Source organism: Coptis chinensis, chromosome 8 (assembly GCF_015680905.1).
Source record: "Coptis chinensis isolate HL-2020 chromosome 8, ASM1568090v1, whole genome shotgun sequence".
NCBI lineage: Eukaryota > Viridiplantae > Streptophyta > Magnoliopsida > Ranunculales > Ranunculaceae > Coptis > Coptis chinensis.
The window spans coordinates 78,284,543-78,428,721 of NC_141463.1; the positions used below are offsets into that span (position 1 = coordinate 78,284,543).

The following is a 144,179-nucleotide window of genomic DNA, read 5'->3' on the forward strand; positions in this document are numbered from 1 at the left end:
ATATGACCTAGAAGAATCGGTGTTACCCCAATGTGTACCTTTTTCGCTTGTTTTCAAAGAAAAGTATATGCCGGATAGCTCCTTTGTCCATGAAGCCGCAGTTCATTATATCAAGAGTTTCTTTTTGATGATCGGAAAGTCCATTAAAGAATGAGCGAACAAGGACTGACTTTGTCTAGTTGGTGATGAGGACATTCTAAAGAAGATCGATAAAAGCGACTCCATGCTTCCGTAAAGGATTAATGAGGATTTTGACAAAAGAATTGAATTTTTACTGAAGCATTTTATGTAGTTTTCTTCGAGTGTAAAATTGAAGCATGAAAGCTTGAACAAGTTTATTCCATGTGTCTATGGATTGTGGCTGTTGTCTGCTAGCCAAATTGGCTTTATCCGCTAAAAGTGAATGGAATGGAAACAGCGAAGCAAGAGTTGTTCCTTAGAGGCGATTTTGGATGGTGAAATGTTGTGGCTACTTGTTGTAGCTCACGAAGATGATTATGCGGTTTTCATGATCGAACCATGCGTCATGGTAACAAACTAAAAACTTTTGGTGAATTGAAAATCGTAAAACGACAATCCTCGAAGTTTGATCACGAGGGAAGAAGGTCCTTCTGTAAGCTGTATAGAAGTCGAAAGGGCTTCTCGAAATTTCTTGGATTTAAAATAAACCATAATGAATGGCCCGGAAAAATGTGACGGGAATCTTGTTGATTAATAGATGAAGAATTTTGTGGAGGTGAGAACTTACTTATTTGCTTGTCGTATTTTCTCTACGATAAGTATGTTCAAATTCTTTAGTAGAACCAGACCTTAATCTCATGCAAGCATAAACTTAGATCTAATTGACAGAAGAACTTTATTATTACTTGAATTTTATAATTATGTTGATACGTTAGAGTTGAACAGCGTAGGCTAAGTTCAGCGCTAGCGTAGCGGTGAAACTAGGAATGCGTGTGCATAAACAACAGTCAGGTCACAAAAGAGATATGAGGGAGGCTTTCCGATTGCAAACGCGGTTCTAATTAATTAAAAACTAATCATAATTCAATGCTAATGTGAGACTTCTAGATAATTTTCATCATTGAAAAAGAAACAAGACATTGTCACTAATTACATTTACTAACAAGAAAATAGAAACTATATACGGGCCACAAGTTGCCTTTTTTTTTTTTTTTTTTTAATATATATATATCACTCCCAAACAGAGAGTGATGATTAGTCTTCAAATAGAAATAGATAAAGAAAAGGAATTAATTCGATAAACAAGGTAAAAAATTAGAGCTGGATTGCCGGAACGGTAAAGTTGTGGTAACATAATATATTATCTGAAAAAAAAAAAAAAAAAAACCAAAGACACATATATACAATTATATACGTTAGATATATGTACAATTCCCCTACTCAAGTTTACCATCCGTGATGTGGTGAAGGTCCGCCTCTTCTTGCTGAAATGCATTTCCTTAGTATTGCGCCAAAAGATAACGATTCCCAAATGGTGGCCCATTCTTGTTCACCGTGATTCGCTCAAATGTTTCATCATTTTATCATCGCTTTTGATAACAACGCGAACATGTCTCAAGTATCGTAAGGTGACGCTTCATTGCCTAAACCTTAATGAACTTAATTATCTTGTTTGTCGGCACATAGAATCTACTTTGACCTACCATGAAAAGTAGCTGAAAACCGTGGAAATGTGTCTTCATAATTCGCAAGCGATTACGGTAAAAGTATATACCGATCCGAAAAGTGCACGCTTCGTTTCAAATCGAGATAACACGCTTTAAGATATCAAAGAATGTATGACTCGAAAGCAAGCCGCGATTGAAGACTACACATGCGGCAGATCATTGGCGTAGAAAATGTCAATCTCCCATGATGTTAAGAAGGACGAACAACATCGCATTTCCATGTTCATGGTCATGTCGGCTAAGGAATGGTGATGTCCGCCATCTGCCAAGTTTAGTTCCTTCATCTTTAATTTCAAGACCGTCACCATGAGGCTTTAGCGCGAAAAAGCGTGCCATGAAAAGGAACGAGTAGAGTTGTGATAAATGTATGGCCATGTTGTTGCCGCTCAAGGATATGGAAGATCTAAAAGTCGGAAAAGTGTTGCCTCACGAAAAGACATGGTTTGTGCCACCAACTTTGATTGTGAATCCATTCTAAGAAAAAAACCATGAGCGGCGTTGAATCTTGGTGTATCTTCCATATTAGCATAAAAAGTAGTCAGCCAAACTTGGAGAATAAGTTTGGTCGTATTAATAACAAGGGAAGACCACCCGATGTTAGTAATGCAATCACGGAAATGAAGTCCATAAGTATTGAATCCATCATGGCCACGAAATGATTGCTCGGGGATGAGTTTCGGAGGTGTCATGTTTGATGAAGATGCTACGCTTGATGAAGATGCCATGTTTGATGGAGTGGAGTGATGGGGAAAGATATGAGAAGAATTATGTCCAAGAAAATTTTGACTAGATGGAGGAATGAGTATGCAAGAAGATAAAACCTCCGTGAATCAAGTTTAAAAGAACACGTTAAAATTGTTATTATCACAACTTGAAATATGACAATCCTAGTAGGCATTTCTTACAAAAGAAGATACAAAGATAATGTAAAATACTTAATAATAATTATTTTATTTTATTTATTTTGGGAAAAGTTGAGTTTTTGTAAAAACAGAACGAACAACCCCCCCCCCCCCCCTTTTTTTTATTTTTTTTATTTTTTTACCATTATTATTTTTTTTTTTTTTTTTATGGTTCGTAATGATGATAAGGATGGTGATGGGAATGCAGATTGTGGACAACACCATTCGATTCATTAATTTGTTGGCTAAAATTTGGATTTGAAGGGTTCCCTGGATTGCCGAGATCGTAGTTTGATTCTCTATTAGAAGAGTGTGATTTTCTAACGACCGAGAGTGAGTTTCCAATAGTGCCTCTTGACAAGATCATGCATCTTGGACGCTCTTGAAATCCATAAGACTTTTGATGATGATTTCCGACGTCATTGGAGTTCCCTCATTCCTTGATGAAGAATTTGAATACCTTCCATGGGATTAAAATGTTCTGCGTATGGCATTTTCATCAAAGAAATGTGCGAGTTTGAGTTTGGCCATCCATTTCATCCGGCGTAGTATCGGGCGCCCAAGAACCACCGCAGTCTTTGTGAAGTATTGTAACAAATGCTCTTTGAAGAGGTATTTCGGAGAAGAAATTTGGATAACCCCAACGATCATAATTTTCGTGACTAAAGTAGGCAGAGGTGCTAACCTTTTTGTTCTTCACGGTGATTGCGTTCCGAGGTGTTGGATTATACAAAATCATCTCTTTGATTCTCATGATAATCCAAAGTAGGTGTAATTGAGGCTTGGTGACTTCAGATTGGTGTGACGCATCCACCATATTGTGTCCCAACCCGGTGGAGCGCGGCTTCGTTGATTTTGTTTCAAAGAGCGTTGAAGAACAACGTGATTTTTATTTCCGACCGCCATGAGATTATGAGTGTGGCCGTAGTAATTTTTGACGAATTAAATGGGGACTCGAAAGATCGAACCCCGAAGTCATTCATTGGAATTTGAAGTATGTCGGAGATAACTTCCTTAGTTAATTCAAAGCTTTGTCCATAGGCATGGAAACAGAATTTTCCATTTTCAGTCCGCTAAATTGGTAGAATATCAAGACCAAATCTACGGAATAGGTCGCATACGCATGATATGTAAGAGGCATCCATCCTCGACGCATACAATTTCTGTGTCATAAAAAGGAGAAAATCGGGCCATCATCAAAAATTTCAAGTAGTTCTTCTCGGGTACTATCTTTCTTGGTTGATCCATTTGGAAGGATAATTGATGGAAGGATAGTGTAGAAACCGGTGTAATGAGAATGGCTGAAATGAAGAGATTTATAGCAAATATAGGATCCGGGTAATTTAATCGGGATGTCAAGTGCATCTAGATCTCAACTTACAAGTGAAACATGTGATGTTGGTATCCCTAATTATGTCGGCAACTATGGGTATCCATAGTATGTCTTTTCATGTCGGTATCCAAAACAATTAATGAGGTCTTAAAATGATAGAGAATTCGGAGGAAAGTTTCCACGAAGGCAGTTAGACCTACATGTAATTTCAAAATTTATGATCATACCTCAATAATAGAAGATAGATAGAATAATTGAGTCAAGCGTATGACAAGTGTTAGGCGATGAGTGTAGGCGTCTTAATCTTCCTTTGAAAAAACAATAAGTTGAGTTTGATTTATTTTATTATTGCGTTATTGATTTTTCTTATTTGTTATGGTTTTGATAACTATTTTATGTTTATGATAAGGTAAAAATACAACTAATATACCCAATTTATTAAAAAGGATGCTCCTCCATTTAGACGTTAACCCGTACAAATGGTTGAGAATTATTTAACACACCATAGTAATATACAAAGCGACAAAGGGAAAGAGATATGGAGGTTACATAGATCTAGATATTCCGGATGAAGTTATGCATGATCGACAGTAGAATAATGACAAAATACCATTATCACTTTAATCTTGTGATGTACCATGACCCATTCACGTTGCTCCTTTTCCAATCGCTCGATCGGATCCATTGTTTTGAATGAAAAGATAATATATGAAGATTAAGCTTTGGATAGTGAGAGAATGAGGTGAGTGAAGGGTGATGAGGAGTGTCGGAATTTATAGGCAAAAATCTGACCGTTTTGGATATCTGACCGTTTGTGGATATCTGACCGTTTTTTAATAATTACGATGGAGATAACATTTGGGTTTTGTGACCGTATTGATTTTTGGGTCGGTTCTAATTTTGGTCCAAGCCCAATGAATTCGAAATTTAAATTTATGTCCCAAAATTTCAAACATGGAATTTCGATTCATTTCAATTCCAAATTAAACGAATCGAATGCTAAAATGATCTGCATTAAAAATGTCATCCACTGGAATATGAAGAAGGCACCTTCAACCTTTTTTTTTATTTTTTTATTTTTTTTTTATTAATTTTTTTTTATTTTTTATTTTTTATTTTTTATTTTTATATACAAATGTACAAGTGGAGATGAGCGTGGCAATGTACAAGGGAAGATGTATATGTCATTATACAAAAGAGCGTGACAACAACACAGGACTACAAGAAGAAAATCATTACAAAGTAAAATCGGGCAATGTCATGTATGCTCTGGCTCGGGCTTAACCTAATCCAACCGGATTTGTGGCTTAACCTTTATGTTTTGGGGGCCTAAGGTTCGAGATCGGCATCATCCCCGACCAATGTGCAATGGTCTAATAATAATATTACCCTTAGTACATATGGTATAGCCTCAAACCGCCCTTGAACTGTCATCAAATAGAAAACTATTCGGTTGGTTCGGTGAAATCCATTGCTTTTGTCTAACGTGGGACTATTCGGTGTTGTTCATCACGACTCTCTTTGTGCACAAGGCAAGGGTGAAAATAAAATACTGCAGTATATACATGTGGAGTCTTTTAACGTCCGATCCTCAAGGCGAATGTGAGTCTTTTAACGCCGATCCTCAAGACGAATGTGAGTCTTTTAACGCCGATCCTCAAGGCTAATCCCACTATTAGAGATAGCGGACGACGATGAAGTTTATCTCGGCCGAGCTGGTGTCGACAATAATATACCTTATACCGGCTCATATCGGATAGTAAATCAAGACTGACAGAAAGGTGTTTGACAATTCATACACCACCCCATCCTTCGCAAGACGCCGCTTCGAACAAAAGAATCTTTGCGACCATTACCTATTCGAGATGGGTGAGATTTACATCAAATGATGAGCTGGAGTTAGCGAGGAAGAGAATAGAAAAGGGAAGAGAAGGAAGGCTGGGAAATTTTGGTACCCATTGTTTACCGAATGCACGTTTGCTTTCGATGAGCGTAAGACATTTATACTTTCGGAAATAGAGTTTTTGTGGACTAAGGTTAGTGACTTGCAACCACACACTCTAGGAGTTTTAGAGAAGAAAATAGAAGAGGGCCTGGCTACCCTAATGGTGTACTTTCCTTGTTTTAAACACCTGGAAAAAAATACACCAGCGAATCTTTAGTCTTTATAGACTGGATCTTTGAGAAGAGTCTTTTCGACATCTGGAGAACGCAACTCATGATAATGTTTAAGGCGTTGGCCATTTACTTGAAATTCGCTGTCATCGTTTTTATTTTTCAAAGAGATAGCCCCATAAGGTTTAACAGCAGAGACAGTGAAAGGACCAGACCATCGAGTTTTTAGTTTTCCTGAAAAAATGTGTAATCTCGAGTTGTACAACAAAACTTTTTGACCAATTTTGAATTCTTTTCTTAATATGTGCTTATCATGCACTCTTTTCATGTTGGCTTTATAGGATTTCGAGAGATCATAGGCATCACTCCGAATCTCTTCAAGCTCATTTAACTGCAATTTTCGCTTCTCGCCTGCCGCATCGGTATTATAATTTAGGCTTTTGATAGCCCATAGAGCACGATGCTCGAGTTCAACTGGAAGATGACAAGGTTTACCAAAAACGAGGCGGTAAGGGGACATGCCTATAGGTGTCTTAAAAGCTGTTCTATATGCCCACAAGGCATCAGATAATCGAAGAGACCAGTCTTTTCTAGATGGATTAACTGTCTTTTCTAAAATTGATTTAATCTCTCTATTAGAGACTTCTACTTGGCCACTGGCCATCACTAATTATAGCTTTGGGAACACCAAATCGAGAGAAAATATGTTCCTTTACGAAAAATACGACCGTTTTATGATCATTCACATGACATGCCAACGCTTCAATCCATTTTGACACATAGTCAACAGCTACTAGTATGTATAGGAAGCCATGACTATTTGGAAAAGGACCCATAAAGTCGATCCCCCATACATCAAAAATTTCTACAATTAAAATTGGATTTAAGGGCATCATATTGCGTTGAGTAATGTCGTCCCTAGTCTGGCGACAAATGGTTGCATGCTTTGCAATGCTCGTGTGCATCTTTAAAAGCGGCGTTAGCCAATAAAATCCACATTGTAGGACCTTGGCTGCAGTTTTTCTTACCACTCGAAATGACCACCACAAGATTGTTCATGGCAAAAGGATAACACGCCATTATGTTCCCGGTCGAGAATGCAACGGGCGATCGGTTGGTCTGAACAATACTTAAAGAGGTAGGATCATCCCAAAATAAAATTTCACAGTGGATAAGAACTTCTTTCGGGTCCGTTCGAGTCCAAGATGAAGGACCTCCTCGGTAACTAGGTAGTTTACTATATCAAGATACCAAGGAGATGAAAAATGGAATACAAATGTTCATCCGAAATGAATCGCAGATTGGTTCTGGACTCATTATTGACATCATTAACGAGTCGTGATAAATGGTCTGCTACCACGTTCTTGCAACCTTTTTATCTCTAATTTCTAGAGTAAACTCTTGCAAAAGGAGGATCCATCGGATCAACCTCTCGCTTTGGCATCTTTTCTTTGCTAATAGATAACGCCAGCGCCGCGCATGGTCGCTGTACTATTGTAGAAGAACCAACTAGGTAAGGACGAAACTTATCCAGGGCATATACAACTGCTAGAAATTCTTTTTCAGTGGTGGTATAGTTACGTTGAGCGTCATTAAGAGTTTTACTAGCATAGTAAATGACAATTGGCTTGTTCTCTCGGCGTTGCCCTAAGACACCTCAATAGCGTAGTCACTCGCGTCACACATTAATTCAAAAGGTTTAGACCAATCGGTGGTTGAATTATCGAGCTGTAGTCGTATTTACTTTAAGGTCTCAAAAGCTTGTTTGCAATCGAAAGTGAAATCAAATACGGGCATCTTTAAGTAAAGAGATTTGTTAAAGGTCGGGCAACCTTGAGAAATCTTGAATAAATCTCCTATAGAACCCTGGCGTGTCCTAAAATACACGCGTATTTCGAACCGAAGTTGGTATAGGCAAGGAAGCAATTTTTTCAATCTTTGCTTTATCGACTTCGATTCCGTCCTTCTAAAACAATGTGACCTAGTACTATTCCTTTTGTAACCATAAAATGGCATTTTTTCCCAATTAAGAAAGCGAGATTTTTCTCTTCACAACGCATACTAAAACCTTTTCAAGATTTGATAAACAGTTATCAAAAGAATTACCATATAATGAGAAATCGCCCATGAAGACTTCCATAAAACGCTCAACCATATCATCAAGAAGATATGAAGATCAGCCGTTGAATGTACCGGGTGCATTACAAAGGCCAAATGGCATTCGTTTATATGCAAAAGTACCAAAAGGCGGTGAACGTTGTTTTTTCTTCGGGTCACAGGATCTATGACGATTTGAAAATATCCCGAAAAGCCATCAAGAAAATAAGAAATGCATGACCCGCTAACCGCTCAAGCATCGATCAATGAATGGGAGTGGAAAATGATCCTTACGAGGATCGCATTAATTTTTCGATAGTCAATGCATATTCGCCACTTCACCGAATGCGGCGGATATGCATTCATCTTTATCATTTCGCATTAACAACCGTAATTCCGGACTTCTTGGGAACAACATGGACTGGACTTACCCAAACACTATCCGAGATGGGGTAAATAATACCGCATCAAGTAACCTTAAAATTTCTTCCCGTACCACATCCTTCATGGTTGGATTTAGACGACGCTTGCGGTTCACGCGGATGTCTTGGCATTGTCTTCAAGATGTATGCGATGAGTGCACACGTTAGAGGGTCAATGCCTTTAATGTCATCGAGACCATCCAATAGCGTAACGGTGTTCTTGAATGACCTTTAATTAACCGCGGATTCCCGATCGCCATCAATTGTGATGATATGATAATTGGGTGACTACCATCCGGATCTAATTGTATGCGTATTTTAAGTCCGGGAAGGAATAGGCTTTAAGTCAAGGGTGGGAGGATGGGTATTAAAGATTCTTGAGGAAAGTCGCCTTCCACAGAGAAAACAGATTTATGTTCGGCCCAAGTCGCGATAGGATGGTAGTAGAGTCAATTGGTGGTATTGATTCTAAAAACTCATGTACCTCCTTTGAATAATCATCAACATCAAATTCAGAACCGCCAAAAGAATGGAATTGGTGTACTTCATCTTCGTGAAAAGAGTTTGTTAAATATTCTCAGACGAGGGTGGTGTCAATCATGTTAATCTCACCATCAATATCATTCTCCTCGAATTTGTTTCATCAACTTGAACACATTAACCTCGATGTAAAGATTTCGAAGGACATGGTCATGGACCCATCCCTACAGCTTTATGAGCGATTAGCAATTCATGCGAGGAATGGACGCCCTAATATGATAGGAATGGAGTCACAGGCAACTTCAGATCCAAAATGACAAAATCTACGGATAAAAAATCTTGGACTTTACAAAGGACATTTTCCACAATGCCTTGGATGCTTAATGGATCGATCGCCTAATTGTAAAGTCATTGGTAGGTTTAAGCTCATGTAGACCTAGTTGTTTGAATAAGTAATAAGGAAGTAAGTTCACACTAGCTCCTAGGTCTAGTAATGCCGTGAGTCGTGATAACTTATCACCTAATGTGCATGGAACTGGTTCTACCGGGTCCTTGTATTTTACTATACCATCAGATTGACCGATGGATGGAAACCGTGCTCAAGAAGGAAAGCCCGTTGAGGCACATTTGTTCTTCTTTTTGTGGTGCACATGTCTTCAAAAAAATTTTGCATGTTTTGGTAATTGCTTTAGGGCATCGAGAAAAGGTAAGTTTATTGTCAAATTTTTAAAGGTTTCCCTAATTTCATCAAAGTTTTCATCCGGTTTATTCTTTGCCAAACGGCAGGAAATGGTGCCCTAAGTATGAATTTGGCATAAGGGTCCACCCGTTCGCTTCCCAATTTTTAGATTGTGACGTTGAACTGGTGTGTCCATTTGAGGTTCATTATCCGAAACAGATTCCTTTGGAACCTCCGATATCGCTTTGTTTTATCATCCGCATATGGATTTGATTATCAACGGTTTTCCCGTGATCGAAGAGTAGTGATTGCATTCACCTCACCTTGGGTCGAGTATTTGTACCAGGTATATTAGTGAGTTCAAAGGCAAAGTGTTTGTCGGCTTAGGGTTCGAACCGCTTGGCCAGAAACACTTTCCTCGCTCTTTGTCTTTGGCGCTAATTGTTGAATTGATTGTTGGATAGACGCGTTAGGATTTGTGATTGTTGGTTCATGTAAGTTTAAGAACATCTCACTTGTCCTATCGGAGAGCAGGAGGCATAGGTTGTGCAACAGCTTACTAGTTCACGATTATTCCGAGAAGTTGTTGATTATAGCCGAATTTGGATTAGCCGAACAAGGTCAGCGGTTGTTTTGATAGTTAGCATTTGAATTACTTTGAAATTGATTTTGACTTTGTTGGTATTGCTGATTATTTCCTTGGCGGTATGGAATAAAATTGTTGATTGGTCGAACAAAGTGGATTTGCTAAACCCCGAGGAGCCATTTGTTGGTTATTCGGGCCAAGCTTAAATTAGGATGTTGTCTCCATGGTGCATTAGAATGTTGAATGCACATGCCTCCTCCGTGTTTGGTTAGGGGTAGCATGTAACAAGGACAATAAGCATCAAGATGGTCGGACTAAGACATAGAACACATGGGGAAGTGTTAACATTCATGGCCCGTTGTGGAAGTTGATCGTTTACTTGAACTACAAGAGCATCTACTTTTTAGTGAGGGTTTCTATCGGCTTTTTCAACTCGATCGGGTTTTACCTCAAAAAATAGACGTAGCTTTTGTAACATTATCCTTATATGACCTAGAAGAATCAGTGTTACCCCAATGTGTACCTTTTTTCGCTTTGTTTTTCAAGAAAAGTATATGCTTCAAGAGTTCTTTGTCCATGAAGCAACCGCCGCTCATTATATCAAGAGTTTCTTTTTGATGATCGAGAAAGTCCATTAAAGAATGAACTAACAAGGACAAACTTTGTCTAGTTGGTGATGAGGACATTCTAAAAGAAGATCAATAAAAGCGACTCCATGCTTCCGTAAAGGATTCATGAGGATTTTGACGAAAAGAATTGAATTTTCCAAGCATTTCGGTAGTTTTTTCTCGAGTGTAAAATTGAAGCATGAAAGCTTGAACAAGTTTATTCCATGTGTCTATGGATTGTGGCTGTTGTCCCGCTTAGCCAAATTGACGCTTTATCCGCTTAAAGTGAATGGAAACAAAAGCAAGAGTTGTTCCTTAGAGACTACCGGATGGTGAAATGTTGTGGCTACTTGTTGTAGCCTACTTAAGATGATTGTACGGTTTTTCATGATCCAAACCATGATACATAGGTAACAAACTAAAAACTTTTGGCGGAATTAAAAAATCACCGACAATGTCCTCAAGTTTGATGCGTGGGGAAGAAGGTCCTTCCCTGTAAAGGTCAGATAGAAGTCCCGAAGGGCTTCTCAATTTCGGATTTTCGTCACCATAATGAATGACGGAAAATGTGACAAGGAATCTTGTTGATTAATAGATGAAGAACTTTGTGGAGGTGAGAACTTACGCGAATCGCTTATCGTGATTTTCTCCTACGATAAGTATGTTCAAATTCTTTAGTAGAAACGGACCTTTAATCTCATGCAAGCATAAACTTAGATCTAATTGATGTAAGGAACTTATTATTACTTGGATTTTATAATTATGTTCAATCATTAGAGTTGAACAACGTAGGCCTAAGTTGTCGCTAACGAAAGATGAAACTAGGGAATACGTGTACATAAACCAACAACAGTCACAAGAGAGATATGAGGGAGGCTTTTCCGTGCAAGCACGGTTCTAATTAAGTAACCTCAATCTGTCAAGTTTCCTAGACACCGTTGGAATATGATTAAGAGTTATGGAATTAAAATTTATGCAAGGTCGTTTTTTTTTTTTTTATTTTTTTATTTTTTTTACGATTTATGCAAGGGTGAAAATAGAAACATACAAATACGATCTACTCATACTATACTAGATGCAGTAGCATGTGAAGATACTCTACTCATACGTATAACTATACGAATAGGCAAGGTTGTATCATCGATAAATATTTCCATACGCATGAGGGCAAATATACATCAAGAATAATGATATGTAACGCGCTAATTTGTAAATCGATATTGCGTGAGTCGATATCTACGCCATGTGCAAATTTGAATTACTCATAACGATTTAGATATGGTAGCATGTGAAAATATTTTACGACGATATATATACTAAAATGTGAAAACGCATTAAAAAACTGGCAACGATTTTACCTAGACTAAAATACGACTTTTGTATTGCATAATAATTCGATTTGGTCAATACTCATTGAGATTGCAAATGTCATATAGAGAGCAGCTTCACCCCTTAGGGTTTAAAACAACTTACCCAACTCAGATTTTAACCCTCGTTGGAATGTTCTCCTCTTTCATGACAAAATCGACTTATTAAACAACACCATTTTCTAAAATGATGATTTTGGAGGGGAAAACAGTTGATTTTGACCTCGAAAATGACCTCCACCGAGCAAAGCTGGGTGGAGACAGCGCTTACCGTCGAGATCTTTCCGAATTGAGCTCACACGCGTTATTCAGAGAACCGTAGCCAAAGTTATGGCCAAAATACCAAAACACATCCTAATTACTATGTATAACTCCTAAGTTATAGATGCTAACATGCAAATAATCACTCACTCAGTAATATATATGCTAAACATGTGACTTAGATATATATAGATAACCATGCAGAACAGTTCTATTTTTATGTATATATACATTAATATGTAATTCATGACCAGTTAACCGCATATATATATATACTCACAGGCGTATTCACATGATTCATGCATATTACTAACCTAATACGCAAAATATAGTCCATTAACTATAACACAATAACTACATACATGTAAAGCATGCAAAAATATTTAAAATTTGAACCCGCAAGCTTCCCCCTAAGTCCACCAAATAAAAGAAACGGTACAAATGCATCAAATGTTTCACAAGAAGTTTAGTGATTGTTGTAGCCTAGTTTCCGTGTCCTAGCATTTGGAACCCGGTTCAACCAAAACCGAATGTTTATCAAGAGCAAAAATGCGGGAAATTTAAAAACGAAGAAAACATAAAAAAAAGAAATATATGAAAGGATGAGCGTGGGGGTTTTCCCTTGGAGCAATTTCAGTTTGCAAGCTAATGTGTCCTTGGTCTTTAGAAAAGCAAATGGTAAGCCATTTGATCTTTGCACTTTTCGGTGTTTTTAGAAGTTGACTTACTACGCATAAAACTCAATAATTCCTTACTCAATCGCTTTTTTTTTGAGAATGTCAGCCTAGTTCGAGTAGGGATTTCGCTCCAACTTCTAAGACAAGAATTTAAATGATCACAACCGAATCTACACTTTGGAGAACTAAGTGAGAAGGATTTTATAGATAGATTTTTTTACACAAGTTATCTAAAATTTGTAAGTTTGTTTATAGTTAAATGAAAGAGAGAGAGAGATAGGGAAGGATTAATCCTACTCATGCAAGGCCTAGCTACAAGTCTTTTTAGAAACAGTCACTACCATCTCAAATCCCTAACATAATATACCTATCTCTAAACATATCATGCTAGCATGTAGAATTGAAATGATATTTCATCTCTCTGAAATATCATTCCAACTCCTAGTTTCTACTTTACAACAATTGATCGATAATTGTCAATCTCTGGCCATTTTGGGACCGGGATGAAAAATAGAACCTAAGTCTTTTAAGTAGTGATTTTGGAATCCTAAATTTGTAGCATGATCCTCACATGAGCATCATTAACCCTCCCTTGGGAGAGTTTTAGCTCATGATCTTAGGATTGAATTAAACTACAAGAAGATATGTGAAATGAAAAGAAAGAGAATGAAAACAAGAAAACTACAACCTGTTTACCTAAATGAAGAAGAGTTTATTAAAAACTAGAGAGAGTTCCCCCATTAACAAGTTACAAGCTTTTCTCTCAAAACTAAGAACTAAAAAAACAAAATTAAAGACATGGATGTAAATGAAAAGTAAAAAAAGTCAAGGAAGTAAAAGCTTCCAACTCCCAAAATCAGCCCCCCTTTACATAAGAGAGCCTTTTTCTCTTCTCCCACGTGAAACACTCTCCTCTCATTTATTTTTCACTTATCCACAACTAACTCCCATTTGACACCTTTCATTTTTTTAGATAATCATCACCTAAATCCAACTAACTCATTAACTTCATGCAAGGTGTCAAAATTGTACCAATTATTTGCACCTTTGTCTTGACTTACATGATGACTCATCAAATCTTTGGGGCCGCCTAGTAGGTCCACGCGACAAGTGTCCAAATGGCAGTCCGGTCTTTTGGCATTTTTACAACTTCCAGCGAAGTTCATCGTGACTGATCGTCGGAGTAGCTCACTCGCCGTGATTCGAGTCCCGGTTCAAGAGATATGAGCTTCGGAAGTTTGATGCTTCTGTGCATGTAATCCCGTTTCTGATTGGATTCTGTACTATTTGAGTCTTTGGGCTTTAGTCCGAATTTGTTGGGCTTCACATGGGCTTGATCGGAAGGCATGTGTATACTCCCTATTCCGCGGCTTAAATGTCGGCTTTATCATAATTTTACATTAGTTGCTCCAACCTGCAAAAAGCACGAAGATGCGATTATTTCATGATTATTAAGCACAAAATTGACCGAAATGTTATGTCTCTACAGGTTTTTATAATACATTTTTGGGTGCTTATCAACCCATATATAAAACTCTGGGTAGCTAGAGTAGAGTATATTCTCTAACCCTTATTTTTCTATCTCAATTCTTCTCCATTCTTCCCCCTCTCATCTGCTAACCTCAACTTACTGGTTTCCATTGTTATAATAATATTACAACTCTCTTAGCATCACCATTAACATGGTATCAGAGCATTAGGTTCAAATCTGAGTTTAATGATATGCTATGAGTGTTGTCAACAAAATCAGTATACGTTTTTCAGTTTTCAATATTCAAGTTTTAATTTTTCTGACAAAAAGAAATGAGTATCAAGTTGTATTAAAGATTGTTGTTGTGTACGAGTTTAAAAAGGCAAACAAGAAGGTAATCTAATGAGACCGACATAGTTTGAAGTTCTCCCATCTCGATTCATAAGTGTGCACCTATATTTTTTGCCCTCAAATCATTGCACATGCCTATCGGTATGAAGTAACACGTTCACGGGTTTGTTGATCTTGTCTTCTCTTTTTTTCTCAATAAACTCAATTTGGAAGCTCTTTGGCTAAAGAGGCTCAAGTTTTCCACGTGCTCTCCACTGTTTGTTTATGTATGTTTTCATATCCAAGTGTTTGTTAAAATGCCCAACTATGTTTTATGGTAGTTTTTCACTTTCATCGTGAGTATCTCTTGCTTTGCTTCATCAGGTGAATCGGGGATATGATTATGTATGTTAGTGTTGATGGTTTGTCAATTTAGTATTTGTAACACTTGTTGGTAAATGAAAGTAATGGTCCGGGTTGTTTTGATTGTTTTGTTTTGAAGGTGACAATATGATTTAAAAGGATTGTATACATGTTATGTTAGAACATTTTCTAGGTTATGCTTTGTGTATTGGAGTAGGTCATGTGATTTGAGTGATGGTCCTGCTTTCTTGCTTGTTCCGAGTACAACTTGGAGTAGTATATTATGTCTTTCGGTGTTTGTTAATTCTTATAAGTTATGAGAATATGGCTAGTGGTGAATGCAATATTGTTGTTTGAAATGGGTATTGGTTGGTTATATAACTTTGGGCATAATCACTTTATTTATTGCATTAGTATTTGGTTTCCTCTGTTTCAAGTCCAAGTTTGAATTTACAAATGCCTTCGCATATTTCAACTTGATGGGGAAAATATGGAGATATGGGCCTTGAGGCAAGTGGAAGTTCACGAGTAGGTAGCTCTCCAATATTTTCATGATCGAGTTTATATTGCATCCTTCCAAGGGTATTCTATTGTATTTTAGATATTGGTTTGTATAACACCCCGTGTTTTTATTATTTGTTTTTTTTCTATAATAATAATAAAGATAATAATAATAGATAATAGATATAATAAAAATAGGATAAGTGTTAGTGGAAATAGGATACGTGGGTTTATGGGATAAACTCTCGTCCCTATTTCGGGGGTTTTGTTTTGAACAGAACAGAAAAGAAAAAAATAGGGTTGGTGAAGAAGCAGAGTTTTTGAAAAGAGAGTTTCATGAGAGGAAAGAGAGAAGTTTCTTCTTTGGAGATTTTCTTCGGGAGGAGGGCCGCTTAAAGGTGAGTAGCTATTTTGCTATTTCACCGGATTTATAGTTTTCGGGTATACAGACAAAAAGTTAATGTCTAAGGTTTCGTTCATTTTCTGTAGATATTCTCGGTATAATGTCGAAGCCTAAGGTCTCGTTCATTTGCTGTAGTTATTTCTATAATGTCCCGAGTGTTAAATGGGCTAATGTTAGTATAGTGTTGGCTTTTTATTTTGAATCTGCCAAAGCTTCGAGGAGCGCCAATGGCGGCTCCTCCGTCGGGTCTCGTGGATCGGAGATACCGTGGTATGGATATATATTGTTTTGAAACCGTATAAACGGCTATATTGTTGTTTCGTGGGTTGATTTGATTTTGATTTGGTTTATGTCGGGGACGCGGGATTGAAGTTGGGCTTTGAAGCTCGCCGAAGCTTAAACTGCATGACAATGGCGCCATCCACATAAATCGCTTTGTTTGTTTTTAATTTAATTTCGGCTTGAATGGTTTGTTGGGTTGTGTGTGTGGGGATGTCGAGTGAGGCAAGTGAAGCTTGGAGAAAGCTTGAGCCATCGTTAATGGCGCATCGCCATTTTGGGACTTGGGTTATTATGTTTTTTTTAAAACGTTTTGAACCATTTGTTTGTTTTGGGTGGGTGGTTGATGTATGTGGGTATGTTGGAAGGTGGATGGGGCCGTTGAATGGTGGGGAAGCCATTAATGCGCGTGATAAACTCTCTAGATCTAGTTTGGAGGTAGGTGATGGAGTCAATAAATCGAAGTTAGGGCGTTAATTAAAGTTGTGGGTTTTTCACCCACACCATTTTCAATGTGTTTGTTTGGGGTGGTGTGTGAAGTTTTTTTGGGTGGCCGGTTTTGGTGGAGGAGGAAGAGAAAGCTTGGTGAAGATGAACAAGAATTTCGATTTGGGCTTGGGCTTGGTTCCTTGGGCCCGGTTTCAGGTTGTGATTAGTTGGGCCTTATTTGATTTGTTTGTATGGGCCGGATTCTATTTTAGTTGGTTTGGTCTTTTTTTTTTTTAAAATTTTAACTTTAGATTGTTTTGTGGACCAGTTCAATTTAACATTTTTGGACCGAACCACTTAACAGTTTTTGGGCCAGTTTCTAATATTGTTCGGGCCAGTCCATAGGACTCAAAATAGATCTAATTGGGTCTTTAAATGTTTAGACTTCCGGGTTCTAAGGTTTGGGCTTGGCCAGTTGGATATGAACCATGGCCTTAACCATGAGCCCATGAGTCATGCACCTTTGACCTTAGTCATGAACCATGGCTATGACCCTGAACCTGTTGAACTTGGAAACGACAGTTTGACTTCGACCATGACGTGTTGACTTTGACTTTGACCAGAGTTGACTTTGACCGTTGACCAGAGTTGACTTTTAACCCGGATTATGATTTGGGCTATTTGGATAGGTCTAGGGCTATTAGCATGCTTGACTTTAGGCTAAGACCTTTATATATACGTGTGTATGTGTATTAACTACTATGTGATTTTGCAGTATTTTATGATATACGGCGTTATGACACTTAGACATTCATGAAATTAATAACGCGTAAACCAAAAATACGTGAATCAAGATATTTCGTCGTTCTCTGAAATGATATATACAATAAAGTTCAATAATGCATAAACAATTTACCACCTCTTTTAGAACTCTCCACGCCTCAAGTTTTGGAATTTAGTTTTATGACTGTTGATGTCATATGATAGGTGGGCATTTATTGAATGTGTCATAAATGGCCCATTAAGCGTTATCTATGGGTATTCATTGAATGTGCCATGAATGACCCGTATTCATTGAATGTGCCATGAATGACCCGGGATTATTTGGACTATCCTAGAGAGGAACTAAGGTATTCGGCCACTAAGGGTTAGTGGTATTCCTTGAATGTGGTAGGGAAGGACCTAAGGTACATAGGTTGTGAAATATGTGTATAAGAAAAGTAATTGATTAATTAATAAGAGAAATTAATTTGATTGTGCGAAAGTGTGCTTTGGGTTTACTTTTGGATACCTATAGGATATCGACAAATGTTAAGTTCTAACTTTCTTTTGGGAGGGTAGGACTTAATAACCTTTTTGGCAGGGGACGGGTTCTACCTTTTATACAAAGAAGTGGATATCGGTAAGTTTTAATTAAATGACTTAGTTATTAAAACAAGTTATTAGAATGAGTTAATAAGATGGAAGTCTTGCTTGGGAAGAAGCTATGCCGGTTGAAATGACGGAACTACACCGCCTTCCAAGTTTTCGGAATGCTTAAGTTATGGGAAAATATAAAGTGATTGTTTGGATAATTAAAGTATGATAATGTTTATATGTGGTTAGTCTACTCATACCAGCAAATTCCATTTCCATCAACCCATGTTTGCTTTGTTTTGGTAACGGGTGTGTTCTTGGGAACATAGGTGGAAGGCAGTGGAACCTTGGTGTTTGATTTGGATTCTCGCCTGGAGCAGTCTGGGAGTTTAGTTTATTAGGTCTGATCTTTTGGAAGTATGTAATAACATAGGTTACATTTTTATATGATATGAGAATACGATGTTGGAAATTGTTATTCTTAAAGTTTGTTTATGTTTGTAATGGGATGGAAGAAAGTTTTTAATAAAGTGATAGTTGAGGAATTTGGAGATTTTTGTTGTTAAGATTCTTTATGATGTGGGTTTTAGGTTTTGAAATGTGTTGTATCCACCCTGTCATAGCCTGGGTTTTTAGACAATTGAACCAAGTGATGTTTGAGATATTTATATTTCAAATATTCATTTTTTTTAATTGTTTTGAAATTCGGGCTGTGACAGTTTGCATATTCCAACTTGAGAGCAAGAATATGGAGATGTATGTGGAAGAGTATGAGATCCATATTAGCATGAGAAACTACCCACTATTTAGTATTCAGTATTCATGTAGCAGTCAAGCCTAAACTGTATTAGTATTCAGGTAGTAGTCATGCCTAAACTACATCAAGATTCAGTCGATAGCGATCAAACCTAAACTGCATTAGTTGCTTACGGTAGCAATCAAACCTAATTAGTTGCATCGATTTGCTTTCAAGTAGCAAATCATGCCTAAATCAGACGTAAGATTCGGTAATGATTAAGCCTTAATTGCACCAAGATTCAAAGATTCAAGAGTATCCGAACAATATTTTATTGATTACAACAAATTGATATTGATAGTAGCAACCAAGAAGTGCACATCAAATCGGTGTTATTGTTTGCACTTTGTATTATGACAACCATAACAACAAATGGAGTGAAGCAAAGAGTCAAGCAAAAAGGCTATCAAACATGTGTTATGGTTAAAGTTTGTGATTGTGTTACAACCCGGTATTCGAGGTTAGGTCATTGCCTAAATTGACAGTTTCACTTTCCAGATATTCTCAACAGGTTGTTCGAAGTTCTTCAACTAAAGGCGGTTCTATCGCGAAAGATAGAGTAGTATTTTTATCATTTATATATGTTATTCAAGCAATAATATACATAGTTTGTATAATTACAATTATATTTAGTATTTCCAAACTTGAGCCATATCTAGTATTTCATATTTTCATGTATTAGGGCAATTTAGAGCATCTTTAGGAGTGATATCAACCTAGCATCAAACACCAAATTTCCAACTTCAGGAGAGCTACATATTGATGAAAACACCAAACCAAACACCAAATCGCCAATATTTGGTTCCGTGTTTGATGTCAGTATCAAATCACTCATGTGGTTTTCTCAAAACTGTGCAGTTTTCCCAACACCGCGTGGGCTTGGGCTGCTAAATGGGCTTCTATGGCGCGGTTTTGGCAAAACCGTGTGGGCTTGAGCTTCTATGGAGGAGGTGTTGGCAAAACCGCGTGCGCTTTTTATGAAAATTAGAACTGTGGTGATGTTTATATAGAAGTAACACGCGGTGTTCTGAAAACCGCATAGGCTTGGGCCTGTCAGTTGGGCTTTAGTGGCACGGTTTTGGCAAAACCGCGTAGTTACTTGGTTAGTTACTTGGTGAAATTTTGATGTTGTTCCTAAAATTGCTTGGTGTTTTTTTGGTAGCTCTCTTAAAAATGCTTTTAACATCCAAAATAAATTAAGTATATATAATTATATATGATACTCGGGATAGAAAAGAATATATTATCTAACCCTTATGTTTTTTTGCCTCGACTCTTCTCCATTCTCCCCCCGGGCAAAACCGCGTAGTTACTTGGTGAAATTTTGATATTGTTCCTAAAATTGCTTGGTGTTTTTTTGGTAGCTCTCTTAAAAATACTTTTAACATCCAAAATAAATTAAGTATATATAATTATATATGATACTCGGGATAGAAAAGAATATATTCTCTAACCCTTATGTTTTTTTTTGCCTAGACTCTTCCCCCCCCCCCCCCCCCCTCCTCTCATCTACTAACCTCAACTTAATTACTGGTTTCATCATTATAATAATGTTACAACTCACCACTGACCCTTTATATTACCAGGTCAAATATTCCATCAGTATAATATTGCCCAAACAATTAGCCGCCTTCCAGAGGGATTGGAAGAGACAAAGATCATCTCCGTACTCGCACATGCCATGACCCTACCTCACTTTTTTTTTCCGATGCAAGACCTTACCTCACTCAGCAACAAGCTTTTCAACGGATTTCTCGACAGTTCAATGACGATATCTTTTTTTAATTTGTTTGTACTATAGGAGTAACTTGTCAGGACCAAACACCTGACTAATACATCTGTACTTGAGTGATGTCCAACACTCCAACTTACTCTTCTCTTCCTCTTTAATCTTATTTAATTTGATTGAAGAAAAATTAGAGCTTATAAAGTACTCAGGCTGCACCGGTACACAGGAATCTAGATTTTTGGACAGTATTTTGTGACGCAATACACACATACTTTTTGCTGTTATGAGTAACCTTAATTGACTACACCATACACCATATACAACCTGCGCCACACTAGCCTTTCTAGAGAAAAATATATTACATACTATTGATAAAAAAAACTTCCTTTAGTGTATGCATCGATTTCAGCAGTATTCTCTGGAAAATATAAACTGATGTTTACAATATGCTATGTACCATATGAATGTAGTGGTATTAAAAATCTAACTACTGTAAAGAGAATTGTTTGGTGAACAGTTTCATTTACCTATAATACTTCTATTCAGTTTCTATTATTATAATTATTATTAAAAAATAGATATATATAATAAGATATATTATGAAAGGGTAAGACTGGTATTTGACCGGTAAAATTTAAATAATTTTCTCTCAATTTACGGTATTGCCTCTATATTATCAATAAATTACAAAACTACCATCTAACTATTTTAATTTACAAAATAGTTCTTATACTTTACTTAAATTACATAACAGTCTCTCCTTATATTTTACGATAAATTATATAATAGTTTCTATATTTGGTCTAAATTATAAATAAGTCTGTAAATTACGAACTTTATTTTTTTTTATTTTTACAATAAGCACCAAATAAGAATGTAACGGAGCCGTGCCGGAATGCTAATCAATTTAACGTCTGAATTACATTGCAGAATTTTGAACACTGACGTGTATTGAAACTCTGTAGCAACTATAATAACATGGAAATGGATGTAGGTGATCGACCCTGATAAAATAAAATGAACACTATTTTAAGTGGAAAAAAGTGGAAGACCCAGAGACAGGAGTCTTCGAAAGGCAGCCTAGAAACAATGGATGGGATCTGGAGTGACGTCAACTGTGTGGAAAAGAGAGGAGATTGGAAACGAGCGGTGCTCTTTCCTGTTCTATTCGCCTCCCCATATATATATTACAAATGTTTTTGTCTATTGTGATTTGTGATGATCTGAATATAAGGTTGCACCAATGCAACCCTAGCTAGAATGTTATAGAACACTTAATCTGTAAGCTGAAAAGTTCGAAATTGCCTCAAAATCAAGTAATTCGACTTTCAAACATGTTAATATCCAAAAACAAATGATTACAAAAGCAAAAGCAAATGATTTTGGTGGTTCAAAAGTCAAAGCACTGAAGATGTTTAGTAAGGTTGGCCCCTGAAAAAGAGCTCCACAAATCCCATTGCATTCTCCCCAAGTGCAGTTTTGTTGTCTTCAAATAATGTGTTATAACTGTCCAGACTCAATGTGTACCGTCAGTTTGCATTGAAATACACACACATATTTGTGTGTAAATTTCGAGATATATTATATAAGCGGTTGTGATTTATTTTGGATAGCTGGACAATAAATTTTGGGACAGCATAACTCAGTTCCATTCTCCCCTCGGATTTGCTATCTATGCGACTATGCACCCGTTTTTGTTTTTTTTTTTTTTCACACTTAGAGCATTTGCAATACAAGTCAAAATAATCTCCTCTTCATTAACCTCCACGTAGGCACTTATTTCCCTTCATTTCACCAAAACGGTGAAAAGCAAGGTGAAGCTGTGCAATGCAAAGATGAAAAAAAAATCTCAAACGGGATGTTATGTTCCGTCTGAAGGTTTTTTGATCGAGACGGAATGTAACATCCCGTCCGCTATTTTGCATGAAGTTAAAAAAAATCGAAAAAACACGCGAGACGGAATGAAATATTTCGTCTGAAAAAAAAAATCGAAAAAAACACACGAGACGGAATCCAACATCCCGTCCGAAGTTAACAAGTCAGCTACTATCTCGGTGGAAAGTTTCACCTTGATTTCAACTGGGAAAAATAATCACCAATTTTTCGCCTCTGCATTGCACACTCTTTTTTCAACAAAACTGGTGACTATAGTCACAAACCCTCCTTATCCAGTTGCATTGCAAATACTCTTAATGTAAAGTATAAATTTACCTAATTACAATTTCTACAAATAGAAAGATGAAACTAAAAAGGCAAGAAGTTAAAAGTTGGTTTGGAAAAAAAACATTTCAAAAGTGCTTCCTATTTAAAACTTTTTAGAATGATTTCAATTTGCTAATAAAATTTATAATTCATATTATCTGTGATTGCTAATCAGTGGGACAGTTGGTGGGGTAGTGGAAAGATCACATGGTTTTCTACCTCACAAACCTGGGCTCGAAATACTCCACTAACATTTTATACAAAAAAAAAAACCCACCCCATAATGCCTTTTCCAAGTGGACAATTTCACTTCAAAATGCACCAGAAAGCCAAAGAAAGAAACAATAAAAATAGGTTTCATAAAAAGCAATTTTTGGTCTTCTCAAAAAAAACCTATTATTTTGTCTTTTTAACTTTATGTATTTTCGACTTTAAGAGAATGCCAAATACATTTTTCGCTTTTATCCTCTTAGAAAGACACAAAGTGCCTTTTAAACGTGTTGCCAAACACCCCCTAAATCTCTTTGCATTTGGAGTCCTACCTAATCAAACAACAAGAAATTGGTCCCAAGGGCAATTTTCAGGTGAAAATCACTCTCAAAACTAGTGTTTGTTTTTTAATCACTCTCAAGAACAATTTTCAGGTGAAAATCACTCTCAAAACTAGTGTTTGTTTTTTAATCACTCTCAAGAACAATTTTTCGAGTGAAAATAACTTATAAGAAAAAATGGTCTGGATTTGAAATAAATATTTTCCAATTTTACTTTTTTTTTTTGTTTTGGTGTGAACAATGACCTTATGTTGTTGTATGAACTATGATTGTTCATACCCAAATAAGTGAACATACTTCACACACTATGTTGAATAATGATTGTACACTATATTGATGTGTGAACAATGATTGTTCATAGCTCATGTTGAAATATAAACAATGATTGTTCATATCCTAAATATGTATGAATAATTATTGTTCATACTCCAATATGTGTTCTTACTGATCATACATTATATTGAGGTATGAACTTATGAACAATGATTGTTCATAACTCATGTTAAGGTATAAACAGTGATTGTTCATACTCCAATAGGTGTTCCTACTTACCATACATTAATATGACCAGTGATTATTCATACCCCAAATAGGTATGAACAATGAGTGTTCATACAAACAATAATTGTTCATAGCTCATGTTGATGTATGAATAGTGATTGTTCGAGGTATGAACAATGATTGTTCATACGAACAATGATTGTCCATACTCCAATAGATATGAACAATGATTATTCATATTTCTTACAGACCACACTTTTTTTTTCCCGATAACTGCCTGATTGTATTCATTCGAGGAGATAAAAACATTACATTCATAACAACAAAGTTGCAAGCAAGAAAAACAAGGATGCAATCAAGATGTGGGAACAAACAAGAGCACTAAAAATCATGTCTTCTCAACATAAACTCCACCAAATCCAAGCACCCAAAAAGAAAGAACAAAACCACATTGGAAACCCCATCTTCTTCCCGGACCGACTTCAAACTTGCTCGTACATCCACCGTGTTGGATCTCCCGAGTAAAGACTCGAAAGTCTTCAAATCAGATAGTATAAAACTCCACGCATGAGCAGAGGCAGATTGGCAATTCAAAAAGAACTCCCCACCATAAGCCCAATAAATGAGCAAATGGCGACCAAGGTACCCAAACCAAAGAATCCGAGAGGGGTAGATTTAGGGAGAGAGCCATGGCTTTGGACAAACAAAATTTAAAGCCAAACCAAAATTTCGGACTCAAGGGGCTGAACCCATGACATTGACACCGATTGAGAGATGCTAGACCTAGAAGAACCAGCTTCAACCAAACACAAGCAGCAGAACACCAACAAAAACCTAGATCTAACTTATTCATGGTCTTCATACAAGAAAGGATCTGCAAAATTCAGAAAAGGGGCATCAAAGCCAACCCCATAACCCACACCCAGATCTCATGAAACTGAAGAGCAGGACCAGTGCTGATCTTCCAAAGGGTTAGAGAAACCACCCCTACATACAAACAAAGAAGACGAAAAAAGAAAATCTTTTGTTCACTTTCTTCATCTTCATCTTCATCACTTCCAGTTGAGAGATCTAAAATAATCTACGAGGTTTGGGTTGTGGAGGAGGTGAGATTTGAGTGTGTGAGGCTAGGGTTTTAAAAGAGATCTGGGTTGGTACGCTTTATTTCTTCTCGCGCGAAACGAGGAGGAGAACCACTGCTATCGCCCGCAGGAGAGGCTATATTTTTCTTATTCCTACAGACCACACATTATGTTGAGGTATAAATAGTGATTGTTCATAGCTCATGTTGAAGTGTGGGTAGTGATTGTTTGGACCCTAAATAGATATAAATAATTAGGGGTGGAATTTAAGTCGACTAGCTCGGGATTGGCTCGTTTAAGCTCGGCTCAAACTCGTTCATTTAACTAAATGAGCCAAGCTTGAGCCAATATTATAGCTCGTTTAATAAACGAGCAGGGTGAAGCTCGGCTCGATAAGCTCAAATACCATCATCATAGTATAAAATAGTCGAGTTACGCGGGGTTAGCTCAGGCTCGGCTCATATAATATATGAGCCAAACTTGAGCCAACATTAAAGCTTGTTTAAATAAACAAACTGAGCCGAGCTTAGTGAAACTCGGCTCGATTAGCTCGAATTCCACCCCTATAAATAATAATTGTTCATACTTCATACTATATACAGGGGCGGAGCGAGGATTTTTATCCGGTGGAGTTTGGGTCAACAAAAAAACTTATAACAAATCACATATATTAATTCTATAATTCTAAATTAGTAAAATAAGTTTTCACACACATTGATAATAGTAAGCAAAATAAGTTTGTAACTCAAAAACATTCAACATATTATAAACATACCAAGAATCATAAATAGCCATGTCTAAATGCAAAATGAAAGCCGACCAAAAAACATCAAGTTTTAACTTCAAACTTAAAAGAATTTTTCGTTACGAGACTTGACGTCAAAGTCTACAATCAATGAATCAGTGCTAAATTTTCTTGCAATCTCTTTTTCGATATACACTATCATACTATCTGGAAGAAATTCATTCCTCATCTTGTTCCGAAGCCTAGTTTTAACCAATTTCATTGCAAAAAATGCTCTTTCTGTTGTTGCTATAGAAACCGGAAGAGTCAACACAAATTGAAGTAGTCGATCTACTAGAGGGTAGATTTTTGACTTTCCCGTCTTCACAAGTCCTTCACAAAGCTCTACAATTGTTGCCATGTCTTGTAATTCAGCATATTGATTTACATCTAAGATATAATGTTGCAATTGATATCTTATATGAATTTTTTCTCGACTCGAAAAATCTTGCGGATAGAACTTCTCCACCAGAGTACAAATATCATCGACCTTAAACGATTTATAACCATCTCTCGGGTCCAAGGCTGAACTAAGAAGAAAAAAGCTCCAATGTGTGCTCATTGAATCTGATGTTTAACTCTTGTAATTGAGAGTCTACTGCTGTATAGAAAATGTCGACTCGATAATGGTGTTCAATAGTGATATGGTCTTGCTTCTTTCTGCCCCTACCAACAACATAATTGTTGCTCATATCCAGAACATCAATATCATGCTGGTTGCAAAAACATATAACATTTTCAAATAATGTACTCCATCCGCTATCTCTCAACTTTTGGATAAGAAATTTCATAGTTTTCACAAGTTGCAAGGCATTTAGAATATCTTGAGACTGACTTTGTAGTGCTTAGCAAAGATCATCAGTAATTCCCATAAAATCTCGAGTAAGATGCAAGATAAAAATGAACTCAAAGGATGTCATGGCATTGTATGATGCATCCGCATCCCCTCTTGAAGAATATGTGCACCCATCTTCCATAATCTTAGTAAGAATTGTGCAAGTTGCATCAAACATGTTTATCAAACTGCAAACAGAAGTAAAATGAGAGCTCCATCGGGTATCGGCTGGCCTTTGCAAAGTGTCAATCTGATTAAGTCCCGAGCCAGACTCAATTTCACCAATAGCAAGTAATTCTTCAATTTTATTTGCTTGAGCAATTTGTAATTCATCGTGACGTTTGCTTGCAAGAATATTTAAGATCTCACGAATGGCATATCGTACTTTGCTTCCAAGAATATTTAAGATCTCCTTTTGGAACTGCGGTGAAATGTATTTACAATTCTTCTTAGCTTTTTCCAAAACAACATTAGCAACATCACCATTGTAAGAGGCTATAAATTTAACCATTTCAATGAAGTTACCACGATTTATAGAGCTAGGCTTCTCGTCATGGGCTCTAAAAGAACATCCTTGATATGTTAACTATCAAGTACTATCAATTGATGTCTTCAGTTTCAACCTATCATCTGGAATTTGTTGAGAAATTTGTCTCTAAAAAACTCTCTCAATGTTTTGTGATTGTCGCATTAAATCTTGACATGCTCAAACAGAAACATTATAGGCAGAATTAGGATCTCTCCCAATATGAGTTAAGAAAGCACAGTTTATACCATCATGGACCTTCTTCCAATTCTTAAATCCTCCCACACTGAATACATGAGACCCGAAGCGATCATTCGTGTTTTTGTTGAAAATAAAACATGGATGACAAAAAGCCTTGTTCTTAGAAGGCGAATACTCTAATCATGGAAATTGCGTAAACCAATTATAAATAAAATGGTGACAATATTTTTCAGTTTCAGCCAGTGGATAGGAATCAAGCTTCGGTTGATACGGCCCAAATATTAGATAATCACGTCGAATTCCATAATGTTGATCTGCAAGATACTCATATATTTGGCAACACAATCCTGGATCATGCACTAGAGAAGAACTATCACCATCTATAACCGGTACCTCGAGTCTTAGAATTTGAGGAGTAGTTTCATGACTTGGCACCCCCTCAAGTCTCTGAATTTTAGGAGCGCGTTCTTGAGTAGACACATCAGGAGAAATAAGAGAGGACGATGAAGTGGCCTCTGAATTTTGAGAGGTACATTTCTTGAAGAATGAGTCTATTTTAGATGATTTGACAACCATGACTAACCAACAATTCAAACTCCTAAGTCCTAATTAAATAAACCAATATGATTATATGAATAATATATTAGTTAAGAATTTAAAATAAATTCATTCAGCAAGCAAGCAATCAACAAAACAAATTGTTATAACATAAAGTGTAAGAAGAAAACTTACCTTAAAAATTGAAATTGAGTGGAGTGAGAAGAGCGTGGAGTGATGAGAACTGCTGAACTGAGAATATGAGATCGAGTGGAGTGATGGACTGATGGAGTATTTATTCCAATTATTCGGCTTAGATGAGATCGAGGGGAGTGAACTGAGAGTCTGAGAAGTCGAGAAGATGAGATCGAGTGCGACTGTGCGAGTGGAGTGAATAGTGATGGACTATTTTTTATGTCAGGGGCCATCAGAGAGAAAGATAGATATTTCATATTTTTTTTCTTAAAATTTTAGGAGGGGAGGGGGCAAGTGCCCCTGCCCGCCACCCCCTTGGCTCCGCCCTTGACTATATATACTGGCATGGGTCGCTTCGGTTGGACAAGACCGTTTATTATTTCGCGTTAGAGATATACTTGATATTTTATCTACTCGAATCGTTTTTAATTTCGCTTCAAGAGTATATTTGACCTTTCATCTACCCAATCCTTTTACCTTGTGAGTGATTAAAAAAAATGGTTACTTCTTTCCTAGATATGTTGCGGAGAGTCACTCCTGGATCAAACAAAATTGATACAAAATTGCCATTCAAAGAAAAAAAAACAAAACAAAACAAAACTGGTACTCAACTACTTGGCACTCACCAACCACCGCCTTCCAAACTCGGGTTCCGCTTATGTGCATGCACCACTTAGAATGATTAAAAGAATTTTGCTTTTGCTATATGGCTAAGTTTAGACTTTAGACTCTACATTTTTGTTTTATAACATTTTGATAATGGTGAACACCTAATTGTAAGGTAATTGTGCTCACAAAATTTGATTTTAATTGGTGTTTATTTGATTTTATTTTATTTTCGCTAAATTAATTGGTGTTTATGAGGTACTTGGTTTGATGGCTGAATCTATTTACTGAAGAGGAGAAAAAATATCACAATGAAGTCTATTAGCCCCCATTAATTAATTAAACTCAATCTCTTGTCGATTGCTTATCCCTGAATGAAAGAAGAAAACTCCTGCAACATCATATTTTTACTGGACCTTTCCTCATTCAACGTTCAGCACTTGAAACAAAAACCTGTTAAAATTCTTAATTTTTAATAAGCATTATGAATTTTATTATATATGTATGCATTTCCTTTTTGTATTTCTTTTGGGATATATCTGAGTGCTATCAAACTATCAAAGAACTCCAAATTTTGGATGGCTGGCCAATTGGCCATCAGATACATGTCTATTTTTCATGCTACGTTGCCCGTTCTAATCCAAATCAACTGAGAGCTTTATTGCAAACTAAAACTTAAGATTTTTTTGTAACAAAATATAACAAAAGATGGTAGCCTCAAATTGCGAATCACGCATAGTGGGGTGAATTGTGGCAAATTTCACTCGAACAAAAAGGAAGAAAACGAAACAAACAACAGAGAATCTTTTAAAGTACACTCTTAGAAACAGATTGAATGCAGTTAATGATGATCAAATCACATGATTTTCATTAGAATCACATGTTTCATCAATCTCTCTGACTTCGCTAATGAGGTAGGTGTTCAAGAGGTCATTTATTGATCCCTTAATATGGTAAGAAAAAAAGACAAAATTCAAAACCTTGCCACAAATGAATGAAATTAACAGACACAATGATCTGGCATTCTGGCAATGGAGTATATCATGATTCTATCATCAGATTATTTCCTTTTATAATGTTGAAAGTAAGAATGTAAGATAAGTACCAAACTCCAGCCACTACTAAATATCCACCCCAAAAATAACCCAAGTCCCAAAAACCCCACAGGCAAATCTATTGGGACGCGTTCAAAACCTTGACTCTATTTATCCCCCACAATTTCCTCCTCCTTTCTCTCCATTCCATTCCACCGCCTTCATATCATCCCCTTCCCCATCTTCTCCCTAAAAGAAAAAAAAAAATCACAGCAACATGTCTGGAAGTGGTGTTGTAACAGTTTATGGAAACGGAGCTATAACTGAGGCAAAGAATTCTACCTTTTCAGTAAAGGTAGGTTTAGCCCAGATGCTCCGTGGAGGCGTCATAATGGACGTAGTCAATGCGGCACAAGCCCGTATTGCCGAAGAGGCAGGAGCTTGTGCCGTAATGGCACTGGAAAGAGTGCCGGCTGATATCCGTGCTCAAGGCGGAGTTGCTCGTATGAGCGACCCCGGTTTGATTAAAGAAATCAAACAAGCCGTGACTATACCAGTCATGGCTAAAGCACGGATTGGCCATTTTGTAGAAGCACAGATTCTTGAATCTATTGGTATTGATTATATTGATGAGAGTGAGGTTCTTACTCTTGCTGATGAGGATAATCATATTAATAAACATAATTTTAGGGTCCCATTTGTTTGTGGGTGTCGTAATCTTGGCGAAGCGCTTAGGAGGATTCGCGAAGGGGCTGCTATGATTCGTACAAAGGGTGAAGCTGGGACTGGGAATATTGTTGAGGCTGTTAGGCATGTGAGGTCTGTTATGGGTGCTATTCGTGTTCTTCGGAACATGGATGATGATGAAGTGTTTACTTTTGCTAAGAAAATTGCAGCACCCTATGATTTGGTTATGCAGACTAAGCAACTTGGTAGGCTTCCTGTTGTTCAGTTTGCTGCTGGTGGTGTTGCTACACCTGCTGATGCTGCTTTGATGATGCAATTGGGTTGTGATGGGGTGTTTGTTGGTTCTGGTGTGTTTAAGAGTGGGGATCCTGCAGCTCGCGCTCGCGCCATTGTTCAGGCTGTGACTCATTATAGTGATCCTGATATTCTTGCTGAGGTGAGTTGTGGATTGGGTGAAGCAATGGTGGGACTTAATCTTAACGACCAGAAGGTTGAAAGGTACGCAATGCGCTCGGAGTAAAAGGGATGGATGGGAGGTGAGATTGGGTGTTACTGTTTGATTTGTTTGGTCAATATGTTATTTTCAATCCACCTTTTATTTTGATAGTTTGGAAAAACTCTTGGGAATCTTTAATTTTAGTTGCTTTTCCCTATTATGATACCATAGAGGATTATAAAGATGTTCTCTTTTATGTAATTTAAGTACTGTTGTTGTTTAAGAATCAATTTCTGTTGGTTATATTTAGATTATGAGTTTAGAAAATCTGAATCTATCTTGTTGGTGAAACGATGAGTAGATCAGAAATAATAGGATGGATTTGTTTGAAATGAATTGGGTGTTGATTGCTCTTTTTCTGTATGCTATTTGATTTATGTTTTATATGTGCATTCTTGTCTTGTCCATCCATTTTTTATCCCTATGTTTGAGCTGGGCAGAAATATCTTTTGATTCTTCATTTTCTGGTTTTGGAGCTAGTGGAAGGGTTTTGTGTAGTTTTCTGTAATCCAAGTAGTGTCTATTTGGACTTCATACTAGATATCGAACTTTTGGTGTTGCTTACATTGCTTGCTTGGTCCTAGACACACCACATCATACTTTCACATTTTATCTGGGACCTTCTTAGTCAGATGACTAGTAGTGGTTGTGGTTGTTTTGTGTCTGTTTCTGTGTGTGGGATCTGTGGGGGTGTGACCTCTGGTGGTGCCGTTGTGGGAGGTTGACTAAAAAGATAAGGAAGGCCGATGGAACCAAAATTCTGTCAAAAGCACGCATAGGCTTTTGGTTCTGAGTGTCTTTCCCCTTGAGCCTTGTTTTATGGAGAGTGGATTGGTTGTCCATTATGACCTAACCAGCCTCATATCCTGGTCCATCAGTTCGGATGGTGTCTTTGAGGATTGGTGTCTTGTGCATACTGAATTATAGTGTCTTTCAAGATTGTGCAAACTATAGTGTTAGCTACTCCAAATTAGTTATAATGCCTTATAGGCTGTACAACAGAGGGCTTATAGGCTTGCAGAGTCCCTCAACCTTGCCCTTCCCTCCAAACTCCTGCTGTCTAGCTTTCAGTTGAATCTAATTCCTTGTGCATCCCACACATCTTGTGAAATCCTTACATCTACTTGTACTTGATCCTTTTCACAGGTGTCCTTTTCTCTTATTTACCCTTTTCCTTTTTATTCTTGGATGATGCGGACTATAGACTTTATGGGTAGGGTTTCACTGATGTTGACAAGTGTACGGGTTACTCTTGGTAGTGTGCGAAGTATTGATTGTAGTTATACCCATAGTTCGTGATTTCAACGAAATTATCGGAATTCTACTGAATATTTCAGTTTTTGAGAAACTCGGAATTCCGGATTAAGAGTCGAAAAAACATAGGAATGTACTTGAAATATAGCGGAATAAAAGCCAGAGTTCCGGTTTTTAGATTTGTTGGAATTCCAAATATTCCGAAATCTTGAACTATGGTTATACCTCATACCTTCCTTGCTCTGATCTTACTCGTTACAATGTACATTCCTTGAATGAAAGGGTGTAAGTGAACACCAAATTTTTAATATTACGATCAACATTCCTCCGTTCACTCTCTGGTCAATGAGATCAAGAATATTATCAGCTTACTTCACAATCCTGTTACGGATGTCATGTTTAGGTGACATTTTATGCCTTGGTAAACTTAAACTAGTATCTTTGTCGTTAGGCTCTCTTTGATACTAGTTTAGTAACCTATATGACTCAGGTACTATCATACCGTTTGGTGCTTAACAATGTGCTATGTAGGGTTGTAAGTCGGTGACAAGGGCTTATATTCAACATGATAATTTATGTTGAAGGTTATAACAAGCCTTCTCCTCTTATCCGAGTTCTTGTCAGCTATTTAACATCAACAGTCTGTATATACAGAAAAATCTGTGTGGGAGGAAACAATATGTATCCGTTTCGGATATGGACCAAACGCATATATTGAAAATTATGTGCTTTATCTCTTCTTGTTATTTCGCCGTGTATGCTACTTGTACCAGTTTTGATGTCGCTTGGCTTGTCAGTACTTCAACAACTTTGTCTGAACCCAATTCTTTATTATCCAGTGCTTGTACGGTTTTTCATTTGTCTAATTTTCAAACTAGTATTGGTTGGTTTTACAGTGAACTTCACTCACCAATTAACCCCTTCGATTTGCCCAGAATTTAACCAGGGGATTTGAGGATCTTGGTTGATTTTGAAAACAGCCATTCAAGTTTTGCAGGTTCCCCAACTATTTGATTTTTAAGCTCTTGTGGTACCTCTTCATGATCGACTTGAGATCGTTTAAGGGCACATCTCCAACATAATGGGTTCACTGATCCCACCATAATAAGTGCAGAATGGAATTGCATAGCCGATTATTTGATGTTCAACGTCACCCGGGGGGAATATCCATTATAAACGATGGAAGATTCTTAGAAACACGAAACTACAAATCTAGTATGGTGGTAATACACAAGGACTAAAATATCACTGATATATTTCAGTTTTTGAGGTATCTGATCTTGATATATTGTTGATATATTGACACATTTTGTATTTGATATATATCAACTGATATATATGATATAGATTGTTGACTTTGACCAATTTTTTACCGATTTTTATTAACATATCAATAATATTTTCGATATATTTCTGATATTTTTTTATATATCAACATACACAAAAAAGTTTTGATCGGTCGACAAAAAAAAAATATATCCATCGATATATCTTATATGTCGTTTTTTTGGGAAATCCGATATATTGTCCAGACATCAAAATATTTGGCTTTGGTAATACATACCATAAATTTAAAGCATCATTGGCAAAACTGAAAGTCTCTTTATAAACAAAATCATCTTTAGTTCATTACTGCTTTATTAAAAATCGCACTCCTCATCTCCAATCTAAAATAGTGTTTTAACATTATATATATATATATATATATATATATATATATATATATATTTCTAAAACACTAAATTATTGGTGTTTGATGCTAGAAAAGTATTACTCATAAACATGTTTTAAGAGTACAAAAAGAAATACAGCCGTATTGGTGTTACTTTTGACCCTGTATGTACATTTGTTGCCATTGCGCACCACGTGTTACTCTCAGAAGCGCTGAAAGACACTTGATACTGGAATGAACAATGAAAAGGAGTTAAATATTGATTTACTTTTAACTACTCTGCGATGTCGGTATCTACTATATTTACCTGATTGGCCCGGGGAACACCAAGAAAACTAATAAAAGCGAAAAACGCGTCCCCAACTCCCACACCTACTCGCCACGTGCAGCTTTTTTATATTCCAATCTTCTTGACAACATAACCGTATATAAGTACCAAACTGAAAACAAAAGAGAAACCATTTAACTGTACTTGAGTTTGAGTTTGAAACAAACAAAAAAAAATCTGCAGAGAAGATGGGGAGTTACAAGATTGGTATGTTTTTTTCAAGAAAGTTCAAAGTGAGTGAAGCACAACCACCAGCTGATGTAAAACAAGCTTTTGAAAAGTTTGTTCCTGATGGACAAACTTTGATGACACCTCATCATCTCTTACAATTCCTGATCACCTCTCAAAATGAATCTGAAGCTACGATCACTGACGCTGAGAAGATTGTTGACCAAGTTTTAAAACAGAGACACCATGTTGCAAAGTTTACTAGACATGCTCTCACTTTAGATGATTTTCATCATTTTTTATTCTCTCAAGATCTCAATCCTCCTATTAAATCTCAGGTAATATACTTATATTTTTTTTTATATATACCGATAACTGTTAACGAGATTGATGGTTATTTGTTGTTGATCACTGATCAGGTTCATCAAGATATGAATGCACCACTGTCCCATTATTATATATATACTGGACATAATTCATATCTTACTGGAAATCAACTTAGTAGTGATAGTAGTGATGTACCGATTATTAAAGCGTTGACGAGAGGTGTTAGAGTTATTGAATTGGATATTTGGCCTAATTCGGATGAGGATGATGTGCATGTTTTTCATGGCAGGTACTTAAATTTATTTTATTTCATATTGTTATTCTGAATTTTTATATTAATTTATAATAATGTTGGATTGTATTGGTAATTAATATGGTACTTGTGTTTCAATATCAGAGCCTTTCTATAGTGTTCACTGATTGTTTGAAATGATTTTCATTCTTTTTGTTATTAGCATATGAATTTTTATATAAGGTGATGTAATGCGCAAATTGAAATGACAATAATGATATTTGATCTTGTATTATGAACTCTCAATAGGGATGTTGATTTGGAGTTTTTAATGTTTCCTAAACTGATCATTCTTTAGAACGTTGACGACTCCAGTTGAGCTTATCAAATGCTTGATGTCCATTAAGGAGTATGCCTTTGTGGCATCACCATACCCTGTTGTGATAACTCTAGAAGATCATCTTACTCCAGACCTTCAGGCTAAAGTAGCCGAGGTGAACATTTTTTTTGCTTAAATATTATTGAACAGTTTTCTTGTTCTGGATTTCTATCTTATGGCATTTGTTTATCTAGATGGTCACTAAAACATTTGGAGAAATGCTGTATCACCCTGAGTCAGGATATCTAGAGGAATTCCCTTCTCCAGAATCATTAAAATATCGGGTTCTTCTTTCAACTAAACCACCAAAAGAGTACCTAGAAGCTAAGGATTCAAAGGACAAAGGAGTGGTTTCTCCTGAGGAAGAAGGATGGGACAAGGAGGTCATCGTATTTTCTTTTCCATTTAATCTTTTCGTATTCTGGTTATTCTCGTCTCCTAATCTATAATCTTTTAACTATAGAGTGACAGCGATCAGGGAGAAAATGATGTAGGTGATGAAGATTCTGATGATAGTGATCACAATCCACAACAATCAGAACCACCGGAATACAAACAACTCATTGCGATACATGCCAAGAAACATAAGGGTGAGCTTGAGGAATCACTGAAAGTTGACATTCATAAAGTTGGTCGCCTTAGTTTAAATGAACAAGCACTTGAGAAAGCTGCAGAATCTCACGCGACTGACCTTGTCAGGTATTTTTCAGGAAATAAGAAACATTAAAGATTTTTTTGCTTTTTTTATAGATCTGTCTGCCATTTCTTATTTTCTTGATAACAGTAGTAGATTCTGATGCTTGACATTTCTATCTCTAGGTTTACCCAGAGGAATTTTCTGAGGATATACCCAAAGGGCACTAGAATTACATCCTCAAATTACAACCCATTAATTGGTTGGATGCATGGAGCTCAGATGGTGGCGTTTAATATGCAGGTCAGCTCTTGTTCTGGTAACATTTTTGGAAGGTATTTTGAGCATCTAATGCTAGGGTTTTATTCTTGTTGTATGTGAATTTTCATCTAATGGTTATTAATGTTCATCAACCACCGTCTATATCTTCCTAAATCATACTACAAAACTCAGTTTGTTGTTCGTAGTACACCCTTGGTTGTACGGTTTTGTAACCCTTTCCACATGGGGGAGGCTGGGTTCAAAAATCATTAGGCATCCTCGGATAGTTCTCGCTTTGTGTATGTAGTATAACTGACATTGGGGATGTGATGATAGCTTCCAGGCATGGTTTCCACAGAGTTGGTTATTGGCTCTTTGGTCAAGTATACTTCCTGGCTGCTGATGTTATCCTTATTTGAGCCAGGTAGACCATGACGTGGCTGCTTAACGTAGAGCAAAGCGAAAGCAAATCTTCTAGAGTTTGCTTTTTTTTAAGGTTGAGGGAGATGCCCATGATTGGTGACAACATGTCTTGTTTTCATTGTTTACTCCTTATTGCTGGGGTTGTAAACAACAGCACCTATACACAAAGCAATTTAATTTTCTAAAGAAAAGGTTCAGTTATCGTCAAATAGAAGGCTTTTGGTCTCAAAGTAAGGCACAATGAGGTTTCTGAATTGATATGGTGTAGTGTTTACATTAATAGCCCTAAAATCTTCTATACTTACATACTGGAAAGATAAACTGCAGTATCTGGCCAAGGTGCTTTCATGTCTTTGACGTGCCATGCTTAATTGTCAATACCACACGGAAACAAACTTCTTTGTACTTGGGCTGGAACAGGGCATAGCATCATCTAGATCATTAGTTTGTTTTAACTGGAAATTTTGTTTCTTAGATCCGAATGGTTCAAGTTGCAAAAGATTTCAGCGCAAATCTTAATTGTTTTGTGAAGAAATGGGATTTAAAACGTGGTAGGAATCTCATTTAATGGTCATGCCACAGATGCCAAACTACCTCTTGCTTTTGTGGTTTCCTCTTTGGTAGAGACTTAAATAGTGAAACCACCTACAACCAAAGACGACAAAAGTACCTCAGTTTGACTCCTGTTTGATCTGCAAACATTTGCTGAATTTTCTGGTTAATAAGTGACAATTTTTTCTGCATGTCTGCATGCTATCCGGGTTTTGAATAAAAAGACCCTATATGAAGTTTCTAGTTCCACAAAGTAACATATGAATATTCTTATGGCAGGGATACGGTAGGTCACTCTGGTTGATGCAAGGTATGTTCAGATCGAACGGAGGATGTGGTTATGTTAAAAAACCTGATTTTCTCATCAAAGAATACCAGCAGAATCAGTCTTTTAATATTACGGAAAACTTACCAGTGAAGAAAACCTTGAAGGTAAGTAATCTTTCAAATTAAAGTATTGTTCCAACTGTACCAACTTCTGTTACTTATTAGAGCTCTTCTGTCAAACAGGTCAGAGTATACATGGGTGATGGATGGCGTTTGGATTTCAGTCAAACACACTTCGATTCATATTCCCCTCCAGATTTCTATGCAAAGGTAATTCAATTTCTTTTTGATTTTTTTTTCTTTATATCATATACATTCACTTATATCTTTGGTGCTATGGTGTCTATCGTCCTGTAGAATTTTGACATAGTTGAATGAATAAACAACAAAAGAAGTTTAATAATATGTGGCCTGGAGTCTTTATATTTAGATGTGAGGGATATATAATTAACACAGTTTATGGTACGTCTGGCACACCAAAATAGGATTGGATTGGAGTCACTAATTCAATGTTTTAACTAGGAGATTTCCCAGGTAGATATTCAATTCAACTGCATGCATTATTGTCCAATTCTCAGTTTTTTTTTTTTTTTTTTTTTTTGTTTTTTTTTTGCTAAAGGGTATTTATATTAGATAGCTAGCAAAAAAGAAAATACAGTTTACATTTTGTGAGGGCCCTGAGTAGACCTCTCCAACATACATGTTTTTAAGAAATAAATCTGAAACAGGTAGAGTGTTGATTCTCTACCCTGTGCACAAAACTAGGTCTATTATCCCACCACTGCTTTTGAACATTTGCAACGGCTGCACCTTTCTTCGCACACAAGTTTGCTTCCCTCCCTGTGCTTGTTAGAACTTAGAACTAGACTTGTTTTCCCTTTGATCCTCTCCCAGTCTGATTCTACTTTCCAGTGCACTGAGTTGCTTTGAAATGCCTTAATTGCTGCAGTTGAGTCTGACTCCACCCAAACATTTGTGCTCCCCATCTCAACTGCCTTAGTTATACCTTCAACTATTGCTCGACTCAGCCACATAGTTTGACCCAAGCCCCCTATGTAAACTCCTATAACTTCTCCTGTATGCTTCCTGAAGATACAGGACAGTACTGACCAGCAATCGGAACGTACAATGAGGTGAAACTATTGGAGTAGGTTCAATGGTTTCGTTCCTGTACTAAATATAAACTTTTTGCGTGAGTCGGTTAGTCCCTATATTCTTCATGTAAGTTCAGTAGGGTCTGGTCATAAGCTCCTAGAGGAAGTCTTTTTAAATCTCATGTTTCTTTCTCTCAAGCGGGCTTACATGGACTAATAGTCTAATATGTATAACAATGGGCATGAATCCTCTCCATGATGATCTGATTTTCAAGATTCAGTTAGTTTGAACCTCACCAACTACTGGAAAGACATTGGACTCTGCACATTTGCAGGTTTAGATAAACTTTGCATGATGTTAGGAGTTGGGACTGTTAAAGTAAACTATGTCTTTTGGTCACGGTCATCGAGGTGAAACAACTTGCTGAGTTGCTTTGCACTTGGATTTTCGAACACGACTTCCATATAGGCGTCAAATAGAATACACCCTGGGAGTTGGGAGGATTAGCCAATTTCAAGCCTTATATCTGTAGAACAGAAAATAAATTTTGAACGATCTCATTTGGCAGGTTAGTATAGCAGGAGTACCGGCTGATATCAAAAAGAAGAAAACTAAGATCTTGGAGGACAATTGGACGCCAGTTTGGGATGAAGAGTTTCTATTTCCGTTAACTGTTCCAGAACTGGCTCTGCTTCGAATCGAAGTACACGAATATGACAAATCCGAGAAGGATGATTTTGGTGGCCAAACATGTTTTTCTGTGCCAGAATTAAGGCCAGGGATCCGAACAGTGCCACTTTTGATCGTAAGGGTGAAAAATACAAATCTGTAAAGCTTCTTATGCAATTTCAGTTCGTTTGAGATTCATTTATAGGTAGTGACAAGAAGTCTCTTTTAGTCTATATGGTAGTATAGGAGTATGTTGTCGCTTGCCTTAAGTCTCCCTTACGTGAATGGTAGCTGTGGTTACTTCCCATCCTAGATTTTTTAAGTCTCCCATACGCCTAAGAAGTTTGGCAGGCAGAAAATAATGAGCAACAGAGGAGACAACGGAGCAACTTTTCCTAAATATTTGCTCACCAGAACCTTAGCTTAGCTTGTATGTGATGTACGTTCCTATTTATTTTTGGTTGGTTGGATATAGAAATTGTACGTGTTGTAAAAATTGTTCGGGCTTATGAGTTATCTTTTATATATATATATATATATATATATATATATATATAACTTCTTTAAAGAAAAAGGGCTTCAACAGTAAATTCAACATTATTTTTTTTTCCAATTTTGCCCCCTTATCAAACACTAATATTACAGCTCATGCTATTTTTGTTTTATTTGTTTTAACCAGGGATCTTCCATAAATTAATGAAAAATAAAATAAAATAGGAGATTGTTAACGTGGCGGAGACACGTACAAAGATTGTTAACGTGTTGTAAAAATTGTTCGGGCTTATGAGTTATCTTTTACCTATATATATATATATATACCTATAAAGAAAACTCCCCAAGCAACAGTGTTATTTCCATCAACCGGATCTTTTTCTTTCCAATTTTGCCCTCGTTCATAATTTCTATTTATAATGCTACCATCTGATTTTTATTTGTAATTTATTATATTTGATAAGGTTAAATGTGTAAATATAATATTCAACTCTCTAACTAGTTTGGTCAACAATTGCGGCTGGGTTGAAATTTGATGGACTCGGTTGCAATTTGGTTGGGGTTAATTTGAGTAGGTTTCTGTTGCAATTTTTTTAAAATCAATCTTGCTACATGGATTGGGCTTTTGTTGGGTTTATTTTTCTGGCTTGGTTAATTGGACAACTCTCAATTTCACGCTCTTTTAAAATTTAGAAATTATTTCATTTTTTTTTTATCCCGACAAATTTAACACATTTAGTCTAAATTAGTGGGTTAGTGGGATCTCTTTACATCTAGAGCAACAAATCGGGTTGGGAATTAAAAAAATTATGATCGATTCAAATTTGAATTTTGGAATCGGGGTTTTTTTATTAACCCGATTGATTTTGGTTTTGGATAGGTAGTATAAAATAAGTGCGAAAAAAACAGGCGCATCGGTTGCAATTTGGTTAGGCTTATTTTGACTAGGATTCAATTGCAATTTTTTTTAAATCAACATTGCCACATGGACTGGGTTTTTGGTTGGCTTGCTTTTATGGTTTGGTTCATTGGACAGTTCTCAATTTCACGCTCATAGAGCGTGCCCAAAATGCTAGTATATAAAAAATAAATTGTCCAGAGATACGTGTGGACTGCAGTGAAAGTTTTTGCAAAATCTCGCTTGATCATAAAACGTTGATGAGTCAAATAAACAGGGAGCGACTCTAGAGGACAAATGGGCCGAAAGAGAAATTCTAGAGGACACGTTATTTTTGTAATCACTCACAAGGACGGGGTGGATGAAAGTTCAAGTTTACCCTTGATGCGAAATAAGAACGGCTCGGGTAGATGAAATGTCAAGTATACCCCTGAAGAAAAAAAAAAAACGGCCCGACCCAACTGAAACAACCTGGTTATGAACATTGATTGTTCATACCCACAATAGGTATGAACAATGATTGCTCATACCTATCTATGTATGAACAATAGCTATGAACATTGATTGTTTATACTTATCCATGTATGAACATTAGCTATGAACAATGAGTGTCCATACCTATTTGAGCTATGAACAAGCATTGTTCATACCTACCCATGCTGAACATCAGCTATGAACATTGATTGTGGCTATGAAAACATGAATCCAAAACATATATGAACAATAATTGTTCATACCCCAAATTATGAACATTAGCTATGAACAATAGGTATGAACAAAACATATATGAACAATAAATGTTTACACTCAAAACAGATATGAACATTGATTGTTCATACAAAAAAAAAACATGAACCCAAAACAGATATGAACATTGATTGTTCAAACCTACTTAAAAAAAACATGAACCCAAAACAGATATGAATATTGATTGTTCATCCCCAAAATATATATGAATAATAAATGTTCATATCCAAAACATATATAAACATTGATTGTTCATACCCAAAACAGATATGAAAAATACGTGTTCATACCAACAAAAAAACATGAACCCAAAGTAGATATAAACAATAAATATTTATTTTCAAAATAGATATGAACAATACGTATTCATACTTAAAATAGGTATGAACAATACGTGTTTAATAGTAAAAAATGAACAATCATTGTTTGATTAATATTAAAATTTTAGAGGATTTTGGTGGAATCAAACCACCATCACCTTTGGATATCACTTTTACCCAAATTTGAATAAATTATTCACATTAGCTATGAACATTGATTGTTCATACCCCCAATTATGAATATTAGCTATGAACAATGAGTGTTCATACCTATTGGAGCTATGAACACTATTTTGTTTGATAATTAGTCTGGTGTCGCCATCTCTAGCTTTGTTTGATAATTAGCCATTGATATTATCTTATAAAAAGGGTTATTCTTAGCAAGGAGGTGTTATTATCGTCTAAAAAGGGTCTGGTTGGTTAGAGAAGAAGGAGTTTTGGCATTTTGGGTTTTTTCTCTCTGTAGTTTTGTTTTATTCACATAAAAGTAAAAGGAGAAATAAGATAAAAAATTAAAAACCAGGCCAATTTATTTTGTCATTTATTTTAATTAAAAAACTGGCCCGTAAAAATTTAGTTTTGTGAGTGGTTTCTAAAATAGGTTGTCCTCTACCGTGATTTTGGCTCAAAATTGATCCTCTGGAGCAATTTATTGTCAAATAAAAGCATATGCATTGCCGACGAATTGTGGGGGAATTGGGTGAAGACTGAAGATACATTATCTGGCGGCAGAACGGTCCAAGCAAAAATTTATATGTTGCTAAAAGTAGATTTCAGAACTCAATCTAGCGGTTAGATTTTGCGCCTGTTGTTTTCTTTTACGAATAGGGACTGAACTCTTGATCAATTAAATATCTTGAATACTTATACTGATAGGAGCCAAAAAACATAATGGGGCCACATTCGAATTATGTCCTTAACTCCTTACTCCTTTAGCATAATTCTTCTCTTAAAATGCCAAAAGAACTTTACTTTATTCTCATTTCATTATCTTCTTTCTTGCAAATCAATGTGGAACAGTGGAAATACCTTTTTACATTATACGCCAAAACAAATTATTCCAAGTAATTGTCGCGTGAAGATCAAATCACTTTCTAAATTATATGTTTTCGCCTCTAAAGTAGGAACGCACGTACCAAAGGGCTGTGTCCACGTTCGCACGGTATAGATGCACGTCCGACATGGGTCAAGACGCAATTAACATGGTCAAGATGCGGATTTTGACTAAAAAATATATAAAATAATATTAAAAAACTCATTTTTTCAAGTTTTTATTTTGGTAAAATTTATGATATGTTTTTAAAATTTGATTAGAAAATATTAAACTTAATATTGTAGCTATTTATCTTGAATAGTTTTGAATTTATAAATATTGATATATTTAATTTATTTTTTAATATTCTATTTATATAATATAAAATTATAAATATTAATTAATTTTCGCATACTTTTGCCGCATCCGCATCCGCTCTTTATTTTTTGAGATATAACCGAATTAACGCGTCAATGTCTTCATTTGCATAAGTGCCTGCGCTCGTGTCCATGCAACATAGTTTTTAGCTATATAAAGTACACTTAGTGCTCAAATGTTTGTACACTTTGTATTCTTTTTTGAGGCCTCTTCTTTTTCTATGTAAAAACTAACTTATATATATGGTGAAATAGCAACTGGTTTTAGTCTAGGAACGTTCAATCTGTGATGCTTGTCGACCTACATACATCTAGAGTACAATAAATGCAGGTTTAATATATGGTACCCTTTAGTCCTTTACTATGTATATATGGGGTTAATGCGTATCACGTTTTAAATACAAACATAATGAGGGAACATAATAATGAAGTTTGAGGGTGATGATGGTTTTGTATTATCGAAAAAATAAAATAGAGGATGATGATGGTTCATGTAAGCTACTTCTGAACGTCCAAAGGCCAAAAGACATATTCTTTGATTAAAGAAAAAGACTTACTGGGTCCCAAAACTCCTTCCAATGTAAATGAAACCACCCACCACAGCAACACATCACAACTCATCAGTTATCGAGTTTCCTAACAGTGTTCTTCACCAATTTTTTTTTCCTAACAGTGTTTCTGTGTATTTGAGCTGAAAACTATGACTTCAAAACTAACATACAGAGTTTGTTTTTGTTTTCAAAGAAGATTCAAAGTCACAGTTGCAGAAGCACCTTCTGAGATCAAAACTCTATTTGATAGTTACTCTGAAAATGGTATCATGGCAGTTGATCATTTACAAAAGTTCTTGGTTGAGTATCAAGGAGAAGAGAAGACAACCAAAGAAGAAGCTCAAGGCATTATAGATAGTCTCAAAGAATTCAAACATCTTAATCCTTTTCATAAAAAAGGTCTCAATCTTGATGCATTTTTCAGATATCTCTTCTGTGATCTTAATCCTCCTCTCTCACCAACTCTTGGGGTAAGCTGTAAGCATACATTGTTTTAGATTCTGTTTTGAAATATGTTTTGTTTATATATATATATATACAACTCGAATTATAATCTAGTTTTTTGTGGATATATTCAAATAACTATGAATATCACCTCTATAAAATTTTCACTCGCTTGATGATGTTTAATTATGTCAAAAGATCAAAAGATGATTGCAAAATCGAATAACATTTAAAAAAAATTAAAAGTTGATAATGATTTTTAACTAGGTTAGAGATTTCCAAATGAGATGAATTTTTGTGTAGATACTATCTATGATTAGTAGATCATATCCACAAATTATTAGCCCTTAACTCATTTTGTAAAGGGGTGTGGTATAAGCTATGGTATAAAAAGTGTGGTAAACATAACTTATATATACAGAAATGTTCTAGTGCGGACTTCCCATACAAAAATAATCCGGACCAAAATAAACCAACTTGAATTTTCGTGAATTTATTTTCTCTCTCGTCTCTCCACTTCTTTCTCCTATTAGAACCTATACACTCTCTCTCCTCTCTCTACGCCCTCTCTCCTCTCTCAAATTTTTTGATGCCAACTCTCTCTTCTTGATTCAGAGACAATATAATTTAGAATAATATAACATTGTTTATAACTAATTAATCATATCAGATTATTAGAAGTGGTTGAGTTTGGATAAGATCATACCACAGACAGAGGGTATGAACGTACCTGTCGTACAACAACGTCACGGTAAAATCTGTACTAGTTGAGCAGCATTGCAACCCTATCCAGTTGCGAGCAATATATTCTACCATAGCTGCATGTGAATATTGACCGAGTACATCATAATCACTTTCAAATGCAAGCTGAAAATTAATATTTTCTGCTGAAAAGAAATGAACCCATGGCAAAAATGAGACTATCTATTAGCCAAATAAATATATAAAATTGAACTTACATTGTCACAATATGCACATCTTCCTCAGCTAGGAGCCTAGGACAGGTTTCTCGTTGGCCTCAGCTTTGGCCATTGCCATATCAAACCGTGGCACGCGAATGACTCCTCCAGCTGAAAACTGATGACATGAACAAGTATTTGGGTTTAACAAGTGAGAAATAATAAGGGCTAAATGATAATGGTATCTATCTTAAGCTTCGATAATGATGTCTGCTTTTGAACTTGGAAACAAAATATATATGGAAATGAGAGGCACTCTATAGATTAAGAAGTCAAAACCAATAAATTAAATTTGTTATGTTGTATGTGCATAAGTTATTGCAAAATCTAAAAACAAAGAGTAAATAAACAATTGAATGTTACAACATGGACAATGATGCCTTCATTTAGTTGACCGCCTTATTTATTTTTTAAAGAGTAAAAGCTTAACCTTACCACTTGTGAAAGATACATACGACTCAATCTCACAACAAGAGCATACCCTCAACTCTTCCTAAAAAGTTTGATGAAAACAAACAACAAAAGATCTGATTAAACCCATCCCAAACCATCAAACCAACATTTATCCCTCTCTAGATTCTATACACACACCTTAGGGATTGAGAAAGAGAGCAAGCTCCGCGCACACTCCCAAGCGCACACTCATTTGGGGGAGTACACACACTCTAAGACACTACGACAGATTGGAGGGGAGGAAAGAGCACCACATTTTTCATGTAAATGACAACATATTATGATGTGATCCACAGACTCACTGCCACACATGCATGCATCACAAAAAAAAACAAAAAAACTTTTGAGGAACGAAATATATATTGCCTGCACTAATTAACAAATAAGAAAAATTTAATGCAATAAACTATTTATTACTTCGTTTTTTGATATCTTAGATTTATCAATTAAACTATTCATTTGTAATTAGTAGCAGGAATCAAATGCATGATTCAAATAGTTCAATCAATAGCAAATATATATGTTTAAATTTCCTATGAACGTGAAATGGTATATCTATTCTCGTTTGCGGTAGAAATTGGTGAAACCAATCTGGGGAGTAAGAAAAAGAGTTTTTTTTTTTTATGGTCGGGATTGTTCTAAACTATATTGTCTCTGAATAAAAAAGAGAGAGTTGGCAGCAAAAAATTGGAGAGAAGAAAGAGGGCGTAGAGAGAGGAGAGAGGAAAAGTGGAGAGAGAGTGTGTGGGTTCTATTGTTCTAATGAGTGATATTTTGCTCCCAATGGGATTTGCTCAAAGAGCTCCAAGCGAAACAGGAACCAGTCACGTGTCCACTAAAAAAGGAGATTGACAGTTATTAAATTCCTTCCTTAGAACAAACTTTCTGATTTGCCCCCACTAAAAATAGAAATAAATAAAAAGAAAAAGAATTAAAAAAATCTCATTGTAAAATATTTAGGAGTTCTTCCCATCATTAGCTAAAGATTTTTTTTTTATCTTTTTTAGTTTGAAAGAAGTGTCACTAGTTCAGCACTTCAAGTTTTTTATTTCTTTTTTTTTCCCCAACAATTAAGACCAAAAACTAGATTTTGTAACTGGTTAGGTTTTTTTTTTTTTTTTTTTTTTAAGGTTGGGGGTAAATCAGGAAGTATATATTAAGGTGGAAATTTGATAACTGTTGACCCCTTTTCAGTGGACACTTGGTTGGTTCCTGTTTCCCTTAGAGCTTTTGGAGCAAATCCCGCTGGGAGCAAAAAATCACTCGGTTCTAATAGGAGAAAAAAGTGGAGAGATGAGAGAGAGGGAATAAATTCACGAGAATTCAAGTTGGTTTATTTTGGTCCGGATTATTTTTTGTACAAGAAGTCCGCACTAGAGTATATATATATATATATATAACCTTAAATAAGTACCAAATCTAAAATAATCCACAATTTTACCTACAAAATGATTTAAAACTTAATTTTTTGTGGATATGATCTACTAACTATAAATAATATCTCTACAAAAATTCAACTTGTTTGACAATTTTTAGTATTGTCAAAATATGATTACAAAAACTTAATATTTCTGGACCGTTAAATATTTTTTCAAAGGTGGACATAAGAAGCAACATTTTTGGAGTTGCACCTGTGCCACTTTTGGATTAATGCCATGTGACAAGGGTAGATTATACATTGTTGGCCAATACACCAAAATCAATTAGTTATGCGTTGTGGTGGTAATAGAATTTTTTCTTTATTGGTGGAATTTTAGATGTTTTTGAAGGACATACATTGAGTAAATCAAGTTTTAAATGATCTGATATTGTGGTGTGAGGTCAGTTGCTAAAAAATTGAGTTATGCAACTACTTAAACGTGATGCTTATTGTGTTTCTGACCATATCAAAAAAAAAAATATATTGTGTTTCTGACTTTCTGTTGTTAACGTGTTAACTATTTTTGGAATGTTTTGTCATTAGTTCCTTTTGTTCCTTATTTATGATAATGATGTTACACTTTGCTGCCTATAATTGTTTTCTCAATTCTTCCTTATTCGAATAATGTACTCCTTGGATTAGTAGACTGACTGAACGATCAGAACTAGACTATTTTGTTCATTAGAATTACAGTTAAGAGCAATTTGATTTGATTTGATCTAAGGGTCACTATATACTGAGGAGGTATGTATTGAAGACTAGTCGATTTGATGTATACAACAAAATTAATTAAGGAATGAGCTAGGTTAATTAAACAAAGCAATAACGACTTTCTTCAATGGTAACTTCAAAACTTACTGAAAGTAAATGAAGACTAAGAGTTCAGCTTGCAGCAGCTGTTATCAGATGTTGGACAATTGATATGCTTCAAGTCCCATAGAAAAATGGTCATCTGCCATATCTCTTTAGGAGGTTTTTGCTATAAGAGTTTGAGTCAATTCAGATTTAGTTTTTTATATGTCAAGAGAACTTTCTGTTTGCACTAGACTAGTGGTTTTGTACTGCTTATTCTTTTCTCATTTGGAGCGCAGTTCTATATCCATTTAAACTTATATACTCTTACCTGCTAATAGGTGCACCATGATATGGCTGCTCCAATGTCCCAATATTTCATATATACTGGGCATAATTCTTACTTAACAGGCAATCAGCTTAGTAGTGATTCCAGCGACATCCCCATTATAAAGTCTCTCCAAAGAGGTGTAAGAGGAATTGAGTTGGATATGTGGCCAAACTCTACAAAAGATGATGTGGACATTCTTCATGGAAGGTAAACTGATGTGCTAATTGTGAAAGTCTCAACACGATATGCAGTTTTTCTTGTACCCATTTTAATAGTTCGGCTATAGGAAGACATCGTGGCCTTCTCCAGTAAGCTAGTCTGAGAGTTGACCATTGACAAATCTTGCAAGCTCCCATTCATATATTTTTAACTATTGACCTCTCCTTACATTTACTCGCATGCTAATGAGACATGCCTTTAACTGTGAGTAAGCATTTGATATTCTTTTGGGAAAGCGATGCTAAAAAAGAATTAAAGATTGGAGAAATCACTAAATCAGTTCCATGATATGAGATATTTGCAAAGGTAGATTTGTCGAATGAACTCATTATCTTAAACTGATTGCTGTCGGCTTATCTTTCTTTCCATAGCTCTATGTGTACTAATTCATTTTGTGCCTAGTTTAGGACATTGACGACTCCGGTAGAACTAATGAAATGTCTGCGATCTATTAAAGAACACGCATTTTCTGCATCACCGTATCCTGTTGTAGTAACTCTCGAAGACCACCTTACTCCAGATCTTCAGGCTAAAGTAGCCAAGGTTAGGTTTTGTTCTCTATATATATATATATATATATATATTTCTATTTATTCATTTATTTTTTATTTTTTTAATTTCCCGCATAGACAGATAATGTGTATGTCTTTGTGTTTGTGTTGACATCTGAAAGAAAATTAAACTTGTTCCTAGATGATCAGTCAAGCATTTGGAGATATGCTGTTTTACCCTGGGTCAGAATGCTTAGGGGAACTCCCCTCGCCGGATTCATTGAAGAAACGAATTATCATATCAACAAAACCACCAAAGGAATACAAGGAGACAAAGAGTCTCAAAGAAAAGGAGAATGGTTCACAGAAGGACAAAAAATCAACTGAAGAAGAAGCTTGGGGAAGGGAACTCTCAGAGCTGAAAAGTGATTTTGGGAGCCATGATAAGGTGCAGCAGAATTAAAGATGACTTCAGCATGTGCATTCTGTTTTCTTTGATACTGTTTCATTTTTCTCTTAAAGCTACTTATTATATATATGTTCAGCATAATGACCACGATGGGGAAGATGAGCATCAGGATGAGGAATATATTGATGATGGAGAACGTAAGTCGCAGCAGAATGCAGAACCTGAATATAAGCATTTAATTGGCATTCATGCGGGGAAATCAAAGGGTGGTTTAAAGGAAGTTTTAAGAGTTGATCCAGATAAAGTAAGGCGTATTAGCCTGGACGAACAAGCGCTTGAGAAGGCTATAATAAATCATGCCACTGATGTTGTCAGGTATGTGGTCTTATGCAGTCATGCCTACTTTCATGTCCATAAAATCTGTGAATCTATGAGTTTTTGTAAATCTGCAGATCTAATGTGCATTTCCATACTTCAGACATATATTGTTCTCCATAATTTTAGTCTCTACTGAAATTCGAAATTCACTTCTTGATAGCTCTTAAAAGAAATTCTACCTAGGACCTTCCAGTGATCACATGCTATGTTTGCCTATAGTCCAAAGAGAGGCATAAGCAGTTCTCCCTTGCATTTTCAGAATTTCTACCATTTCAATGTTAGTGTCTATTCATGTCCTGTACCTGACAGCATCTGTGTATTCTCTCTTCAGTTATTTTCCTTCTCTAGGGATGATATTTTTATACTTATTCTATTTTGTTGGAAGGGAGACATTGTTTTGAAAAGGTAAATAGACGCAGGATCTCATATGCTTGTAGCTTATGTTTTGCCAGTTATGTATCTATAGTATCGACAGTAAATTATGGCACATATTTGTTCATAGACAATGCATAAGCTGTACGTTCAATTCATTAGATGGTATATGCAAGAGATATTTTACGTATTTAGCATATAAAGCAATAAGATAATGAGAATAGTTACTGACATTACTTGATATAAGAATATTTGCGTATGTTGTAGGTTCACCCAAAGGAACTTACTGCGAGTATACCCCAAGAGTACACGTGTTGACTCATCTAATTACAACCCACTGATTGGGTGGATGCATGGAGCTCAGATGGTTGCTTTTAATATGCAGGTTTTGTTTTTCTTCTCTTCTCTTTTTTGTCTTTTTTTTTTCCTTCAAAAGTCCAAATATTCTAATCTCCATCAATGTCCACACATACTAATTGCTTACAGAAAAAGAAGACAGAAAAAAGAGAAAAAGAAAGAGAGAGGAACTCTTATGCATCCTAAATTTACAGTTTAACTTAATTTGCATGATGGATATCATTGGAATTATCATTTTGTAGTCAGATTAACACCATTTACAGATTCACCGTTGCGTGGTATATTCCTTGATGTATTGGAATGCATTTAAAGCTATTTTGATTATTGAGGGCTGAAAGTAGTAAAAGAAAACCATGCTGGAATTTGAAAAGCATATGAACTAATATTGGGCCTCTAATGTGATTTCGAGCGTATTGTACTTCTTACAAGCTATATTCTTGTGTAATCTAAGGACCCCTCACAAATAAGGCCGTCATAAATTAAGACTAGAGTACCAGACTAAGTTAAAAGGTGAGTGTAAAGTCATAAGGTATTGCCACTTTCCAATGTTATTGATTAGAAAACTCGTCTTTGCATAAATGGCCTGAACTAAGGACTAAAACCTTGTATATCTTTGTAGGGATACGGAAGATCACTCTGGTTGATGCATGGGATGTTCAGAGCCAATGGGGGATGTGGTTATGTGAAAAAACCTGAGTTTTTACTGAAGGTTGGTCCAAATAACCAGGTCTTTGATCCAAGAGTTAGTCTGCCAGTGAAGAAAACATTGAAGGTGAGTGAATTCTTGCATTTACTAAATTTATTGTTTGACTACTTTTAGTCTTGAATTAATTTATTTTACATTTGACTCTATTTGATTTGGAAATTTGAACTTCATGCGTAACACTACAGGTCAGAGTATTCATGGGAGATGGATGGTATTTGGATTTTCGTCACACCCACTTTGACGTATACTCACCACCAGACTTTTACACGAGGGTAAGATGATAAGAATAATTTTCAGGTGAAACTCTGAAATCTGAATCATTGGACTAAGCATTTAGCAATTTTAATTGATGTCTGCATTGGACGTTGGAATGTTTCCTTGAGAACCTATGTATGCTAAACCATTCAATGGAGACTTGACCAACCGAGTAAGTTGAAGTAAAAGTGTTACTTTTTCTCCTGGAAAACATGCAGAGCAGGTCACAAATTTTGATAAGTCGTATGCAGAGATAATCCATGCCAAAAATTAGCTCAAACAGATAAAACAAACTTTCTATGCTATTGAGGATGATTACAGGATGGTCATAGGATAAGTTTATAGCTTACTAGTTTTGGTCCAAATGGAGATCCCAGAACCTGATATCCGTTGATGGTCATAATTGTTGAGGGTAGTATGTAATCCTTTTTAAAAAAAAAAAAAAAAAGAGTTGTGACTTTGGTCGGAAGAACGATGCTGATGTAGGGATTGCAGGCAAGTTAGTTTGGGCATGTGATGTTTCTATGGTGAGACCACACCTTTACATCTTCTCTGAAGTCCAAGTTTCCCTCATCAACTAGGCACATTCCTTTCTAAAACCTTTAAAATCGGGAATATGGTAGAATGTTCATTTGGGTTACTGATCAATTTTACAGGTTGGAATTGCTGGTGTGCCAGCGGATTCAGTAATGAAGAAAACTAAGACGATTGAGGATGACTGGACTCCTGTTTGGGATGAAGAGTTTGAATTCTCGTTGACTGTTCCTGAGCTAGCCTTGCTTCGGATCGAAGTTCATGAATATGACATGTCAGAAAAAGATGACTTTGGAGGCCAAACTTGTTTGCCAATTTCAGAGTTAAGAACTGGGATCCGAGCTGTCCCACTCTTCACCCGCAAGGGCGAGCAGTATAAATCTGTAAAGCTTCTTATGCGCTTCGAGTTTGTCTAGAGATAACTGTGGATTTGTATGTAATTATGTTCAGATGGTGTAGTACTCGTGCTGTGTCATAACCCATGTTGCCAGTGTAATGCAGACTTTATTATAATGTATGTATGTAAACTTACTTGCCATCAAGGTGCGGCGGTACACCTCAGACTTAATGGGCTCAATCATGACATTGTTAAAATATCTATACAGATGGATGTTCCAAACTTGCAAAGCAACACTTACTGAAAAAATCAGTTCGTTCAGAGGAGTCTTGAGCAGCATGTTGCGCTTCTCTAGATGACGCGTAATCTTAATTGAGCTTTGCATTTCTGAAGCAAATCCACCAACGTTTGGCGTACAAGAGAACAATGCACCTACAACGTGTGGCTTGGAGGCCCTGCAATGGATAATATTGCGTGATAGGTTTTGTAATGCAGTATGCCAGATGGTGATCCTTATTTGAGCAGACTGACAAACTTATCTCAGCCAGCTTAGTAGGGATGTTCTGGAAGTTTTTGGCTCGGGGAGAAAGCGAGGCGTTAGGTGTTGCCTCTAATTTTAATATTGATAGCTTCTTGCTGCATTTGCAACAAAACTCTATACTGGTTGAATTTTGGTGTTGTCTCTAAATTTATTTTGTTTCTATTTACTATACTTATAGTTCCTAAATTTGCTGAAGATTGACACAATTGTGATGGATAAATGGATCGATGGATGCTTGCATCGAGAACGGCAACTTCAAGGTACATACAAGTTACTCAGGTGAGGCAGAGTGGTGAAGTTTAATCTATCCTATTTCCTTTTTCTGTTTTACATTTTTGGGAGAATTGGAGGCATCAAACACTTACAAGGAAAGTGCAAGTATGATTTTGAGACTGAAGTTACATAACATGACATTCAAAGTAGATTTGCTGCTTTGAAATGTAGGCCATTTAAAGAAGGGTTAACTAGTATTACCCCACTAGATGAGCCAATTAGGATTTTCCCCTGACTAGATGGAGAAATTAGGCTCTCCCCCCCTCCTAAATACACACAAAAAAAATGTCAACTTGATATAGAAAACAGGACTGTTTTTTTTGTGTGTATTTGGGGGGGAAGGGGAGACCATAATTTTCTATCTAGTGGGAAATCCTAAGGGGGGGGTAATACTCGTTAAAACAGGACATTCTTCTCCTATAATACTAGATATAGATAATGTGGACTTTTATTAATGTACCACACTGAGTCTCTATTTCAGTAATTTCTCTAAATTTGTGAGAAGGTCAAACGCGATGTGTGTGAACTTCTTGGCATTCAAGATGCGGCGACACACATCTGACTTGATCGGCTCATTCATGAACATTTTGAGTTTACGTATACAGACATGCTGAACTGTCAAATCAGCACCCATAAATATCTCCCAGTTGTCCATTAGAGCCTTGAGATTTTTGCCCTGCTTTAGATGATGTGTGGCCTTAAACAATCTTTGCATTACGGTAGCAAAATGACTGAATTGCTGTGAACATTCTTTCAAGGCACCCAAAACTTTTGGCTATGCGGTTTTCGAGTTGTTCATTTGGTGTGTTAGGTTTGTAATGTAAGATGCCAGTTGCCAAACCTTGGAGGCACTGACTGTCAGACTTATATCAGCCAGCTTAACAGGGTTGTTTTGGATGGTTTTGGCATAGGGAGAAAGAGAGGCGTAACATAGTTTAGAATAATCAGTTGATTTGCAATTCGAACTGATGAAATGACTGGCATTGTTTGCTGAGATAATGGGGACTAGGACTAGTAATGTAGCTAATACGAGCAGCCTGGAGAGAACGGAGTTTTGCAGGAGGATCTGTGCTTTCATTTTTCTTGAGTTGAGAGTTCGGAGTAAAGTTAACTATAGGAGTTTGGAATGGAGGGCCTTTATGTAGGACTTTCAAATATTATAGGCTAATGCCTTACCAAGCATCAGAAGACTTCACATTGGCTTGACGAAGTCCAGCTCCTTAGCTTCATTAATCCTCCAAGCATACAACTCTGCCATTTTCTAGACGTTAGGCCACAGACAAACCTACGTATATATATACTTACATATCGTTTATAATGTCCGAGCTTTAAAATTAAGAACATAAGTATTGTGAACACAATAACAAAAGGAGCTATGAATACGCCCTAGTAAATCTACCAATTGCTATAAATTTAATCGGTTTGTTTTAGATAAACATCAAGAATTAGTAACTATAATAGTTTAGTATTTATTGTTAAGGCTCAAGGATAGCTTATATATATATATATATCCCTCACTGCACTTGGGCAGAATGAAGGTTTCATCTGATCAAAAGGCCATGGCAAGAAACTGATTTTAGACTGTAAATTTTTTTTCCGCCAGACCCTAAAACGGTTGAGCACATTGTTCGATGGAAAAATCACTTATTTCATTAGATGCTTAAGCGTGTATATCTCTAGTGGTGGAATGTATTAATGTATAAGTCAAGATCATCATAATACGATCCTAAAAATAGTTACAACAGAATCCAGCTCAGAATTCCTGTAACAGGATTAGAACAGAATTAGTTAGATGAGTGAAGCTGATGTTTTGAGGATCGATCTCAACTATGAGCAAGCTTTCTTCATGAAGCTTTTATGGCCGTATGGCGCACTGCTATGATACCATGAAGATTGAACTAGAAATGAGTAATGATCTTGTTTATTGAGTTAAGTTTTCATTACAATGATTTACATTTTATATGGTGTTTCTATTACATTCTCACTTATCTAACTAATTCTGCTCTAAGTCTGTTATAGGAATGCTGAGCTGGATTATGTTGTAACTGTTTTCAGGATCATATTTTGATGCTCCTGACTTATACATCAATATTTAGAAAATGCAACAGAGTTCAGGTCAATCGTAGGAGCCTTGCAGTATTTAGTATGGACAAGGCATGACATTGCATTTTATGTCTGTCAAGTCTGTCAACACATGCATCAACCAAAAGTAGCTCATTTAACAGCCATGAAGAGAATCTTAAGGTATTTAAAAGGTACTATTACTGAAGGTATCAAGTTCTCAAAAGGAACTACTCTGGTTACAACTTATAGTGACTCTGACTGAGCTGGTTGCCAATAGATAGAAAATCAACTGGAGGTTTTGCGGTATTTCTAGGATCAAATCCCTTCTCATGGTCCTCCAAGAAGCAAAACACAGTGGCCAGATCAAGTACAGAGGCTGAATATAGATCACTGGCTCACACTTCGGCAGAATTATATTGGTTGTGCATCCTCTTAAGAGATTTAAGGTTTACACTCTCTAAACCTCCTTTCATTTGGTGTGCCAACATAAGTGCCATTGCACTTTCTTCCAATCCTGTATTCCATGCTCAAACCAAACATGTAGAGGTAGATTACCACCACATTAGAGAGCTTGTCACAAGTAAAACTATTGATATAAACTATCTCTGCACAGAAGATCAAATAGCAGATATCTTCACAAGGGCTTTGGCAGCAGCAAGATTTCAGAAGTTAAAGACCAAGCTTTCAGTCCAGCAGCCTCCTTCAGCTTGAGGAGGTATATTAGTTTACAAGTCAGGAGCATCAGAATATGATCCTGAAAACAGTGACAAGAGAATCCAGCTCAGTATTTTTATAACAGAATTAGAACAAATTTAGTTAGATGAGTGAGAATGTAATAGAAACACTATATAAAGTGTAAATCATTGTAATGAAAACTTAACTCAATAAATAAGATCATTACTCATTTCTAGTTTAATCTTCAGAATGAAGCCCAAAACTCTAATATATAAAATGGAGATTGAAATTACAGAACAAGACACTCAAAGTAGATAGGCTGCTCTCAATCACAGCCCATTTAATGAAAATGGAATACAGATTAATAAAAAAGACCCTCGAAAGGACATTCCATTCTCTACCTATAATAGTAAAGATACAGATACTGTGAACTTTTATTAATGTGGCATATACTGACGCGACGACTCGGTTATATCTCAAAAAGATAGGACGCGGACGCGGTAAAGAATACGGAAATTAATTAATATTTATAATTTTATTTTATATAAATTAGACATTAAAAACTAAATTAAATATATTAACATTTATAAATTTAAAACTATTAAAGATAAATAGCCACAAAATTAAATTTAATATTTCCCAATCAAACTTTAAAAACATGTCATAAGTCTTAAAAAAAAATGAAGTGTTTTAATATTATTTTGATTTTTTTTTTTTTGTCAAAATTCAAAATTCGCATCCTGACCATGTTGACTGCGTCTTGACCCGTGTTCGATTTAGTTGACCGCGTCTTGACTGTGTTGACCGCGTACAACGCACGTCCATGCCACATCGGATGCGGACATGGTTTCTATGACCTTCTTGACCTCCAAGGTGCGGTGATACACATCCGACTTGATCGGCTCATCGAATAAAATTTTAACCTTACGTAGTTACGTGTACATACTACATACTCGCTCAGATGTCAAGCCAATGCCTATTGCTCCCTCCAGATAATGCATTTGAGCCTTAAGCTCGGTGCCCTGTTTTAGATGATGTGTAACATTGATTGATCGAGCTTTGCATTTCGGAAAGAAAATAACCAAAGACTTGTACACATTCTTCCAATGCACCTAAAGATTTTAGCTCGGATGGCCTTGAGTTGTTCATTTGGCGTGGCAGGTTTGTAATGTAAGATACCAGGTTCTGAACCTTGGAGACACGGACGGACATACTTATCTGAGCCAGCTTAGTAGGTTGGTTTGGATGGTTTTGGCATAGGGAGAAAGCAAGGCGTTGCAGAGTTTAGGATAATCAGTTGATTTGCAATTCGAACTGATGAAATGACTGGCATTATCTACTGAGAGAACGGGGACTAGGACTAGTAATGTAGCAAATAAGAGCAGCGGAAAGAAAGGAGTGCTTTAGGAGGATATTCGGTTCCATTTTTTCTTTGTTTGGAGTTGATAGTTTGAAAGAGAGCAAACTATTGGAATCTCTAGGAGTATTTCTAAATACTAGTTTTGGTGTCTACTTGGTTTCTTCTTACTTATCTATTGGTGAAACCAACTTAGAGTTTGAGGATGAGTCTTTATCTCTTTAGAGTTTGAAACCATCTTAGAGTTTGAGGATGAGTCTTTATCTCTTTAGAGTTTGAAACTGACTTAGAGTTTGAAACCGACTTAAAGTGGAAGCGTGAGTCCTTATCCTATCTGGAACCAACCACCTTACTTCTATAAATACAGGACCTTGCGTCCATATAGAGTATCCCTGAAAATAGCAACTCACACCTTCAGAGAAACAGAACTCGACCCGATCCTATTCTTCTTCTCTTCTTCCTGTCAGCCGCCAGAGAGAGTTATACTGCCGTTCTAGAGGGTAGTTTGTTCTAGTGCAAAGTCAAACTGCTGTTAACCATTGAATCCTGTGAGGAAGACGCCACTGATGCCTTTCTGCACCATTGGAAGGGGAGAAATCTTTCCTTAAGGACAGCCTAATTCGCGCCTTGGTTATTACTTGTTACTTCTGTCCTTGTCTTTTATTGTTTTCTTTATTCGCATACAACAATCTTAAGGAAAGATTTAGATGTCTACACCAGAAGACACCACGCCAATTAAATAAACCAATTTTGGAGTCATGGAAGTTACTTCGACTATGAGAGATGCTGCACCTCTACTGAATGCTCGCAACTTACCCAATGTGTCAAAGATTGAATCCTTCAACGGTTCACACTTCAAGCGATGGAGAGAAAGGGTGTTCACAGCTCTAGATGTACTCAACTATGCAAAGTATCTCACTGATACAGCACCCGTGGAGGGTTCTAATGATTTCGAAAGAAATCACGCTGCTTGGTTTAATGGGAATAAGGTATGTCGTCATGCTATTTTGAGTACCTTGTCCAATGAAATATTTGATATTTATTGTTCAAATAAGAATGCACATGACATATGGGAGAGTTTGAACAAAAAATACGTAATAGAGGATGTTGGTACTCAGAAATATGCTATTGAGACTTTTCTAAAGTTCCAGATGAGAGAGGATAGAGATGTAATGTCTCAAATCCATGATTTTCATGTGCTAATTAATGATTTGAAAACTGAAGGTATTGATTTACTCGAAACCTTTATTGCTGGATGTTTGATTGAGAAACTCCCCGAGTCTTGGAAACACTATAAAAACAGTATGAAGCATAAGCGTAAACAGATGACTCTTGAGGATGTGATCATTCACATTCACATAGAGGAAAAGAACAAGACTCGGGATGACGTGTTGTCTAAGGAATTCCATTCCAAAGCCAATATCGTTGAAGTTAATCCCAGTAAATCTAACAAAAACTCTAAAAAGCAGAAGTACAACAAAAATAAGAATTTCAAGGTCAAAGGCACTTCTTTTAAAAGGAGTGGTACTGGCAATGGAAATTGTTATGTTTGTGGTAAACCTGGACATAGGGCTTTTCAGTGCAGACACAAGAAAGACAAATAATGATCCTCCCAATGCTAATATGGTTGAGGGTAATGATATAATTGCTGCTATAGTATCACAAGTGTTCATGGCCACTGGGAAGAAGAACTGCGTACTAGATTCTAGTGCCACCCGCCACGTCTGTGGTGATGTTGAAGCCTTCTCAGACTACATACTAGTGAAAGATGAAAAGGTCTATATGGGTGACTCAAGGTCTGTTCCTGTTGAGGGAACATGCAAGATTCTTCTGAAGTTAACTTTAGGGAAAATCCTTTCACTTAGTAATGTTCTTCATGTTCCTGAGATTCATCAGAATCTGATTTTTGTGTCCTTACTGGGAGAAGCTGGCGTCAAGGTGACTTTTGAGAGTGACAAGTTCGTTCTAATGAAGAATGAGGGTTTTGTTGGGAAAGGTTACTGTAATAACAGTGGTCTTTTCATGTTGAATGTACTTGACAACATTATTATTAATAAGAATAAATCTGCTTCTGCTTACTTGCTTGACTCCTTTAATATATGACATGGTAGACTAGGACATGTGAATGTTCAGTATATGAAAAGAATGAAAGTATGTGGTTTATTGTCTGATATTTCTGATTTTTCTAATGATAAATGTGAGATATGTGCTGAGACTAAAGCCACAAAGAAACCATGCAGAACTGTTTCTAGAGATAAAACTGGATTACTAACCCTTATTCATACGGATTTGGGTGAATTCAGAAGTACCATGTCTAGAGGGGGGAAGTTTTACTATGACATTCATAGATGACTTCTCTAGGTACACCATGGTATATTTACTTAGAAACAAGCATGAGACAGGTGAGATGTTTCTCAAGTACAAAGTTGAAGTTGAAAACCAGCTTAACTGTAAGATTAAAAGACTTCGGTCTGATAAGGGTGGAGAATATGAGTCTAACCCCTTCCAGGACTTTTGTGACAAGAATGACATTATTTATGAGACTACTCCACCATACTCTCCTGAGTCAAATGGAGTATGCCGAACGGAAAAACAAAACACTAAAAGAGATGATGAATGCTATGCTTGTAAGTTATGGAGCTTCCCTAAACTTGTGGGGGGAAGCAATCCTATCTGCTTGCCATATACATAATAGGATACCCAACATGAAAACAGGGAATAAGACACCATATGAATTATGGAAAGGTCATGTACCTAACCTGAACTACTTCAAAATGTGGGGGTGTCTTGCAAAGGTTCTTGTGAACGAACCTAAAAAGAGAAAATTGGGACCTAGAACTGTTGATTGTATGTTCATTGGTTATGCTCATAATAGTGTTGCATATAGATTTTTAGTAGTAAAATCTGATAATAACCTTGTCGATGCTAACACTATTATAGAGAGTAAAAATGCTGATTTCTTTGAAAATTTGTTTCCTTTAAAAATTGGCATTGAGAGGTTGGTTGCTCCTAGTGAACAACAATCAACAGATCCTGAAATTTCTGAACAAGAAATTCGGAAGAGTAAAAGAGACAGAAAATCCACCAATTTTGGTGATGACTTTTACACGTTTTTTTTTTATGATGATCCAGTGACGTATAATCAGGCAATCAGTTCTCGAGATGCACCTTTCTGGAAAGATGCTATAAACTCAGAACTAGATTCGTTTATATCTAATCACATATGGGAGATAGTTGATCTACCTCCTGGGGCGAAACCTATACGTTACAAGTGGATCTTCAAAAAGAAACTGAAGCTAGATGGTTCCATTGATAAATATAAGGCTAGACTAGTAGTCGAGGGGTTCTCCCAGAAAAAAGGCCTTGACTATTATGATACTTATGCTCCTGTAACTAGGATTTCTTCTATAAGAGTTCTAATGGCACTACACCAGAATTTGTGATTTGCAACAGTCAAATCCGTCGTTTTTTCTGATTTGCGACGGATTTTAGTGTCCCACGTTCCCGTCGTTAATCGCCCTGTCGTTAATATTTGCGACGGGATAGTCCGTCTTAAATGGAATTAGGAAACGACGAAAATATTCGTCGCAAAGAGAAAAGACGGCCTTAGCCGTCGTTGTTTAGAAAAATTATTTTAAAAAAAAATATGCAGGCCAAATGACCTGCAACTGCTAGAGCGGCTGATTCAAAAGAGATCCCCCACCCTTACTACACAAACAGACTAGACAATTGTCACATACCAAATTTTAACTTCATAACAAAAGACCACATATGAGTTTCTTAGATAACTATAAATACGTTTAAAAAGCACATGGTAACTCCATTGCATAAATAGTATTATTTGCTAAGTGACTCTTTCAATCAATAATTTAAATGAACAAATGAATAAAAATCAAAGAGCTATTAACTAAACTTCATAACAAACTATAGGCTTTAGCTTTCCATCACTTGCACCATGCTTCCATGCATATTCTCGATAAGCCAGCCCTTGTGTAACATAAGGAGCCTCAAGACCGAAAAAAAGTTTTTAAAAAAAGATATAACTTGATTCTAGAATCTAAAAATAGGACATATCTAATAAACAAAAATTGTTATAAAAGGGAGCAAACACGAGTTCATCATATTTGAAGACGCCAAAAGCTAGAATATAGTTTATTCTTTAGACAATTCTAAGCATGAAGTAAAACAATCTTCTTCCGGTCAATACCACGCACACATAGCTGCATACACTTTAACATGCATCATAACTTTATAAAATAATAAATAGACTATCCCTTTGATAAATCTAACTTCAGTAAATCATTTGGCTTATATGATACTAGAGGCATAGAGCTAGAATTCCGCCAACATCAATAAGTTACTATGTAAAAAAAAAAAAATGTATAACCTTAGTTATACTGGTTGAAGCAAAGTCCCATTATTAAAATCCACCATGTTTGGAAAAATGAAGCACTTTATAAACGATGTCAGCGCATCAACTGCAGCAGACCATACCCTACATAGAAATATCACAAAAGGGTCAAAGTCTTCATTATTTTTAGATGGCCAAAAAAATATTGAGTAGTTCTAGGCAGTCATCTTTATGCATTAATATTGTCTTTATCCATGAGTAAAACTAACTGAATACTTGAGTTAAACCATATAGCTGTAAAAAGTTATCAATATCGTGAAAAATAAATTTCTTGGGTTGAAATTAAACTATATGTCAATCACAAGAACATAAAACAAGATCCAAAGGCAACTTGAGACAGCATCATCTTGCTTATACAACCATAAAGTCAACAGATGGAACAGAAGATTTTTAATAAAATTATGAAAAATATAATAAAGAACCAACCGTATTTCAGAAGACAAATCTTCTCCTTCCTTCAATAGATAGTAAGAAATTCCACCAAAAAGGGGAGCCCAAAGTGACAAGATATCAAACACTGGTCTTCAAGTTCACGTACGCCACAAAAAGCCCCTATGAATCGAAAGACCTAAGGAGTCCAAAGTGACCTCTGGTCAAGAATCAAGACTACGGAGGTTGGGCCAAGGCCTTGGTTCAATTCCCACCTTCACCAAGGAAAGGAGTTTAAGAGTGTGTGTGTGTAGAAGATGAGTAGGTACCTCCTTTGGCATAGAGGTTATAAGTGATGCCAAAAGCAACCATCCGACTTCCTTCTCCACAAATGAAGCTCTTGGGTTCGACTAAATTCATCAACATCTTCTTTGAAAGTTCAAGCAATCGATCGAGGCAACTGGGTATGTCAATGTTGCAAAAACATAACCATTAAGGAGAAGAAAATCCGAAGGGGATTCAAGACTCTATGCACTTCAAGGCTTCCCCAATACCTCTAGATGAAAAACAGCTTAATGATTAATGACATACAGAAACAGATAAATAGTAACGATTGTTATTGTTGTCATTAATATTATCATTATTACTGTAATTATGATTACTACATTTTTTTTGTATCGGTTAACTAAAAGAGTATATAAAAAAATAAAGAAGTAAGTCGAGAAAACCTACAATTACTATTAAAGAAAGAAAGAAAGAAAGAAAGAAAGAAAAAGACTGCATTCTTATTATATTGTTATTATTACTATCATTATTAGTATTATTACGATAAAGTGGCATTTAAGACACAGACAACAATCAATCAATCAATCAATCAATGAGAACAAACTTCAATAAGCATATAAAGCGATCAATTTAAATGCAGAAGTCTTGTAGATATAGGCATGAAAAGAAGACGCTAGTAAAGAGGTTTCCAAAATCACACCACAGGGCTTAAAGCAAAAGGGGATACATCAAAGAGAAAAGAACATATATATACAAAAATAATCTAAAAACAGAGAAAAACATCGCCTAGCCTAGAGAAGTAAAGAAACATTTTGCGTTTTGAAGTCACTGAATAAGAAACATTGGCTAGTATAAATTTGTGCATCTTGTACAGAGAGGAAGCATCCACTGAGGCACCATAATCCCTTTGTGAATCTCTTCAATCCCCCAACTCTCCAAAAAGATTGGGTCATACCATAATATCCATCGAGGCACTTTCGAGAAAACAAAGGGTATAACAAAACAAAAACCAAGAGTGAAAAAACAAACAAACAGGGACGCAACATATAACAAGAACCATGCAGTGCATGTGAAAGGAAGTATCTACTTTAACTGAAAAACAAATAAATAAATAAATAACAGAGAAGAAACTTTTGCATGGTATATCACTATCTATTTAATAAGCTAGGATTTTTTCGGGCACTAGAAGACAATAATAAACAAAGGATGCTCCAGATCGATTCTGGCACCATAAAACGGCTCCTGTGTGCTTATTTTCCTCGAGATATGTGTGATCATTAATAAAAGTCTCCTACATATCGCGAAAGTTCCTTAGTACGGCCGGTCCGTTCCGTTAGGCGGTTCACGGGCACTGGGTTCGAGTTGTTCTATTGTCTTTTTTTTTTTTTTCTTTTTTTTTCTATTCCATTTATGATCAAAAGTTAAAAACAAAATAAAAGGGTGAACTGGGGGGACTTGAACCCAGGTTCAATAAAAGGAAACCTTAAGCAGATAACCAGCTATCCATTATACCACTTGCATTAAGGTGGAGACCTTTTACCTCATATTCTTTAGCGACATTTGCTTTTCATTGTTCTAAAATGTGTTAATCTTTACAGGGATTTTCTTATCATTGTTCTGAAATGTGTCTATCGCTCGCGCTGATGAGTGCTTTTTAAGGCACGGGGCATATACTAGTATCTATATAAGCAAAGGAAAGCTCACCTTGCTGGATAACCAAGAGGTAGCTTTGGGGAAATGGATACAAGAGCTGCTAGAACTGTGGCTTGACCATGCAATGAATCAAGCTCAACTTTTAAACTGTTTCCCTGTACAACATAATAGACATAGTTAATTTTTTATCCTTACTTTCATGTATAGGAATATGCATATCTTTTAAATGCATCTTAAAGAAAAATGTTGAAATAACCCTTAAAAGAAAATCTCCACGTACGACAAAACAAGATTAAAGTGTTTTGTCCATAACAAAATATAATACAATAACTTTGGTTCAGAATTAGGGAGATGTAATAGCATTTCCAAAATCCATTGATCTAACACTGTACAAGACTACCAAGGGCCACAGTCACAAAAATGCTAGGTTACATGGACATGCCATGGTCCATGGCAGAAAGAGTGCACCGGCGGTCCATGGCGGTCCAGGCACCAAAAAGAGGCACCATGGCGGCAAAGAAGAATAATGGCAACAGCAAAAAGCAAGCACCACCGGCAAGTCCATGGCAGCAACAACACCCAGAAGCAACAAAGCGGCAGCAAAGACACACCGCACCCAAAGACACAAAGACAAAACAAAACAGTTAGAATGGCATAACCAAAAGTAGTTAGAATGGAGCAATTTGAACAAACCAAAAGCACGTACTTTTCACGAATGGCATAAGAAAAACTATTGAAACTAAATGACACATGAGTACTCACAATTCCATAAAGCAGATGAGTAAAGCAACAAAAACGCTCACACCAACTGAACAATGAACCATCAGGCTGTCTCACAAACGTTTCAACCTCGTCCCACTCAAACTGTAAATCCATTCCTGAAACCAATTGCAAGAGTGCATCAAAACAAAGAACCGCTCAACGTTGGAATTTTCTGCAAACAAAACAAGAGTGATCTGAGTATAATTCAACATTGGAATTTTCTGCTCCAAATGAGTGTGACGCAACAAGTTCTAAGATTTTCTTGTCAACCCCAACACGAAAATCAATTTCTCAGCACCACTCAACCAATTTTTTGAACCCTAACCCACAAACAAACAAAAAGAAAAAAGAAAAAATCAATCCAAATGCTATTAACAATTAAATAGAGTGTCTCCAATTAATTGAGAAGAAAAAGTATACCTTGAAGCAATAGGAAGGAGATGAAGCACACTGGTTTCTGAAGTTGAACGAAGATTTAATGCTAAACTTTATTTTTGAAGGGAAATAGGGTTCAGTTGAGTAGCGACGACATCGAAGCAAACTAGAGACACTTTCGCCCTTCTTAGATTAAGGACAAAAATCGTGGTTCGCTTATTTTTTGGGCCAAAGCCTTGCGACGGGTTTTCTAATGTTTGAGACTCAAAAGCCCGTCCTAAATTTAAGACGAGGATTTATGTCTTAACGGGTCGTTATAATTCAACAATTCTGGTGTAGTGTGGCTCTAGCTGCTATTCATAATTTATTTATTCATCAAATAGATGTAAAAACTACATTTTTGAATGGTGATCTTGATGAAGAAATATATATGATGCAGTCGAAGGGTACTATAGTACCAGGGAATTAGCAAAAGGTATGCAAGTTAGTTAAGTCTTTATATGGGTTGAAACAAGTGCCAAAACAATGGCATGAAAAGTTTGACACTGTCATGATGTCCAATGGATATCAAATAAATGATGTTGATAAATGTATTTACTTTAAATCTTTTGAAGTGAATACATATGTGATTATCTGTCTATATGTGGATGATATGTTAATCATGAGTCATAACCTTGATATTGTGAGAAACACCAAGATGTTCTTATCCTCCCAATTTGAACTGAAAGATTTGGGAGAAACTGATGTGATTCTTGGAATCAAAATCATCAGAAACAGTGATGGCTATACGCTTTCACAAGAGCATTATGTTGAGAAGTTTTTGAAGAAGTTTAACTTTTATGATAGTAAGCCTATGTCGACACTTTATAAGGCAACTAGTGAACTTCAAAAAAATGCTCAATATAGTGTCCTTCAGTCTAAATATGCCCAAATTATTGGTAGTCTCATGTACTTGATGAATTGCACTAGACCTGACATTGCTTATGCAATTAGCAGGTTAAGCAGATACACTCATTGTCCTAGCCAGGAACATTGGAGTGCGTTAGAGAGACTAGCCAAGTACTTGAGAGGAACAATGAATTATGACATACGGTTTAGACAAACTCCACCTGTGATAGAGGGTTATTGTGATGCAAACTGGATATCTGATTCTCATGATATCAAGTCCACTAGTGGTTATATTTTCACCCTAGGTGGAGGTGCAGTCGCTTGGAAATCTTTTAAGCAGACCTTGATAGCTCGTTCAACCATGGAGTCCGAGCTTATTGCTTTAGATAAAGCAAGTGCTGAGGTTGAGTGGCTTAGAAATCTCTTGGCAGATCTTCCTATTGGTACAAAACCGCCTCTAGCTGTACCTATGCATTGTGACTGTCAGGCCGCAATAGCAAAGGCAAAGAGCAAATTATATAATGAGAAAAGCAAGCATATCCGTCTGAGACTACAGTCTATAAAGCAGCTGCTGGAATCTGGACTTGTGGCTTTAGATTATGTGAGGTAAGAGTTAAATTTGGCCGATCCTCTGACAAAACCGCTTAGCAGGAGGCAAGTGGTTGATACATCGAGGGGGATGGGACTTTTGCCTTAGATAGAGGGCAACACTGACGGCAACCCTACCTATGTGATTGGAGATCCCATGAAGTAGGTTCAAAGGGAAAAACAAGTCACCTTGTTGCTCTAGTATGCTATTGTCTTTCTTTGAGACGTCCCACCCTATGACGAGATAGCCTTTTTGTATACTTTGTATAACTTGAATTGCAATGAGAAAGGATGAGTTATTTTACTCTTATTGGAATCCATAGTCCATTTTATAATGAGATAGTGTATTTTAACTGCAATGTACACTTGATGGATATCCACCTACGTGAATGTAGAACTGGGTCGGTTCTTATGAGTAGTCGGGCAAGTACTCTAGAGCATTCATGGAACACAGGCAGCGCAGGGGCCAAAAAATGCAACACCGCAGAACTGGCATATAATGAAAGAGCAGTGTGGGTGCATGTGATCTATTTTACTACAAGGGAATGTTGGTTCAAAGATTTTTTAATCCACCAGACCACTTTCACATATTATAAGACATGTTATTCTATGACTGGTTCAAGCCCGTAAAACACCAGTATCTTATGCATTGTTTTTTCGATTCTCTCTGACACTTCGTTAACCCATTTCTTTTGTAATATCCTATTCCAAAATAGTGGGGGACTATTATTATTTTGAAATAGTAGGGGATTGTTGGAATCTCTAGGAGTATTTCTAAATACTAGTTTCGGTGTCTAGTTGGTTTCTTCTTACTTATCTGTTGGTGAAACCGACTTAGAGTTTGAGGATGAGTCTTTATCTCTTTAGAGTTTGAGGATGAGTCTTTATCTCTTTAGAGTTTGAAACCGACTTAAAGTGGAAGTGTGAGTCCTTATCCTATTTGGAACCGACCACCTTACCTCTATAAATACAGGACCTTGCGTCCATATAGAGTATCCCCGAAACTAGCAACTCACACCTTCAGAGAAACAGAACTCGACCCCATCCTATTCTTCTTCTCTTCTTCCTGTCAGTCGCCAGAGAGAGTTATACTGCCGTTCTAGAGGGTAGTTTGTTCTAGTGCAAAGTCAAACTGCTGTTAACCATTGAATCATGTGAGGAAGACGCCATTGCTGCCTTTCTGCACCATTGGAAGGGGCGAAATCTTTCCTTAAGGACAGCCTAATCCGTGCCTTGGTTATTACCTGTTACTTCTGCCCTTGTCTCTTATTGTTTTCTTTATTCACATACAACACAAACTGGGCAGGGGGAGTTGGGAGTTGGGATGAAGGGACCTTATATAAGCCCATCCCTTACCAAATAACTACTACACATAGAACTTATGAAGGAGCCATCCCTGAACAAATTCATAGAGAAACATTAGAAATTTAGAATCTCATGTCCAAACATCCATATGTCCTGTTGCCTCGAGATACATTTCAACATTTCGTCTATCAGTTTGTAAGAGGCTATGGCAAGTATCTTGAGGTGGCCTAATGGACTCGTCCTTCAATTTACTGGTCCAAATAAAAGAGATAAAATCGTCTTCACCTTGAATCAGAAGTTGGAACATTTGCTCTTTTACGATCTAGAACACACACATTATCCCATACGGTAGCAATTAGAGTTTTGTTGTATCAAATGCAGGACGAGATTTTAAACCTGTTATCCTTGTTCTCAATATTGTTACCACATTCAATTAAGTATTGTTTTTTTTTTTCCTTTTAGCTTAATTAAACAGGTAAACAAAAACTGGCCTTTAAGCTTGTCACATGAAAGCGAGTTGTTGGTGCAATCCAGAAGATCAGATTTTTTTTGTCAAGAAGTCCCTCTCATTCATATGAGAAGTTGAAGGAATTGAATCCTTTATATTAACTTTATTATCATGGGGGTCATGTGTAGTCTTCTTCTTTGAATCTTTGGTTGTTAAAAAGGGAATGGTGCAAACTAACAGAATGCTACTAAAGACTTGCAAAAACTATTATTGTGTTACCTGATGTCCAGCAGCAGTAATAAAAAAGAACCGATATAATAAAGCAATTGCAACGAACAATCGAGGCTTGTGAAAACACAATGCCCTAAAGGTGAAATTGTCGCCGGTATGAACGTTAACGACCTCTGGCACACACCTCCTAGAATACAACGACTAAGGATCCGCAAAAGAGCATTCAAGCATATTCTAAGAACTCTCAGACGCACTCCAGTATAAGCAAAACCATAGTTTATGTAAAACAGATAGAAGTAAAAGGATGGAGTTAGAAAGTTAAAGTTTCTTGTGTTGTTCGATTGATCTTATAGAAGAAGATAAGACGATAAACGCTCTAGATCCACTCATCACATAGTGTGAAAGAGAAGATCGTGTGTGGAGTCGTGGAGAAGAAAATGTGGTTTGACTATTTCTAATGTAAAGTAAGAAAAAATCCCAAAACCAAAGCCCAAAACCTGTTTTCCAAAAACAAGTTCATACATATTAAAAAACTAAGTAAGGTTTTTATAACAATCCCCCACATGTATGAAATTAGAAAATAATATAAGCTGGAGTGCGTTAGAAGTTATGAATGGGCTGAAGGTGTCATAAGACTTGAACCTTCGCTTAGTGTTAGTCTGTCGAGTTTACTTGTTGACCAGTGAACTCAGTCTTGCACTATCCAACTTTTGTGTAAACCGAGTCAATAGTTAACTCACATAACTTTCAAAAATCATCATAGAGTTCCTCGGTTGTGCTCATAATGGCCATGAGCTTCCCAGGTTTCATAAGTGCTACTAGGGACTAACCTATCCAGTTCCCATAGGAAGCAGCTCCACTTCCTCACTTATATAGGTACTTCTATCAGGAGTGTACTGTATCACTACACCCCACTGGATCCCAGCTATAGAAAACATTAAGAGTTAAAACTCATCCTTAAGAAGATACAGAAGGTACTACCATACATCATAGGGATGGGTATAGAGTTTTCACTCCCCACAAATCACTCAAATAACTTGTTTTCCCATTGAACCTTGTTTATGGGATCTCCATTCACTAAGGTTGGGTGACAGTTATCGGTGATTTTAACAAATAGGCTTCAATCTTTAATAGACTTTAACCACATCCCCCTCGATGTACTAAAGACAAGCTCTCTAGCTTGGCCTTTAGTTAGTAGATCAGCTATGTTATCTTTTGACCTCACAAAGTCAATAGCTATGATCCCATCTCATAACATCTGTCGCACAGTGTTATGTCTACGACGTATATGTCGAGACTTTCCATTATATGAATTATTTTGGGCCCTCATAATAGCTACTTGGCTATCACAGTGAATAGAAACAGGTGGAACAGGCTTAGGCCAAATAGGAATATCCAACAACAAGTTCCTGAGGCACTCTGCCTCCTCACAAGCTTTATCTAAAGCTATAAACTCAGATTCCATAGTGGAACGAGCAATGCAGGTTTGCTTGGTAGATTTCCAAGACATTGCACCTCCTGCTAAGGTAAATACATACCCACTTGTGGACTTTGATTCCGTAAAATCAGCAATCCATTTAGCATCATTGTACCCCTATAGTAAAGCTGGATATCTGTCATAATGAACACCAAAATCTGAAGTATATATTTCAGATACCTCAAAACTCTAATAAGAGCTTCCCAATGCTCAGAGCTGGGATTAATAGTGTATCTGCTAAATCTGCCTACCGCGCGCGTAAGAAATATCTGATATAGTACACAGTTCATAAGATACATGAGACTGCCTATTACTCTAGAATATTTTAAAGGAGATACACCATGTCCAATATTCTTTCTCAAGTGTTTACTAGAATCATATGGTGTTTTGGTAGGTATACATTCAACTTGATTAAACTTTCTAAGCACATTCTCCACATAATGAGATTGGGTCAATGTAATACCATCTAATTTATTAATGATTTTTATACCAAGAATAACATCAACACCCAAATCTTTCATGTCAAAGTGTTTTTCTAAGAAAAGCTTAGTCTTATTGACTACTTCTAAGCTGGTTCCGATGATTAACATATCATCCACATATAGATAAATAATAACACCAGTTTGTTTATCAAACTTGCAATATATGCATTTATCTACCTCATTAATATTATAACCATTAGAAGTCATCACATAATCAAATTTTTCATGCCACTGTTTGGGAGCTTGTTTTAGACCATAAAGAGATTTCTTTAGTCTACAAACTTTTTGCTCTAGGCCTTTGATCACAAAGCCTTCAGGCTGATCCATATAAATCTCCTCTTCTAAGTCACCATTTAAGAATGTTGTTTTAACATCTATTTGGTGAATTATAAGATTATGTAAAGAAACAAAGGCAATTAACATTCTAATAGAAGTTATTCTCGTCACAGGAGAGTAGGTGTCAAAAACATCAACTCCTACTCTTTGTTTATAGCCTTTAGCTACAAGCCTTGCTTTAAACTTATCTATGGATCTATCAACCTTAAGTTTCTTTCTGAACAACCATTTCTTACCAATTGTTTTACAACCAGGAGGTAGGGTCACTAACTCCCAAGTGTGATTAGTCATAATGGAATCATACTCACTATGAATGGCCTCTCTCCAAAATATAGCATCAGGTGAGGACATAGCCTCAGAAACAATCTAAAGGTCATCATTTACTAAATAAGTAAGGAAATCAGGTCCAAAGGAGGTTTCCAGTTCTGGGTCTTTTACTCCTTCTAAGTTCAGTTTCATCTCCTAACGAAGAATCCTCTATAACTTTAGGAACAGGTGGTCTAGTAGAGCATGAAGCTCTTTCAAACCTCTCAAGAAAAGGGAACTTGTCTTCGAAAAAGACTGCATCCCTAGATTCAATAATGGTATTATCATCAATAAATTGATTTTTAGATTTAAAAACTAAAAACCTATAAGCACTGCTGTGTTGAGCACAACCAATAAAAACACAGTCAACTGTTTTAGGGCCAAGTTTGGTCCTTTTGGGTGTTGGAATAGACACCTTAGCCAAGCACCCCCACACTTTCAAGTATTTATAAGGTGCCTTCTTTTTCCACATCTCATATGGAGTTTTGTCTGTGTTTTTAAAAAGTATCTTATTAAGGATATAAGATTATGAGAGTAACGCCTCCCCCCACAGGTTCTTAGGTGCTCCTGAGACATTGATCATTTTTTTTTTTTGCACTCAAGTAAGGTAATTTTATTAGTGAAAAAGAGAGAATGATACAGAGAAAGGGAAAACCTTTTACATCATTCAGTCACATTTAGGTAAACCTAAAATAAGTTCTATACGAACATTCAAGAGATTTCACAAAGTCAGGCCTAGTACAACTCCAGAGGATTGCATCTTTAGCCAATTGTGAACCTTTTTTAGCTGCTGCGTCAGCTGCAAAGTTCACTTCTCTGTAAGTATGCGTGATACGCACCTCTTGAAGTTGTTTGTATGCCCTTCTCCATCTTTGTCTCCATTGCCAAGGACCTTGATTCCCATTGAAAGCAAGAACAGTAGCACTAGAATCTGATTCAATCCATATCTTCAGCCATCCTTGACGCACTGCAGTTTCCACAACAAGTACTATCGCAAAACCTGATACATTAATCATTGAATTGACCATATCTTTGAGAGTCCTATTTTTCCTTTATGCTATCCCATTAGACTGGAAAGCATAAGGGGCAGTAGTCTCATGTATGATACCATTAGTAAAAGGTCCAGAATATTTACCTCCCCTGTCAGATCTGAGTATCTTAATTTTCCTTTCTAGCTGGTTCTCAACCTCAGTTTTGAAAGATATAAATTTAGATAGACTTTCATCCTTACTTTTCATAAGATAAACATAGCAAAAATGTGAAGCATCATCAATAAAAGTAACAAAATATTTATTGCCACCACGTGTAACATTGCCATGAAAGTCACACAAATCAGTATGAATCAATGCTAACAATTCAGAAGTTCTATCTACCTTTTTAAAAGGTTTTCTAGCATATTTTGATTCTACACATACTTCATATTTCTTGTTATCTAAAGTAATAAACTTAGGTATACTACCAATATGCATTAACTTTTTAATAGATGCATTATTAACATGCCCAACACAAATCACAAGAGTCAACAATATAAGCAGAAATAGAAGCTTTATTAATCTCAGATTCAATTATATTCAGCTTAAACAAACCATCATCAAGATAACCCTTTACAAAAGATCCCCCTTAGTCAGGACAAACTTGTCCGACTCAAATACAAGTTAAAAACCCTTCCTACTCAACATGGAACCAGACACTAAGTTTTTCCTGATATCAAGAACATGCATCACATCTTTCAGTGTAAAAATATATCCTAGAAGTGAACTTCAGAACAACAGTCCCTTTCCCAGCAACTCTGGAAGCATAGGAATTCCCCATGAACAGACTCTCATCGTCTCCACCAACAGTATAGGTGGAGAAAGCACTTGTTTGGTAGCTCCAGTGTCTACCCACTAGTCTGTCATATTGCTAACCAGGTTAACCTCAGTAACAACAGCAGAGAAGTTGCCATCCTGAACCACATTGGCATGTGCCTTATCCTTATTTTTATTTCCATCATGTGGAAGTTTCTTGTGCTTACAGTCACCTGCAGTATGACCACGAGTACCACACACATAACAGTAAATATCAGGATTATATGGCTTTTTCTTGAATTGAGGCTGGGACTGTTTGTTCTTGTTCCAAAAGGGTTTCTTTTTATTGGTCTGGGTATTAGGGGATTTGTTCTTAGAAGAAGTAGCATTACCAGGCTTTCCAGTAACAAGGTTAGCCTTAGACTTCAGTTCAGAAGTCTTTTCTTTTGTTTCAGAAATACGGTTATTTTCCTCAATGCGAAGATTCATAATGAGGTCTTCCATGGTCATATCTTTTTTCTTGTATTTCAGGCTATTCTTATATTCCTTCCATGAAGAAGGGAGTTTTTCAATAATAGCTGCAACCTGAAACCCCTTACAGATATTGTAACCCTCTTGCATAATTTCATGAATGATAATATGCAATTCCTCAACTTGAGAAACCACAGGTTTGTTATCTTCCATCTTAAACTCTAGGAACTTAGCTACTAAAAATTTCTTAGAGCCAACATCCTCAGTTGCATATTTCTTATCTAAATCATCCCACAATAATTTAGCAGAAGCACATATAGCATAAACATCATACAACTCCGGAGTTAAACAATCAAGCATATAATTACGGCATAAGTAATCTTTCTTATCCCATTTTTCAAGTCTATCAGAGCGTGTAGGCTCATGTTCATTTTCAGCAGAAATCGATCTACTTTCAGTAGTCCATTCAACAAGTTTCAAGGTAGTCAAATAAAACTTCATTTTCATCTGCCAACGCTTAAAATTCTTTCCATCGAAAATTTCAGGCTTGATATACAACTTTCTATGCTTTTCCATCGATTAGTAACGAAGTAAAAGAGTAAATAAGATTTCACCTTCAGATTGTTAGAAAACTATTACTGTGTTACCTGATGTCCAACAGCAGTAATAAATAAGAACCAATATAATAAAACAGTTGCAACGAACTGTCGAGGCTTGTGAAAACACAATGCCCTAAAGGTGAAATTACCGCCGGTATGAACACTGACGGCCTCTGACACACACCTCCTAGGATACAACGACTAAGGATCCGCAAGACAGCACTCAAGTAGATTCTAAGAACTCTCAGACGAACTCCAGTATAAGTAAAACCATAGTTTATGTAAAATAGATAGAAGTAAAAGGACGGAGTTAGAAAGTTAAAGTTTCTTGTGTTGTTCGACTGATCTTATAGAAGAAGATAAGACGATAAAGTGATAAACGCTCTAGATCCGCTTATCACGTAGTGTGAAAGAGGAGATCGTGTGTGGAGTCGTGGAGAAGAAAACGTGGTTTGACTATATCTAATGTAAAGTAAGAAAAATTCCTAAAACCAAAGCCCAAAACCTGTTTTCCAAAAACAAGTTCATACATATTAAAAACAAGAAATAAGCCAAAAGGCCTAATTTCGAATTTTAATCATAGTCTAGGACAGCTGGGTTTGAAAACCATTGATTGATAAGGACATTTTTTGGCTTATAACTACTAGAAAAACCAGATTTCACGTTTTAATTATTAATAAGGACGAACTTGGCTTTTTTAGTTTTTACTATTTCCAATTTTATCCATCTATGTTTGGTATGCACTGACGTTTGTGCATACTTCGCATACCAAGAAGTGGTATGCACTGCACTTGTGCATACAATTTTCTTTGTGATGTCTGGTATGCACTGACGTCTGTGCATACCTCACATACCAAGAGGTAGTATGCACTGACACTTGTGCATACCATTTTCTTTGTGATGTTTGATATGCACTGACGTTTGTGCATACCTCGCATACCAAGAAGTAGAATGCACTCCCGACACTTGTGCATAACATTTTCTTTATGATGTTTGGTATGCATTGACGTTTGTGCATACCTAAGGTAGCATACTAAGGTGGTATGCACCGACACCTATGCATACCAGGATACTATTGTCTTTTTCGGACAAAAATCAACTGTTGTCCTTGAGAGTGTTTTTGAAATGTGGGTGGGTTTTTTGGTTCATTATTTTGGAATTTTGTCCTTTTTAGTTTTGTCCTCCAAAAAAACTAAGTAAGGTTTTTATAACAGTTATACCCTCCACAGTTCAGAGACAGGTTATACCACAACACGCACTATGTTTGTGGATTTACATTCTATACTCAATGTTTCAGGAAAAACTAAAGCAGGACAATTCCTAATGATCTTATTCTCAGAGACTTCGCATTTTTCATAGCACATACATTAAATGTATATTAGAAAATTGAACCAGTACTTAGAAAGAAATTACAACTCCAGGGAATTTACCCATTCACTCGAAACTCGAAAGTAAACAGAAGATGTGCAAAAGCCAAAGTGCTATGAGTTATGAGTCTTGGGCTTGAGGTGTATAATCACACTGCCAAACTGCTTACTTCAAATGTTCAACTCTTCTTGTCCACAGCTTTCAAGAGAAAAAGCACTTGGAGGAAGTAGTAGGATGCACCTCCTATTGTAGCATATTGCAACTTTTCATTTCCTTCAACTGAAGGAAAATGTTCATCTTCTGCCCTGTTGAACCCTCCTGCTAACCAACCAAGGTTCTTATAACCTCCTTCATATAGTCTAGAAATAGCCGTCAAAGACCTGAAATGAATAAGAATTGCAGCGGCAATACATTATTTAATCTCTCATCAGTTTGATACCAAATATGCTTCCCTTAATATGCCGAGTTCTATTTCATACCATAGTACAAAATATCAGGATATGGATATTTATCGATATTCAATTTTTGGATATGTATCGTGGATATATCCCCCTTTTTGGGGATATTTGACATTGTTTCACATGCAAATATCGTAGATATATCCAAAATATCGATAAATATCGTGGATATTGTAGATATTTCTTGATATATCATGATACATTATTTATATTTATTTAAAATATAATGGTAAATATTAAATAAAATTATTATATACACAAAATATCGCAAAATATCTCCAAATATCGCAAAATATCCCTATATATCACAAATATCGCCGATAATTACAGTCGTATATATCTCTGAACATATCGTGATATTTATATATCTTTCTCTGAAATCTAGATAGATATCCCCAAATATCGCGATATATCGAGATATTTTGTACTATGTTTCATACTACTTTATTTGGTTCATTACATTACTTAGGAGCTCATTTTTCTGTCCTGTTAGTATCATTTCATATTTATTTGTGTAAACTGTGAACAACAATTTAAAGTAAGCGAGACCATTGTTTGTTTAATTAATGTACATTTTTCAGAACTATAGATGTGCAAGTTTTATCACCATTACACATAATACAAATATGAGCCATTGCCGAGAATTCAGTAGAGATTCTTACCTCAATCCTTCTCCACAGGCTACAAGAAGCTTCACTTCCTTATCTGAAACTAACTTCTCAACTTGTAGAAGAAAATCAGGATTGAAAGTTGTGAATTTTTGTCCAGTCCATAATCCAATGTACCCAAAATGCACCCACTTTTTCAGTAAAGTAATGGGACCATTATCGTCGTCCTTCACAAACAGAGGAACATGTAAGGATCCCGATACAAACGCCTTCTCCCTCTCCCAAACAGGTCGAATATCTAGTAATGTGAATTCTTCATTGTTAATGACTGATAAAGCATCCTTTGCAAATACAGACCTGACTGTTCCAGATTGTACAAGCTCCTTAGCACTAAGGGAGACTGCATTGATACATAAACTAGGCCTACGGGGATTAGTGGAATGCTGTAGTTTAGAAATCTTCTCATATTTCAGTCTGAAATGAGAAGTATTAAGTTGGTCTAGACGAATTGCCATATCTCTTATCCAAAAATGACGGAGTGTCCTTATATCCTTGGTTCTTTACTACCACACACTTGGTCATCAACTCATGAGCCTTATATATAGGGAATCTATTAAGTTCATCATGGTTTCAACTTATAGATAAAATCTGCTCATCTTATCGTGCTATTGAATCATTAACCAAGGAAGGTTAACTGTAAAAAATGGGTGCAACGAGCACACTGTTATACTAGTGGGGAGTGTTCTAAATGGCTCAAACATTCTCTCGCTCCCCACGTGTACAAGTCCACACAACATTATTTTCCTTTTTTTTTTTTCACTCATTCGATATATACCTTTTTACAGCCAACAGTTACATTAGTGAACAATTTCATCAATCTTACCAGGAAAAAAAAACGAAAATCAAGTTATAGGAGGGACAGTCTTCAGCACTATAAATAAATTACATGCCTGTGTACCCTTCAAAATATAATCTACAAGTACAACAATCCCTTCTGAACAAGAGAACAAATTCCACCCACAACACTAACGAAAATTCACAAGCTTACAAACAAATTATAGTTGAACAACTTCAAAAAATTTAAAACTTATTACTGATGGATGAATTGACCTCATCAAAAAGCGTTTTAACTTTTGAAAATTTTGTTAACAGCACCTGAAGTAGTGATAATTTACACTGGCCCACAGGGTTGGACAGCGGCATTCCCTACACATTTTTCAGGTGCCCAAAGAACAATAGAACTTCTATGCATCGATCTTCAATCCTATGTCCAAAAAGAAGAAGGGATTCCATGTTTTTGAAACCACTCGGGCATATGAAACTTTTCATGGAGCACGGGCCTTACATCTTTATGCAGTGATAGTTGTTTGAGCAGAGGAAGTAGGACTTCCGAGAGCTGAAATGCACAGGAACAGGAGAAGCATGGATCATGAATTAGTTGGCAATCATGCAGTTTTGAAGCATTGGTGTAAAAGTTATTTGGCATAGTCCAGGGTTCAAAATGTTGTAGCTCATAATACCTGATCATCGTAAGGCTGTCCTGCGGAAAATGGGACACATGGTATTCCGTTCAGTGGTTGCAATAAGAAACTGAATGGGTTATTATCAACGATAACAGTTCGGCAGAGATTCTTTGACAGCGAAGAGAGATCCTTCACATGCTCCCGATACTGCCTGTGATGTATACACCAGCAAGTTTTATCAAACACTAAAAGAAGGTACAAACCTTTGAGCTCAAGCAGTCAAATACCAGAGATTCTAAATTTTCACCAATTTTATAATCACAAAGCGATCACAACAACCGAGAACATTATTCTCATACTGCCTTGAAAGGAGAAAGAAGCATCACAGTACCGAGAAAAGGTTTGAGGAATGACAAAATAAATTCCACTTGAATAAGCCTCAACAGAAATCATAGATACCATCACTAAAGTATACAGTACAAACCCTAAAAGCACTAAAGTTTAATTTTGTGATTTGATTCATACATGTGTCAGGAACCGGAACATCTGAATACCTTGATATCCATATAAAAAAATGCATTTGCTGAGAACTATTTTTAATCTTATTTCAGCATAGAGTAAATTTCATTAGCTACAGGACAAATAAAGTGGGACAAAGCATCGCAGATAAAACAACAGCATCCCCAAACATAACAACACGGTGCAACCCGAGAACCAGGACAAGAAAGACAAATATTCAATCCTCAATTAAGCCCCCAAAAACATTTCAAATACCCAACCTCAAAATATGACAGCCTCCAACCAAAACACAAACGGGGTGTCAATCAACCCCTCCCACAAATTCGACCAAAACAAACAAAATTCCTTTATAAGACACTAGAATAACTGGACTGCAATAAGAATCTCCAGCAAGTGCACCATGACGTATTCCAACCTGGAGGAGCAAAAGACATCCACCAGAACAAGAGACAGCTTGCAATTATGTAATGAGTGGTTCCTTTATCAACCAGATTGGCATGCAAGAAGTTGGCAGAAATCCTTGATCCAAAAGTAAGTTTATCAAGGCCCGTATCTAATGTTACCCTCAAGGACACAAGTAACTTGGTTGAAATTTAGTTAATGCAACACATACCATGGCTCATGACTTCATATGCCATCTCGGGTATGTTATAAAGGCAAACAAGCATGCAGGCGAATGAAGTTATGCTAAATTTGGGTACAACTGAGAAGATAGTCAGATACTTATTCCATGACCTATTTTACCAACTATATCGAGCCACCTAGGTACGTATGGTTACAATTCTCTTCTTCCAAAGTCTTCTTCTTTATGGATGTCCAATTTTATCCATATCTTGATCAGACCTATGATTTGATCAAATATTGATTAAACAAATTTGGCACACATGCAAGAAGATGTGAGCACACCCGCCCACACGCACAGACACACATACACATAATATATGGGAGAGATTTCTCTTTAGTAGGTGGCACTCTCTTACTTTAGTCCGTGATGTCGCCCCCCAGTAGGCACTCTCTTCACCCCAGAGTGCCATCTCAACACTTTCATAGACATATTATACTGCAGATCTGAATTATGAGTTAGGAGTTAGGACTGCTTCATGGTTTTCCCAATTTCACAACAAACATGCTTTGTTCTTTCCCAAATATTTAAAAAATAATAATAATATTTCAATAGCTAGATAGATTACACCTATCTGAAATTTCTCCACAGTATACAGTCCTCAATGTTTCAGACACTCCTACCGTTTCTCCAGAAACTGGGCAACATCTGCCTATTTTTCCAATCATAATAGAAGTTTTTATGAACACCTGAAAATCCTCTGTTAACAGTAAATGCTACCACTGCTTGACTAAAATAATTAGCTCTATTTAAGTATGAGTAAAAGCATATTTGACCTGCATTACTGGCCATTAAAAAGGCATAGGAAATATTATGGTAATTTTATTCATAGCAAATCCATAATACATGGAGAAGTCCAGGGATCAGAGGATTCACAACCTAGCATGCGAGAGAAGAAAGGTACGCAAAGAGATGGCGTATAGTCCTCTGCATGGATACTAAGACATCCCAGTTCCCACTAGGTTGCCCCCCTAACCTAATTATCATTTTCATTCACTCTTGCTTCCTTAGAAATTCACAAAGGTAAACGAGATACCCAATCCCAAAAAATGCCAATGAAACACAAAAATTATCCCGTCAGAACTTATGGTGTATACTATTGTTTCTATAGTACTACATTAATGTTTAATATTTTAAAGTTGGCTATTGCTCATAGAGGGTCAGAATCATTCAGTATGAAACCAAGCAGAAACACAACTATAATAGCCGAATAACTCAATATGCTAAATGAACGCCACTGCAAAGATACCCATAGATACCTAATGGAGTTTCATCCCCACATTCTCATTCTACTTCGAAATACTTCCTTGTTTCTATTTGGTAATCATAACAAATACCATAACTAAGTATAATTTCCTTAAATATTATTACGACAATAACCTATGACATATTAGATATCTTATTGCATTGAATGTACATCTCAGATAGGATTAAGAGGTATCCACATTTCCTTTCCATAATAATGTCATAATAGAACTCTTTTTTTTAATAAGGACTGTTGCCCATTAAAATTTGACTTTTGGCGTTTCAGATTTCTCTTGAATAGTTGGGGTTTGGACACCTGGGCTTTGAGGTCCGCTCACCATTTTACTCTACTAGTTATTCTTGACACGTCTTTCCTCTCTCTGTTTTTCCTTCTTACGCATTTAGTGGAGCATATGACAGCCACAAGTTTTCTTCAGCGAAGGCTAAAAGACTGTTGCACCAAATGACCACCAAAATCTTAGTCTATTTGACTGTTCACCAGGTACGCTTTGGCATATGGAGTAAGATGGGACAAAGGGTTTCCACGTGGGCCGTGCCAATCTGTTTGACACTTCGCTCCACCAAGACACATTTTCATTTTACTATTTTAGTCACTCATTTTCAGGAATCTACATTCTGTACCGAAATGACTATCCAAAACACACACGTGTTGAGTCCATAGGCTTGACCCTTTTTAAAATGATCAATGTCTCAAACCAAAAGTGTGATCCATAAAACAGGTGGAAGGTTCAAATGGATCTCCAGTGGCTACTTCATGAATGGTCTACTGCCTACACAAAGCATCTGGTCTGTTGCATTCTCTGTCCTCTTTAAGGGAATATTAAGGCGATTTGAAAGTTACATCAGTTTCTTGAGAAGAAAAAAGGAACACAACTGAGTTTAAAAATCAATGATCAATCAAATCACAAGCAAGAATGTGCACCAAGTCACCTGATTGTCTATGAACAACAGCAACAAGAAAAAAGAAAATAAACGTGTACTGTCAACAAATGCATATTTTAAAATGACAGCTGAAATGAAATCTGTCATTCAAGCAGGTTACAGTGGGAAGGGGGAAGGGGAAAAAGAACTCTTACGTGCTGGTAGTTGAAGGCCTATAAAGACGAAGGCTAAATCGATTCCCATCATCTATTATGTCAACTAGTGGTCTAGCATAACCTGTAGGACACCTAAAGACAATAAATCAAACGAATTAAAGAAAATGCTATAGAGAAAAGTTCATAAGAATACTGAACAAAAACGCAAACCTTCAAGACCAGCAGTGAAGAGCACAAGATCTGCAAATTCACTCGTCTCTTTTAAAAAATTTCTCAAACCTGGACGTTCAAACACTGTGACATGATTCACCTTAGGCTTTCCGTCATACTCCTTCAATTATATATAAATAATCTTTTAAGTGGGATTTCATTCTGAAAACACGTTATTAACAAGTAAACTAGATCAGAAAGTACAAAAGGCAAACCTTGTCTGAAGATACGCATTCCAGCTCGAACCAACTAAGTCCTGCCTCTGTAGCTTGACTGCGAAGAATGACGGGCAAGCTAGATGTCTCGTAAGCACATACTAGAGTCTCATCTAAGTCCAGAACGAGCTGCAGGGCAAGGAGCACTCATAAGTATCTATACACTTAAAAAATTGAGTAGCTGTGAAGAACAAGGTGAACAAAAAAAAAATGTATTACATGCAATGAGCTCATTTAGACAGAGACAAAAACTACATGCAATACAGCAAACAAGTGGGCTCATTTTTTTCTTATAATGAAAATAACTTCATTACTAAATTGCATCTTCTGGAAAAGGTTGAGGGTAACAAAGTGAGGTCTTCTAGCAGTAACACACTACAATACTGAGCCTAACAGTTAACGCATCGTGAAAATCAAAGTCTGTTACTAAGGGATGGCTAGCTGAGTATGTGCCTACTACATTTAAAAAGAGACAACATTCAACTAATGAAAATCTGTCCACTTATTCCACTACATTGAGCAGTAGACAAGGAGATCTTTTAGTACTTTCCTAGCAAAAAACTTTCATTTAGCGCATTTCCCCCTTGGAAAACATCAATGCTACAAACCAACTTCCGTGTTTTCGTATATTCGTTCTCACAAGTTTGCATCTCAATTTTCATACCTTCCTTTCCTACTTTGCATCAAGCATTGCAATTAGTTTCCATCTAAGCTTCAGTTACTTAACATCTATACTAAACGAACTCAATCCAAAACAAATCTTTGTCGTTAAACTCAATTCATCCAACAGCCCACCAACTGTTGCATAACTACTTAACCGTAGTCCATACGTAAACCTAAACCCAAGCGACGACAGTTGCCCCAACACATAAGAAGCAAATATTTTATGAGGTCTAAACATTTTAGCAACTGTATGAAACAACAATGACTGTCTGATTCCAATACAATATAAAACTTGTATAGGTCTACTTACACTAAAACTTTCCTCACCCCAATCCTTAATTCCATAAAATGAATCCCATCAAAACATAGTAAAAATGAAAAATCAAACACATGCCCAATTCTTAAAACAGCTGAAATAAACAATTACCGTAAGTTTGTCCAAGCATTGTTGATCATCATCATCATCATTATTATTTCCAGTAACATGTAAAGAAGTAGTAATAATAGTATCACAAACAACAGTAGTATTATTATTATCAGAAGAAGGGGAATCAGTAAGGGGTATTTCAACAACAGGTAAAGGCTTAAAAGCATGTGAAGAAGAAGAAGAAGAAGAAGTGAGTAAAGGGTATCTAAAACCAATAAAGGATAAAACTTGTGCAATTGAAGGAGCACCCTTGACGATCTGAAGAAAAATTTGATAAAAAAAAGCAAGCCATGTCATTAAAACTTTCCAAAGTGTTGTTTTTGGTGGGTACACTTCTGACTGGTGAGTCAACTCAGCCATGGTTTGTTTGTTAACTCAGTTTAGAACAAATAACAAAGGAGAGAGAAGAGCTTAATAACGTTAATGAGCTGTTTGTTGTCTGTTTGTTTGTAAGTACTTTTGTTTTTCTTAGGTGGGTGGGGTCTACAGATTCTTTTTTTTTAGTTTATTAGTTTAGAGAGAAATCAAGATTCTATTATTTCTTGTGGGTCCCATTTATTTTGTAATGGCTAATTAGAGTTAAGAATTTATTATTACAGTTTTTCATTTCCGAGTTACGTGCATGAATTTGATTGATTGGTTGGCGACTTTGATGCAACTTCAATCTATGAATCTAACATTTTGTTCGAATATTTGACTTGTGAGGTATCATAGAAGAGTTTAGTTTTCAAAAAACATGTAGCATAACAGTTGAGCCATGTGATTTTTAATTGCCATCAAACGTGTTCTTCAGGGTGGGAAAATTCCAGCCTAAAAACTGAGTTTTCCATGGATATATAATCAAACAAGTACTACAGCTTTTTCCAACATAAACTACCATTTTGATACTTCAAATTCTATGAATGGACAAATTAATGCTTTGTATACATCTATAGTAGATTTTTATCTAATAAATTTGTTAATATTCATGAACAAACCTTGCAAATCACAATTATGGATGCCTTTCCCTTTCTTCCTTCCTATGTATACACATATAATATATACGCAAGTCAACAAATGATTTAAGTTATAGGATCATATAGGAGCCGTATATCTACTAATATTGTGCCGACACAATCCTGTGCCCCGTGCAACAAGAAATTCCACAACACGTCCCATTGTCACAGATTACAAGTACTCTGGTTTTCCAATTTGTCTTCATAAACTCTTATGAGCTAGCATTAATGATGCTAATCTGAAGGACCGCACTAGTCCTACTTCTCACGTCACCTGACCCCACGCAAATCGACGGTGAGATAACATTCCACACCGTCTAAACCATACATCACTCAAACACCATAACAAAACAAAAAGCCCAAGCCCAAAACGTTCAGCCAAGTCTGAAAAACTAGTATCAAGAAGAAGAAGAAGGAAGAAGAAGAAAGAAAATATATAGAGGAGAGAGGAGGAATGGGAGTAGATTATTACAAAATATTAGGAGTAGACAGAAACGCAAAAGACGATGACTTGAAAAAAGCCTATCGTAAACTCGCTATGAAATGGCATCCAGATAAAAACCCTAACAACAAAAAAGAAGCCGAAGCTAAATTCAAACAAATCTCCGAAGCCTATGACGTAAGCGATAACAAAAACAAAAATTAATATTTCACTTTAATTTCATATTAATTTCTAACACTTTTATTATATTATATTATATATTAAACAGGTTTTGAGTGACGGGCAAAAAAGAGCAGTGTATGATCAGTATGGAGAAGAAGGATTAAAAGGAGTACCACCACCTGGTACTGGGTATTCGGGTACACCCGATGGGTATTCGGCTGGTGGTGGTGGGGGGTCGTCGTTTCGGTTTAACCCGAGAAACCCGGATGATATTTTTTCCGAGTTTTTCGGGTTTGCTAGTCCGTCGTTTAGTGGAATGGGAATGGGAGGAGGTGGTGGTGGTATGGGTGGTTCTTCGGGTTTTCCTAGGGGTATATTTTCTGGTGTTGGTGCTGAGGAAATATTGGCACAGATGAGAGGTGGGGGTGGGGAAGCGTCGTCGGGGAATGTAATGAGAAAAGCGGCTCCTATTGAAAGGAATTTACCTTGTAGTTTGGAGGATTTGTATAAAGGGACTACTAGAAAGATGAAGATTTCCAGGGATGTACTCGATTCCAGTGGGTATGTTACATGTTTAAATTTATCAACTTTGCATTTAATGGTTTTATTGTGTATATACATGAGTTTAATGATTTTTTAGCTTGAGTTAGAAGATTGATGCATATAGTATGTTGACTAAGATCACTACTTTAACTGGGAATGTGGAGCACTTCAATTGAGGAAATGTCTTTTTTTAGAGTCGTTATAATTGTTTCTTATGAAGTTGCTTTTGTTTTGTATGAACTTGTTATAATTGTTACACTTGATTGGCGAATCTAGTTAAAGTTGTTAGGTTTTTTGCATTTATGAAAGCTAAATATTGCACATGCGTTAAAAAAAGTTAGATACTTGAATCTGAATTTTGTTGTAATAGATACACCCAAATGTAGAAACAATCAAACTGATGGAATTGGAATATTGACTTATTGACAATTAGAGTGGATGATTGGCTAGAATGAAAGACATTTTTAGAAGCCTTGAGATATTGGAATTGTATGGAGATGGAAGACTCTGCTTAGCTAATCAAAAAGTCAATTTGTCTTAATGCCCTAATGTTAAGTCCAATGGCTCTTTATCCCCCTAAAAGTGGAGGCCAAAGTGGAGGTTTTCACTCTCTATCTGTAATTTACTCTCTATATATAGGGAGTATTATTGAAATACAGAGTACGTTCCGCGCCACTTCAAGTGGAGTGGTATGACTCACTTTTCTATTCCGTGCCAGTTCAAGTGGAGTGGTATGACTTACTTTATTTTTTCTTTCTTTATTTGCATTCTGAGCCAGATGAAGTGGAGTGGTTTTTTGAGGTTTTCATTCCATACCTGTAAAACCATTGGACCCATTTTCCTTATCTATATCTGTAAAACACTGTTAAATTGAGGAATAAGGATAAAGAGTCCAAAACCATTGGACTCAGCCTAATAGTTGATGACCCTTGAAAAACGACAAAATTTGGCTTTGTTAATGGTCTTTTCTACTGGGCTAATGAGTGGCTAGATGTGGATGGGATTTTCATATATTTGTTTCTTAGTTGAGGACAAGCATCAAACTGGTATGGGAAATTGTATCTACTTAGTCTTTTACTACTTCTTTCATGAATTTGAGGTTCTCATAAATGTCCGGAATGGTACTTAATCACAAAGTAAAGGATCTCCAATAGCTTTTGAATGGAAGCTAAATTTTTGTAAAGGTCTGTAGCCTTACCTACCTTGGGTAAGGGTGCATGCCATTCATAAGATATGCTAAGGCCTCTAGACACTTGAGTTGCAAGGAAAGGCTTTTCGTTAGCTGAGACAAGGTTCAATGCAACAAACGATGATAGATACTTTTTAAGGTTCCAAATAGTAGCATATAGGCACCAAGACACCCTAAAATATATCAATATACATACGGATCAGATATGTACATATATATAAATGGCGTAAGCAGCGGTACGACATAAAGGGGCACCCATTCAAGCCTTGTCTTCTTGTGGGTCAATAAATTAGAATTTGTTGAAGTGTTGGTTAAATGGTATGTTATCCCAGCAATTTATTGTGTGAAGATATTTGTGAAATGATAGTTGAGCTTTGGTAGTTGTGAGCAGTTAAACAATATCAATGGTCTCACCACCTTGTTAATAGTTATGTGAGAGCAATGTGACATAGGTCGGAAGAGGTGTGTGTCGACACCTATTTGAGTACTTAAACACAAATACAGAACCAGTTCTTGATCCCTTGTGTCAAAGAGTTTGAACTTTGGTGTTCCCTCCGTGTTGTTTCGTTTTACTGTTTCCTCATAACCTTTCTTGGAAAAAATTGATATTGATGTGATAGGCGTATTTGCATTAGGTATTCTCTGGTGGTGGCTCAAAACTCATAGAACTCGGTCAGCACACTATCTTGCAGAAGTAAAATAAATTCTGAATTTCAGGTGGCCCAGACTGGTTCCACAACATAGTGGATATAAATAATAAAGAAAATACTGAGAACAATATTAATGTAAAAAGACTACAAAATTGGGTGGTCCCTGATGTATGATCATGGAGATTTCGTTTGTGGTTTTTCTGCTGTTAGGATCTCCTCCACCACGACCTTCACCCCTACCTTAGTCATGGTGAGAAACTCGAGTGTTTTTCACCTTATAAAAAAGATCTATCTTGGTGGGTTTTGGATGAGAAAAGTGTTGAACTATTCAGAAACACTGAAGAAGAGATGTAGCTTTTGCTCAATATCTTGGTGGGTTTATAATATATGCAACTTGGCTATGTACTCTTAGGCCATGTGTGAGCAGCGCAGCTCACACATATCTACAAGGTAGATACAAGGTAGATACTGCAATGCTTAAGAATCTTCGTTTTTAGATTTTAGGTAGCAATTATTGATTTTACTCATTATGTTTGGAGTTGACACGCCTTGTTTTCCAAAGTCAACACATTTCCGTAACCATGAAAATTATTCAACTAGGAAATTAAAACTACTAATTTAAGGCAAATTCATTTTGCAATTAAAGAAAATAATTCTACTTACTGTCCTAATGGGGCTGCATGGATATTGGAGCCGTTAACGATCTTGACGATATCTGGGATGTCTGCAGCACAAGTACCTATTATCCACCACAGTAGAACTAACGTACTAATAAAGTATTCCTGTCTTGCTGCATTAGTAAACTACTGAGTGTGTAGCATGTAACTAATTCTGTTAAAAAACTTAAATTATAAAAGTATTTTATGTTAAAGAGGTTTCAGAAAGCTGTAACAGTGTAAGTAACTGTGAGAAAAGGGGAGTACAAGAAAAAATAGCTTGAAATACATTTACATGTAATTTTTGCTTTTAATGATCAGGTCTGCATGAACACGAGTGATTATGGAGAAAATCTTTACTATTGCTGTGGATTATAGAAATATTTATATATTATACCAATTCCGAACCCAAAAGATCTCGTCAATATCAAATGCTACTTGAAATGGCGACCGGGTATTATCTTATTGTATAATGCTCAAACTATATTGAGTTGAATATAAGTTAGTCTTGAAAAGGTCAGCTGAGCATGCATGAATTTGCAAAATTGCAAAGCGATTGTGATTCAACCAATAATAATAGACCAAGTATGTCATTACTAATTACATAAGTGTTAATATAACGGTTTTGATTATATTTATATATTAATCTATGGATAAGAAAAAGGAAAAGTTTATAAGTACTATTAACTATCAGCAGTTGCCTTTGCCTTGGATTCAGTAGTTCCCGCTATAACTAAAAATAGCATTAGATAGTGGAATAAATTTACTTCAAATTTCATAGTCAGTGTGCATCTGCTACTCATGTGCATCCATCACACATGAGCGTGCCTCTTACCCAAGTTACATGTGAATCCTTAGGAGTTCTGCCTAATTTATTTGGACCTGGAAATTTCAATCTCCTAATTTTCTAGATTGACCTCTAGCTGGATCATTATTAATAGAACATTGTTGTAAATTCAACTCTTTTGTCATTTTTAGCAATTTAAATTAGTTTTCTTACAGACCAGGAAATCTCAATCTTTTAATTTTTCATATCGACCACTTGCTGGATCATTATTAAGTAGAACTTTGCTGTAATTATTTGTTGTAAAATCAATAAATTATTTTTTCTTACACATTTACCATAAATCCTTATTTTGGTATAAAACTGTATAAGTCTAAGTAACATGGACACTTCATATTCCTTAAAAGGTCCATGTCAGACACGGACATGTTGTGCATATGAATTTTAAACTAGGGTTTCTTTAATATCGTAAAAGACTACAAAAATATTCTATAAACATAGTTACAACTTTATGTATTCTACTTTATAGTTTTTTATTTGTAAGGAGACTCTTGTAAGGTCTTGAGCCTAATAATTAGTTGTGTAACTAAAGAAAGTAATATTTTCTTTATGATCTGTGTCCGCAGATCCTACTTCATATAGTCATATGGCCATATAGGTTGCTGTGTCGGACACTCAGTATCCGTGTTGGACACCGACATATGTATCCATGTCAGTGTGACTTAGGTACAAGTTGGTCATTGGAAAAAATTCTTATTCTCGTACTAATTTGTTGCTAGGCAGTCTGGTTAAACTCGTAGTCATATAATCTGGATCCATAGGTTAAATACTTAAATTTGATTTTGAAAATGGATGAATAAGGCCCAAGTATTCGAATTTTTATCTGTAGTATGCCATCCATAAATTTAGGCTTAGTGGTTATGACGGACACATAATGGATAGTGGAAGGAATGTCTGATTCAAGTTTGTATCTATACTGCTCTGATCCAGTTATAGTTTTGTCACTTCCTGTCTTTCTATTTAGTTCGATTTCTTTGTTTGGTATGCGTTGCGTAGACTTCCCTTTCTGATGAGATTAGCTAGATCCATTTCCAAATCATAAACGTGGATGCTGAAGCAATTCAAACTGGCTAATGTGTTGCATACAGTTTAAGGTGGATTAGAAACCCTGTAATGGATTGTTGTAGCAAATCAATGGATGCAAAAGTTTTGATTTATATTACACATTATTCTTTCATCAAAAGATTATTGGCTTTGAAGAAGCTGTTTTGCATTACTGCCCTACTCATTCATTCTCTTCTTCTGTCTTTTTAATTTTATTATTATTTTTTTGAGAAGATTGGGGGAGGCAGCTGGAAGGCTGAGAGCCTGAGAAGGCTGCATTTTACAAATTTAAATGGAACTCCGTTGTGTCTTACATTAAAAGCTTGAATTCTTTGTTTGATGATATTAATTGTAATGAATCTACTATTCTACTGCTAATATATACTAATAAAAACATCTACTAGTAAAAAAATAAAGAAGATATGTCTGTATGTGATGATATTGATCGATAACTTCCCAAAAATTTTGATCTAATTGTGTGCTCTGCTTTGCATTTATAGGAGACCTACACCAGTAGAGGAAATCCTGACAATAGAGATCAGACCAGGCTGGAAAAAGGGAACCAAAATCACTTTCCCAGAGAAGGGCAATGAACAGCGAGGTGTGATATCGTCAGACCTAGTCTTCATCATTGACGAGAAACCTCATGGTATCTTCAAAAGGGATGGCAATGATCTCATAGTCATGCAGAAGATATCCCTTGTGGAAGCTCTGACTGGTTACACAGCACAGTTAACGACTCTGGATGGACGAAGTTTGACCATCACCGTCAATTCGATTATTAATCCCAGCTATGAAGAAATTGTAAGGGGGGAGGGAATGCCAATCCCAAAAGAGCCTTCCAAGAGAGGAAACTTGAGAATCAAATTTAACATCAAATTCCCCAGCAGGCTTACGTCAGAGCAAAAAACAGGTATCAAAAGGCTGTTGTCATGAATGATAGTGGTAATCTTCATCTCTCATTTGTGTAAGTTTGCGTTGTTCCTCTGTAGTGGCTTCTTAGTACTATGCTTTGGGTTCTGGATTTCATGGTAGGGGTCATTTGTTTATTTAATAGAATATGGTCATTTCATTTTTTTTTTTTTTTTCATATCCATATTTACAATCTTCTTTTGAACGCCACGTATTTTTGGTCCACTCACTTGTGAAGAGCTGAGACTTGTGATTGGAAGGTTGGTCATTAAGGCCTCTTGTACGCTTCAGTGCAAGTTCATACAATTTAAAATCCAAATGATTCTGAGTTATCATTTACCTGGCAAAAGGTTGTCAGTGTACTATAGAGTACTTAGTGAACGAAGTCCGGCTCTTTATTCAGTGACTTTAGCTATCGTTTTGCACTATTGAAGTTTGATATTGGAGAACATTTTTTGTCAATCATGGTCCCCAATAGTTTCTGATGTAAACCTTAGTTACGAAAAACTAGGATGTTTGTTGGTTAGAGTTCATCTAGGAACGTATTTGAACATAGGGTGCAGTGATCGGGATTGCCTCAAGGAGTGGTCTGATTTTTATGGGCTTATAATTTGTATTTAGGGTTGTAAAGACTAAAGAGTATGGAAGCGTATGGGTTGGGCTTGAAGTGATAACCAAACCCTGTCAGGTTTAAAACTAGTCTTGCCGGAATAAGTTTTTATAGTTGAATTGTACGCATGTACTTTACATGTTTCTTTTTCCTGGTTTTGGCATCACTTTTTAGTTTGACACTCGGAGGTTCTGCAGTAACATAAACAAAAGAGAAGGGGTAGAGACGTAGAGTGAGAGATGTATTAAGAAGTACTGTAATATTTTGCAGTTCGGTGGTTGCTTAGTTAACTTGAACTTCGTAGTAGACTTACTAGGTTAAAAATTGAACACATATAAAACATAGGTAACTGGTACAGCTAAGTGATAGACAAGCTTTAGAGCAGGGATAGATAGAATGGAATAATGAAGCTTCAGAACATCTACCATTTAGTTAGTGGCTGCAAAAAGTCAAGTCTTCTGTTAATTGCTTTGGCAACTTACAACACTTTCTGTAAATGCAAACATCTATTAAGCTGGTTCTGCCGTATTTTGAAAGGAATTTTAAGAGTACATGAATCCACATACTTCTCGATTGACCTTCCAAAAACTAGAGGATTTATTAGCTTGTGCATAGATCTACAGAAAATGAAGAAACACAAACTACAGCAGCCGAAATAAAACAAAATGTATTTCTTAAAATCAGAAAATACAAACCACAAGAAGGAACTGGAAAATTCTGACTGTTCTAGTAATGCTCGAACAGTGAACAACGCAAAAACTCTGAAGCTTGGAACATGCTTTTGTTTTCAAACTTTTGCACACATTGACCAGTTCTAACACAAAATACAAAGCATATCCTTCTCACAATTATTGGCTGAGTTTAGCATTTAATTACGTGTCTTGTTTTCTGTTTTCTTTTTATTCGATCTCACTTATCTTGAATCTTTATGAACCCAACACACACACACAACCTATAAAAGTCCACGAGAACCTTTAGAAACAATAATATGAGGAGAGATGTCGACAACTTGGTTTTCAAGGTAGTGGTCACCTTGAACTTCAAAGTCTGATTCTTTGAGTAGTATCATGCCGATTCTATTTTGAATGTAATCTTTGTATAAGACAAGATGATTTCATTTCTGTGAACATAATCTGCAGAGAGATTACAATGTCGCAATTTGTTTTAGAAGTCATATCTTCTGAGAGTATATGTTGGGAAGCCTAACTCTTTGTCTTATTAGGTCCAGTTGCAGCCCCTCAGAATAGTTGTTCTTGAGTAAAGTATATACCTCCTTCCACTTAAAACCAATTAGTGATGAATGGAGACATTCTGCTACATGATCTTACATACTGTGATAAAATTCAGTCGGACTTCTTAGAAATTATACCACCTCGCCCCTCGATGCCTTCCTTTAGTGACTGATTAGTTGGAAATATTAGTTAAGAAAATACTTACAAATGATGCTTTTATCCTTGTTAACTCATGTGACATGCATTTTCTTAAAATTATCATTTGCAAATCGCATCAATGTATCTGTTCACAAATCTATCTATATACAGTACCTGATTCAAAAAAAAAAATCACATCCATAGTTGACTCGCATAGAACATGGTCTAATTGTCCTGTGGAAAGTGCTACATGACCCAGACAGAGATTGAACGTGATAACAAATAGACTCCTAGCAAATAACCATGTGTCAACTATCAAGTAATATGATTGAGCAAAACATTCTATCTCAATGGTTTTACTTGAGAAATGGCCCAATTATTTGGACTCAGAGAAGCCCACTTGTGTTGTTTAAGTGGTAACAGAAAGGCCACTTGCTCTGCTACTGTACTCTAAGGGGTCCCGTACTCTAATTGCGACTTGACATTCATCTTTTCAAAATCTATAAGTGGGCCACGAAATCTTTATAATATTGTGTTATAGAACTTTTTTTTGGTGAATTGTGTTATAGAACTCGATCACGCTAGGCTGGGGTAAGTTTTGGAGTATTTGCTAGAGATGGGACTCCATAGTCCATGTAACAAGTGCTATGATAGAATTTGATAAAACCTCTACATGGTTGCAGCCAGTACGATCTGAATGCTGTGGAGATCATCAAAACAAAAAATCAGCTTCTTCAAAGAATGAGCAACCTTGCAAAATCTATCACGCAATTTTAGTAACTTTCAATTTTGTCAATTCCATATGTAATTTTCAGTTTGTAGTGGTTAGAAATTTTTTGTATAATGAATCTCCATGGCGACAAAAACCACGACCTCATTCCAAGTGGCATACTCACATAGTCACATATAAGTATTCTTTGGCTGCTTTTGTGTTTCCCCAAAGTTATACTTTAGGAACAGGGGAGATGAGATCAACTTCCACTCTTTTCCAAACAATAACGACTCTTTATGATGTCTTTTAGTAGAGATGTCACAACTGGCGTAAGGTCTTATACTCGTTTATCAATTGATCGTAAGAGAAAAATATGGTAAAAAGCTAAATTGTACTTTAGGGCATTCATGTTACATATTTTTTGTTTAATTCCAAGAATTTTCTACTATATTATACGATAGAACAAAAATGGCTTTATCCAAGAATTTTCTACTTTATCTAAAAGCTTACTTCCTGAGTCATAATGCGTTATCTTCCATAATCAAACATTCATTCCCACATTTTTTATTTTCTTGCTAAAGATACTGATCGTTCTCACTTTTAGTGAAAGAGAATCTGGTCACAATCAATGAACTAATAAACCAGAGAATTAGGTTCCCCACTCCAAACAAATAAACTTCTATTTATGGTAAATTCAAGCCTACCCAGTCCCCCCAGGTCCCCACACACAAATTCCATTCAAGGGAAATATCGAGTCAGGAAAGCATACAAGTGGCGCACCACCCCCACCCACCCTACACGTTCTTTTTAGATTGACACCCACTTATCTTTGTTATACTCTTCTTCTAAAGGTTCATAATTTGTTTCTCTACTTAGCAAAACAACTTTTCTCCAATAGTTTAGGGACCATTACCCTTCCCTTTTAAGACCATTTACACCTGTCTCCAATCTATTATTTGTTGAATACAGGTACCTTTTGGTGGGGGATGGTAAATGTCTCATTTCACAACAATTTAAGATCAAGTTTATGCATCAACAAAAACTAGATATATCAAGTGTATGTGTTCTTGGTGGTTTTTTTGTGCATTGCTATTTGAATTTTAACTGCCTGAACTTCTCTACATAATTATAACTACAGTAAATGTAATATTGATGGTTACTGTTGATAAACTAGCCGTCACTCGTGATTGCTACTCATGCACGATATTGCTGATGCACCCATGACAATATATATTAGGGTAATTACGCTTCAAATGCACCCATAGGCGACTGCCACTCATAACATTACCATTGACGAGTGTATGCCTTCAGCACATCTCTTTTCCCTTGCAAAGCACGAAAAACAAATTCAGAGTTTGGTTCAAGAGTTGTCTCTTTAAATAACTATGGCATCCCGAGTTTGATTATCTCTGTCTTCGCTGAGTGGTTCACAACTAGGGGGTTAGCTTGTTATACTGCGCAACTTTTGGCTAGCACAAAAACATAAGTTGCTCACAATCAAACGGATGTAAGTATGTAACCTCTAGTCCCCTAGTACACAATCGAATGTGGGAAGATTTTCAAATACAGAACATAGAACCGTCCCACGACAATTCTGTATGCGAACAGAGAGAGGGTCGAGTGGAAGTCAGTCCAACTTTAGATTGACATGATGTCCTTTCACCTATATTTTGCAATATTATTTGACAAGATGTCACGGTTGGCCAGATGTTGGATTAGCTCGGACCCCCAGTTTTGCATTTGAGTGAACATTACAGAATTCCATTTAGGCACTTGCTGCTAAGAGCAACTATAGTCAATTAGTCACTGGTTGATTGGATTATTATTAATAAATAATCAATTAAAATGATTGAGATGACATGGGGCAGTACGTGCACCGTGCACGTAAGGCTTCTCAAACAACCAAGCACAACACATATTTTCCATTCATTATAGCTTCTCCCACTACCCAAAAAGATTTGCCAATTATTAAAGACAAGCAGAGAAGCACATAGTTAAGTATTTGACTATGAACACAAATTATTTGAAATTGACGAACATATCACATGAGGGAATGAACCAAAGCTGAAAAAAGTGAAGGATAGAACTTCATTCCACAGTTAGCACCTACACCTTTATGCTAAAAGCTGTGTTTGGACGTTAGACACGTTGGTGGCTTGGTGCTTAATGCTGTGTAGTTTTCAAACTTCATGGAGAGTGGAATGTTGAATATGTTCAAATTTCCCACTTATAATTGAATCTGCAAATCCCAAATGGCACACCCTCATACAGAGACCTCACTTAAGAGCTTTAGTGGGCGATCCCACCAAATGTTACCAATTTTGAGCCTAAAGCCTTTTGCTTAGGACTCGGGGCATAGTCCAAAGTTTTAAAATCTTTGAAATTTTGATAATCAGAGAAGAACACTATATTTCATGATAATTTCTTATTAATTTCGTGTTTAAAAACGTCGACAAAGTCTCAGTCTCTCCTTCAGGACTCATGAGCATAGTAGTTCGTGATTTCAAAAGGAATTTCGGAATTTGCTTGAATATTACAGTTGTTAATAATATGTTGGAATTCCGGAAACTATGGTCAGTAGTCACGGCATGACACCCCCCGCCCCCACCCCAAAAAAAAAAATCACACAAGTACCCAATTAGTTGATTTGGATGTGTAGTGTAATCAATGGAGAGACCCTAATCGTTAACCCAAACTTAAACAAATGAGATTACGATAACAGTTGCTTTGAACAGGAAAATATATAAGTAGTAATTAACCACAGGCAACAATGGTCCCAGACTGTCGAATGTCTGGTCTGCCTTGAATGAGATCATTAGGAAAGCAAAATAGTTGAAAATGAAGGACAGAAGAAAGGATTCCATTTACAGCAAAAACAACTTTTTACTGAAAGTAACTAAATCTAGACGATCTTTCAGATTCTGCTGCGTTTATCGACAGCTTTATTAAGCCACCAATAATGCAGAAAGAAAGAGCCCGAGTTTTATAGGCGTGCAAGTGAGTGCCCCCTGCCTTCCCCAGTATATGGCATCATTTGTAGCAGTTTCAGCTTTTGGGAACTTCTGACTCCTTATGAAGTGTTGGAAGGCAATTAAATGGACGAAAATGACGTGAAAAGGGCTGAAGGACCTGTCTCAACCACATTATAAGGACGGTCAGACAGCTCATTAGTTCTGTTCATACTGACACTTCTCTTTTCCACTACAATGACAAATATCTCCTGCATTTTTTTTTTAAATAAATACGATTTTTCAATGAAAATCTATGTCCATTTTTTTTGGTAAAGAAATCTATGTCCATTTACTCCTCCTTGCGCACCAGCTTGTTTGTATTCTCTTATATAACCACAGACAAGTTGGTTGACGCCCTTCGTAGTGGAGAAAGATCGAGATTCTCAAATACAAACAATATTTATCAAATCATCCTCAACCAAAAATAAGCTTAATCTAAATTTGTAAGCGCTCTATCGATCACGAGCTAGTTCACCGGAATGCTTAGGACATTGGTTCCTATTTGGCTGTTAAGGTGTCTATAATTAAGATCTTGCTGATTTTTTTTTTATTGTTCCCTATACATTGTAGGTTTACAGTGATAGTGTATTGTTTTAGTCGATTCAATTTTGCTACAGTACAATAATTTTGGGAATCAAATCCAATTTTGTTCTTTATTCGATATTGAAAGTTATTCTTGGAGTTGTTATATGTAATCCAAGTATATCCATAGTTCTTATAGATTTCAAAATTACACAGTTCTAAAAATTTAGTATTCTGACTAAAATTTGGTAATTTACATTTTCCAACCTCATATTGTTATTTTGATTGGGCGCTTTGATTTTTTTTAAATATTAAAATATTCGATTGAACTCAGAGATTATGCTCAAAAGGTATATTCCATAGTACAAAATACTACGAAATATCAAAAATGTTTTTGTGACGTCTATTGAGTTTATGTTAAAAAAAAGTAAAGTAGTACTCGAGCCGGTGGCCGGGTGAGCACTTAGGCATATTAGGCCCTAGGCACTGAGCAGGGTTTTTTTTTTTTTTTTAATTAATAATAAATATATTATAATGAAGAAATCAAGAAATAAAAAAATTTATCATAATTCAAAAAATAAACATAAACAAATGCACTTAATTATAGAAAGGAATAATAGTTGAAGAAGATGACAAAGTGATAGTTGAATAGGGAGACTAAAGAGTGACTTCACATAAAAATATATTCTCTTTCTTATAGCGACATATAATTTATATTAAGATCTAGTCTTTTAAACCCATACAAATATTGAACTCGGAGATTATGCTCAAAAGGTATATTTTATAGTACAAAATACTACGGAATATCAAAAGTGTTTTTGTGACGTCTATTAGTTTATGTTAAAAAAAAGTAAGGTGGTACTCAAGGCCGTGGGTGAGCACTTAGGCATATTAGGCCCTAGGCACTGGACAGTTAGGTTTTTTTTTAATTAATAATGAATATATTATAATAAAGAAATTAAGAAATAAAAAATTTATCATAATTCAAAAAATAAACACAGACAAATATATTTAATTATAGAAAAGAATAATAGTTGAAGAAGATGACAAAGTGATCTGATCGAGTTGAATAGGAAGACCAAAGAGTGACTTCATATAAAAATATATTCTCTTTCTTATAGCAACCATATAATTTATATTAAGATCCAATATTTTAAACCCATACAAATATTAAGCTTTCAAAAGCATTTTTATTTTCAGCATTTAATTTATTTTTAAAAAAATGAGCTTAGTCCGCCTAGACCGTTTTTTAAACCGATTTAGATTTAGACGAGTTGGTTTGACACTGCCTCGCCCATAAAACCTTTCAGAGGTCGGTAATTCCGTATTGGTGTAGTGGGTTTTTAACTTTTTATCAGTTGAATCTTTCTTCCGGTACAAGATTTTCGAACTGTTGATGTGAACAAGTGGACAACATGCAAAGAAACATAAACATAGCAATCAACACCTTTTTGCATCTGAATGGCATAAAGGTGGAGGGGACTGAGGCAGATGAAAAACCGTTTGGTGGTAGGGACCCTGGCTACATGGCTACATGGAGGTTATGATCTCAATATTCCAAAATGATGATCATGAATGTTATGTGTGTGGTGGTGGGTGAGAGCTTATTCTTCCCCCCCAACCCCCACCACCTTATCACATGCAACCTTTAGCCATTTTGATATGACATATCTCCTTCTCTCTCTCTTTAAATCTTCCTATCTTGGATTTACTTCTAAAGTTCTAAGCACTTTGATGTTGACTTTCATGTCCTCAATGGGCATTTAAATTAGTGGACATGGCATCTTTCTTTTTCCCTCTCTTTTCCAAGTAACGAGCAATCTGATTCTGTACTCTCGCACGAGTCAGGTAAATTAACAGTCTAATGTCAATGATGCGCTTGATTGCATAAGCGAACTTTTCCCTGAATGACCCACTTTTTACTAGAGAATCGAACTTCTCCCGTGTCCTGCTAACTCACTGAAGTTCCTACGGAGAAAATTCATTGCCTACGCCCTATGACATACTTGTGACTTTTTTTTGGGTCCTTCGTCAACAACTTGGTCTGGAATGTACACTTTGTTTGTTGTTGTTGTTTTTTACCAGTAGAAATGTAGAATACATTTTGATTTTGATTTTTTAGGGTGGTACGAAGCTTTATAATTTCAGAAATATTTTTATTGGTAGTTTTATAGTTTCAGAAATACGTATATTGGTAGTAGGCAAAAAAAGTTTGTATTGAATGAAAAAATTACGGGTTAAGATTTTTTTTTCATGTGTATTGGGAGGGAGGAGACTCTAATTTTCCATTTAGTAGGAGAAAATTCTAATGGGCTCATCTAGAAAGGATAATACTAGTTAACCCACAAATTAAAAAGAACACGAACAGAAGTGTAAATCAAGAATATGTTGTTGAAGGAAATCACCTAAATTATTGAATTCTCAAAAGATTATTTGAGTTGTCGACAACATATCAATTTATTCTCCACTTGAAGCAGTTTATTGGGCAAAATCCTTACAGAATTCTAGATATTACAGAAAATCAACATTGTTTATGTTACATATTTTCAAAATTATGCTTCTAAATGCTACTGACTTATCGACTACCTCCTTTGGGCCGGGCTAAAATTAAAACCTCAAGAAAAACCGTGTGAGAGTGTATATAATTTGACTAGTCGTTTTGCACTGAATTGTATAAGGCCATTTAATTGACTAGTCGTTGAATGAGATGAAGTGTAACCTCACTTCGACATATACCCTCTCTAAACCAAATTTCTTAAATTTTGTCTCATATATGTAAAGTTAAATCATAGTTAACTACATCACTATCGACTTAAATACGTATCACTACCGACTTAATTCTCATCGTATATCAATAATATGGTGATACTATAATGTCGAAAATATCATTATACAGATTATAGAAAACTAGAAAAAAATGATTATACATCCAATAGAGAATCTTCCAAGAAAGCAAAATTGAAATCACTTGGGCACAATACTCCTTTTAGTACCAAAACAGCATACTGTTAAGGGCATAAGTGGTCAGTGCTCACCCAATTGGTTTGTTGTTTGTAAAGGCAATTGAGTAAGACCCCTTTGACAAACCCACATTATCAGCAGCACACGTACACACAACACACAACAACTGCAAATGTCAACACCGAACTACAGCAACGGTTCATTTCCTCAACTTTTTGGTTCATCAGTCTTTCGCTTGTCTATAAACAAATATTAAAAACCAGTCTCATCCTCAAATCTTTCATTTTTCTAAACAAACTATTTATGAAAAACGCAAAACATGCCCACACCAGTTAGCATTGCAAGGCAGTGTTTAACACAAGAAGCTTCAACTGCACTTGATGAAGCTGTAAGTATAGCAACTCGTCGTTCACATTCACAAACTACTTCACTTCATCTTATTTCTTCATTTCTTTCTTCATCATCGTCATCTTCACTACTTCGTGATACTTGTACACGTGTAAGAAGTTCTACGTATCCACCACGTTATCAGTTTAAAGCACTTGAGTTATGTTTCACTTCTGCACTTGATCGTTTACCTTCAACTACTACAACTCAAGTTAATAATGAAGACCCACCTATATCTAACTCCTTAATGGCTGCTGTCAAAAGGTCACAAGCTAATCAGAGAAGAAACCCTGAAAGTTTTCATATTTACCAACAACAACTGCAACAGCAGCAGCAGCAGCAGAACAGTATGAATAGTTCATTGTCTTGTGTTAAAGTTGAGTTACAGCAACTTGTTTTATCAATTCTTGATGACCCAATTGTTAGTAGAGTGTTTGGTGAAGCAGGGTTTAGAAGTTGTGATATAAAACTAGCTATTCTCAGACCATTACCTCCATTAGGCCGGTTTTCGCGTTCCAGGCGAGCTCCTGTGTTTCTTTGTAACCTAACTGGTGGAGGTGATAATGAGCTGGGCTCTCGAAATTTCAATTTCCCCTTCTTGGGGTTCTCTGGTTTTAATGAATTAAGTGATGGAGATGAGAGTTTCAAGAGAATTGGTGAAGTTCTTGGTAGAAAGAAGGACAGGAATCCATTGCTTGTTGGCGTTTGTGCTAACGACGCGCTTCAGAGTTTTAAGGAGTTTGTTGACAGAGGGAAGGTTGGTGGTTTGCCTGTAGAAGTATGTGGATTAAGTTTCATTTGTATGGAGAATGAGATTGTTAAGTTTGTTAGTGAGAAAGGGAAGGAGGGGTTGTTAGGTAATAAGTTTGAGGAGTTGGATAAGTTAATTGGGAATTCTTCTGGTCCTGGTGGTGTTATTAGCTTTGGTGATTTGAAGGTGTTTATAGATGATGATAGTTCGTTGGATGCTGTGAGTTATGTGGTGTTACAATTGTCAAGGTTGTTGGAACTTCACCGTGGAAAATTGTGGTTAATTGGGGCTGCGGCGAGTTACGAGATGTATTTGAAGTTCTTAATGAAGTTTCCTTCCATAGAGAAGGATTGGGATCTTCAACTTCTGCCTATTACATCAGTTAAATCTCCGATAGGAGGATTTCAATCTCGGCCACAAAGGTATATAGATATACTGGTTTTCTTCATATCAGTAGTATTATTTATTATACTGATCAGAATTACAAGACTGCTGCAAATTGACCTCATGTTTTTTGTTCACGCTCATTACCATTTATGATTTATGCTCACATGGAGATAATTTATGGTTTATGTTTTGGCAATTTCCAACTTGATCCTGCAGAGCTTATACTATTCATCTTTTTAAGGCACAACTGCACAAAGTTTTGTGTATAACTCAGCGCGTGCAGTGGGATCATAAAATATGTACTGGGCAACTATATTTATAACTAAGAGCAGCAATGGTTGCTCTAATTATGTCTCTTTTCTTTCTACTTAGCATGAGACCCTCGCTGATTACTTCTAGCTACCAGCACCTCAGTTCTTTATGTGGTCTGCCAACTACCTTTGGCCACTTCTGCCAACCTGCTTTGAGTTAGCCTTTAAATTGAGCCTTGCTGAATCCGATCCTATAGTAACTACAAGTCTACAACCATAGGTGTAGTTCGGAGTTCAGTATACAGCATTTGTTTCTTGGATCTCCTCTGTAGCCTAAATCTATTTTCATTTAAATTTCTTCTTGGATTCTCCATGTTCTCCGAATTTCATTTTTTCATGTGCTCACTTTGGCTTCTGACAATTACTGTCCATTGGATCTGACAGTTCCGTGCTCATGATATACTTACAGCTTGATGGATTCATTTGTTCCATTTGGTGGGTTTTTCTCCACAACATCTGATCTGAAGGGCACACTAGCAAGCACATGTCAGCCTATATCTCGTTGTCACCTATGCAATGAGAAATGCGAACAAGAAGTTTCTTCGTTTCTGAATGGAGGATGCACTCCTTCAGTTGCAGATCAGTATCATGGAAGCTTGCCTTCATGGCTACAGAAGGCTGAGCTCAACGGAAACAAGGGATTAGATGTGGCAAAGGTGTGGATCACGTCGAAAGCTATGCTTGTTTTGTCATGTGCATAGAAATTTAGAGTTCCACAGTAACAAATATTCTACAAGTTCCTATCAGCTTAATAGCAGTGTCAAGCCAAACCACTATGACACTGTATACAGATTATAACAGTACACATGTATAGGAGAGAAGACGTAGCTTGGGATAGGTAAGAGATTCATATCTCACTGGTTCTGACTAGTAGTCAGCTTCAAAATTAAGCACCCAAACATAAAACTACATAATTCAAGTATCCGAACATGGTTTATCATAAAAAATATTCGATGATGAGATTGTCAGTTGGTGAGTCCAATTTTTGTAGTAGGAATACTGTATGGTTTGCAGTGTACTAGAAGAGTTTATGGTAGTCCAGTTCCTAATAAATTCATCTCAAATGTTGTCATTGCCGCTTAACAGATCCTTAGGTTCTTTATCTAAAACTTGACTACCTTCTAGTTGGCTTACCAGATACATTCCAAGTACATTAAGTGCATAGAAGATTTTGTGGCAATATTCATGTAATATATGTTTTCCATCTCTTCAGTGCAGGCCAAAGATGATGGAACAGTATTAAATGCTAAAGTGACTGGACTTCAAAACAAATGGAATGATATATGCCGACGTCAACACTACTGCTCCTCTATTGCTGGAGCTGATAATTATCGGGTCGGATCCCAAACAGGGTCAGGCACTGTGGGGATTCCATTTCTTTCTGACAGGAAGGACAGTGCTAATACCCTTACCAGCAGCAGCAGGATAAATTCAATACCTGATAAAAACGAGGGTGGAAATGCTCATCCATCCATACCCATGGATTTGCAAAAGATGTCTTCAACAAAGCAAAATAGTCCCAGATATTCTGGAATTATGGGTGACAAATTCTCATCTGAACTACAAGTAAGGGATTCGAAAACTGAATCACTTCGGACAGAGGGCCTTGCTTTTGCCTCTGCAGCTTCTGTGACAACGGATTTAGGATTGGGAACAATGTATGCACCAACTATGAAGGAACCAAAGATACTCAATGTTCAAGCTCGCAAAGGATTTGTTCAGGATTCCTCAGATTGCTCTCCTTCATCAGTTGATGTGGTCAAACCGAACATTTCAAACCCTCCGATCCAATCTTCCTCATGCTCTGGTCCTGATTCGAGCGTGCAGGTTGATCCTAATGATTTGAAGTCACTTTGGAGATTTCTGATGGAAAAGGTTGGTCGGCAGGAAGAAGCCATACGGGCTATAAGTGAGACTATAGCTCGCTGTAGAGCAGGAAATGAAAGGTTCCGTGGTACAAGCCTAAAAGGAGACGTATGGTTAAGTTTCGTTGGATTTGATAGGGTCGCCAAAAAGAGAACTGCCTTGGCGCTTGCGGAGGTACCCTGTAGGAAAAATATCATCAGTGTGGATCTAAATTCTCAAGACGGGAGTACTCATTCAAATAGAGTCTTTGGCTGCCAAGAAGCAAATGGCTATGATGTAAAATTCAGAGGGAAGATGGTTGTTGACTATATTGCTGAGGAAATAAGAAAGAAGCCCTTGTCAGTAGTTTTCCTAGAAAATGTAGATAAAGCAGATATGCTTCTTCAGAATAGTTTATCCCAGGCTATAAAGACGGGTAAATTTCCCGACTCTCGCGGAAGAGAAATAAGCATTACCAATGCAACGTTTGTTGCAGCATCAGGTCTCTCAAAGGATAATACAACTCTCTTGTTTCAGAAGGCGTGTGCTAATAAGTTCTCCGAGGAAATAGTTCTAAAGGCCCAAAACTTGGAAATTCAGATATTGGTTGGCTGTGCACATGAAGACAATATTATGATCAATATATCGAATGTGTTGGTGACATCAAGAAAAGGAACTCCTGGCCCTGCATTTGCAAACAAAAGGAAGTTGATAGGAATTAGTAACATGATGGAGCGGGCGGATCAACCACACAAGACTCCGAAGTATCTGGATTTAAATCTACCCGTACAAGAAACAGAAACAATTGATTCAGATTGCGAGAACAGTGAGAGTGATGCCTTATCAGAAAACTCTGAGATTTGGTTGGAAACGTTCCTTGCCCAAATGGATGACACTGTGGTTTTTAAGCCATTTGATTTTGATGCACTTGCTAACAGATTATTAAAAGACATCAGTGCCACTTTTAGGAAAGTGTTTGGGTCTGAGTGTCTGCTGGAGATTGACTCAAAAGTCATGGAGCAGATACTTGCGGCTGCATGGTCATCGGACAGGGAAAGAGCAGTGGAGGATTGGGTGGAGGATATTCTTGGTAGGAGCTTTGCTGAGGCTCAACATAAGTATGTCTTCACAAGTCGGTCCGTACTGAAACTTGTTACTCGTGATGTCTACGTGAAGGAGCAAGCTGTTGGGATTTGCCTTCCTTCCAGTATTATATTGAATTGATGATGTGTATTGAAATGTTTTTGTAACTAGATGTATAATGTAGCTATTATCACCTATTAGTCGTCCTATACGCCTTGCGTATCCCATAGTTTTATGGGGATTTTTGCAGGTTGTTTGGATTTCAAATTGCAGTTCGTAATATATGTCATTGTTATGCTTCAACCAGCTAATGTTAAATATATCTATTTTAGCTGATTCTCTTGTTTTCCTCTTCTCCATCCTTTTGTATGTTTGATGTGGCATCATGAGGTTATAAGTTTTCATAATTATCCGTGTCTTGATATAAACAGACAATTGTACGTAAGGAATGGTAGAAATTCAGTGCTCCCTTGAGCCACTTGTTCACCTCTCATGTGCATTACGGAATGTCATAGCCTAGCTCAAATTCGCTACGGGTGCTAATCAATTAGGCAACTCTTATTAGGTCGTAGGAGAAACAATCTACTTAGGGTGGTGGATATCGAAAAAAGAAAAGAAAAAGGAGAAACAATCTAAATAAATATGGTGGCTGCCATAGTGCCATCTGCCGTGCTTCTGGAATAAGACCAGTACATTAACGTGGTAAAATATGAAAAAGCTATACCTCTAAAACAGAAATATATATTCCGTGTAATAAACGGGGCGCCAAAAGAAATTGATGGGTCTTATTACTGCCGGACCCCAATTTGTGTTGGGCGGACTCACAAAAAAACAATTATTACAAGTGTGTCATTGGTTTTCAAAAAATCTAAAAAAAAACAATTATTACAAATATGCCATTGGTCTCCAAAAAATTGAATTGAAACCCCAAACTTAAAGCGATCCGATTTGGAGTCGTTTGAATTTGAATCCAAACGACTTGGCACACCGTTGGGACTTAGTCCAAACGACCCGGCTAGATTGTTTGGACTAAATCCCAAACGTTTGGACTAAGTCCCAAACGATTTAGCCACACCGTTTGGGACTTAGTCCAAACGACCCGGCCACACCGGTTAAGAGTTAAAAAAGCGAGAACTTTGAATTTTTTCAAAGTTCAAATCCTAACGACATGGCCACATCGTTTTGGACTAAGTCCAAACGGTGTGACCATATCGTTGGAGACTTAGTCCAAACGGTGTGGCCATATCGTTGGGGATTTTTCTAAGTCCAAACGGTGTGGCCATTTTTTTATAAGTCAAAATCCCAAACGATGTGGCTATGTCGTTTGGGATTTGAATTTTGAAAAAAAATTCAAAGTTCTGTTTTTTGGGCTCTTGACGGTGTTAATGGCGGTCGTTTGGACTAAGTCCCAAACGGTGTGTCCATGTCGTTTGGGACTTAGTCCAAACAACCTAGCCGTCGTTTAAGTTTGGGGTTTCGAATTCAATTTTTTGATAATCAATGGCATACTTGTAATAATTGTTTGTTTTTGGATTTTTTGTAACTAATGGCACACTTGTAATAATCGTTTTTTTTTTTTAAAGTCCGCCCAACACAAATTGGGTTCTGGCAGTAACAAATACCAAGAAATTTTACCAGAGGCTTAAAGGTAATGCCCATACGCCCATCACATCTAACTACAAAAGGGTATAAATATAGGGGTAATTGCTTGAATCGGCCATAATAAATACACATTGTTCTCCAACCGGCCATGCCATTCAATTTTGACCAATTCAACGGGTTTTTTACCCTTTTGCCCTTTCGTACAACATTCTCTCTCCTCGCCATACACACTTTCAACACCTCTCCTATTTACGATGTTGACATATGCGGTCATATCTATCCGTTAGATTCTCTTAGCGATATGTACCAGCGATTAATGACCGTTGGATTTCAACCCAGCAAAAATAAAAACGGACTTTAGCTATTGTGGATCACGAACCAGCAACTTATGGATCTAATATCAGCAACTTTCTGGCTTGTTTTTGTAATTCAAAGACAAGATAATATTTATCTCGTTTTTTGTGTCAACCTCAAAAAGTTTTTACAAAGCTCCAAAGCTACACTTTTTTCTCTGGGTTCTTCTTTTTTGATCTTCTACTCTGTCTTCTCATTTTCGATTTTTCTAAAGATTGTGATGGATGAAAAAACTCAAACCTCGATAATGGTCAGTTTTGATGTTTGTTTAGTTGTTTTTAGTGTTGGTTTGTTTCTATGTAGATTTATGTTTCGGTTTGCTTCTTTGTAGTTTCACGTAGAAGTGTGAGTGTTTTTTTATAAGGTTTCCATAGTGGTTTACCATTTCCAAGTTGATTTTGTTGTCATAGTTATGGTATTTATACAAGGGTTATACAATGTCATAAATGTAGAATAATAAATGAAAGAACTTTATTGTCGTTTTATTAAAAGCTCCTACTTTTTATTGTGCTAACTTTGTATTTTTTCAGGTTCATTCGATATGCTTATTTATTATGATGGCGAGATGAAATCTGACAAGCATGGTGTGATGAAGTATCTAGGTGCTGAGGTGAAATTGAGAGTGTTTGATGTGGATACTCCCTTTGAAGGATTCATGTGTCTTGTTGAAGCTGTGTCATCGTGCATAAGATTGGGTTTTTCTGTTAGGTATTTGATCCTTGTAGAATCGATGAAGAAACCGACTACTTGAACATGATTAAGAAGCAGAAGAAGACTCCAACGAAAGCAATGAAAGTTTGGGTTATCAATGAAGCAATCGTCATCACACCATGTGGTATGGGAGCAGGACAAATTAGAAGATCAAGTCCTGGACAACCTACTGTGAAGAACAAAAAAGTTCGTACCGAGCTGTTTAAAACAGATAGTGTTACTCCTGGAAAAAGTGGTGGACAACCCAGAGTGGAGAATAAACCGGTTCGTAGTGAGCTATTTAAACAAGAAATAGTTAGAAATGCAAGTCCTGGATCAAGTTATGGAATTCCTAGTACGAAGAAGAAACAAGTTTGTAGTGAGCCGTTTAAACCTTCTTTGCCGCCAAAGAGTGCTTGTCCTGGATCAAGTGGTGGAGAACATTGTATTAAGAAGAAACTTAATGAAGAAATTCCAATTACTGATTCTCCAAGGAAACAATCTTTTTTGAAAGAAAAAGTGCTAGCTCGACAGAAATATTCTTTCAATCAATTTAAACTTGTGGACGAACCAATAGGTAAATCACTAATTTTATTTTAGTTATTTTTAGTTCCAGTAAATGGTTTGGTTGCTGACGGTTATAAACGTTGTGTTCCCAGACAGTCCGCTAGAACAACCTTCAACTGCAACTCGTCAATTGCAAGATGTGGAAAATGAAAATGTCCAACACAGCTTGGAGACGTTCGAAAAGGTCATGGTAGGTGAGGGATGGGGAACAAGTAGTACACCTGTAAATATGTTAGTTACGCATAAATGTCTATTCAATTACTCACATTTAGTAACCATTTTAGATTTGTTCCCAAAGGGAAGCTCAAGTGCAGTTGGTAGTTGCAAATCAATAGAAGAAAGGATACCTCTTCCAATTGTCATTGAAGGTGAGCAGTATAAACATTACATGGGATAATTATAGTTTGAGTCACTGATAGTCCGTGCACTAATAGTTGACCTATTATAATGCAGAGGATGATCCCACTGGTATTGAAGATGCTGATCAACCAGACTATGAAGAGTTTGATTATCAAAATCCATATGGAGATACAGCTAACATTCCTGAAGAATACATAATTGCCAGTCCTCGAAGTAATGAGGAGGTTCAATTTCAAAATGAAGATGAAAATGAAGTTTAAATACTAAATAATTTAGTTGATACAACTGACATTCCTAAAGAAAACATAATCGGCAGTTCTCGAAGTAGTGAGGAAGTTGAATTTCAAAATGAATATGAAAATGAAGTTCAAATACTAAATGATTTAGTTGATACAACTGACATTCCTTAAGAAAACATAATTGGCAGTTCTTGAAGTAATAAGGATGTTGAATTTCAAAATGAATATGAAGATGCTGCTGCGGGTGAAGTTGTGGTGGTTGAAGATGATGAAGATGATCAAGTTGAAGAATAAGATCGTGATAATGGCAATAAATGGTCGACTCCGAATCGAAGTCAAGAGTATTTGTGGGGGGACACACCTATGACAGTTGTGAATGATGGCGATGAGGAAGGTGAGATTGATTTTGAATTGGAAGGAATGGTCGATGCTAGGGTTATTGGTGCTAAAGATCTGAATTCTGAAGACCTACGTCAAGGATATGATCCTTTGTGTGGTTCTCATAGTCCAAAAAACATTATGAACCAAAGTGAGGTTGTAAATCCTTGTAATGAGGGGTTGAAGTTTGTACCCCCTAAAGTAGGTTAGCACTACGCCACTCGAGATGATCTTGTGCAAGACATGAAATCTTATGCAATTGCACACATGTTTGATTTACATCGTTGTAATACTATCTCCCAAAAGTTGGTAATCAAGTGTAAGGCAACTAACTGTCCATTTCATTTGTATGCAAAACCTGCAACTGGGTTTGATATGTGGGTGGTTATAACTTTTAGAGATGCACACACTTGTGCACAAGATAAGGATGTTTCTAAAAATTCACAAGCGCATTTTAAAGTGGGTTTTAAACCTATTATGTCCAAGCTTAAGGACAATGAAGAACTAACTGCAAAGAACCTTCAGTTGGAGGTGAAACAATCACAACTAACTAATGTGACATATAAAGTTGCGTGGAGGGCCAGAGAAATTGCGTTAGAAAAGGTCAGAGTACTATTATAACTATCAGCAAGCAATATATAACGTCTTAGTACAATTCTATGTTTAGGGTATATTATGAAGAACATGTATCATCTTTTCGAATAACTTGTATCTGTCATGGCGTGTAACTATTAGGCATATGTAACCTGAGCTGGTGTATTTTGTTTCGATGTAGATAAGGGGCAGCTTTAGTCAATTATACCAGATGCTGCCAGTTTATTTTAAAGAATTGAAGAAAATTGATCCAGATTGTCACATTGATATAATAACAACAAACGAGCATAGGTTTGAGCGTTTGTTTGTGAGCTATGGCGTAACTGTTCGTGCCTACAGAAGGTGCCTTCGTCCCTTGATTATGATCGATGGAACTTTCATGAAGGGCAGATACAAGTCTGTCATCCTAACTGCTCTTTCTGTTGATGGAGATTGTTTTCCAATTGCAGTTGGTGTAGTCCCAAAAGAGAATAATGAACATTGGGATTGATTTCTTCAAAAACTCAGAGATGTTGTAGTTGGTCCTACAGATAAGTTTGTTCTATTATCAGATAGGCATCTGAGAAAGCATTCTCCGTAGTGCAAAAAAATTCTTCCAAATGCATTACCATTGCTTTTGTGCACAACATATCTCCAACAATGTTAGCAAAGAAGACACCAAAGGGAAAGTTAAGGCGGCACGCAGAAACTTATGATAAAGTCGACTTTGTGAGAATCATGTGTCGTCGATTTGGTGTAGTGATAGTAAAGGTTACTCAAAAATAATAAAGATTCCGAAGGAACAATGGTCATTTGCCTATGCTGAAATGAGAAGGTATGGAATTTGTTATACAAATCATATCGAGAGTTGGAATAAGATGATTATGCCTGGGCGAGATATGCCAATTACATCTCTACTAAATGATATTCGAATGAACATTATGAGGCACTTTTATGACTATCGGGTCATGGCTTCGAAGCTGAAGACAAAGTTGACGAAATCAATTGAGGATGTAATCATTTCCTCTCGTTATGTTAGTCGGCCGTTCACTACAATAAGGGCTAGTGAGTACGTATACTCGGTTACCAGTGTAGGGCACACAGATACAGTTGACCTACTAAAAAAATGTTGTACATGTGGTTTTTTTTCAACAAGTTGGTATTCCTTGCAGGAATGCAATGAAGGCCATTGACGATGGTCGGTTTTGTGTATATGACTTCTGCCTGCCGTGCTACTCAAAGGAAACGATGATGGATACTGTAAAGACCTGAATTATTATTAAGGATATTTTTGTAAATTTCATAATAAATCTAGGGTCATTTATGTAAATTGGTCGTCGGGTTTATATTTCAAACGTACGTAACTTACTGAAACTTAACTCCGACTCCTAAGCCCCGTTAGATGAGCAAATCTTATACGAAAATTTGACCAAAAATGGCGGTTAGCGATTTTCTGCGTGCGAAGCTGGCATGAGTTAACAGCTTACACGCATGATTGGGTCATCATTATAACATGTGGTGAGATAGAATATAAAAGATTAAATTTAGCGGGATGAGCCGGAAAAATAATTACGACGCGACATCAAATTCGTTAGTGGTTAGGAGTCTAAGTAGGATGTTAAGTATAATTAGGATATATTGGGCTTGGGCCTAAATATATCGCGGCCCAAATAGAAAAAACAAAAATCGCGAAATCAAATCACACCTCTTCTTCCCCAATTCGCACCTTTCAAAAACCCTAGGAGAGAGAAATCAAAATTTTCTCAATTTCCATCGATCCAACCATAAATTCTTCGCCCTCAAACCTAGAAACACTAGAATGAAGTGAGAGAATTCTAAATCTCTTGGAAATTCGAGCATCCCGAAGCCAAATCGCGACGACAGGTGAGTGAATTCCTCTCCAACCGATTCAACCTAAGAATTCGAACAACTAATCCCTAACAACACTCAAAGCAAGTGTGGGGATTCAAAAACGTTTGGAATTGGCGGCGTATTTTCGCGAGAGGTGAGTTTGAATTCGTTTCAAATAAATAGTTAGCTTCAATTTCGATTGCTTGAGGTTGTAATGCTGAAATTGATTGTGTTGGGGGTGTTGAAGGTCGGCAGTGGCAATTTGGAGGAGTTAAAGTGGAGGAAATAGTGGTGGAGCCAAAAATTCTTGGAGTCGTCATGTTTTCGGTGAAAGGTTAGTGAATTTAAACTACAGTAGTAAATAATTTGAACTCGATTTTTATGTAGTTGGTTGTATTGAGGAAATATAATTGAAATGGGGTGGGTTTAATGTCGGCAGTAGCTGGTTTGGAGACGGAGAGCTGCGAAATTGTGGAGAAGCAAGCTAAGGAGCGATTTTGCCGACTTGGTAAGAATTTTTTTTTTGGGTTATTCATTCTGATTTCGAGAGATTCATGTCGATTTATAACTACTTAAGACTTGAATGCGTAATGAGTGAGGGATAAGGAACACCCCGATATTATTGTTAGATTTAATGTGAATTAAAGAGTGGAATTGGTTGTAATTTGAGTAGGGAAAAAAAATCATAATAGTTAGGGGGATCGATAGATATGATTGGCATTGACGTGCGGTCCTACAGTGGCGGTAAACGACTACAGAGCCCTGTCAGAGTAACAGTGCCAGAAGTGGCCTGTAGCTCTGTTAACGGTAGTTAGATAAAAATTTATCCGAAACTCAATTCTTAACGTCGAGATTTTTTCTCGGCTTACACTAGTTAAGAATTCCTCGTTGTTCGATCAATTCTAACAACCGACGTATATGTATATGCTGTTATAGGATTGAATTCGAGTTGATTCGGGTAAGCGGGCTCGATTTGGTTAAGTGGGCTTGAGGAGAAGGAGCTTGCTAAGGTAGGAACCTACATACCAATATATGGTTTGCTTATTTTCATGCATGATTTAAATTGTTTAAACAGGAAATAGATATTTGCGTATCAACCATGCATGTATATATGATATTCATGTTTTGCACTGTATTTCCTCGATATAAACTGTATATATAGATAGCTTTCGTGTGAAATGGGTTTTTTGGTAAAATCGGGGTAGCGGAGATTTGGTTTCTTTGTTAAAAGAGAAAAACTGGTTTTGGGAAGGGTTCACGTCTCTTGTCTCAGTAAGGAGACAGAGAGATGGATTTTTATATCTTGGTGAGGATTACCCGGGTTGTTTGTAAATATGTGTGAGGTTCTGGATTGTCCCCGGGATAGAGTTTTGTGGTTATTTACGATAATTTGCCGTTTGGAAATCATCGGTTGTTATTTACTATGACTGGCCCGTTTGGGAGTCATAGGTTGTTTTTACTCGATGGTGGGAAATCCAGGAACTCACACATACATGATCAACAGTTTTAAAAGAAAATCTAAATATGTATCTATAGTATTTGGAAAACAATCGGTAATACGAGTATATATATAGATATTACTATGCTTATCACGAGAGGATTTAGAAAAGGAATTGTGAATTCCTAAAAAGAAGGAACTGTTGTCGAAATTCGGGAGGCGGCGGTTAAGCTCTAGGATTCAAGCGGTGGTGGACACCTTTCGAGGTGGTGGGCCACCTTTAAAGGGATGCATCACCGGATGTAGTCCGGGAATTCCTTTTCTACTTTTCTAGATAACCATGCTTGTACATGTATGTCCGCATTTGTATGGTGATTAGCTTGTGTGGGGTTACATGCTACCTCGATGAGGTTTAGGCGGTGTGAGAGTTTAGTCCACTCTGGATGTGTGTCGGGATCGAAAGTCTGCGGTCGTCGAGCGGTTGACCACCGTAAGTTAGGTGACGGCTTCGTATGGGGGGTCGTGGTCACGTGGCCCACCGAGCCCTAAAAGCTTTGGGGATTTTGTGTGTGCGAACACAACAACGGCATTTCAGCTCCCTGCCGGTAAAATCGGAAAACAACGATTGCATGGTTCACCTTTGGAAAGTCTTGAACCGAGATTACTGTGGCGGATTGAAAGTACCGGTCGTACCTCACCATTCTAATAGGATGCAACCGCCACAATAGTTGTATGATGATTGTGAAAACTCTATTTGGTATATCAATGAAGCATGTCGAGATGATTTCTGCTAGTTAGTGATGTATATATACATAGTCACAATATTTGAATACTATTATAGAAACCCTGCATGTTTTAAATGTTTTCTATAAGTAGACTATTTATTGGTTATGTGTGTTCCTACTGGGCATCGTTGTTGCTCATCCTACTTAACATTTCAGACGAGGCGATTCTTGGGAGGAGGCTTTTCCCTAACCCTAGCGATGGGGGTTATGGGGATTTGGGAGGATTCCCTTATATGCTTGACGAGAGACGAGTCAAGTTTATACTTTGGGCTGTATAGAGATAAGCTAGGTTATTCTTTTGCTGTATATAATGAGCATAGCTCTTTTCTTTTGGTTGTATATTTATAGAGCTCCGCTCCTTTTGATGTATTTATTTGATGTATTCGAGTAGCAGTTACACTTAAACAGTGGGTGGATGTATATAATATTGTTTAGAAGGTTAGGTTGTATATATATGGTTGTTGGAAGGTTGTAGTTTAGGATTTCCAGGTTATGACAGGTTTATGACAGGTTTTAGGGTTTACGAAGGTCGATTAAACAAAGGAAACTCTGCCGAAATTTCGGTAGAATTGTGATGGTGTCAGCCTCGAGATTCACTCCTCGTCCTTGAGATGTGTGCTGGGGTCTCGAGGCGTGACAGATACCTATCAAGAGAATTGGACACCGATGAAGGGCAAAGAACAGTGGCATTGGGGAAGTTACAACATCATGGCTCGTCCTCTCACAGATGAGGTAATGCCTGGTAGGCCCCAAAAGAAGAGGAAACGTTCTAAAGGAGAGGGTGTGCTAGTGCAAAGGAGAAGGTGCAGCCATTGTGGTGCCCTTGGACACAACAGAGTAACCTACCCTAATGCGACAGATGATGCTACTTGGATTGACTTTTTAGTTGGGGTTCCGACTGATTTTACCAACGAAGACAACATTTGAGTTAACCATCAGCGACGAATATAAGTACTATCAGCAACTAATCTTGTAATGTTATTTGGATTTTCTTGGGCCTTTCAATGACTATGTAAGTTATTTGGGAATCAATGTAATGGTATTTTGTTGTTAGGTATACTTGCAGGTGTTCTGTCTATTGAAGTTATCAATATATAGGCAAAAAAAACAAATACTATAAAAAATACTATAAAATTAAGGGTTAAAATTAACGCTATAATTGAAACAGTTAGGATTGTAACTTGAAAATTAGAGACGTTATCTAGGGACGTTATCTAAACAAACCACTGAGTTCAAACCCCTTCAAAATAATGTTATTTGGATTTTCTTTTGCCTTTCAATGACTATGTAAGTTATTTGGGAATCAATGTAATGGTATTTTGTTGTTTATACTTGCAGGTGTTTTGTGTATTGATGTTATCAATATGTAAGGTAGCAAAAAAACAAATACTATAAAATTAACGCCTCAATTGAAACACTTAGGATTGTAACTTGAAAATTATCTAAACAAATACTAATTTCAGGTGTTTTGTCTATTATTTAGATACGTTATCTTAACAAACCGCTGACTTCAAAATATTATGTTTATCAGAACGGAGCGTTGTGAAATTAGACACATAAGTTCCAAAATAATAACGAAATAATAACAAACATCTGAAAATGAGAGCATTTCGATGTCCCCTAGTTCTTATCTTCAACTATGTTCTCCTGCTGGTCAGCAGACCCATCTTCAGCATCTTTACCTTTATTGTTTTCTACATCCTACAGCTGTCCCTGTATTCCAGCTGTTTCATCATGATTCACTTCATCTGGTTCAATGTTGAGTTGGTCCTCAGTAGCAGCTTCTGCATCCTCCTTCACTTGCTCAATTCCTACTGTTGCATCTGCTTCACTCTGTTGGCATTGGTTAGCCTCCACTTGGACCAACTTAGCAACAAGTTCAACAACCTCCTTAGTAGCAGGTTCGACATCCTCCACAGCAGCAGGTTTAACATCCTTCTCAACAGTAGGTTCAACATCATCCTCAGCAGCAGGTTCAACATCCTCCTTCTCACATACAGTTGCATTTGCTTCACTTTGTGGGCACTGCTTTGTCCCCACTTGGACCCACTCAGTAGCAAGTTCAACATCCTCCTGCACTTCCTCACTTGTAGCTGCATCTGCTTCACTTTGTTGGCATTGCTCCATCTCCACTTGGTTCAGAGTAGCAGGTTCAACATCTTTGTCCACTTGCTCACTTCCAGCTTCATCATCCTTGAGCTCTTTGTCAATTCCAACTGAATCTGCTTCACTCTCTAGCTCTATGCCAATGTCAACTTGCTTCAGTACCTCTGTCCCAGTAGTTGCTACATCCTTGGACATATGCTTTAGTACCTCTGTCCTAGTAGCTGCTAGGTGCTGACTTTCTTCTGTCAACCTCTTTTCAAATTATGTTCTCTTCTTAGCCACTTCATCTGGATTTAATCCACATGATATAATAATGTCCATTCCAATCCTCAGTCGCATTCTAAATAGTTGCATGTCAATATTGTTTACCCTCTCAGGAACACTTCTAAGAAGACTATCAATAAAGGCAAGGCAATATAACCCACAGCTGTTGGAATCTGGTTGTTGTGTGACACTAACAAATTCACGAGCCCATGGTGTGTTCAAATCAACAGTAGAGCTTGGATCAACTCACCTGAGCACATAAGGAATCATTCTCTCCAAAGCTAGTTGTTCATCAGAAATTTGCTTTCCACCAAGAGAATCATAGGTGCACACTTTCATCTCTTTAAAGTTAAAGACATCAATAATCCAGTGACTACCATGAACTTGAAGAGGTACAATTACTCCTTTACCCTGTACTGGGTGCGGTTGATTTCTAATCCTTCCATCAATGGGGTCCAAATACTCTTTCACAATTTCATATGTATGGTACAAACTATTAACCACTTTTTCCTCTGGGCTTGCAGCACGAAAACTTGGGTCTTGTAGCTTATTCTTGAATATCCCATACTCTCTTATCATGAATTTCTACATCCACAAAGTGATGATTAAGCTTATCAAACTTAAGTAAGATTAGTGGGTAAGCTTCAATAGAAACTTAGTATTAAAGTATAGAGAACTCACAGCAAAGTAAACATCCTCCACAACAATATACACTTCATCTTCTGGAATGGCATGTTCCTTACAGTGCTACTTATACCACCTTATCAATAGCTTGACATATAAGCTGAGAACCTATAAAATAATCAAATAGGAATTAGTAACAATTAACTTTCTGTAGTAGTTTACTTTGCACATTAATACCAAGTTGTTGATAGTTTTAGAGCAAATTACTAATGGTAGATTCATTACCTCACCATCCACCCATTGTCTTCTATGGAACGAATGAAAATTATGCACTGAAATAACTTGATCCTACCCAAAAACTCTCATATCTGGAGAGTTCTATTGATTCTTCTTCCTATTACACTTTCTCCAGTAATAATTGACAACATTTACCTCACCTGTGGTAGTTGTTTTCTTGTAAAAGGTTGATGACAGAGCAACCTTGATTAATGAGTCACAGTCCTTTCCCATCTTCTCTTCCCATAAACTAGTACTTTCTTTTCCCAATTTTTTCTCCCTCCTCCTTATTCTACAGCCACTCTCTGCACTTTTCTTATCCATTTCCTTCTCCATCTGAGTGTGAATGAGTACCACATCAGGGTCCTCCACATCACCAGCATCATGCTGACCATTAGTGTTCTGATAATCATCTACAGCTGCCATATCATGTTTAGTGCTTACTTCTTCTGATGGTGATAGGGCTGGCAATTCAGTTATGTCAGAGAGCTCTGCACTTCCATCCAATAGAGAAACAAAACTGAATTTTTCCATTTCTTTATTTAGGACTGCTTCCCCATCAAGATCACCAGGAGGAAGGACTAAAACAGATGCCAAATGATATAATACCCCATCAAGATCCCTAGATGACAAAGAAGAGTAAAAGGGAACATGATCAAGCATTGAAGATTCAGCATAAGGTACTATAGCAGTCTGTACCCCCACCAGGTCCTCCTCCAGCTCCACACTATGTTCTTGGTATGTCCCTCTGGGTATGACCTCACTAATATCCTGCAAAGCATTTGCAGCAACTGACTCCAAATCATTTTGCCCTTTTTGTTGTTATGCAACATCTTCATCTTCATCTGACTCAGCCCGGATCAACTTCCTTCTTTGTTTGGGTGTCTCAGCTTCCTTAAGTTTCAGCTCCCTTTCCCTTGTTCTCTCACTAATTTGATATTTTTTCTTCAAATTTTGCCTCTCACTAGCCTTTATAGGCTCATTTTTGCTTGCCCTAGATGGCTGAACTCGAGTACCACAAACTTTGACCACTTTCCTTTTCTTTCTTTCATCGAAAGGTGTATTGAAGTATCTCCCACAACTTCAAGGCTTTGATCCTTGTCCAATGCTCTTTTTCTTTTATTTGAGGAACTAGGAGAAACCTCAAAGGTAACTTTCTTAGAAACAGATGAACACCCTTTCTTATGTTTTGAGTGAACCTTCTTCTGGGAAGACTTCTTCGGGGTAGACTTCTTCTGGGAAGACCTTGTTGGTGTTTTCAGTTTAGCATCAGAGCCTACATTGCTTGGCTTCTTTGGGCTTGGGCTTCTAGTTCTACTCCTTGTTCTAGCATCAACACCTTTCATAACCTTAACCTCTAAACTTCTGCTCCTTGTTCTACTCTTACTCCTTGTTCTACCCCTTGTTCCAGGCCCTTTCACAACCTCAACCTCTGAACTTTCCATACCACCTTTCAACCCACCATGAGCAATCTCTTGAATTATTGTTTCCATGCCAGTCCTTATTTCACTCTGGAGTATATCCCCAATAACCCTAACCTCCTTACTGACCTGTTTTAGATTAATCAGAGCACATAACAAAGAATATAAGTAAGATCCCACTTCAATATTTGTAAACCACTACAGATGCATTGTAGTGGCTGACATATCATGTTTAATAATAGCTCACTCATGGTACATTAATATATTACTGCCTCATATATGAAACAATGCTGCAACATGCAGTTCCATAACAACACATTATCAGTGCTTCATATAACAACATGGGTCCTAACAACATTTGCAATTTCAATTCAAGACTATATAATAGGGTACCCATATCATATTACAACTTTCTATAACATTTTAAATAAGATTATATGAGTACTTCAAATGTCAAAAACTGGTTACCCATATCATGGGTACCCTATTATCATTCTGGGATCAACATGCAAGATCCCACTTCACTATTTGTAAACCACACTACAACAAAAGGGGTCTGTTGCAACGCACTCTTTCGCCACGCCTAAAATTTGTTGCAACAAGTCATCTTTTACAACACCGTGTGGCGTTGCTAAAGGTCATCCGTTTTAATAGAATTTTGATTTTGGGAAATACCTAGAGCGACGTCTTGAGCGTTGCAAAACTGTTCACTTAAATTTACGAAAAATAAGAAAAATAATTAAATTGAAAATGTTTATTGTTGGCAACGAGTGTGGTGCTGCTATAGATTAAATATCTATTGCAACCCCCTTGCCGCCACTTTATTAATTCGGGATAGACTGCGGTATGCCCTTGTTGATGACGCGTTTTGTGTTGCAAATGGGGTTTGGTTTGGGCGAAAATAATCCTTTTTGCTTTGCAAATATTTTTCGCGCTCCAGCGCTCCAGTTTTCGTGTTCCCGCTGGAAGTCATAACCAAATTAGGAATACTAAAAAAAAAAAAAACATGTTAAAACCCTAGATTGCCGTCTCTCTCCAACTAAATCTAAACTTCTTTCCTCTATCGATCTCTAAAACTCATCCTCTCCACATCTTCAAAGCTTATCTCTCCTCCACCCTCAACCTCAAGGTGAGAAGAATTGAAAATTCATTGAAACTACAACAAAATCAAAAGATTTGTTTTTTTTGTTCCTGCCCTAGTTGAAATCGTTTTTTTTTCTTGTCTTGATTGATTGTTTTAACTTTAAAGTGGGGTTTTTGGTGTTCTTTGCAGTGATTTGTGGAGCCAGGTAGAACTGCTCGAATTGGGGTTTTCTACAGTCGGTAAGATATATTGCTTTGCTTTTGATTTTGGGTATTTTGTTTTTGTTTTTGATTTGTGATATAAAGAACAAATCTTTATATTTCAATTTGAAGGAATTTTGGCGTGTATTCTATTTCAATATCAATCTTTCAATAGTTTGGCTCTCATTATAGTATGAGAATTTTTACCCATGGCTCTCATTGACCCATGGCTCTCATTATAGTATGAGAATTTTTAACTCGGATGGTAGTGAGCCTGAGGTAATTATTATTACAGAATGCAAATATGTTTTTATATGTGTGTTGGTGTGTTTATGTGTGTGAATAAGGATAAACAAGCTGTATATGTATTAATACGGAATTGTGGAGTGTAGGCTTTGAGTTGAAAAAACTGTTGTATTAGTTGAGAGATTATGATTTTCATGATAGTTGGTAAGCTGTGAAGTTGGTATAAAAGGCGGAGTTTAGTTGTTTGTGTTGTATTCCTAGTTGGTGATATCCTCTTGTGTTGCTTTACAATTAAATGGTGATTAACTGAATAAAAAGTAGGACAAATGAATATATATAAAGTTTAACTTTATAGAGGTTTCCTTAAATTGCTCGTGCATTGATATGTTCGTTGTTGTAAGACACCATTTCACAGGTTTGAAGACTTATAGACTGAAATTCCTAACTGAATATGGCTGGTCCATATATAGGCTAAAGAATATGCCAAGAAGTTGCATGTTTATCTCATTGAGATGAAACAAAGATAGACTGAAAAGCAATTCTAGTTGTGCTTATGGAGGGGCACAATGTTGTGTCTGTTGCATGTTTATCACCTTGCACTTGCGGTCGCGTTAAATTACCAAATACTCCAAATTTCTTAATGTTCTTAAGAGTTCTCCGGCCAAGAGTGCTTTTAGATCAGTGAATTAAACAAATGATCCTGTAATAACTAATGGACTACTTAAAGTGATACATATTGTGAAGTACATAACACAATTATTTATTGCTAAAAAAATCTAGTAAGGATACTTTACACTTGTTAATACATCATGTATTCTCGACGGAAAATTTTCAGATACTTTATTGAATCAATATGATATTATAAATTTTGAATTGAATCAGCACTGAACCCGTGCCTGGTCTGAATTCTGTAGCATGCCGTCACATGAGTCATAAGAAATATCTTAACCATTATATCCTCAAACTTGCAGGGAGTTTAGTTGTTTACCCTATTTAATATTCTGTATTAACTTGTGTCTTGAACTGGTAGAAGTTTTTGTCACTTTGTTGCTTGCTGTTGTGCGCGGATCACTTAAGCTCTAACAGTGAATGTATCAATACAAGTAACAATATTTTTTCCCATAAATCTCCTGTTCCATCAATACAAGTAGCTAGTTTTTTTTTATCGTATTCTCCTACCCTTTTTTTTTCCGATTATGTATGCTTAGAGGTTAATTGATAAGTTGTGCCACCATATAGTGTTGCTTTTGAAGATTTCAGGGTTTATGCTCACATCTATATACTAGACCTTTTGATCCTCCTCAAAGTGGATGGCCTGAGCTCCATCTGGGTAGAACAGGGCGCTATAGACCTCCTGAAGAATTCATTTCCCCACTTCAACCTATCGACAGTTAAGTCGCCACACCACAAAATGCCTTCAATCATGGAGCCAGAGCCAGCAGCAATCCCCCGCCACGACTGCTATAATCCTCGACATTAGGGGCCAATGTAGTCCAAGAAGCGATGGACGATCCTTTAACATCTCCTTCTTCTCCGTTGACTTGCTCAGTTCAACCGAGATATCTCAGTTGCCCATTAACCCAATCATCCAACACTTTGGCCTCCTCCATTTCAGGGCGTGAGTTTCACGTAGAGAAAACTAGTGTACTTATCCAAGAGGACATCAAATTCCTCTAGCAATTTGTCTTGGCCCTTGGACTTAATAGTGAGACCATAATTGACGCATTGTAGTAGCAGGTTGGGTAATATCATCATCATCGTCCTAATCATCGGAATTAGTAGTGAGTGTAGTAGGAGGAAGATGGAGGGAATAGAAGTAGTGGGAAGGATCCAACTTAACAAGTAAGCCTCGTCTTTAGCCAATGGCCATTGAACATCTGGGCAACTCGGACAAGGACAGCGATAACGTTCTCACCGACGGCGGACGACAGAGAGATAAATAAAGAATCGGCCCTAAGTTTAACACTATTTTGTTTTCACAAAAAAATGTAAACACCTAATGAAACATTGAAATCTTACGCTTGCCACCGGAAAATAGAGAGAGAGAACGAATATACTGATTACGGAAAATTGAGAGAGAGAGAATGAATATACTTAAATCTCTTACCTACTGAAAATAGAGAGAGAGCCGCGATCACGAGGCGAGAATAAATCTCTTACCTACTGAAAATAGAGAGAGAGAGAGCCGTGAATCTGAGAGCCGAGAATAGAGGAAAAATTGGAGGATTGAATACCTGCAATTTTAGGCTTAATCCGAGAGCGAGAATAGAGAGACGATTGGGAGGCTAAGATAGGAGAAAATAAGAAAAAAGAGGGGGCGGTCGGACAAAAAAGAAGTGTTATTTGGGGGTACGGTCAGACACAGGATAGATTGACACGTAGCAAGTGGTTTTTTAGGTGACTTGAGAAAAGCAACCTCAAGAATTCGCTACGCTCACGGATTAATGGTTTAGGATACTAACGTCATTGATTATGTACTATGAGTTTCAGTAGTTCTCTGTTGTCAGAAATGATTATAATAAAAACACTAGATTATTAAGAAATAAATAAAAGAATAGTTTTGAAACCTTAAAAGGGATTTCATGATTTCAACTTCAATCCAATATCGCCTGCTTTGCTAATTATTTGGAGAAAATTTGTAATAATGAGAGTTCTATGGATGAGTGATCGGGTTCTTTTTTTGATTCATATTTGAAGTTAGAACACAAAATCTGTCAACTAATTAACATTATGGATTTTTGCAACATGAATACATAATTAAAATCATATATCTTGATGATGTGTGCTATTATGGACTTGGATAATACAAAATTGAACTGCGGTTGTAGGACCTGCTCATCAGCCATCACTCTTTCATGTTCTTTGAAATTGAGGTTTTGTTATCAAACAAAATAAAGTATGTGAAGGTACATATTATAAGGGGTCATTAGAGTTTCGACAAAGAAAATTAATGAAACCGTAGATCAGAAAATAGTTCAAAAATATAGTAAGAGCAAAAAGTTAGAATTTTTTTATATTAGTTTGAAGAAGTCAAATTATATACAAATTAGTTCTCATTTCTATTTAGATAAACAACTATATACTTCTCTTTGAAATCCTCTTATTTGCAGCTCGTTCCAAAACATGGCAGCTCAAACGTTGACTTGGTAACTAATTAACTTCATCTGAAGGGATCAAATTTTTGTAGAGTTCCTTTTTTCTGCGAATACACGCACGGGGCTTCCCAGTTCTCTTTTTATCTATATCAAAGTAGCTTTCTTTGTGGCTCAATTTTACCATGTACATTTTTTATACATCTTTCGCTTACCTAGCAAAAAGAGAATAAACAAACTATGACAATTTGTATACCTACGGGCTGGTGTGAGTATTTTACATAATGAGTTATTGACTGTGTCTCTTATTGAATGAAGTCACAATAAGAAATATCTGAACCCGCGTGCGGTCTGAATTCTCAGAGCATGCCGTCACATGAGTCATAAGAAATATCTTAACCATTATATCCTCAAACTTGCGGGGAGTTTAGTTGTTTACCCCTATTTAATATTCTCGTATTAACTTGTGTCTTGAACTGGTAGAAGTTTTTGTCACTTTGTTGCTTGCTGTTGTGCGCGGATCACTTAAGCTCTGTCAGTTTGAGCTATGGGTAGCTTATCTTTGCAAGTATTTAGCTTGTCTACTCGAACATCTTCACACTTAGTCGACTCTAGAATCATAACGTCCATGGTTGTAGCCCTGACTTTTTTGGTGGTACTATTTTGGGTGATATTTTTGCCTGACATAAAACATTCTTAAAGTCTGTCAACTATCTAAGCTAAAAGATCAACTCTACAGATCTCTGTGTTCATTCACTAGTTGAAGTTCTTGTGCCACTTTCTATTTTGAAGTGATTATGCTGGTAAACAAGTGGAATAGACAAGGTAATTACCTCAGACCTATGGATTACTTGGGGATCAGTATCACTACTCTGCGAACCTCGATATGAACGGTGCCCAAGATATCATGCCCTTTGAACTCCGGAGATATATATTTCATATATTCAATATCGAGGAACGTGTCAAATATAATTAGTAAAAGCCTCTTGAGATTAAATTGCATGTAACCAATAAAGAAAGCGACAAAAATCCAATACATGCACACAACACGAAACACATGTTAGATACAAAAAGATGGAAAGTATATTGAACACTAGTGAATTAGAGCATACCTTTACACATCTTTAGATTCAACTAAAGGTATATCCTCGTCACCTCAGTTGCTTCGATCTATACTGTTATTCTAAATCATCTTGCTAGCATTTTTTAGTATTTGTAATTCTGTTATTATGTATCATATTAACTTGATGGATTTTTTTTATTTTTTCTTTTGAGCTGATGGGAACATCGCCTACAAGCATTTGCCGCTTGTAAGATCATCCGTCCTCCTCGCTTTGTTCTTATAAGAACCTAAGGAGTGAAATTTGAACATAACGTCACTAAATCCCCATTTGCACTTGCACTTGCATCTCCACCATAACAGGCTCTTATTAGGCACTTGGTTTAGTTATATACAATGAGATTTCCTCATGTAGTGTATTTAATTTAACTATTTCTATTTTGATGAAAAAATTGTAAATCTAATAAACCGCCATAACTATTGGAAAAACTGGTTTCCGTGAACCGCCATAGTTATATACAATGAGCTTATGGGTGAATTATGTGCTTGCCGGTTTTCGTGAACGATGTGTGCATGTTTGCTAAGATGACTTATGTATTAGAACCGAGTTACGGTGATGATTGCTGGCCCTTTTTCTCTGATTTTGGTTACTTTTCAATCTTTCTATCATGTGTATGCATTTTAAGGACAGTAGAAGTCTGGTTGAATGCAATCTTGAATACAAGACCACTTTGTGAAGTTAAATTACACATTGTTTCTGGTAATTGTTCGTATATTCTTATATGCATGCCTAAGTTAATTTCTATCAATAGTGGTGTAGGAAGTTGGATTGTTAATGGACTGTCCTTAATTGGTTAGTTTAAATGTTTGGGTTTTCTTATTTTGTGATGTACAATTATTATCTCGTAGTAGGGAACACGGAAATGGATAAGAGTTGGATGCAATTGCCAAATAGGTTTTGCCCAGTGTATCAAAAAGGAATTAGGGATTAGCTTGAGAAGTAGTCATGAAGAGCTACTATATAAATAAGATATATACATTTTTTATCTTTTATGATTAAATTTGGATGCAGCAAGTCAAATATAAGTTATATTGTGGATGCAGCAAGTCAAATTGTCCTTATACAGTAGTTTCAATTATTCATATCAGCTTAAGTATGATAATAGATCGAGTGACTGCGATATTTTTTCCTCATTTTAATCTAGTAGTGTTGTTTTGTTCTACCATGTGACGTGTACAAGTATTTTTTTTTCCTTTGGTAAGATATGTTTCCTTTGCCATATTTATTAAAGGTGCAACATACTTGATTCATGTTTTCTTCTTTGATTACTAGAAATGGATAAGAGTTGGATGCAATCGCCGAATAGGTTTAGGCCTGACTATAAAAAAGGAATTATAACTTTCGTTTGACGATTGCACTCTCGTTTGACGCTTTCAATCCGACCCGACGATTGCACTCTCGTTTGACGCTTTCAATCAATGCACGAACTATATGGTTGTTAGTTTATATAGAGTTATATCACTCAGAGTAGTTATAGTGCCCCGGGGTTGGAATAGTAGGCTGTCTGTCCTTTAATGGCTTGCCAGCAGGTGTGACTGTTCCGAGTGGGGCTTGCAACGACTACTTCTACTTACTTTGATTCCTCTTCCTTATCTTATGTGGCATCCGCACCCGGTGCAGACTTAGAAGCGGACTTGGAAAATTCCTTCACGCTGACCCGGACACGGCCCACCTAAATCGGAATCTTCATTTTCTAGGTAATGACCAACCTAAATAGTATGCCGCCAGGCCTGCCCGATCATAGGAATAGTGAAATCCTGCGATCGTCCCCCTCCATCGCAACCATAAGCGCACCACAAGGAAAGTCCGCTTAATAGGAAGCAACATCCACTTCCTCTTCAACCGCTTACAATGCTTCCGATTCTAGCTTTTCACCGGTGGCTTTCGATTATAAAGCATCTCCGGTGAGTTCTCCCATTAAGGCCGAGGTTTCACCCTATTTGATTATTCTGGGATGTATTTGAATTACATTACCTTTATTTTGAAATAAAGAAATGATGAGCAAAGAAAGAGGAAGATCCACATTCCCAAGAGGGCTCCAACCCGAGAGATCATTTCAAGAACCGGGTCCAAATCAAACGCCGGCTTCTAAAGGTATGATGAATAGGCTAAAAAGCCATGCTGTCGGATAGGCAATCGATCCTTTTGAACTAAGGTTTTATCCACTAGTCGCTAGGGCGCGGTCAACATCCGGTTTTGTTAACCATCGCGCCTTATCCGCTCGGGGCTATAATAAGCGGTATTAAAAAGGCAATGCCAATTGAGTTCTTTAATCACATTGCCCGATGCGACTTTATATCGCAGGAGACGGCGACATAGAAATGCTTTTTATTAATTGATGGGTTTGACTCGAGGTAAAGCGTGAGCACCTAGTTCATTTCCATGGACTGACTAGGTAGGGTAGAATCAACTTCTAACCTCCTTGTAAACACTCGAAGGAACCGAATCGTAGCGTATGTGCTAAGAGTAACCGGGCCGAACCTAAGTAAGGCCAAGAGGGACGATGTGAAGGCTGGAGTGTGAAGACTCTTCACACCTAAACCCTCGGTTCCTCGCTCGACCTTCTAGCTCATAGACACCGTGGGCTAGAGGTCTTGTTCCTAGGTCAAAGGGAAGGTAGACTCTTGGTTGAGGTTATTCAGCCTTGATCGCTGACCTATCTTGCGAGGCTGGCCTCGTACCGTGGTCCTAGTAGTCTAGTGAACAAGTTGTGGAAAGAGGTGAAGTGAAGGTCTTGCGAGCCTTCCTCAAGACTACCTTGTGGGGAATCATTCGATGCTCCGGAACCATGTTATCCACGAAGCCGGTCCTTTTCCTCCGCTTTTTGTCGAATGAAGCCTTTTTTTTTCTGCTTTTTCCTTTTATTAATATTTGAAATCTTCATAGTAAAATGACCGATGAGGTGTACATGGGCGGGGAAGGCACCTACTACAACTCAGCCAGGAACCCCAATCTATTATCTCTCCGTTCGCCTTTATTCCGTCTAATCCCTTGGCGGCGGGCTTTGCTCGAGGAACCGACCTCCTCGGGCATCGACTTTTGCCGCCTCTTCGCTTCGGACATAGCGGTTTCTACATCCGAAATCGCGACGAGCGCAGCAGCGGAGACTGACCTCTGTGGTGGTCATGTTTCTCAACTTTGCACTTTCTAATGGTTTCCCAAAGCATATGGGGCCTTGCCTGTCTAGTTCTCATTGGAAAGGAATCACTGAATATTCCATACGTCTCCGCGACCACGGTTTGACACACGGTCATACACGATTGGCTCCAAATCTATAGTTGTAGAAAGAATATCAAAGAGAACTATCACGGGAAAAGCAAGTGTATGATCGATCAATCAAGAGATAGTGGTTCGCCAAACAACTTTTCCCTTCCGAAGAAAGATAGGGTCAATTTCCAGCACTAATTCCTACACTTGATCGGTCTCATATGTTACCTTAAAAGAGTTGGTTCAACACATATGGCTTAAACGCTATTCTAGAGCCCAGCCCTTCCTTCGAGCATTTTTGTTGATGGTTGAGCTTCCCGATCCTAGCCTATCCATCTCAGCCCTTGTTCCTTTTGGCGGTAGTGCGTGTTTTGTGCTTAGGTTCTTTCCCCGAGCCTCCTATTAAATAGTAGCAAAGGATAGAAAGAATAGCCGAAGGATAAAGGTTAGGACAAAGGATATTCCGCTCCTGTTAAACAGTAGCAAGGGATAGAAGGAATAGCCGAAGGCAGGACTTCTTGACTCCTAAATCATAGGCAGGGGGTTAAAAATCTCATTATAGGTTGGTCGATACCTTTACATCTTACTATGCCATCTGTTGGAACTGCTTTTTGTAGTTGAGCTTGTTTGCTTGATTTACTTGATGTTTAGCCTTACTTATTTTATTGTTTCATTGGTGATAACTTATGACACGAGGTTTTTTAATGGTTTGGCATTTACATGTACAATTTAGATCAAAATCTATTAGTTTTTTGCTATTTTTGTCTTCTTATTTGATCTGTACCTTCATGAATGTGATCGAGTTATAACTTTGATAAGTTCTTTCTAAGCTTTTGGCTATGGGCACCAATTTACGCATATAGGAGGTGCATAGTTTCACATGCATTGTCAACTTGAGTGTGTATTAGGTTTATTAATGTTTCTAATAAATTTACTAAAGAATCAAGGCGAAACCTTAAAAGGAGCGTCTTGGAATCATATGGGTTGTTAAGTGACCTTAATATTTGTTACAAGTAGTGGCTTCCTATTTCTCAGATATTATATTGATTCCTTTTTCGTTGTACATAAATTATTGCAGCTTGTTTTGCATGACTTTAATTTATGTATGATGTCATGGAGGGTTGTGCATATATGTGAAAGACCGATCGGGGTATGAGATTGGTTTCGGCTACCGCAGCCTACTTGATTTAAGCGGCATTTGTCGAGATGGTTAAGTAGCGGTGCCGCTTAATCAATATCTTTAGTAGTTGGGTTTTACGGTTGAGGTTTTAATATGATATATGGAAGTGTTTTATTTGATTTTCAGGTTATGATAGGTTTTAGGTATATGAAATGTTGAAAATACTGGAGGAAACTCTGGCCGGATTTTTGTAGAAAAAAAAAATATATGATGGTTTATCGTTGATTTTAAATTAGTATATTGAATGTGGTCTTTTAACTCGTAATATTTATTTAAGATTTTGGGGCGTTACAAGAGTGGTTCTCAAAGATTGAATGAAGTTCATCGAAGAGATGATAAGGTACATGACCTGTAATTCATCATTTGAATTGGTTAGGGCAATCTTGGTATATCCGATGGTTAACAACAATGTACATACCCGATAGTCCACGGCCGAGTGGGCATAGTCGTCGGAAAAGTTTACTAATGTTTATTAATGTTTCTAATAAATTTACTTAAGTGATTTTTATTGAGTGTATATTAGGTTTATTAATGTTTCTAATAAATTTATTTAAGTGATTTTTTTTTTTTTTAAATTTGTTGTGCGGATTGGTCGATTGGTCGTGTATAGTAGAATCAAGAAGAAGCTCGAAAGTGGATCTTTGCTCAAATTAGCATGCTATAGACATTATTTTGCGGAATTTTAGTTTTGAATAATTTGTCTAAATTTAGTTGAATGTTGTTAAGATTATGTGAGATGATGTTTTTTAAAAAAAATAGTTATGTGAATTCTTTAAGATCTTTTGTATTGATGATTTAGTAATGAAATTCATTTTGTTATGATTTGTGGTGAATTGTTATAGGTTTCTTGTGTTCTATAAAAATTGTTTTGGGCAGGATTATGTAAATGAAAATGTATAGGTATATGTATGAATTGCACCATTTGTAATGCTAAATCGTCCCAAATAAAGCGTGTTTTTTGGAATTTATATCATTCGCTAATAATTTCGGTGTAGCTAAAAGATTTGATTCTACGGTAACGTAGACACCTTTTGCCACACTTGGTGTGTCGCTAAATTTATGGACGCCTGTTGCCACCAAATATATCTGACTAAAAATTCAAACTTTTCGCAATGGAAATAGTGTAGCAAAAGGTTGCCTTTTTGGCGCCTAGTTGTGCAAACTAAATGTATCACTTTTGCAACGCCATCCTAGTTGTTACAAGCTCTCTTTTCGCGGCGCGCCAGCAAATAGTTTGAAATTAATTTGTAATTAATTTAATTTTCATAAATGAAGTAGCAACGAATTAGTGTATTAGCAGCCCCCATAGGCCGTCGAACAAACTAGGAACATTTGCCACGCCACTTTTGGCGTTGCATTTAAGTATTTGAGACGCGACTTTTTAGCCGCGCCTTTTTTGCAACGCCATCTGTGCGTTGCGACAGATCTTTGCCACGCTCAAAGGCACCTTTAGCGATGGGGTATGGCGCTGCTAAAACCATGCTTTTGTTGTAGTGCCACTACGGATACATTGTAGTGGCTGACATATCATGTTTCCCAATAGCTCACTCATATATGAAACAATGCTGCAACATGCAGTTCCAGAACAACACATTCTCAGTGTTTCATATAAGAACATGGGTTCTAACAACATTTGCAATTCCAATTCAAGACTATATAATAGGGTACCCATATCATATTACAACTTTCTATAACTTTTAAATAAGATTATATGAGTACTTCAAATGTCAAAAGGGTAGCCATGTCAAACTGGTTACACATATATTATCATGGGTACCCTATTATCATTCTGGGTTTAACATGCAAGATCCCACTTCACTATTTATACATTGTAGTTGCTGACATATATGGTTTCACAATTGCTCACTCATGGTACCATAACATATTACTGCCTCATATATGAAACAATACTGCAACATGCAGTTCAATAACAACACATTATCAGTGCTTCATTAACAACATGGGTCCTAACAACATTTACAATTCCATTATCATATTATAACTTCTATAACATTATAAGATTATGTGAGTACTTCAAATGTCAAAAGAAAACAAGTTACTTACAAGGCCTTTAATTACTTTTGCCTGTCTTTGAAAAAGTTCCTCAAGATTATATGTCCCCTCAAATTGCCGCACCACTTTGCATGGAACATTTGCCCAAAAAACATCCTTTAGCACTTCTTCATTCGGTTCTCCTTCAAAAAGATCTAGACTTTCCAACACCACTGCCTTCCCCTTAAGAGGCTGAAGCTTTTTCTGATAAGTATGTAGATGTATGTTTCTAGAAGGCAAGTATACCCAATCTAGTATTCTGGGGAACCTACCATCAACTTGTCTCTGAGCCCCAAGAGATGGGATGTGAAGATATACCCAAATAACAAAACAAATTAAACAACCATAAACTGCGAAAGAATCCTTTCTAACACTCACCAGGTTAGACATGTCTTCCAAAGACTCTTCCAACATTTCAAACAGAGGTGTGCCCCAAGGAAAGCTGTCAAATACATTTAAATTCTCGGCCAGATCAATATACCTCCCATCAACTGTCCTAGCAGATCTTGGAAGCACAACTTGCAACAGTATATACAACCTAAACACATCATTCTGACTTTCTTCACCAACAATTGATTTTGCCAAGTTTCTAGCTTCCAATATTTATGTTTCAGAAACCGTGGTTCCTTTAAAAAACCTTGCACGAAATTGGGATGGGATCTTGATATCTGCCGTGTAGAATGAATTAGAAACCGGTTTCACACTAAGACCCATTATAAGAGCAACATCACTTTTCTTAAACACCAAATCCTTCTTACCGATTCGGTAGCAAAGTTTACCTACTTGGTGTCCCAAAACAGCATACACTAGCGTAGTAGTGGTGTGCATTCTCTCGTTAATGCTTAAAAACTTACCAAAGCAAGACTTCTCAAAATCTTCCCTCTCTGCAGTAGTGAATGTCTTGAACAATTTATGCATTTTATCGAGTGACATACGAACAGTCAAATCAAGCTTTCTCATTTTTGAAAGATTGGAAATGGTCGGAAAATTAGGGATTCAAGGTATTCAATTTGGGCGGTTTTTTTGGTCTAAAAATGAACATTGAACAGTCCTTATAGCTCAAACATATTACTACCGACACGTGCCAGTTAAAGGTTAAAAAACCATCATTTCTTCAACTGTTCGGTGAATAATTAATGCTATCGTATCGTTCCTAATACGTGTCAAAGATTTTTCCCGCCCAAACTAGATTCTTCATATCACCAGTTTATCTTAGTACATACATATTCGGACGTTCTAACTATCAGCAACTTTTGAGTCTGGTCATTTTACAAAGGGTGGGACTAGCTTCCTAACATTTTGGCTATTTGTATTAGAATTTTTTTTAAATATTGAACTATGGACAAGCTTATAACTAAGTTAGGTGCGAACAATGGTGAAATATGGCACTGAGATGCTACTTCTCAACTTCAGTATGTGTTATTAAATGCTACACTTTTGCTTTAATTGATATTGAATAAAGGGTTGAATAAACTTATCAAAGTTAACTTTTATTTAACTTGTTATTAGATAATAATATTTTGTACGTAAGATATAGGTGTATATTAAAGTCAACCTGATAGTCTCAATTGTGTTATTGTTTATGGCTTTAGTTGCTGATATATCGTACATAAAACGCTGCCAATTACCTCCGTTTCGAATAACACGTCCAGCCCAGTTTTGTGAATGCTAAATGCATTTTTTCTTTTTTCTTCTTATTGAGTTTCCATATAGATTTCTTTCTATTAGGTTCTCATTATCTCCTTATAAACAACAACAGTGATATAAGGGTACACCTGATATAATCACAAACAAACCATATGAACATTAACAGTTACTGTGCTGACATTCAAGCACAATGAACCGGCCATTTCACAAACCACAAAATACCATTACATCGATTCAAGCCCAAACCTATACAGTGAAACATTTCCAAAACTCCATAAGGTGATCTGTGAAGTGAAGTGGAAGTGGGATTTCAAAAGAAACCCAAGTTGTCGAAACCTGGTGATATATGTAAGTGTTGCTTATGGTTACATCCACAAAGTCTTCATTGCTAAAACCTGGCGGAACCACGACTGATAAGGCAAAAATTCAATTTCATGTGCTTGGACAAACCTTCCACAAGAGACATAAAATATTCTAAGAAAATATACACATCAAACACTCTCAATTTCACCTCACCTGTTACATACTTTTTCACTCCATGCAAAAAGAACGAAATCAACATGGAAATAGTAAACACAACTATGGAAACCTTAAACAAACTCTATACACTACTACGTAAAAACAAACCCAAGTTGCTGATGGTACATGTAAGTTTCGCTTATGGTGGCATCCACAGAGTCTTCATTGCTAAAACCTAGCGGATCTGCAACTGCAAAGGCAATCCAAGCCCACCACAATGACTGCTAAGTTGTTTTCTTCTGCTTTTGAATAATGCCTTGAATCATATTTAAGTAGTCAATCCAATTTTTCATCGATCTAGAAAGGGACTTGTTCATCAAGTATATCAACAAACCTTCCACAAGACACATGAATCCTTCTAAGAAAATATACACATCAAACACTCTCAATTTCAACTCACCTATTACATACTTCTTCACTCCATGCAAAAAGAAAATCAACATGGAAATAGTAAACACAACTATGGAAACCTTAAAAAAAACTCTATACACAACTACGTAAAAACAAACCCAAGTTGCTGACGGTACATGTAAGTGTCGCTTATGGTGGCATCCAAAGAGTCTTCATTGCTAAAACTTGGTGGAACCCCGACTGAAAAGGCAATCCAAGCTCACCACAATGACTGCTCAGTTGTTTTCTTTTGCTTTTGAATCATGTCTTGAATCATATTCAAGTATTCAATCCATTTTTTCATCGATCTAGAAAGGGACTTGTTCATCAAGTACATCAACAAACTTTTCACTAGACACATGAATCCTTCGAAGAGAATATACACATCAAACACTCTCAATTTCACCTCACCTGTTACATACTTTTTCACTCCATGTAACAAGAACAAGGGTAGAACAAAATCAATATGGAAATAGTAAACACAACTATGGAAACCTTAAAAAACTCTATACACTACTACATAAAAACAAACCCAAGACGACCTAGAAAGAAACCAACACTGAAGACAACAAACCAAAGCTCAAAACATTTCAATAAATAATGAGAACCGTAGAGGGAGAGGATAATCAAGAAGATGAACCTTAGAAAAATCCATTATCAAGATTTGTGTTCTTGTCCTCCATGAAAAACCTTACCAAAATCACGAAGAAAGACAAAAATCGAGGTGAACGTTGTCTCATGTCCATACAACAAAAACAAGCCAGAAATTGTTGATAGTAGATCCATAAGTTGCTGGTTCGTGATCCACAATAGATAAAGTCCATTTTCATTTTTGTTGGGTTGAAATCCAACGGTCATTAATCGCTGGTACGTATCACTAAGAGAATCTAACAGATAGATATGACTATGCATGTCAACATCAGAAGTACAAGAGGAGATCGAGAGAGTGTGTTGCAGAGAAGAGAGAATGTTATACGAAAGGGCAAAATGGTCAAAAACCCGTTGAATTGGTCAAAATTGAATGGCATGGCCGGTTGAAGAACAATGTATATTTATTATGGCCAATTTAGGCAATTATAATAAATATAGTTCATAAGATTGAACTCCCTACCAGTGTTTAGAAAACCGGACTAGACCGGTTGTTAAATCGGGGTCCGACCGGAATCGGTAAATTTTCGGTTTGGGTAAGTTAAAACTTGAGTTTTTGGTTGGACCCTCGGTCTAAGCTTAAACCGTGGTTGAACCGGTTCAGCTCTAAACCGGATCACCCTTATTTTTGAAAAATTGTTATATATATATACAGTAGTTCTCTAAAAAGTAGCTACTTAAGTTAACATAAAATAAGTATGTACATAAAATTTTACCTACAAAATAAATTCAAATCTAATTTTTTGTGGTTATGATGCACTCACCATAATGATTTTCTTTCCAAAATTTTAGCTCATTTGAAAACCTCTAACATAGATAAAAATTGTTGACATCTTTAAAAAGAAATCTAACGGTCTAGAAATGTTGAGTTTTTGTAATCGTTTTTTTGCCAATGTTAAAGGTTTCCAAATGAGCTGAAATTTTGTATAGATGATCTTAATATTGAGTATATACCATATCCACAAAAAAATAGGTTTAAATTCATTTTGTAGGTGAAGTTTTACTTACATACTTATTTTAAAGTTAATTTAAGTAGCTACTTTTTAGAGAAAAAGATTGTATATGTATTATAGCTTTATCCTCTTCAATTGAGGAAGCGTTTCTAGAGTGTCCACGTATCATGACTAATTAAGAAAAAGTAGGAGATAAAATTGGAAACAAATATTTACCTTTATCCTTAGATATATATTATAGCTATCCCCTCACCAATCTATTTTTCGGAACACTCACAGAGACTCCAATTTTTTCTAAACTTTATTACTAATTATAAAAAAGTAGGATATAAATAAGGAAACAATCCCATCTAGAGTTTCCTAGAGTCTCTAACTTTTCTTAAACAATATAGCTAATTACGAAAAAACAATCTCATCTAGAGTTTCACAGAGTCTCTAACTTTTCCTAAATAATATACGCTAATTACGAAAAAAAAATGAGACAAAAAACTAAATTGCTAAAAATAATAGTTTCCACCGAAAATGATTTTCCTAAAACCCTTTCGATTTGATATGTCATCCACTGTAGGATTTAGACATTTATTCATAGTTAATGATTCCAAAAATCACAATTCTGGCCACAATAATTACGACATATTCCAATTAAATTTATGAATTTATAATTTTTAAACACTATAATGTAATTTCTAATTATATATATTCGACGGAATAACGAGATTTACTTAAAGTGGACGTTGGGCTTAAATAAATTATATACCAAACCAAAACAAATTAGATGTGGAAAATTGAATTATACAAAAAATAATATCATAAAATATATAATAGAAAATAAAAAAAAAAAAAACGACAAAGTAATAATGACTAATATTTTAAAAAATATATAATACTAAATGAAACCAACGTCAAAGAACAATTAATAGGGAACCGAAAACTGGATGCAAATGCATCAAACTAACCTCAAATAATATTTAACATGAAATAAAAAACTGGATTCAAATGCAAACATTAAACTAATCTTAAAAAATAATTAATAGAAAATCAGAATATGGATACAATTGCGTTAAACTAACGTCAAAAAATAATTAACGGGAAATCAAATCTTAAATGCAAATACATCAAACTAACATAAAAAAATAATTGTCGGGAAATCGGAAACTAGATGCAAATGCATTGAACTAACCTTCAAAGATTAAATTAATGAAAATCAAAAATTGGATGCAACTGTATTGAACTAACCTCAAAGAAAAATTAATTATAAATTGAAAATATGATGCAAATGTATGGAACTAATCTTAAAAAATAATTAACAGGAAATCGAAAACCGGATGCAACTGCACTGAACTAATCTAAAAAAATAAACTGGATGCAAATGCATTGAACTAACCTCAAGAAATAAAAAACTGAATGCAAATTTATTGAACTAACCTCAAACAATAATTAACGGGAAATCGAAAACTATATGCAAATACAACCTTATCAAATAATAAATGAGAAATTGGAAACTGGATAAAAATGCATTAAACTAATCTCACAGAATAATTAACAAGAAATCAGAAATTGGATGCAAATTCATTCAACTGACCTCAAAGAACAATTAACAGGAAATTGGATGCAAATGTATTGAACTAACCGTAAAGAATAATTAACGAGAAATCGGGAACTGGATGCAACTGCATTGAACTAACCTAAAAAAAACGGAAATCGGAAATTGGATACAACTGCATTGAACTAACCTCAAACTATAAATAACGGAAAATCAAAAACTGGATGCAAATGTATTGAACTAACCTCAAAACATAGTTGGGTTATATATTGTGGAAATGTCTCGATAAATATAGTTTTACATTTAAAATGATGTTTATCTTATCTCTTTCCGTATGATTGGGAACTCCTTGCTATTCAAGTAGCTTCAATATATATGAACTTCGTCTTATAGGCAATCTCACAAAACTTCAATCAAACCTTTATTGTTAAACAATAAAATGAAGCTGAAGGGTTTTATCAAAGGTCAGTTATTTTTTTTAAATGGAGAGTGAGGTTTTCACGTTATAAGAAATTTAGATGAGTGATCAATATAATATTAATACATAATAGTTTGGCATATTTATAAATATTTTTCAGAATAATTAATATAACAACACCTATTCATAGATAATCTTTGAAGATTCCACATAATGAGTCATGTATAATTTAAAGAATAATTAACGTAAAATCGGGAACTGGATAATCTTCGATGATCCCATATAGTAAATCAAACATAATTTATTTTTTATGTTATGTTTGCAAGGACATTACAGATTGATCAGTAGAAATTGGTATTACGCACCACATCGGATAATTAAAAGAAAATCGGAAACTGGATTCAAATACATAACTGAGCTCAAAGAGTAATTAATGGGAAATCGAAAACTTTATGAAAATTCAATAAACTAAACTCAAAAAGAAATTAACTGCAAATTGAAACTGGATGCAATTGCATTAAACTAATGTCAGAGAATAAGTAATGGGAAATTAGAAATTGGAAGCAAATCATCGAAAAATATTTAACAGGAAATCGGAAATGGTATGCAAATACATCAAACAAACCTCAAATAATAATTAATGGAAAACCGGAAACTGGATGCATATGCATTGAACTAAAATCAAAAAATAATTAACAGAAAATCAAAAATCGAATGTAACTGCATTTAACTAACCTCATAGAATAATTGGTGGGAAATCAGAAACTAAATGCAAATACATTGAAATAACCTCAAAGAATAGTTAACGGGAAATCAGAAATTAGATGTAATTGCATCGAACTAACCTCAAAGCATAAATAATCAGAAATTAGATGCAGATGTATTGAACTAACCTTAAAGAGTATTAATGGGAAATTGGAAACTTGATGCAAATGCAATGAGCTAATCTCAAAAGACTAATTAACGAAACATTGAAAAATGGATGAAACTGCACTGAACTAACCTAAATGAATAATTAACGAGAAATTATAAATTTGATGTAATTACATTGAACTACCCTCAAAAAATAATTAACAGAAAATCGAAAACTTGATGCAAATGTATTGAACTAACCTCAAAGAACAATTAACATAAAATCGGAAATTGATGAAAAATCATAACTTACCTCAAAAAATAATTAACAGAAAATCAAAAACTGGATGCAACTGCATTAAACTAAAATCAAATATTAACTAACGGGAAATCAGAAATTGGATACAAATGAAATAACCTCAATGAATAGTTAACTGGAAATCGGAAGTCGAATGTTGCTGCATCACACTGACCTCAAAGCATAAATAACTAGAAATTGTAAACTATCGAACTAACCTAGAAAAATAATTAACGGGAAATCAGAAACTGGATGCAGATGTATTGAACTAACCTCAAAGAGTAATTAACGAGAGATTCACTACTAAAAAAAGGACATATTATGATGGCTGTTTTTTTTTAATCTTGACGGCTTTGTTGAAAATAGTCAAGATAAGTGTCCTAGTGATATTTTTATGGAGATTGTTGAAACACTGTGTCGTATATGACACAAGCGTCAAGAAAATATGTTGATATTGTGATGAGTTTCCTAAAACAGTCATGTTAGCAATGTAATAAGTTGTCAAAAGCTTAAGCTTTGTTTTATGAGACCTGCCCACAGTTGATGACATAATTAAAAAATGTGTCAAGAAATGTTATGACGGGGTTGGCAAAACCGACAACTTGCGTATTTTCTAATGACGTAATTATAATCGGCATCAAAAAAAATTACGAGGGATTACCTAAACCGATAGGGCTTAAATATTTCTGAACCATCAATACACTAATTGATTAGTGTTTTAATTCGGAGTCAAGCAGTCAAAGAAGTCAGGTCATGCATGAAGAGAATTAATTTAGAGAGAGAAAGTAAACTAGAAAAAAAAAAAAAAGGCAGAAGAGACCTTCTCTATTGTCTTTCAAAACCCTAACCCAACAAATTATTGCCTTCCCCTCTCTGAAATTTCTGAGCGATTGCGCCTCCACATGCGAATTCTCCCAAATCCAAATTTAATCGTCCACTAATCCATATCATTTCGATGTGCGAAAATCCCGATTTTAATTTTCAACACTGTAGACCATTGATCTTATTTGTTTCTTAAACTTCGGGTCATTCAAGGTATGCATCAATTTGCAGTATATTTGTGCAAGGAAAGGGTTTAACTAGAGTAACAACGACTTCACCCCTCAATCTACAGTGTTGCTCTCAACAAGTAATAATTAACAAAATATATTTTTTCCATTAATCGGCAGCGAGGTTTCTGTGGGGATTTAATGACTGGTTATAGATCTTGTGATTTTTTAAACCGTCTGGGGTCTTTATGAAAGTGCATGGAAGCTGTTTGAATAAATTTCCAATAGAAATCTACTTACTTAAATTTTTAACATTGCTTTACTTCTCCACCTTTTTTTTGTTCTTTGCTATTCACCCTTTACTATTGATTATTAACTTAATTTGCAACCTTGAACAAAATTAGATAATGTGAATATAATGGTGTAGCTATATATGCAGAATGAACAAGTATGTAGTAGAGATGTTGGTGTTGAATACTGTGTTCTACTAGTGTGTCTGCATACTTTAGCTCCATATTTCAGCTTCGCTTTAGTACAATATGTAGTGGTACTTTGCATGGTAGATTTACTCTTTTATTTGTGAGTTCGATTCCTTCAGTGGCCGGCCATGTTTGGTAAAAGTGAACGATGACAAAGATTAAAAGAATGGTTGTGTTTGAAGTGTGAAGAGAAGTGGAAAGCAGTGGCTTGCTTTGTAGTGGTTGAAATATAATGAGTGGTAAAAACTGTAAATATGGTGCTTGTGTTTAGTTTTCTCTAGCTTTTATGTGAATAACAAGGGCTTTTAATAGAAATAAAAAAGAAAGGACTGACAAGTAGTTCTTTTTTATAGTGTTAAAGCTGAAACTTGATATGTGATAGGTTACTTCCTATACTTAGCTAGCTCAGTAACGTAGGTGTTCTCATTTTCCTTATGGTAACCAACGTGGAAAAGTAGAGTTCCATATAGTTATTTTCTTAAAGGTGCTCAAGTGTTCTGAAGCGTTGGGAAGTTCTAGGAGATTGTGTACTTCATTTCTAGATTGAGTACTTCATTTCTAAAGTTGATCTGCCATGAAATCAAATAACACTTAGCCTGTCCCACGGAGCTTTAGTATCTTATACTTACGTGGCTACCTACATTTGTTTGGGTCCAGCTATCTTATACGTTTGTTTGTCGTCTCAATAATAATTGCTAGTCAAGAATTACTCAAATTTTAGAAAGCATAATAATTGGTTGCTCTATCAAGTTCTAAATTCTAATACTTTGAATTTGGGGTTGAATTGCTTTCATATTATAACTAATGCTATAGTCAGTGTGTAAAAGCTTTGCTTTGTGTTGTACTTAGTTTTAACTGTACTCTTCAATTGTTGTGCATTTTTTAGCAACTTAATTAGCTAACCATTTTATCTTGTCTTGGCTAAGCTCCATTTTTCTTTTTTTCCTAATATACTCCCTTGTCCATGGGTGTCGTTAGTCATACTGAAGTAACAGAATGGTCTAGGGCAGTACCAAAGTTGTACTAATCTGCTGCTACGTGTCTGCCTACTGCTTGCTGCTACTGTTAGGTGTTGTTGCTGCTGCCTGCTGCTACCATGGACCTGCTTCTCTTTGGTATTTGTTTTTCTTACACATGTTTGTTATTTGTATGTCAGTTTGTTGATATACATAAATATTTAAGATATTGGTTGGGCTGGGCTTTGAGTTATCCCTTGTGTGTAAAAGATAATTCGTAATAAGATTTTCTCAAGTTAGTTTTAAACTTTTGAAGTTTTTACTAAATATAAGCTTGTCATGTGCAGCCCTTGTTTTCCATCCAAAGCAAGTACATCTTGAAGCGTGCCCAAGGAAATAAGCCAACATTGTTGAGGCCTTTTTAAAAATGTTTAAAACGGTATTTATCTAACTATCTTTAATTAATTTGATTTTTTTAGGTGTTTTCTTTGTTTTCTTATTTTTTCAGATGTGATTTTTCATACGAATCTATTAATCTGTTCCTAAAGTCTTTAATAGAGACTTGGTTTATCTAGTAAATTATATTGCACTATCATCTACTTGTACTATTCTAGATATTTACAGTAGGTCGGTAGTAGTGCCTTGTCTAACAATTTTTATATTAGTAGTGCGTTGTAACGGTCTTGAAGTGAATTCGCAATTGATTTCTTTGACCCCATTTAATTTTTCGGCCAAGGCACATTCGCACCACAATGTCCATATCATTTTGAGTTTTAGAAATGATTGCATGACCCCACGAAGTTCATATGAAATTTCAGTTCTTGTCTACGTTACAAGGCTTATTGTAAGTGGTTTGTTTTTCGGGTAACTATAGTTGTTGCTACATTTGTTTCACCCCTGAACTCTTGGTACCTATTACCTTAACCTTATATGTTTTGAGTTGTTTACTTACATATGGATGCATGACCTAAGGATTTCCTAATTGTTATTTTATTTTTTGTTTTGACAAGATGAGTAGTCTTTATTAGTAGAATGCATGCCTAGTGCCTACCAACTTTCATCTAATTAAGTTTTGAACATTAAGTTTCAATTTAAGATTGAATGAAGTCTATCTAAACTCTGTTGTTAAATGAAACAGGCAACGTATGTGGCATTTGTTTGTTGCCTTAGAGAATGGAGGTGGTCTATACTGCATCAACTTGGGAATTTTCTAACAAGATTTTCTTTCTAGCTAGTTGTAAGTTCAATGTAATGTATATTTTTCGTATTGTATTTTTCTTTTTGAGGAAAATGTAAGGACAATGATAGAATGAATACTATATTCTTGAATAGGAGTGATGGTGTACGTGTGCATTTTATGGAGCAATTTGTTTTTTTAAATGTGTTGTTTTGGCAAGTTCTACAGGGGTGTTGTTATTATGCCGTATTTTTGGCAGGAAAAATATAATAATAATATATATTTTTTAAAAAATAGAAAAAAAAAAAAAAAAAAAAAATGACGGTTTTAGAAGAACTATCATAGTGTAAACTATTTGTTGACGTTTTTTGTTCTATAAAATGACTGTTCCACAGTAGTCAATGACCATTTCTTGACGGTTGCAACTATAATTTATGACGGTTACATATGAGGTGTCATAGTAAAATTTACCTACTATGACGCTTTAAAGGCGAATATATGTCATAATGGGAGGAATTTTTAAGATGCCTTTCTATGAACTGTCATAGCTTTAATGACGATTTTGGTTGACTTTTTTATGACATTTTTGAAGAATGGCGGCTAGTTTTTCAATCAGAAAGTGTCATGATATGTATTTCATGACAACTAAAAGCTGTCATAAAAAGCCCTTTTTTTAGTAGTGATTGGAACCTGAATGCAAATGCAATAAATTAATCTCAAAGACTAATTAACGAAACATCGAAAACTAGATACAACTGTACTGAATTAATCTTAATGATAAACTAACGGGAAATCATAAAGTGGTGCAATTGCTTTTAACTAATCTTAAATAATAATTAACAAGAAATCGGAAACTTGATGCAACTGCATTGAACTACCTCAAAAAATAATTAATGAGAAATTGAAAACTGGATGTAGCGTACTACATTGAACTAACCTCAAAGAATAATTAATGGAAAATCAGAAACTTGATGCAAATGCATTGAACTAATAACCCTAAAACATATTTGTATTATATGTAGGGAAAATAAATGTCTCGACAAATATAGTTTTGTATTTTAAGTAGTGTTTATCATAATTTTTTTATTATGATTGTGAATGTCCTGCGATTTAAGTAGTTTCAATATTATCTTCGCCACATTGGGCATTCTCATAAAACTTCAAACAAACATCTATTATTAAACCTAACAACAAAAAGAAGTCGATGGGTTTTCTCAAAGTTTGGTGTTTAAATTCCTTTTTTTAAAGAGTGGTGCAAGAAATTTAAATAAGTGATTAATATAATTTTCATATCTCATAGCTATGCATAGTTGCTAATATTTTATATATATATTGAAAAATTGATTATGTGGAGAGTTGAACCTAGCACCTAAATAAGATAGTCCAAACTCCAAACCAATATGCTACTATGTGTTTCTTGTATAAGAAATTCATTTTGATATATAATACCAATTAATATTAAATTAAAACATGTATTTCTTCATTTTACTATTGTAATTATAAAAAAAAAATTGCTAAATAAACATCGGTCCGACCGAGTCGAACCATGGTTGAACCATTTTAACAAAAAATCGGTTCGATTACCAGTTCAGTTTTCAAAACATTGCTCCCTAGTGCTCGTTGATTTGTTTATAATCCCGGCCCATAGTCTCCCAACACAAGGTAGGTAAAACATGGATGTGTGTGTGTATTTCATGGTTCCTATTAAAATACATAGACTAGTATGTAGTATATACCCCATTTCTATGCCACCATTACTAAAAAAAAATTTTTGCTAAAGGGTAATTTTGCATTAAAATTTTTAAATAAGTTACAAGGAAAGAAAAATTAAAGTTACATCATATGTGGCCATGGATGAAATTCCATGTCAGATTTTTATGTAAATCTGTAGTAGGTTGCATTAGGGTTTCTTATGCTTATATGAAGTCTGGCCTATACGTCCACCATCGTTGATCACCGTTTGCAAGAGTGCATCCTTCCTTAGCACAATAATCAACTCCAAAATTTGCTTCCCTCCATGTTCTAGTGATGTTTGCCCAGTTTAATTGCGCTTTGAGTTTTTGCCATGTAGTTTTAAACCTCCAATGTATCTTGTTTGCTCGGAAGGCATAGACAACGGCTTATGAGTCAGATTCGATCCATATGTCTCTCCATCCTTGCTCGATTGCTTTCCTAGCACCCTCTATGATGCCATGTCATTCAACCATATATGTAACATGTTTCCACACCTAGACCCCCGATGCCAGCAACACAAACAACACTCAGATGATTCCTTGCAATGACTCCCCACCATTACTGAAATCATCAAAGGACTGTCTATCCTACCTACATTAATATTGGTTCTCCCAGGAGGCTCATAGTGAGCCACGTCAGCAAAATTTACAAAAAAGTCCTCACTTAACAAATAATTAGTTGGTTGATTACCAAGTTAACCTTATTATTGGTGTGTATAGTAATTTATAAAAGAACCTTTTGGTCTTTTCAATTATGTCTAAAATGAAAAAGTAAACACACGCATGATTTTCCTATTCGCAGTTAGACTGATGCGAACCTTAATATCACCTGACTGCAATTTTGTAGTTCCAAACATTGAATCGATGGAAACCATGGCATAGTCTTTAACTTGGGACACTTTTTGACTGTTAGCTTGACCAGGCTAGGGAATGCTTCTTTACTGACCATACATAACCAGTCTTCCAAATTCGGAAAATCTATCAGAGTAAGTTCTTTCAAACATGGAAACGGTCATTATGGGTTATTACCATAGAACTCAAACCGAATGTGCTTCACAGCATACATTCCATGCATGTAAAGAGTCTTGAGGAGGGGGAGCTGTCCAAGTCTTGGGAGATGTTCACATTTTCTGCAGTTGAACAACACAAGTTCTATAAGATTTGGGAGTTGAAGATTCCCCATCCATCATGGAAACCTTTTTCCTGAATATCCATTCAGAAGCAGCATTTTCAGGTTAGTGTTTGGTTGGAGGCATTCAAGCAATTCCTCCATATTGCCTCCACAACTGATATTACAATCTTTCTTTTCTGAAGGTCGAACAGAGGGACTTCCTTTATTCATCATATGAAATAGAAGAGATTCAACTTTGTTTTCCTTTCTCACATTCCAATCCAAATCATCTTCTCCCTAGGATAGCCCTAATAATTCAATAAATTGTTTCTCTTTCAACTTAATTTCTGCAGCTTCCCATGTATTTTTCACATTCTCCAAGTGTTTGATTTCTAACTCACCCTGGAGGTTTAGTAGTTGCAACTCCTCAAGGTTTCTCTCGGCATCCTGCCCAACTATAAAAATTGGTAAGGTCTGAAGTTCAATTAAGTCTCCTATTCGAGCGAGCATCCAAGTCAGTGATTT

General features: G+C 36.3%; 8 protein-coding genes and 2 long non-coding RNA genes across 11 annotated transcripts; 7 read left to right on the forward strand and 3 right to left on the reverse strand.

The window, feature by feature from the left end:
• The first annotated feature begins 29,648 nt into the window (after nucleotides 1-29,648).
• On the forward strand, nucleotides 29,649-31,445 carry RSR4 (Aldolase-type TIM barrel family protein). Its single transcript, XM_086580453.1, has one exon. It carries the CDS (start codon nucleotides 30,204-30,206, stop codon nucleotides 31,131-31,133), a length of 930 nt encoding a protein of 309 aa, XP_086436579.1. The 5' UTR covers nucleotides 29,649-30,203; the 3' UTR covers nucleotides 31,134-31,445.
• Nucleotides 31,446-34,417: 2,972 nt separating this feature from the next.
• On the forward strand, nucleotides 34,418-39,663 carry LOC147483250 (phosphoinositide phospholipase C 6-like). The gene is given in 10 exon segments (XM_086580452.1): nucleotides 34,418-34,869; nucleotides 34,951-35,147; nucleotides 35,449-35,584; nucleotides 35,664-35,852; nucleotides 35,933-36,168; nucleotides 36,289-36,406; nucleotides 37,619-37,771; nucleotides 37,850-37,936; nucleotides 39,330-39,555; nucleotides 39,558-39,663. Coding segments are annotated over 10 exon segments (1,725 nt in total). The 5' UTR covers nucleotides 34,418-34,551; the 3' UTR covers nucleotides 39,623-39,663.
• A 3,816-nt stretch (nucleotides 39,664-43,479) lies between these two features.
• Nucleotides 43,480-52,503, forward strand: LOC147483251 (phosphoinositide phospholipase C 2-like). Its single transcript, XM_086580451.1, has 9 exons — nucleotides 43,480-44,318; nucleotides 48,258-48,454; nucleotides 48,874-49,009; nucleotides 49,160-49,405; nucleotides 49,503-49,741; nucleotides 50,384-50,501; nucleotides 51,093-51,245; nucleotides 51,365-51,451; nucleotides 52,091-52,503. Exons 1-9 carry the CDS (start codon nucleotides 43,998-44,000, stop codon nucleotides 52,382-52,384), a joined length of 1,791 nt encoding a protein of 596 aa, XP_086436577.1. The 5' UTR covers nucleotides 43,480-43,997; the 3' UTR covers nucleotides 52,385-52,503.
• A 264-nt stretch (nucleotides 52,504-52,767) lies between these two features.
• On the forward strand, nucleotides 52,768-55,312 carry LOC147483252 (uncharacterized). Of its 2 annotated transcripts, none has more exons than XR_015206018.1 (3): nucleotides 52,768-52,906; nucleotides 53,025-53,125; nucleotides 55,175-55,312. It is a non-coding gene; the product is annotated as an uncharacterized LOC147483252 (long non-coding RNA). The 2 variants fall into 2 exon arrangements; XR_015206019.1 differs by having other exon boundaries at nucleotides 53,025-53,106.
• Nucleotides 55,313-73,017: 17,705 nt separating this feature from the next.
• Nucleotides 73,018-73,965, reverse strand: LOC147483253 (uncharacterized). Its single transcript, XM_086579517.1, has one exon. The coding sequence runs from the start codon at nucleotides 73,963-73,965 to the stop codon at nucleotides 73,018-73,020; it is 948 nt and encodes a 315-aa protein (XP_086435643.1).
• Nucleotides 73,966-75,284: 1,319 nt separating this feature from the next.
• On the reverse strand, nucleotides 75,285-77,012 carry LOC147483254 (Rhodanese/Cell cycle control phosphatase superfamily protein). Its single transcript, XM_086577065.1, has 2 exons — nucleotides 76,477-77,012; nucleotides 75,285-75,736 (listed from the first exon to the last, which is right to left on the reverse strand). Exons 1-2 carry the CDS (start codon nucleotides 76,935-76,937, stop codon nucleotides 75,535-75,537), a joined length of 663 nt encoding a protein of 220 aa, XP_086433191.1. The 5' UTR covers nucleotides 76,938-77,012; the 3' UTR covers nucleotides 75,285-75,534.
• A 267-nt stretch (nucleotides 77,013-77,279) lies between these two features.
• LOC147483255 (uncharacterized) lies at nucleotides 77,280-83,322 on the reverse strand. Its single transcript, XM_086577064.1, has 6 exons — nucleotides 82,845-83,322; nucleotides 81,755-81,883; nucleotides 81,540-81,660; nucleotides 81,369-81,450; nucleotides 77,943-78,096; nucleotides 77,280-77,818 (listed from the first exon to the last, which is right to left on the reverse strand). Exons 1-6 carry the CDS (start codon nucleotides 83,202-83,204, stop codon nucleotides 77,687-77,689), a joined length of 978 nt encoding a protein of 325 aa, XP_086433190.1. The 5' UTR covers nucleotides 83,205-83,322; the 3' UTR covers nucleotides 77,280-77,686.
• A 642-nt stretch (nucleotides 83,323-83,964) lies between these two features.
• LOC147483256 (uncharacterized) lies at nucleotides 83,965-90,454 on the forward strand. The gene is made up of 3 exons (XM_086576556.1): nucleotides 83,965-84,458; nucleotides 84,550-85,004; nucleotides 89,870-90,454. The coding sequence occupies exons 1-3, from the start codon at nucleotides 84,294-84,296 to the stop codon at nucleotides 90,303-90,305; spliced, it is 1,056 nt and encodes a 351-aa protein (XP_086432682.1). The 5' UTR covers nucleotides 83,965-84,293; the 3' UTR covers nucleotides 90,306-90,454.
• Nucleotides 90,455-99,684: 9,230 nt separating this feature from the next.
• Nucleotides 99,685-104,567, forward strand: LOC147483257 (protein SMAX1-LIKE 7-like). The gene is made up of 3 exons (XM_086576417.1): nucleotides 99,685-101,027; nucleotides 101,713-101,959; nucleotides 102,522-104,567. Exons 1-3 carry the CDS (start codon nucleotides 99,787-99,789, stop codon nucleotides 104,370-104,372), a joined length of 3,339 nt encoding a protein of 1,112 aa, XP_086432543.1. The 5' UTR covers nucleotides 99,685-99,786; the 3' UTR covers nucleotides 104,373-104,567.
• Nucleotides 104,568-137,922: 33,355 nt separating this feature from the next.
• LOC147483258 (uncharacterized) lies at nucleotides 137,923-141,013 on the forward strand. Its single transcript, XR_015206446.1, has 4 exons — nucleotides 137,923-138,338; nucleotides 139,656-139,792; nucleotides 139,981-140,072; nucleotides 140,772-141,013. It is a non-coding gene; the product is annotated as an uncharacterized LOC147483258 (long non-coding RNA).
• Nucleotides 141,014-144,179: the final 3,166 nt, after the last annotated feature.

What these genes read in the sequence shown, in the direction of transcription:
- RSR4 (XM_086580453.1), top strand. Translation starts at nt 30,204, where the DNA reads ATGTCTGGAAGTGGTGTTGTAACAGTTTATGGAAACGGAGCTATAACT.
- LOC147483251 (XM_086580451.1), top strand. Translation starts at nt 43,998, where the DNA reads ATGACTTCAAAACTAACATACAGAGTTTGTTTTTGTTTTCAAAGAAGA. An exon ending in CATGCCACTGATGTTGTCAG is followed by an intron (nt 49,742 to 50,383) that starts GTATGTGGTCTT and finishes CGTATGTTGTAG; the next exon opens with GTTCACCCAAAGGAACTTAC. An exon ending in TGGTTGCTTTTAATATGCAG is followed by an intron (nt 50,502 to 51,092) that starts GTTTTGTTTTTC and finishes ATATCTTTGTAG; the next exon opens with GGATACGGAAGATCACTCTG.
- LOC147483253 (XM_086579517.1), bottom strand. Translation starts at nt 73,965, where the DNA reads ATGGAAAAGCATAGAAAGTTGTATATCAAGCCTGAAATTTTCGATGGA.
- LOC147483254 (XM_086577065.1), bottom strand. Translation starts at nt 76,937, where the DNA reads ATGGCAATTCGTCTAGACCAACTTAATACTTCTCATTTCAGACTGAAA. An exon ending in GCCTGTGGAGAAGGATTGAG is followed by an intron (nt 75,737 to 76,476) that starts GTAAGAATCTCT and finishes TATTCATTTCAG; the next exon opens with GTCTTTGACGGCTATTTCTA.
- LOC147483255 (XM_086577064.1), bottom strand. Translation starts at nt 83,204, where the DNA reads ATGGCTGAGTTGACTCACCAGTCAGAAGTGTACCCACCAAAAACAACA. An exon ending in AATGCTTGGACAAACTTACG is followed by an intron (nt 81,884 to 82,844) that starts GTAATTGTTTAT and finishes CTTGCCCTGCAG; the next exon opens with CTCGTTCTGGACTTAGATGA. An exon ending in GACAGCCTTACGATGATCAG is followed by an intron (nt 77,819 to 77,942) that starts GTATTATGAGCT and finishes TGTGCATTTCAG; the next exon opens with CTCTCGGAAGTCCTACTTCC.
- LOC147483256 (XM_086576556.1), top strand. Translation starts at nt 84,294, where the DNA reads ATGGGAGTAGATTATTACAAAATATTAGGAGTAGACAGAAACGCAAAA. An exon ending in AAATCTCCGAAGCCTATGAC is followed by an intron (nt 84,459 to 84,549) that starts GTAAGCGATAAC and finishes TATATTAAACAG; the next exon opens with GTTTTGAGTGACGGGCAAAA. An exon ending in GATGTACTCGATTCCAGTGG is followed by an intron (nt 85,005 to 89,869) that starts GTATGTTACATG and finishes TTGCATTTATAG; the next exon opens with GAGACCTACACCAGTAGAGG.
- LOC147483257 (XM_086576417.1), top strand. Translation starts at nt 99,787, where the DNA reads ATGCCCACACCAGTTAGCATTGCAAGGCAGTGTTTAACACAAGAAGCT. An exon ending in TTTCAATCTCGGCCACAAAG is followed by an intron (nt 101,028 to 101,712) that starts GTATATAGATAT and finishes ATATACTTACAG; the next exon opens with CTTGATGGATTCATTTGTTC. An exon ending in AGGGATTAGATGTGGCAAAG is followed by an intron (nt 101,960 to 102,521) that starts GTGTGGATCACG and finishes TCTTCAGTGCAG; the next exon opens with GCCAAAGATGATGGAACAGT.